We start from the raw sequence: 110,640 nt of genomic DNA, 5'->3' as shown, positions 1-110,640 counted from the left end.
GTAGTGTATTTTGCGTTCTAGACACCCAAAGAATTTAGTAGGCACCGTCTGTGAATAGTTAAAGGCATCATCCCACGAATCCGGGGTGGTACGGGTTTCAGGTGGAGTATTCGTATACGGCATAGTAGATTATGGAGAGGGGGATGATTGCGTTCATGTCTTCCTAATTGCCGTAGAAAAGGCCCGGAAGATGCGGCTTCGAGCGTTCCGGCGCACTATTTTCCACAACGAGTTCGATTGGAGCGCGCCAGCCTTGTGCACGAATTGCAGATAATTGCCGCAAAAAAACGGCCCCGAAAGATGCGGCGCATGCACAAGGCTGGCGCGCTCCAATAGAACTCGCAGTAGAAACTAGCGCCCGGAGCGCCCGAAGCCGCATCTTCTGGGCCGTTTTCTTACATCGATTAAGAAGAAATCGACCGGGATAGCACCCGTTTTTGCAATCTACGATAGTCTTTGACCACTGGAAACCTGTATCACGTCAGATTCGTGGGGTGATGCCTTTAATGGAGAATAACAACAGTAATAATAATAATAAGCATCCCTACTATCCTCATGCCCATCTGAAGAGCCAAAGTTGAGCGCTCATCTGTTTATGTGGCCCGCTTCAACATTATCACTGCCGGCCCGAATCAGGCGTACCGCGACCGCGACCGCCATCGCGGTGGCGATGCCATGGATACTGGCGTTCCAATTTTTTGTTGTTGCCGACGAAACGCATATAAATATAACAACTACACAATGATCGGCCACGTACATCGATTTCTTCATCGTCGAATCGGCGCTGCCGCCGGCGAGACTCTCGCCGCCTCAAGTTCACAGTGCTTGTCTGGTCGTCACTGTACCAATCGAAACCCGTTCAGAACTATGTTTCATGGTGTATCTGTTCACACTGTTGCTACGAAAGATTCCCCTAATACTCCATATGAGGTTTGTTGATTTGTTTTCCAATTTTCTTTTGTTTTCTGTTTTCCCATTTCTACCCTGATTTTTTTGTTTTTGTTTTTTTCATTGACAAGTATATTTCAATGTTGGGTTGTGGCGAAGTTGTTTTCATTGTGAGGTGTTTTTTTTGTGGGACAACTTGGCGACGGTTTTTTTTTGGGGTTTGGTTCCCCCAAATTTGCGAGATCGATTTAAGAAACTGCATGGTTTGGCGGCTACACCTATCATTTGCGTCCTTGACTTGCACTTGTGGTCAACTTGTTTTTTTCTTAAATCAATCTGTTGTCCTTAACCTTTCGCAGATCCAGATGCCGCGTAACCGCAGCATCTCTCGATCCTCGGTTCTAATAATGGAGGCACACATGTCGTTTCTCCTCTTTGTGGATACTAGTTCTAAAGCTCAGCGCAATTTGTTCCAGATATGTTGGAGAAAACAGACAAGCATGTAGAATTCACACCTTGCGAAGGTCCCGCAACCTCAGATAATGATGACTTGCTTCTAAGCGAGTCATTATCCGTGCAAATTCTGCCACTCTTTCGAAAACTACACAAATTTTCCGAGACCTTACATACTGCAATGTGTCTGCGTTAAGAGTGTTTTTACGAGAGGTGAATACTCATCTTAAAATCTTCATCGCTGTCCAACAATAGCACTGGAATAGTACTTATGTTCACATTGGGAACTGCAGTGTGACGGATACCGGACGGTGCCATCTTTGTCAGTTCAGTTTGGTAGGTTAGCTACATCCGTCTTTTTTCTCCTCTCTTCTCGACCCCTTTCGATTCTAATGTTTATTATAGTTGCTGCGAACAATATATGAACATGCTGTTGAACACATTAGGTACCAATACCTATAACAAAGGCCAGGTGTGTCCCACTGGGTGAACACGATGCGCCTACAATTGGCACTCAGTGGTGCCCTCATTTACTGGCGCTCTAACTTTACGTTTTTCTCTTAGTAACTTTAGTTTACATGTCATAGATCCTCTAAGACTAATCCTTAGACCCTAGGGCCGCGACTGGATTGATTATTTACTTCGAGAAATGAGGTCGCCAGGGAGTGCCCTCTAACTACATAATTTTTTATTTTTATTTTTATTTCATTTTTCTTATTTTCTTATTTTTTTAATAGTTTCTCGTTGCTGGACTAAATACAGTACAAGCATAGGTGCGATAGGGAGAAGCCGGACCCACCTCAGGTGAAGAGGGTTTAGCCCATGGGGTGCAGCTCAAGTGAAGGGAGTACTTTCGCCAACCGTTCAAAATTAAAGGAGGTAATTTCACCAACCGTTTAAAAGTGAAGGAGGTCCCTTCCCCAACCGCTCAAAAGTGAAGGGGGTCAGAGCACCGGCTCCGACTATCGCATTTATGAGTACAAGATGCGCGCAAACTTTGATCGCCTGGGAATTTGGTGTTACCAAAAGTACAGTATCAGTATGAGTTATGTGCTCTCTGGGTAAATGTTTCAGTTTTTTTATGTCAGTGACCTTCTAAAATGATGTAGGCGAAATTTCTGTTTATTTAAATGACACTTTCAGGCAGCAATTCTTCTTTTAAACTCCCTACAATCAAATGCGGCTAACCTACAGAAGATAAGGGAGAAACGTGGTTTACTTCAGGAGACTAACATTCCCGACATGATCTCAAAGCTTAATATGTGCGGAATTGAAGTGAGGACGAGTAAGTTGGTTCGAAGATGCGGCAGCCCTTTTACTGATATCCTGTTTTTCTCAGCTTGATACCTTGGATAGCCTGAATGTGATTCATATCAGTGGAACTAAAGGGAAAGGATCGACATGTGCTTTTGTAGAATCCATTCTAAGAAAAGCAGGACTCAGGACTGGAATGTACACGTGAGTAGTGTCCTCATTATTCTATATTACCTTTCGAATTTCGTTTTTTTTTTCGGATTTCTTCTCAACGTAATTTCTTCGGTATTCTTAGAAAAAGTTTGATGTGTGATGCCATCATGTTCAGTTAGGATACAGAGCTGAGCGAGATGCCACTGCGCAATAAATGGCGCAGTAGGATCGCTCAGCTCTGCACCCTGACTGAATCTAACAAAAATCCCACTGTGAATGCAGCCGATTAACTCAAATGTATAAAATTTGCGTCGCTGTGCAGATTCGATCCTGTGTAAATAGGCTGGCGAGGAAAACTCGTTGATTATTTATCCCTCACTCGTGAACGCAGCGCGAGTACATGAGTCGTGCGTTCTAACGTATTTCGTAGGAAATAAGGCGGTTCCCACGCCATTTTCAGAACGATTAGAGAGGATTGAGTGGGCCTGGACTCATACTCATGATCTACATCCCAAACTCCGTATTTACCCATTGAAATCCTAACGTCATGAGTTTCGTGATACGCTTCAACCATTCTCACATTAGAAGTGGTCTAGAAAAATCGCATACCATATTTGTCAGGTCTTATTTTGGACTTTTATAGTATGCATTCAGTATTTATATAGCATAAATTCATATAATATGCATGGCTTTAAAGTTATGCCTTGAAGTTATGCTTTGAAGGGAATGTTTGGGTGTGATTTTTTTTTTTTGGCGTTGATTACTTTCAGATTAGATTAGCTGCGGGAGATCCTTGTCAGTCTGAAAAATTGCGTGCCTCATCAGGCCTAAAGATAAGTAACAATAATGTAATAAAACTTAATGTTATTAATCAGTTTTAGAGTAGTCGACAAAAAGCAGAAACAAAATTGAGCTTTTGAAAAACTGAGAGCTTGAGCTAAAAACTTAACACTTTTGAGTTGATCTCAAGTGGTTGATTCTAGCTGCATCTGTGAGCTGCTTTATTTTTCAGATCCCCTCATTTGGTGCATGTACGTGAGAGGATTCGTATTAATGGGAAAGCGATTGGGGAACTGCTTTTTGCAAAATATTTTTTCGATGTATACAACAAACTTAAGCAAGTGAGTGAATTTCTCGTCTAGTTTTGTTCTTTTTTCTTACTTTGAAGAGTAATGTTTATATGTTTTTTTTATTCCTGAATAGAACGTATCACGCCACTTATTTACTGTTGTCTTGTCAAAAAAAGAACAACATCTAATTCAGAACAGAAAACGCGGTGTTTAAATGCGTGAAGGATTCAGTTTATTTGGAGTATTTATCTAGAAATATTCCATGCATTTCGTTTACAAATGTTCTCACTTTTTTAAATATCTGCGAGCTATATTTGCCTTTCTTGTAATACTCGTTCCATCAGTTTTCAACTTCACGTTCACAGAACCATTGCTCCTTGATTTTTTCATGCTTAGATACATAACAAACGCAAATATCGTTTTTTTTTTGTTATAATATAAACTTTCATCAGGAGGTTGAGGGCGATATGCCGCCATATTTCAAGTTCCTGACTCTTCTTTCTTTTCACGTTTTCCTTGAAGAATGTGTGGATGTTGCTATAGTAGAAGTTGGAATTGGCGGAGAATATGACGCAACGAATGTTGTGGTGTAGGTTTCTTCTAGATGAATAGTAACTCTTCTTATCCGTCATTTTCGAATCTTCGGTCAATGTGACATCTCGGTCTAGGCATCCTGTTGTATGCGGAATCTCGACATTAGACATTGATCACACTTCTCTTCTTGGTGCCACTTTACCAGAGATAGCGTGGCATAAAGCTGGTATTCTAAAAAAGTCCTGTCCAGCTGTTGTTAGCCCTTTATGTCAAGATGCTGTCAACGTAGTGCTTGACAGAGCTTCGGAGCGCGAAGTGAGTTTCAGTAGTCTTTTCGGGTTTTAAAATCAATCTTTCGAACATTCCCTGTTTCATATTAGTTTTGGTTTATTTCTGTATGTTGGAAGTTTTTTTTCGTCAAGCTTCATTTGAGTACTTGCTTGAAGTTTAGACCTCAGTCAAAAATGCGCCGCCTTATCAATCTTATTCCTTCGCTACCGAGTGTGTATCTACAGGGATAGCAGGTGATCATCAAAAAGTCAACATTTCACTCGCATTACAACTCGCGAGAACATGGCTCAAGCAAACGGGAAGAGAAGGTACTGAAGTACCTGATGAGAATATTTTTCAAGCAGCCTTCATTTATTCCATTTTAAGCTGTACTCTTTCCCGATGCAAATAAAATTGATTGGAAGATCGGAGAGCCTTTCTTAGTGTCAGGCCCTGTTGTTGAAGCAATTGAGTCATGCCGCTGGAGAGGACGAAGTCAGATAGTAGATGTGGAACGTACTCGTTACTATTTAGATGGTGCTCATACACCGAAAAGTATGAAGGTGAGTTCTTTTCGTGTAGCTCTCCTAGTTACTGCTTAATTCCGCTTGTATTATCATAGGCCTGCTCGAATTGGTTTGGTCAAGCAGCGGTGAAAAATTCTCGGAAAAAACGTGTGCTTGTATTTCATTGTACTGGAGATAGAAATCCATCTACTCTTCTTCCCGTCTTATCCGTATGTTTCTTCTTGATTAGATCCATTCATTTTCTCAAGGCTAGTTCTTCGCTTGAGCTTTAACTTTTAACTCACTCTTCAAACGTGCTTCCAATAATTCACTAGTCATCAAAAATCTCAAAATCTTGACGATATGTTCTATGGAGTTGAGCCAGCTGTTGTTTGAGCACTGTTTCGAAGATTAATAGTTTGATATAAAAGTCCTTGAAGAAATTTTGTCCTATCAAGAATAATAAGTAGACATGTTACCAAATAACACCATTGCTGTTGTTCTGAGTCATCCCGCCGCGTACGGCTAGATTCACTCGGCATGCTTCGGAGTAAAAAAGTCAAAACCGTCATTCATATTCTTTTCCAAAATTTATAGCGCTTCATATAGTGGGATCAAAAGGAATGAAGCTCGGTGTGTCTGTGTGCAGTTTGATCCAAATGGGCCCAACACCGACTGCTTCCCCGAACTTCATTTCAACAAATGACGGAATAAATTATTTTACAGCAGGTCGCACCAAAGGGAAAAGAAAATGTAAAGATCGTTTTGTACCGGAGTTGTGGTCAAAGATCATAAATTTAAATTTCGAATATGTGTACCGAATATCAGGGTTACTGAAATAGATGTGCTTAAAATATTGCTTCGTTTTTGGTTTAGAGAACTTAGTATCTCCATATACCGCAATTGGTGCCTTTCTGCTTTTTTTGCGCTGTCTGGTTAAGATGTACAAATTTTTGATTGAAAGATTCCTCAGGAGTGTAATTCCACTATCTTAAGTCAAGGCTCGTTTTCCATATTGTTAGTGTTTCATTGTAAATTTTAGGACATTTTTCAGAAGCATGGTTTCGATTTTGCTTTGTTCTGTCCAACTGCTTTGACGGTGTTTCCGGACATTAAGTCTGATCTCACGAATTTTAATCAGTCTGCTGTAGATCAAAGAAAACGAAGTCAGCAATGTGCCTCCATTTGGAAGGATATTGCCACAGGGGTACGATGCAGTTTTTTTTTTTTAATATTAAGCCTTTATAAGTTCTTTATAAGAGTTCTTTATAAGAATAATTTTCAGGAAGTTTTGGTGTTTGACTGCATAACTTCTACCGTGAAGTGGATTGAAAGCCTTTCTAGGAAAGAATATTTGGATGTATTGGTTACAGGAAGTTTACATTTGGTAGGAGGTGTTTTATCCATTATCGAGCCGAACGCTGACTAGATTCCAGTATTTCGTGTACTTTCTTTGCTTAAACATGTACGAAAAACTGTGATTTTCTAGTCGTATCATTTTTCTCCAGACTGTGATATCTGCGTTGTTTGTCTTCTCAATTCTTTTTGTTTGTTTCTACTGATAGTTTCCTCTAACTCGGACCTCCCTGGTATTACAGCATCCGTTAATTTTTTTTATTCGGTTACGTCTTGAGATAATATTTGGGGCGAGCGAATAGTTTAGCAACTATAGTTTTGATGGTTTTGTTTGTCGGAATGCTTAGTTCTTCTCATTTTTCCTTCTTTTGTATAGTTTTCATCGGCTCTGTTACTTATCATTTTATAGTTTATGATTTTTTTCCGAGTCTTCTACTCGTTGTTCTTTCTCACGGTTGCGCACTTTGCTTATCACTTTGTCATGCCATGAATTGTGTATCAATATGGAAATTAGTTGTTTTTTTTTCTTGTGTAGGATTATTCATGATGTTTTGGAGTAAACTGTAATGGAGTCTATTTTTACTTCACGTTTGCATTTTGAATTGGCCTGAATCATTCGATCACTGGAGAGTACAAGAGAAATATCTTTCTTCACTATCTTTTCCGTGTAGCTGCAATCAAGATGTAGATGTACTTTAAAAAAATTATATTATTCTTGATGTTTATTGCTGTACACAGGGGTTGAATCAATGTGGGATTAAGAAACTATAAAATTTTAGGGGGTTTGCGTGTGTAAAAGAAAAAGTAAGTAATTGACCTAATACGTACATACATATGCCCCTAAAGTGTTAGTTCGAAAAAGAGAAATGTTGGATTTGTGCCCCATTTTCTCGTGTAATTGTCCACAATTGGGATTCATCATAGTCTTACGAGCTAGTGCTAGTGTACAATTATATTTGTGCATTTACATTTATGGATTTGTATACATAATTTTTCCGGGAATGTTTGCCCTTTCTCTCCTAAACATCGTTTTGGTAGCAGCGCAAAAAAAAAAGAACAGTTAGAGGCACTAGCCGTTTTTCCTATCTCCAGCTCCTTAGTTGTATTGTAAAGCTTCTCCGAGTCAATGTTAATGAAAATCTTTGTCGTCTCAATGCGACTAGGGATTCTTCAGATAATTTAACCCCAGGCACAATGTTAGCATTATTTGCGAACTCCGAATCAAACTATTCTACGTTAGAGTGCTGAGAGATTTGTTTTCGACAACATTTTTGGAGCGAACTATGGCGCTAAGTCAAATTAGTCTTCGTCTCTATGTACGCTGCTTCGTCCGGAAGCTGCCAATTTTCCTTAAAAAACAAATATCTCAGGTAGGAAAGAGAATAACTAGGAAAGAAAATAAAAATCGACAGCTAAAGCATCCATAGGTTCCTATCAGTGAGAAAAACATAGCTTAGAAATGAAATGGAGTTCAATCAGTTGAAATACAGATAATATGAGATGATAGTATGATGATGCTCTTAATCGATTATGTTTATGAAATACCTAGCCTGAAACGTATAGAGTAGGGATCATTTAATTTTTGTATTCACAAGGATGGAGTCGGACAACCCTAAATTGATGAAACTTCTTGTGTCTCAGGTAAATCTACAGCCTCCTGAGATCTCGTTTGCAATGTATCAGTTGAACGGATTGCGATTTTCAGGAACAATCACCACCACGTGGTAATTTTACGGTGTTGTTATTTTCGGAAGAAAAACTGACATATAGATATTTTAGAGAAGGCTCCTAGCTCTGCATCTTTTTCGACAAAAGATGAGTTTTCTATATCCTCAGAGTCGATAGAGGTATTACAAGATGAAGGTGTTCATGAAGAAGAACTAAAGGTTCTCAAGCATATCTATAGCTAAATTTTAGTAATAAGACATATAGTAAAGGAATGAAATGTTAGTGTGAAGTTGAACCGAGTACGGTTGAATACAGTTGAATACAGGTAGCACTGGGTAAGCTCACACGAATGGGTGCTCGAAATCAAATGTGGAGGAATAAATTTGTCGGCTTCAACGTAATTGTTGGTTATTTAACAACGTACGCCACTTATGCCAGATTCTGTCATTTCCTGGATCAGTACGGACGTAAGTTACCATATTTCTGTCTATTCATCATCCTCGAGCAGGTCAGAATTGTCCTCATCATCAGACAAAGCAAATTTTGATAGAAGCAAAAGAATCAGGAAGCCGCTCATGTTATTCCCTGGATAGATTTTCTTGTACTGCTTTAGTTACTGATATGCTGTTGTTCCGAAGTTGTGGTGACAAGCAGTGAAATAATGTATTAGTAACCATAGAAGAGGTGTTTTGGATTGTGTTAGGTCTGATCGATATTGTACCATGTCGTATTACTTGACTGATTCTTGCCTTTTTTTTATAAAGGCATCATCCCACGAATCTGAGGTGGTACGGATTTCAGGAGTGTTCTTATACGGGATAGTAGATTATGAAGAGGGGAAGTGGTTCCGTCCATTTTTCTTAATTGCCGTAAAAAACGGTCCGGAAGATGCGGCGCGTGCACAAGGCTGGCGCGCTCCAATCGAACTCGTTGTAGGAAATAGTGCGCCGGAACGCTCGACGCCGTACGCCGCCGACTTCCGGGCCTTTTCTACGGCAATTAGGAAGAAATGATGAACGGAATCACCCTTCTCTCAATAATAAACGATCCTGTATACAAATACTCCACCGGAAATCCGTACCACCCCAAATCCGTGGGGTGATGCCTTTAAGAACTCACTCGAACAAATTTCTCACTTGATGATTACAATCGCGCTCATTAATTGCCCTAATCAAAAAGGATAAAGGATGATGTCTGGTGTTAATCAATCCGGTTGGGATACGCTAACGCGTTCACTTCAATTCAGAGTCGTTTGGTTTTTATTAACGTGCGGCTTTCCTACACAATGACATTTAGGATGCCATTTTGTAGGAAAGATGTAGCCAGTCGATGTATCAAGTCAGTGTTTTTTTTTTCTCTTGGAGAAGTCTGGAACCTATTTTTGGCTTGCTTGGCAATAGGGCGGTTGTTCCCCTGTCGAAGATATAGCGATTTTTCTGTGCAGTAGCAATTATAAGAGTGTTAAAGATGAACAATTCCCTAAATCTGAGAACTGAAAAATTAAACACTTTCGTTCTATTATATTGTTAGTTCATAAAACATTATTACAATTATAAATATGCAAGTCTAGAAAATAACGAACATGATAAGAAGTATTAGTTCGGTTGTATGCATTGAGAACGAGAACGAGCTATATAGAGCTATCAGATAGCTATAGTCGGATCAAAACGACATGAAACACGGACAGTTACCTAAGCGAGTGCGTTCGAAGCGCCGCGTTTGAGAGTAGCGGTTGGAGTCGTGTAAGGATCCTCGCTACCGCCACCCATCATGTGCAGTCTACGCTCCCACCTCGATTCCAACCGCTGTTTCCACAGCGCCGCTTCGAGCACAGCCGCTTAAGCAACTGTCCGTGCTTCATGTCGTTTTGACCCGACTCCATATATAGCAAACTGCACGGTTATATGGCTCAAGATTCCCATACATTGCAGGAAGGTGCTGTTGTCCAACACTCATAATTTGAAAGGTCAACTGCCTGAAGGGAGCTTGGAATCTTTGAGAACAACCATTCGTTTCGTCATACTGAACTTCCTAGCACTGTCGAGTGAACTCCAGCAAGCCGCCCTGTCTAAGCTTCTACGGCATATCTGTGTTCCGTTTGCTGCGCTGCAGGAAACGCGCATCAGAGAATAGCCAGCTCTGAGGTGGCCACTGTCGACGCAAATGCGAAGATGAGACTTGAACAATAATCCGATGTGCTAGAAAAGTGACGCTATCAGCTAACGTGGCAAGGGTCAACTCTTTTGACTCCTGAAGAGCAGCCGAGGTGGCCTTTGACCCCTGAAGAGCCGCGCAAGCGGAAGATTAGGATTCTCAAACTTCAACTCGACTACGCTCTGAATATTCCTCAATCGAGTATTTAGAAATCTAGAGCTGTCTGGAAGGTCGCTTTCGACTTTGACCACCGCCCAGGTCTTTCCACGTTTAGAGTACGGTTCCACAGAAGAAACTGAAGAGTCTTTCTTCAACCGAAAATCGACATGTCTGAAAGACAACGAATGCAGAAATTCTACCAACCTATATTTATTTATTTTGGAGTACGGACCATAAAGAACTTTTGCGATGATTCCTTTGCAGAGTGCATCCAGGACTCTAAAGGGGAAACTTTTCCGGTTCTATTGACGCGGAAGAAGTTTGCCTTAGCATCTGTGAAAACAAAATTCACGTATAGTTCTGTATGCGCCTCCCGTAGCATTGTCGAGTTCAGTCAGGAAAAGCGTGTGAGAAGGAAGATGCGTCGCCGGCTGCAAAAAAACCGCCAAAATGGATGAACGTCAACAGCGAAGGAATTTGAAAAGGAGCGGGAGATTAAGAGCCCACTGAATGTCTATGCTTTACTAAAATGATGTAGCGGCAAAAAAAAAGATGGTAAGTTCCACAACAGAGGCTGTTGGCGAAGCTACCCTACCAATTTGGAGGGATCACTTCAAACATTGCTAAACCAGCAAGCTCCATCAGCTCCTAAACTCAATCACTTTTATAGACCGATATATGTGGTTAACGAGGAACCAACGACCGAGTCGGAGGTTCGTCTGTTCCCAAAAGATGGATAGTGAAAAATCTTGTTGACACGACGGAATTAGCGCAAAAATGCTCAAGTATCTTCCTCCGTCCGAGATTCGTGAGATGACAAAGATCGCCTGCTTAATATGGATTGACGAAAGGTTATCTGACTCGTGGAGACAAACTGTCGAAGAATCTCATTGTTGCGTGTTATGTATAAGGTCTTGGAGGGAACAACGCGCGACTAGCACGCCGCCTATCGATCAGGTTGATCTACGATTGACTAGGTGTTCATCATCAGGAGAGTGATCGAAATGTGGTAGCGGTATTCGAACCCAATACAATTAGCCTTTCTGGACTTCGAAGCCGACTTTGACTCTCCACATCGAGGCTGCCTTCTCAACGCAATTCCCGGCAATGGAGCACCAGTTCCTTCGTCTACATGATGACAAGAATAAACGAACAACTGCTGCAGTTCGAACACCAGCCGGATGTCTAACACCGTTTGAAGTGGTAACTAGAGTAAGGGAGTGGGCAGTAGCAGGACCCTTTTTGTTCAAGTTTGCCATTGATCATGCGAAGAACAGTCGATCGGTGCCTTGACGACATCATCGTAACACCACCAGAGCACTAAAGCGATCTATGACCGATCGACTGTTGCTATATTTGCGGAAAGCAGTAGGTAGCTTCAACATGTTGTCAATCTTGTATCAAAAATAACTGCAGCCTATCGACCACGTCTACGCCCTGATATGTGCGAGCAGATTGGGTCTCTTCGAGACCCCGAACGAGAATCACAGTGGACGGACAACCGATAGAACTCGTCGATGAGTTCTGTTACCGAAACTCCATGTTCAACGGAGAGGGGGACCTTGATTGCTCACACTTTTGAGTTGCATTTCGGCATCAATTAGAAGTGTATCCGCTTGTTTATTCGTTCATTAGTTGTTTATTACATAGTTATCCATAAGCAAATAATACAAACTTACATCATAAGAAAATGAGTAGCATATACATAAGTTAGTCCGAGCTAAGATGAAAATCAAATGCTAATTTTTAATTTAAGCTTGACTTTCACGGCTATTTTTGACATTGCCTCTTGAAGAAAATGTCACTTGCTACGCTCTCCCTTAATTTCGTCAAAACAAATTTCAGTTGGCTTCGTCATAGCTTTCGTCACATGTATGTTCTTTATTGGTCTTCCTTTGGTGTACTTAGAGATGGCACTCGGACAGTTCACAACGCTGAACGCAGTCGCTGTTTTTAAGAGAATCGCGCCTATCGCTTCAGGTGCATCATCTTGTGACTTATCTCTTACGCTTTCGTAGACACTTACCTCTTGTTTCTTTTTTCTTTTAGGACTTGGCGTGTCGATGTTGTTTCTGAGTCTTATCGTAGCGATCGTGGATTACTCGATGCTGTTCTCTTTCATTAGTGTTCTCGGGAATGCTGTGCGGGTGGACACTAATGAAATGCCATGGCATCGCTGTTCCAATCGAGCAGACGGTCCAGGCGAGGAGTTTTTTTTTTTTTTGAAATTGTGCAAAGGTGAACAATAGACTGCTCTTTATCCGGGATCACGGGCGCTGTATGTTTTCAAATTTCATGGATGACGAAAACGCAATGAATTCAGGATGCAGACAACCCCAACCCTGTCCCAAGATCTATGAAGAAGACTTCTATGACGAAGAATCTCCTGTCGTACAAAACCAACAAGATCTTACGTATTTTTTTGATATTTCCGACTCATCGGATACACAACATCCTATGAAGTAACGCGTGTTCTAGGTTCTGATCCAGAAAGGTGGTTATAGCGATAACATTTAGATTAATCGGTGACCAATGTATTCGACCGGAGTTCTACACAATTTATAAGTCCCTTCACAAAGAAAGAGTCCAGTATCTACCTTATGTTGCGACACAACGTTCCATTCCAGCGCTAAGTTTTTTGTAAGGATTATTTTCTGTTTCGTTTCTGGTGCAGAATTAAAATAAAATCAAGTTGAAGATTTAAAGGCAGCGTTTCACGAATCTGACGTGGTAAGGGAATTCACGCGAAAAGCTAGAAGTGGGGTTGTAGGTTGCGGGATCCGATCTGGTTCCGCTCGTCTCTCCCTAAATGTTCTTAAAAACGGCATGGGAACCGCATTAAATCCTACGAGGTACGTTAGAACGCCCTTCTATTTACACTCCCCGGTCTCGTCAGCAGCCTGTTCAACGGTTTTACTTGAATAGGGTAGTGAGGAGACCTCATTGATCTTCGACTGCTCGCAGATGGATGGGGCGCGTGCATAAAGGAGGCGCGTTGCAACTGATTTCGTAGGAAAGAATGGCGCCTTCCACACCGTTTCTCACATTTTCTTAGGGGAGGATGAACGGGACCATGCCCGCTCTCGCTATGTACAACCCTATCTCTACCTCTTCTCGCGGATTCCCTCACCACGCCAGATTCTTGGTACGCTGGCTTCAAGAGAACCTGCGGACCACGCCCTTAATAACAAAATTTGTATGTATTTTTTTAAACAAACATTTCTAGAGGAATTCCTCTTCTATTATTAATATTGTTTTTAACTATTTTAGTGCCATTTTCCTACGTGAAAGCGTGAGACAAATAAATAATGAGAAAATTTAAAATTTATTACTACCTACTGTTCAAGTAAAAACGGTCTCTGCATCGGTAGTTTTCTTTTGTAGTAGTTAAAAGCTACTGAGAAACACGTTAATTTTAACTGTGTTAAGTGGGACGCTTCATTTTGTAACACTTATACTGTATCAACTGCTTACTATAAGGTTGCCAACTTTCCAGGCTCAACAAAGTAGGAATGGAAGATTTTGGTACGATGGCGTTCCGCTACCCTTCAACTGAGGACATTTTCACACATTTCTTAAGTTGGTTACTTATTCTAGTAGTATCAGTGCAAGGAAGACCGTTTCTACTGAAGGTACGCTATTTGCTGACGACGAACACATTCCTAAACTGAATTGCTTACTATTCCGAAGGCTCTTGGTGGAGACTGTAGCACGTGCATTCCGCACGAAGTTTGCTACAAGCTATAAATCACGCTGTTTTCATGTTTTGTTCGAGAACAGATAGTGACTAAGGATAAGGATAAAGGATAATAAAGTGTCTGGCGCAATTATCTGGTTGGGATCCCCCGACACGTTCACTTCAATTCAGAATCGTTTAAGGTTTACGAACGTGTATCTGGCTTATAAAGTGACTTGTGGGGGCTAGTCGATGTGTCAAGTCAGTGCTTTTATCCTCCCAGACAAGTCTGGTACCAATTTATCGACCCCGGAGGGATGAAAGGCTTGGTTGGCACTAACTTGGTTTCGAACTATCGGCTGACCGTGCACACTCACAGTGGAACCTCTTACCGACCGCGTTGCACTCACTTCACTCACCCACTCAGGGTAACACTCAAGAGCGTGACAATGTAGCACAGTCCTAACATTTTGTTATAATAACTATCTGAAAAGGGGCGGGTGTGATGTAGCGGTTAGAGGTTCCGCTTCCTGCACGATCGATCGGAGGTTCGAATCCGCCCTAGTGCTCACCAAGCCCTTCATCCCTCCGGGGTCGATAAATTGGTACCAGACTTGTCTGGGAGGATAAAAGCACTGGCTTGACACATCGGCTAGCCACCGCAAGTCATTGTATGGACCAGTTACACGTTCGTTAACCTCAAACGATTCTGAATTGAGGTGAACGTGGTGGCGCATCCCAAGCGAATTGATTAACGCCAGAAACTTTATCCTTTAACTTTAACTACCTGAAGTCGATTTTATTCTGTCATGAAGTCAGAGTTATGAAGACTAAAAGTGGATAGATAATGAGAGCAATGTATGAGAGTAACAAAAGACTCGTAATAGGGATGAAACAATGATTATATTATGATAGCCAGGTCAAATCGAAATGAAGCGCGGTGCAGTTGCGTAAGCGGTAGCGCTTGGAGCGGTGAAGCGCAGCGGTTGGAATCGAGGTGGGACCATCGCGAACCGCAGCACTGAACGGTGGTAGCAAGGGTCCTGCCTCTAAACCCTAAATGCTGCGCTCCACCGCACCGCTTCGAGCGTTGCCACTTACGCAACTGCACCGTGCTTCATGTCATTTGACTCTACTATATGTGACAGGGTAAATCCTCCCCATTGATTCGGCAATTGCCCTCGCTTGGCTTACCGAAAGGTCTCGCACTAATTTTCCAACGCATCCGCTTAAGTTGCGTGGTCTCCATTAGATTTACCCCCCGTTCGCTGCTTTAGGACGCAGGCCAGTGCCAAGCTCAGCGAGTAAAATGTAGTTGGCTTGGCACTGGCTGTGTTGGGGATTGGTGAACACTTTCTCATCTTGCTGATTCTGTCTTAAAAAACGCGTAGGTTATCATGGATTCTTGCCTTTCCATGGTTTCTCCCGAACTCCCCGTTATTGGTGTTCGGTTCGGGTGTGGCGCAGTCAGTTAGAGGTCCGTTGTAACCACACGGTCGAGGGTTCGAAACCGCCCTAGTGCAAACCAAGCCTTTCATCCCTCTGAGGTTGATAAATTGGTACCAGACCTGTCTGGAAGGATAAAAACACTGACCCGATCCTCTGCTGGCCTCCGGAAGTCATTGTATAGGCCAACACGCGTTCCAAAACCCCAACGATTACGGAAACGCGTTGGTGCATCCTAAGTGGATTGAGACGCCAGTGACTTTATCTTTTCTCCTTTTGTGTATGTCGCAAATTCAGACATATCAAGTTAACCTTGCTGCAGATGTGCATTGCGATCACAATTATTTTCAATTCGATCATGTTAACCGTGTTATCTATTATGCTGTTTGCAAAATTGGATGCCTTCATGGAAATTGGAAGAAAACTTTCCCTTGGACCAGATGTATGGGCAACTGCTGTACTAGTGGTTGGTTTAGACTAATATATTATAGTGATTCACCTATTTTTTTGGTTCAATTAAATTTGTGCTTCAGGTACTGAACACGTTGCGGGTTGGACAAGGTGGTCTATTTTTTCTCGGTGCTCAGAACAAGTTCAGCAACAACCTTGCAGTGTATGCCATTTTCTACTTGCAACTTTACATTATTGTAAGATTCATAAGCAGTATAGCGTACACATTCACTTTCTAATAATCTGCTCATTCGATGGACCACAGATCGGCTGTTGTTTAAAGACGGCGTACCATGAATTTGACATGAATCTTGATCATGACATGAATCTTGATCACGTTGACTCCTTTTGTTCTTCGAAATAATCGGCCGAGCGCTAGTAATTTTCTATACTTCATCTTTCCACCCCACTTTCATTTCTTTCCCATTCACAGAAAAAGAAATTTAGGAGTGAACCCGCAATCTATGGATGATTTGCGTGGGTCAGCCAATTTATCAGGATATCAATGTGATTTGACAAATTTTTGTGACAACCAAGTTGTCCAGCTAAGAGTGGTGAAAGCTCGCTTTACTTTGGCCGGTGTAGAAAAAATTTAGATCTAATGATGATTTGTTACGGGTACTCTAAATCAGATCATGAATGTTATGGAATGTGAATGATAATTACACTGGTTCTGAGCAAGATTAATAAGAATTCATTCCTAAAAAGTCTTATTCTTCAGTCGTTTTGTCGGAATTAAAAACGTCCGGAAACACTTCTGATTTTATCTTATCATTGTTTATTGCAGCGATGCCTTAGCAGTAACTATTTATTTGATGTGTGCGATCTTCTTGTACTCAACAGTGCATGTGTTTTTGAAAGCAACTGGAGCTCCCTTCTTATTCAAAGGTTCCATGCGAGATTACATATCTTTCCGTGAGTGGAATATGAATAGCTTATATCGAAACCTATTTCTTCCAAACTTCTTACTACTCAAGTTTACAAATATCTAAAATTTCTGCATTACTCAACACTTCCTAACGTTGGAGGACGGTTTCAACTACCTAAATCTCCAAACACTCAAAGCAACTTTTACATTAACATGTTATGAAGTTTTTGCACAACAAAACATGTAAGCGATAGGATTTTTATAACAACTATTTAACAAAAACATGGTCATGGCCCTGCTCAGTTCCCCCAGTCATCCTGACAAACGGCAGAAACTGAAAGTGGTTAATTGCGTTTGTTCCTACGAGGCACTTGAAGACGCTTAAGACTTGTTCGCGCGCAGTTTCCACGAGCGAACTGTCGAAGATCAAACAAGGTCTCCTCAGGAACCTATTTAAAGGCATCACCCCACGAATCTGTGGTGGCACGGATTTCAGGTGGAGTATTCGTATACGGGATCGTAGATTAGGTGATTCTGTCCATCTCTTCCTAATTGCCGTAAAAAAACGGCCCGGAAGATTCAGCTTCGAGCGTTCCGGCGCTCTATTTTCTACAAGGAGTTCGATTGCAGTGCGCCAGCCGTGTGCACATCTTGTGTGCATCTTCTTGGCTGTTTTTAATTAGGAAGAAATAGACGGAATCACCCACCTCTCCATAATCTACTATCCCGATTCTGAATACTCCACCTGAAATCCGTACCACCTCAGATTCGTGGAGTGATGCCCTTAAGTGGAATCAATTGATTGGCTGACGAAGGGACCGGAACGTGTAGAAAGGGGCGCGTTTTGAGGCCCCTCCTAGGAGCAAACGCCGTTCCCACGCCGTTTTTAACGACGATTAGGTAGAAGGAGAGTGCGGCTACGCTCATACTTACAATCTATACCTCGAACTCTCCCTTGCCGACTTTTTTTTTTTTTTTGAAAAGAGACCCAACTGCGTCAGTATTGGGATATGCTGCGTTTAACATTTTGAGTTTTTGAAAGCTTCAAACTCATGAAGTTTCGAATATTCAACACTAACTAACTCAGTGTTTCCGCTATCGCACAATCTTAGAGATCAAGCGCATAATTTTACACCAAATAGTTTTTTTTACTGGTACGGTATAAAAAAGAATCTGATGTTTTAGTGCTACATACGAAAAATAACACGAAGTTGATACCTTACTCAGGTTTTAGTGGACAAAAGCAGAAAGGAGTCGTTGTATTCACAGTTCTTTGTTTATTGGACCACAACTGCTGAACTTATCGTGTACAGACCGTATGAACCTTTTCTGCAGTTGGCTATGTCCTGCGGGTACACTGCTCTTGTCATTAATAACATCGTAAGTGATACTCATTTTCTACACTCGTTCGATAGGACAGATTTACAGTTTAGTATCACTAGCCAGCTGAAGTTAAAAGATTTCTATTAAGGCTGTTGTACTAGAAGTAGTGGCATCGTCATGTGTGACATCACTTGACTTCCTTTCCGATGAAGCTTCAACAAAGGCTATCATGAGATCAGCCACCTTCCTTATTGCGTTATGTTCCTTCTTCCTTAACAGTGAGGTGAGCTCGGTGCTCGGTAATTTTATTTCTCTTTTAAGAAAACATTTTCTTTAAGTTGGGCTTTGCAACAACAGTTACAATCGAAAATACCGTTATTCCTGCGGCTACAGCATTTGTTGTACTGTCTGAGCTTATTGTTGTCGGTGTTATCTACGGATTCCCAAGGGTTTATGCGAACGTCTTGAGTATGAGTAGTCATGAGGTTGGTGAAACAATGTCATGCCTCTAACATCATTGATATTTGTTGAAGAAAAAATCCTATAAAGTGCTAATTTGCACAATTTTTTCTTTTTTTTTTTGCATTAACATACTAAGGAAGCGTAAACCATGAATTGCTGCACGAAAATTTGTAACTATATGTACTACTGTACCTTCTAGACAAATATCACTACTTGTTCGAGCGATTAACATCCAGTATATCACAGAAACTGTAGACTACACGATACTGTACTATGTTATATATGCATAATAGTTTCAAAACGACATGAAACACGGTACAGTAACGTAAGCGGTTGCACTCGAAGCGGTGCGGTGGAGCCGAGCGGTTCGGATCGAACGACGACGCTTGCTGGCACTTTTCTTCGTTGCAATTCGCGTTCGTATCGTGCTTCATGTCGTTTTGACCCGACTACGTACTGTATATAGTTGGGTCAAAGCGACATGAAGCACGGTGCAGTTGCATAAGCGCCGTGCTGCAGCAACGCGGTTTTTACCCACTCGCAGCGTCCCGCGATCAGTCTGTTTGGCAATTTTCCAAAGTGAAGTGGAATAACATCATCTGAATCAGTACTGGCCCCAATTTCTTGGGTTTTTTCATTCTTTTTGCTTTTGTTTCTTTTTCTTTCGTCTTTTTTTTGTTTTCTTTTTAATGTTTCTGTTATGTTTGCTGCATTTGCTTTTGTAATAGAGATCTTTATTATATCTGTATTGTTCTTAAGTTATTGTATTGTCTTTGTTCATGTATTTATTTTCACGTTAATTTTCTCTTTTTTTTTGTTTACAAGGAGGGGAAGGTAGGCGAAGAAACAAAAAAAAAAACATTAACGGCATCACCCCACGAATCTGAGGTGGTGCGGATTTCAGGTGGAGTATTCCTATACTGCATAGTAGATTTTGGAGCAGGGGGTGATTCCGTCCATTTCTTCACAATTGCCGTAAAAAACGGCTCGAAAGATGCGCGCATGCACAAGGCTGGCGCACTCCAATCGAACCCGTTGTAGAAAATAGCGCGCCAGAGCACTCGAAGCCCGTATACGAATACTCCAACTGAAATCCGTACCACCTCAGATTCGGTCTGTGATGCCTTTAGCATTGAAATAAATACGATTTTGAACCAAATTTCAAAGCAAGACAGGAAAGAAATAACAATATAACAAAGGAATGCAATGATTTAGCAACAATACAGATGCAATATAGATCTCTTTAGCAAAAGTAAATACACCAAACATAACAATGATACTAAGAAAAAAGGAAACATAAAAGACGAAGAGAACCGGAGAGAAAAGCAAAACGAATGAGAACAAACAAAAAATTGCAGCCAATATTGGTTCGAGTGACGTCACTTGGCGAAAATTGGCAAATTGCCAAGCACATCGCTCGCGAGCCGTCTGCGAGCGGTCAAAAACCGCGCTGCTCTAGCGGGACCGCTCGTGCAGCTACCCTGTGGTTCATGTCATTTTGACGTGACTATACCACATTACCGTGTACTACTGAAGCAGAATTCTTGGACTTTCAATCAATTAAATCAGCATTCCAGAATAGTTCTCGGTTTGTAAATCCACGGTTATACAACAGACTACTTGGCTATTCTTTTCGGGTCAGGCAAAAGTGTTAAGTGATCGTTTTTGTCTTCTCATGTGAGACTGGTACCGACGGACCGGGGAGGGGAATTGGAGGATCGGTTGACCTAGGTGCAGGATCGCGAGAATATAATTACGCGCACCTTACTGCCCACCAATGTTTGCTATCACTGATGTGTACTAGCACAAATAACTGATCTGTGTGAAGTCCTTAGAGACCGCTAGGAGCGTCCACCTACCTTAGATACCTACTTTGAAAAATCTTAGCCGCACATTTTATCAAGAGTGTCAAACTTATCAGGCGATTCATACGTCAACTCGAAAATTCTCCCAAAATCAAGTGATTACTTTTTCGTCAAACACGCTCACGGATTTCCTGTTTATCAGAGAGCTTACTGCGTATAAAGGACTGTTTTAAAATTATTACCACTCGGTTTTTGATCGATCTGCTTGAGCTGAAGCCAAGGTTGGTATTTGTTTATTAGCCAACAGTTAACGTTTCGGCGTTATCGCCTTCGTCAAAGCCTGGAAGCACAAGCAAATCGATCAAAAGCTACGTATTCAACATGCCAAGACTTGAGGACAGTCGAAAATGGGCGTTACCTCTCAATTCTTATTTCCAGGAAGAAGACAAATTAATGCGACGAGTATCGAACTTATTTCATCTCTATTTTTGGAGGGCGTCGCCTTTTTTCATACTTGTAAGTGTCTTCACGGCTACTACGGTTGTAAGAGTAAGAAACAGAAGAATCTAACTTCTATGATTGTATCTTAGAAGTTATAGTTATATGATTGTATCATAGAAGTTATAGCTTACGCGATATGCAGACACCACCAAAAATATAGTAGGGTCAGAACGACAGGAAGCATAGTGTAGTATTGCGGCTGCGCTCGAAGCGGTGCGGCGGGTTGCGGTTAGAATCCAAGGGGGGCTCCTGCTGACGCCTTTCCTCGCTACAGTTCGCCACGGTGGCATCTCGAATCCAACTGGAACGCCTGCGATTCGCCGAAAATCCATTCGGACGCCCCATGGCCAATTCTTCTCATTCGACAAGGTGGAGCACAAAGGTGGCACGTTGGAATAGAGGACGTCGTAAGGAACCGCATTCCGAAGCCGTCTGTTTACAGTGATGGATGGAGAGATGAGCGAGATCCCACCCGTTTTTGCAATCTACGCCCCGCATCGTCTCTGGCCCCCGGAAATCCATACTACGTCAGATTCGTGGGATCATGCCTTTAAACTGACATAAAGAGGTGTAACCAGAAGACCGCGGAAGCTCAGATGTGGCGGGGCGAGTAGTAATGATAGCATATCGTTTGATTTATGAAAATATGACTTGTTAGATGCTGACGCAAACGTAGGCGTAAGCGGTAGATCTAAATGTGATGATTGCAGGCTTCGCTTCTGTACGCTTATCCACATCCTCCGGATTCTATGGGGAAGGCAGCATGGTTCATCATAGTTCTCATACTGATGCCCACAGCGATTGCTTGTTATAAGGTGGGTATTCGGAATTGTCGATTTTTCAAAAGTTGCCACTTAGAAGACAGTTTATAGTGACATGTTGAGTATTTATACTCTGAAGCAAATACTATCTTTTATCTTAATCATTTATTAGAATTATATTGTTCGCATATTTTCATTTCCGTAGATCTTTAATGTTCTTGCTTGTTGACAAAAAACGGCGGTCGATACTCGAAACAAAGATAGGAACAATATTTGTATCGTGAAGAACATGCGTACAGAACAGAATACAAATTTTGTATTGTACTTGTAATTATATGTTCTTCACGATATGGATGAATTGTATTCATGTTCGGTCAAGGGTCAAAGGTACCGTATCGCTATTTTGACGCGGTGCGGAACGCACAGCGAAAGCGTAAAGCTCGGGCAGTAGATTGCGAAACCCAGCGCAATTCCACTCATCGTTCCCTCTTCGTTAAAAACGGCATGAGAACCGCTTTATTTCCAACGAAGTACGTTAGAATGCGCCTCTATTACACGTTACGTTCTATTACATGTCCCATCTGCAACCTGTTCATTGGTTTCACTCGAATAGCTTAGTGAGGAGACATCACCGATCCCCGACTGCTCACACCTGGACGCCGCACGAGCCCAAGGGAGGCGCGTTCTGACGCACCTCGTAGGAACAAACGCCATTCCCACGCGGTTTTTTTTTACGACGATTAGGGAAAGACGAACGGAATCGTGCTGGGTTCCGCAATCTACTTTCGCTGTGAGTTCCGCACAACGAGGAAATCATGACACGTTGTCTTTGACCAACGTTCATAAGTGTGTGCTTTCAAATCGTTCAATCGTCAAATGTCTTCAAACGCATCAGAACAAGACAACAACGGCTTTTCTGCGTTAACCGTTAGCCCAATCTCAAGCAAATATAAACAATATAAACAACAACTAAACAAAACAACAACTAAGGTAGAGAGCTATTCTGCGATTCACTTTGCTTCGAATACTTTAAAAATGTTTCAACATCAATCGGAGGAGTTTACTATTCTGATTTACGAAAGTTTGAAAAAAAAACCATCTGTTAATGTTGGATTAGAACATGATATGGATGATATTGCTTCATACATCGCGATTAACGTATCCATCTTTAATGAAAAGTTCTGAAGCAGGGTTGGATGTCTTCTTATTCTCTTGCTTACCATTTCCATTTAGCGTATCCTCAGCTTCTTTATACATTTTCACTTCAGGTTTCGCACTTCTTTAGTCGCATTGGGAATATACGTCTCCTATTTGTTCCCGATTATAATCTATGGGGACCGCGTATGGCAGATGACCGTGCAAATGCAACTAGAATAATACGAAAGGTTAAACTTACTCTCATCAAAATGTTGCTCTTATTTTTAAATATACAAGCTAAAGTTGCAGAGCAATCGGCGGAAATATAGTAGGGTCAAAACGTCGCGAAGCACGGTGCAGCTGCGTGGGCGGCCTCGCTTGAGGCGGTGCGACGGCGCGTAGCGGTTAGAATCTGGGCGGGACCCTTACTGGTACCATTTTTCACTGTAGTTCGCGATTGGTCCCACCCCGATCCTAACCACTATATGTCACTTCCTGCGCAGCCGCTTACGCAACTGCACTGTGATTCATCCCCTTTCGACCCTACTATAGGTACCTCCAACAAAAAAAAACACAAGAGCTAAACTCGTTGCTTTTTTAGGTTCACGTTAATTGTTGTTCTATTTACGCTAGTCGTAGTCCTAGTTAAACAAGTGCATTCTTTCATTTCTCATTTTTAGCTGCAAATTCCCGTAGCATGGTAGCCACCGAAGTAACAAATGCACGAAGTGAAATTTAATAGTCATAATTAATGAAAAGATCCATAACATTGAAGTCGTCGTTGCCTACAAACTTGCATTAAACATTTTTTCAAATTTCTGTGTCCATGAATTTCCAAAATAAGTTTTCATAAGTGGATAATTTCTCATTTTCGAGACGATATGCTGGGAATACAAGCATCACGCTATTGAAATTGTAAAGAAAACCGCATTTGCAAAAAAAAAGATCAAGCTTTTTTCCAATTACAGCAAGAGGTTGCTTCAGATTCAGATTTGATGTTCAGGCACATCGAAAATTGAAAACAGGGATAAAATAGGAGAGAAGGGATAAATTAAAATGTCACACTGATTAGTCCAGGCGTCAATTGAGGGCTGTGATAATCGCCCCCGAAATATTGTTATCAAACCTGGTACCACGTAAGGAACTCCTCTAGAATAAAATCATTGAATGACACACTATCTTAGGCTATCTATCCCTAAATGCTTGCAAAATCCTCGTTTGAGTGTATCTTCAAACGCCGATCAACGTTAGCCGATCGGTCACTTGCATCAACCATCGTCTGAACTTTATATGGTAAAGTAAAGTAAGGTAACTATAAGTAGTCCTGTTTCATAAATTTTTCCCGCAAAGGTGACAGTAGGTCTGAAAACCCTGTCCTAACTTTCGATATTTCCGCGAAGTGTCGCATGAATTTGCACCAGAGTCAGGTCTAAACCAATCAAAAGCATAGAGCAGCTGCGTGAAGTTCCGTGGTCGAAGCTACGAGGCGGCAGATTGCTATCGAGGTGGGAAGCTTCGCAAGTTAACTCGGACTGTAGAGATCAATGGATCTAATGTTGTTCCCACCTTGATCTTAACCTCTAACTCTACAACCTCACTTCGTGTGAGGCGCTCACGCAACTGTTCTCTGCTTCATGTCGGTTCGGTTTGATCCATGCATACTAACGAACACATTCCATTCGCACATTATTTCAACCCGTGTTGTGGCGGGGATTTTGCAGAAAAAAAAACATTTTGCAGCCCTAGGGCGCCTCTCGCGAATGAAGCGAACACTCTAAGCTGGAAAGTAGATTTGAGTAATTATTCTATCACATCAACTACTATCAACTATGTACACCATTCAGATCACTCACTTGAAATTTATCAAGTCAAGATCTGTAAAATATGCACATTATCCAAATCACTGCCTGAAAATGTACTTCGGCAGGTCATCTCATTAAATTTCACTTAAAGTTGAAACAAGAATATTTTGATTAGGAGTAGTTAATGAGACATACACAACCCTGATTTCTACTAGCTCGTGTGCCGTTTGCTCTGGTGCAGAAAACACGCATCAGAGATCGGCCTGTCATCAGTATCGGAGGCTACACTATCTAATGCGATGATGCTGATGAAAGGAAAGTAGGTGGCTGTGCGATAGCTGTAAAGAACGAGGTCCCGAGACAGGTTCCGCATGTCAGTGTGGTGTGCCGGAACCAAGAAGCAATGAGACGGGTACAATAACGTCAAATGGGAATGAAGAGTGATTAATGATACGCACTCGAGTTAATGATGCACGGATACTACGAAAGTTTTAGAGAAGCTGTCCAAGAAGTATATGAGACGTATAGAAAAACCCTGCTGCCATAGAGGTTCGAGCACTGCAGCATTTCAACGCACGTTCGTCTGGTGGTGGTGATCATTGCACACTATAAATTCAGAAGAGTAGAGGAAAAGTAGATTATCGTTCATCATTTCGAAAGCTTTTATCGAATATTGCTAGCTTTCGAGCAGAGTGATCCTGACCGGGAATGGACGGCTTGGGCGACTTAGGCGACTAGTTAATAATAACTTTGAAGCTATTTGCTTGCTATTCAGGGCCCTTACAGTAAACAGCTCTTCAAAGAATAAGCAGACATAAAAGATGGTTTTACATTAGAATAGGATACAATGTAGCGTGAACTCTACATTTGTGTAGTACCTTTGAAAAGATTCAAGAACTTTCTCTTTAGTACAGGACATACATCGTCTTTCTCTTTTTCAATAGTTTCTACGAACCGGGTGTAGCGTATTAGAGGTGGTCAGAGGTCCGATTTAGTCGCACGGTTCGAAACCACACTAGAGCCTGCCAAATCCTTCATCTCTCTGGAGTCGATAGGTTGGTACTAGACTTATCTGACATCCAAAGCAGATTGATTAACGCCAAACATTTTGTCATTTATCTACAAACACGTAGATGCATCGGTCTTTAGCTGAATCTGCAAAAGACGATGTCCATGCGTGATGGATGGGTCTCGGATGCCCATTCACGCTCATCGGAACGAATATATCCGAATCCACCAGCTGCGTTTATCTGGGACGGGAGGTGAACATAATGAACGACTTGACCTCTGAACTGGGCAATAGGGGACGAGCGGCTCAGGGAGCGTATAATAGCATTGAGGATGTAGTGAAGAAGAAGAAGAACACCCGGCCCCGTGCTCACCTCTTCAACACCACCGTACTTCTTGCTTGGACCTATGCTTCGGAAATCTGGGCATTTCGCAGGCAGGAGGAAAATGCGGTGAACGTCATTGTACGCGAAATTGGGAGAGTGATGCTAGGAGTATCCCGCTTCACGCAATTGAGAGACAAAATTCGAAGTTCTCTCCTACGTCAGCGATCGAAAATTAGAGACGCCGCTGTTTTCGCCAAGAGAAATAAAATAAGGTGGGCCGGAAACGTAATGCGCTTTAACTACAACCGTTGGACTAGAGCCGTGAGCGACTGGGTTCCCGCGATTTTAGGCGCACTACAGGAAGATCGCCAACCCGATGGTCAGATTTCTTCATGAATTCATGAAAGAAAGTTATTATGCTCTCCGTGTCCCACGCGAAAAGGGAAACTACTGGACGACTCTGGCACGTGGTCGGGACAATTGGAAGAATTACTGGCGCCAGTTCGACCAGTAGGAGTTTGAGATCAGCGGGAGTCATGGTGATCAAAGTTATCTACAAACATTATTGTCTACTTCCAAAAATGCGATAAAAATATATCAATACGCGGAGATGAACTACATACACTATAATCGGAGGCACGGTGCAGTTGCGTAACTGGCCGCGCTGTAAGCAATGCGGTGAAGCTAACTGTTGTGCTCGAGGTTTGATCCCTCTTAACTTCGCTCATCTCTGCAGTTCGAGTCGCTCGCAGCTGCCTGCTCAACCGCGTCGCTTCGAGCGCAACTGCAACTGCACCCCTTAACTCGTTTTGAGTCGACCATACCATGCAGTCTAAAGAGTACAATGCGGAAAGGCGGTGATTATAAGACAGCAACCGCTACATATTTTATTACCATATCCGCTAGTGGACAAATACGATTATTACTGAATGTGAACGTACATAAAAGAGTGAAACGGTGCGAATACTTTTATGTAAGTGGTCCGCAATGGGTTGAAATCAGTGCGGATATTGTGACATACAGCGTGGCTTATTTATAATTATGGAAAGGTCACATTTTGTTCTTCTACAGTGGAAATTTACTCAAGATAAAGGATTGAAACTAAGGCGGTCCTTCAGTATCGGATCTGCTTGTGACCGTTGACGTCTCTTCTTCCCAATCCCAGCGCTCGTGCATCCGAATTTTCCGCTCTTCACGCAGCTAAAATGAATCGTTTTTGGTTAACTGTTAATCATCCAATAGAAAAACCCGTTGCATACTGATCGTAGGACCTTTTTGCTTCTCATCTAGAGTATGAAAATTACGAATGGTGTACAGAAAGGGGTCTGATTCAACATAGCAGCTACTTGGGTTCATTCAAGAAAATAACAGCTACTTGCTCTGACGATGTCATATCTTAGAAAAGCACCTTTTTGAGTGACAGGGTCAAGCGTGTGACTGGATTTTCCTATCGGGGTTATAATGGGAGGGGGTCGTGAACATAATGGTTCTTAACAGTTCTTGACAGTTCTTCCTTTCCTTCCTTTGTTTTGCCGCGGGGACGTGAAGAAACAGTCCTGAGATGTCTAAGCACTTATGGTAACGTCAAAACGACATGAAAAACGCAAACTGCAGCGATGAGAGGTGACAACAAGAGTTTTCCTAACCGCTACGCTTTACCGCGCCGCATCTAGCGCAGCCGCTTACGCAACTACACCATGCTTGACGTCGTTTTGACCTGACTATACTTGACATCGGCGAAGCGTTTGAAAAATTGATCGGCTCAGATATTGCTAGTCGAGTTCTCGAGATTTCGAACTAGGAATAATTGGCAAGAAACCGACAAAGTCACATACGAATTTTAAGAAAACCTTAGATGATATCTGGAAAAGAAGGTCAAGGAAGGAAAGGTGTTGAAGTTTGCACGATCAGTATAGCCAGGCAAGAGAGAGTGTGCGAGATGAAAAACAGAACTTACTCCGTCTAGCATATTGTAGAATTTTGAGTACGGTGGTGTATCTTCAAACACTAAACCATCAATCCATGTGAGTAGCATGTTATACTGAGGTGGAGTATCATTAAGAAAATGTGCTCGGCCATCTCCTTCGCGAGCTGCAAGTTTTGCTGCATAAACTTGAGCACGATCTGAAAAAAAATGTCAGGTCAAACAAGTCCCAAGAGGAGACGTATCAGTCCAAAAATCCTAGCCTGTAACTAGTCGCCATGGTAGGCTTCCTTTTGTGATTTCGACCAACATGTAGAACCAACTTTCTATATCATCCCGTCGACTTAGGTCCTAAAGTATTTATATCTTTGTCATCTAATTTACATCACACCTTATGTATATCACTTCTATGAACAAATTTTTTTTTGTTTCTATTCATCTATAATGTACGATTACCTGTCTTTTATGAGCAATCAAGCTTCCGTAGCGAGTAGTACCTCTCCACCCGACTTCTTTTCGAGATGGTATGATGTTTCTGTTCTAGAAAAGGAAAAAAAAGTCCACTAAATCAATTCCAGTCGAAGCTTTCGTTGTTATGTTAACGAATCATGTTCGGCTTTTAGTGCTGATTTTTCGGCGTTCTTGACCACATCAGCCATGGTTGTTTAGAAGATGTTCCGCCGAAGCAAATGCAACAAGTGATATAGTTTGGTTGGGGTGGAATAGCGCAGTCGGCAAAAGGTTCCTCTACGGCTGCAGCGTGATCGATCGATTCGAATCCGATTTAGTGCTAACCAAACCTTTTAACTATCCGGGGTCGATAAATTGGTACTAGACTTGTCTGGGAGGATTAAAACTTGACCGACTTGACTCATCGGCTAACCCTCGCAGGTCATTCTATAGGCCAATTACACGTTCGTTAACCTCAAACGATCCTGAATTGAAGTGAACGTGGTGGCACGTCCCAAGCGGAACGCCAAACACACATTTTTATACTAGATTCGACAAAACGAAATGAGGCTCGATGCAGCTACAATGCGGCTCTTCTCGAAGCGACGCGGTGGAGCGCAGCGACAGAAATCGACCTTTGTTAGCACTACTCATCGCTGCTGGCTACGCTGGTCCCGCTTCGATGTAATCGTTTCTATTTTTCCCGGGAGAATTTTCTCTTAAAAAAATTCAGTACATCCATTTGCAAATACAAAACTTTCAGGTGCTATTTTTCATACTGTCGATTTGAACAACTCTGAACTGATTTTTTTCTTGGATAGACTAACGGGCAGCCGTACCTTGTCCACATATCTTCGTGCAAGTCCAAAATCGTACATAAATATTGTTTTTCCTTCTCTGGTTGATTTATGACCAGGAGCGAAATTTCCGGGTTTGATATCTCGCGATATATATCCGATTGAATGTAATTCTTCAATTGCCTACAAATTCTCAATCAGACAATTCTACTGATTCATTTTCGGACGATCTCACATTGAACGTTTGCATAGCAAGACGGAGAGAGGTGGAGAAGGTGAATTTTCTGTCTGGCATGTCAGCTCTCAGTTTATGAAGATCCTTGTGCAGCAATGTCATCACCACGTACACGTAATCAGGTTTGCATGTGCCCTGAAATGAGAATTAAATAAGGAAAAAGAGTGCTATGGTCTAAGAATACAAGTAAAGGCACGATACCACGAATCTGACGTGGTGAGGGAATACGCAGGAAAAGCTAGAGATGGCACTGTAGGTCCCGGAGTGGTTCTGCTCATCTCTCCTTGATTGTCGTTAAAAACGTAGTGGGAACCGCTATAGTTCTACGAGGTACGTTAGAACGCGCTTCTGTATGCACAGGTTCCAGTCCACTCAGCAGATTATTCATTTGTCTCACTTAATAGGTCGGTTAGAAGACATCATTGGTCCTCGACCACTCGCACGTGCAAGCGGCGCATGCATAAGGGTGGCGCGTTGCGACTGAAATCGTCTTGAAAAAAAAAAAACAGCGTCTTGCGCGCCGTTTTTTTAGACGATTAGGGAGAGATTACCGGAATCACCTCGGATCCTGCAATGTACAACCCCATCTTTAGCTTTTCCCGCGGATTCCCCTTCACCACGTCAGATTCTTGGAATACTGCCTTTAGGGCATATCCGTAGTTATGGTCGATTTGCTTCGTTTAACCACAACTCACATAGTCGTACAGCTGACAGAAATGTTTGCATTTTGCAGCATTGGCTGCTTTCAGTACATTCACTTCAATATGCAACATTGATTTGCTGTATTTCTCCGTCTTCACCGCAAGATTCCTGCTAGATTCAACATTTCTTAGAACTCATTAACGGTTAGCTCTTCCACGATAACTCACTTTTGCGAGTTCTGACTGAGAAACACAGTCCCGTATCCGCCGTCTCCGAGAATCTGTATCAGCCGATATCGATTATCCTCGGCTGCAATTTCATCGTTTACCATAGGTAATCTGTCACGTTCCGGGATAGCAAGATCTTCAGAAGCCATCCAAATGCTAAATTCATATGCATAATGCTCATCCTGTTACAATGTGCAACGAAGGAAACATGTACCTGCACCACGTTTAGAAGGAATGGGTAATGACGAGGAGTAGTTGTGGCCGGTCTGCTAAGTTGCTGTGTTGCCAATGTGACCTACCCTTTGGAGAGTTACTTATTTTCTAAAGATTACCGAACAACATGAGATCCATTCATAACAACAAATCATTTTGATGCTTTTAAAGGCAAACAGTGGCTGATGTGTTGCTGTTTGAATTTACTTATCGTTTGAATGCTTTCTGTAGGATGATGAGGCGTTTGGGTGGACAAATCACTGATGGCTTTGATTTTTTTCCCAGGCTCTGACGAAGGCGATAACGCCGGAACATTAGCTATTTTTTTAAAGGCATCACCCCATGAATCTGAGGTGGTACGGATTTGAGGTGGAGTATTTGTATACGGGATAGTAGATTATGGAGAGGGAGTGATTCCGTCCATTTTTTCCTAATTGCCGTAAAAAACAGCCCGAAAGATGCGGTGCGTGCACAAGGCTGGCACGCTCCAACCGAACTCGTTGTAGAAAATAGCGCGCCGGAACGCTCGAAGCCGATCATCCGGGCCGGTTTTTACGGGAATTAAGAAGAAATGGACAGAATCACCCTTCTCTCCATTATCTACGATCCCGTATACGAGTACTCCACCTGAAATCCGTGACACCTTAGATCCGTGGGGTGATGCCTTTAATAAAGGAAGATCAATACTAATCTTGGCTATAGCTCAAGAAAATCATTTAAAAACTACGTTTCAACACGCCAAGATTCGAAGAAAGTCGAAGGGGAATTTTGATTCTCTTTATCTCCTCTACTTATCCGTCACTCCGCCAGCACTCTTCCACTGGATGAGTGCATAGCCCTAATGTTCGCAACAGGATCTAGTGACGACTTAGCAATCTTGTCCACTATCCATCATGCTGTACGTATCCATTTCCAAAAATAAGCAATAATAGTGCAATAATAATAAGAGGGGCAAACAGATGTTAGCGAATTTTTTGTTTAAACAAAACTTATTTTATAGGAAACATCTGCATTTCTGCCAATTTTTTTCCAAATAATCCCCTTATTTTATGGTACATTTTCCAAGCGTTTTGGTAATTTCTTCGTCTCATTTTCGGTGAATGAAGTTGGACGGGTATCTAACCAGTTGCGAACGATTGTTTCCACTTGATCGTTGGTCTCAAATCGCTTGCCTCCAAGTGCTTCTCTGAGGGTTTCAAACAGAAATTGCATTGTCGAGGCTGAAAGGTAAATGATCAAGCATTTTCCAGTAAAAATCCACCAATTTCTAGTGCGTTACACCAGTTTTGTGGGGTCTTGCGCGTTGTCGTGGAGGACCAACACCTCGAAGATGGGAAAATCACGACTTTCGCGTCAATACCGAAGCCTACCTTGATCCAAGAGACAGCGGTATTAAGTTGTGTTAATGGTCTGACATCCGTGAAGAAATCCAACAATAGGAACCGTCCAATCCAAGGAAAACCATGCACAACAGTGTCCCTACAGACAAACGGGGTTTGGCTTTCACGGGGTTCCGTTCGTTTTTTCTTTTCCACTCCATGTGTGCACGTTTTGATCCTAGACTTATCGTTATGTGGTTTTCGCATGTTTGGATCTTTCAAAGAAGCACTTAGAGGCAAACGATTTGAGACTAACGATCAAGTGGACACATTCGTATGCAACTGGTTGGACGCTCGCTGAACTTCATTCTCCGAGAGCGGAACGAAGAAATTATCAAAACGTTGGGAGACTGTACCATAAAAGGAGAAGATTATGTTCTTCAAAATAATTTGTAGAGAAGCAGATGTTTGCTATAAAATAAATCTATAAAAAATAACTGTAAATAAACAAAAGAAAATATAGCTATAAATAAACAGAAGGCTCGTTTACATTTGATTCTCTTTCTTACATTCAGAAAGCTGCTTTTTTTTAAACAGCTGACATTAACCTCGAAATTGAAATGGGACCCTTATTCATCTCTGCAGTCTGATTGTGACAAGTGAGGACCCGCCTTGATCGCGTAAATTTGATTTCATCGCGTCATTTCGAGTGCAGCTACGAACTGCTCAAGCCGTTCAAGTCGTTTTGACTTGAACTGCGAGAAAATGACAATCTTTGCCGTGGATCTGAAGACTACAGTACTACACAGCACTTTACTCATATTCTTAAAATATTTAATTTTGTTCCTCTGGCAGACTTTTACGTGGGAACTAAGTAAAAGAAACGTCTAAACGTTCTGCGTGTATCTACTGATTTTTTGCTCCAGAGAGAGAAAAGAAACCGTCACGAAACCTAGTCATCAAAAGAAGAACTTCTTAGATGTGGACATCTTCAAGGATCGCTTTTACTATAAGAACCATAGCCATCCGTAGTTAGGTTCTTTTTTTCAAATTTAGCACACAAATGCGTTGTTCCCTAGCTGGGTACGTCATTTCTTTTAAGCGATATACATGTAAAGAGGTGGAGCACATTCATTCTACAGAGAGCTCTGTGTGTGTGTGTTTTTGTTTCGTGCATGCGACAATGTCAACAATCAATTCTCTCCGTCTCGGCTCGAAAATCTCATCGTGTTTCTTTTTTTCTTCCTCGGAGGAAATTGATATCATTTATTCGATTCAAATGTCTGCATTTCTTCTCCTTATCTTCCAAAGCAACCTTCTCATCCTTAAGAAGGAGGAATTAATGTATTTCTTGACGCTGAATTACCCGCCTTTTTTTAGAGTATTATTTTAGTATTATTGTGAGAAAGAAACGTACAAATCCAATGAAAATTATTATCCAATATCCAATATTATCAATATCCAATATTATCCAAAAATAATTATCCAATATTTATTATGGTGGAGAAGTATGGAAATCCAACAAAAACATGAATAAAAATGGAATAAAAGAGCAAAATGCATTTTTTCGGGGCAAAAATCCCCGTTAAAAAATAATTAACGAATTAATAAGTGGATAACTATACACCAAACCAATACATAGAGGAAGAGGTGCAATCACGGGACTCCTTACGGGACTGTAGTAATTTCTGCTTAGCGTGTCATATGCGCAGACAGTAGACTTTTCCCTTCAGATACACCCTATGAATACAGTTTTAACCGCTAGAACTACGCTTTTCGACAATTCAGACAAGTCGATCCTCGAAAAGTGAGGTGATGATGGTGTGAAGCTGTGCACAAGGAAAATTTCTGCCTCGTGGGAACATTTCTTGAAAATTCTATTCACCAACGCGAGCAATATGTTGTGGATAATATTATTTGTTGACTCTTTTATAAGTAGAGCATGGCTCATGACGGTTGTTTACTGATTTTTGAGATTTTTTTCTCCGCTAGCATTTACACTAATAACATTTTAAGAGTACGGGAACACGTAAACACGTCTGCATTCCTGCTGCGGGTGTAGGTTGAACTGAACGTTGAACACGTTACGTCACTCACACACAAGAAACTTCTATCGGATTTCCCTATGAAAATTTTCTCTGGAGAGAGGTGAAAAAGCTCGAAAAGTTACTGAACAAATACGTCATCACTGGCGCTCGCCCTAGGATTCAATGAAATTTCCACCAAACAATCTAGGCGACGTCAGCGATGCCGCCTGTAAAAGGAAATTTTCATTTAAGTAGTTTCTCTGTGTGGATGCTGTCCTTTAATGGGATCGTCCAATTCTAATGTCATGCTGTTACGGTAGCTGGCAAAGTCGCGTTCTAAATGTATTTATTTTTAAGAGGAAAAAAATTTGTTTCCTCGATTCATCGTCGGATCCTCTAACAATAAAATCTCTTATTAAGAATTTTGGTCATAGAAATGGAAAATATTTTTAAAAAAAAGGAAAGGAAGATTACTGCCGTGTCTCATTTTACTTCGCTTTTTTAAAAAAGACTTACTTAAAAGCTTATAACTATCAATTTTATTGCATTTATAGTGGTCCGTTGTTGTTATTGTTAAATAATGACTTATTAATTTATAAAGTTATTTAAAATTGTTTAATCTACCTGATTACCAACAAATTCCACATTTCCGAAAGATAATTTTCTATCAGAACTTAATTTAACTATTTTTTCGTTGGCTAAATTGAGGAAAGTTTCAAGGATCACGTCATGTTTAGAGTTTGTGCGACTCGTTTGTTGTTTGTCAGGGAATGATCTCATTCGAAACGTTAATTTTCCATTTAAAATGAAATATGGTGTGATGCACATCAGGTCCCATGTTGAACGTTACAGCACGTTTTATGACTTCTTTCTCGAATTTTACTATCATATTATATAATAGGAGGCTAATACAAGGATAAAGGATAAAGTTTCTGGTGATAATCGATCCGCTTGGGATGCGCCCCCACGTTCACGTCAATTCAGAATCGTTTGAGGTTTACGAACGTGTATCTGGCCTATACAATGACTTGCGGTGGCTAGCCGATGTTTCAAGTCAGCGTTTTTATCCTCCCAGACGAGTCTGGTACCAATTTATCGACTTCGGAAGGATGAAAGGCTTGGTGAGCACTGGGGCGGATTCGAACCTCCGATCGATCGTGCAGGAAGCGGAACCTCTAACCGCTACACCACACCTGCCCAGGAGGCTAATAAGTTTACTTAAAGGCATCACCCCACGAATCTGAGGTGGTACGGATTTCCGGTGGAGTATTCGTATACGGAATTGCAGATTAAGGAGAGGGGGTGATTTCTTCCATTTCTTCCTAATTGCCGTAAAAAACGGCCCGGAAGATACGGGTTCGAGCGTTCCGGCGCGCTATTTTCCACAAGGAGTTCGATTGGAGCGCGCCAGCCTTGTGCACGCGCCGCATCTTCCAGGCCCTTTTTATTACGCTGGTTAGCAAGAAATGGACGGAATCACCCACCTCTCCATAATCTGCGAACCCGTATACGAATACTCCACCTGAAATCTGTACCACCTCAGATTCGTGGAGTGATACCTTTAAAGGTAACGAAAAAAATCGCCACAAAATCTTAGCGTTCGAACTGAATCCTCCGACAGGGATTTGGAGACTGGGAAGTGAATAAATCTCCTTCCGTACGGGCGTACCAATTCAATCATTGGTTTCATTAACTTTGTTAACTTTTTTTCCTTTGTGCACATTTACGATAACACCCTTACGTTAATGTATTGATTTTATCGAGTTTTCTCAAATTTGCTCACTTCCAATCAAAATTTCTCATCGGAAATTTTTCTTGAATACGTTGACTACGAAAACAACGATTTCTTTTACTGCCTCTTTAAAATACCTACTTGATAAAAAATAATAAAAAACAAATGAAAAAAAACTATAATAATCATAAATGAAAATATTTATAATAATGATAATAGAAAAATAATAACATAGCAGAAATAAAAATAATAAACGTTTTGAATATCATCAAAAGAAGACTGAGAAGAAGAAGACTCTTCTCACTGTCAAGCGCTTTCCTAACAAAATCGCCAAAAAAAAACCCTCTAATCATTCTCCCCCAGGAAATCTTCTAGGTTCTAAGTTCTTAGTGGTCGTTTGTTTCGCAAAAGAAACAGGTAATCAGAGGTTAGTCACCGAAATAAAAAAAAATTGAACAAATAAATTTAAGTGTATTTTAAGCTCAAACCTCACCTCTCATGTCTGCAGTTTAGCGAAGTATTCACGTGGTAGTGTAAACTATGTAGCTGAAGCATCGTGAAGTTGTGTGAAAAATATTTTATTTTTAAAAAATATCCAGAACTTTTATTTCTTTAGAGCCTGATCAACTTTTGCAACCAGGGGGACGTTTCTGTTTTTGCCAAGTCAGAGTCCAACGCATTTTTAAACGCTAACTTGCTAACTGGCTAACTCATTGGAAGAAACAAATATTGTCGAGAATTGTCAAAGATAATAATTTATCGCTAGCTATTTTTTTACATTTATTTATAAATGCAAAAAAATAAATAAATAAAAATAAAAAATACAAACCATGACATCTCTATTGTCCCTTTATAAAATATAACATATTTGTTTTTTTTTTGTTACATCTTATTGTATTGCTTTACTCTTTTTTTCAATTGTGCCCAGTTTTTCTCGACTGTATTCCCTAACGCTTCTATTTGCCAAAGCAGAATTAGCAAGGAGCGTGAAATACTTTTACTCAGGATCGCTACCGCCTGATTGGTACAGCTGAGATCTTTTCCAGATTTAGATAGGAAGATTAGTTTTCCAAAAGAATGTACGTTTTGAAAATTGAATAAAGATTTTTTGTAAAATTGATGTGCCAGTATGCGAAACTTCTCAATAAAGCAATAACCACGATGCTCAGGTAAATCTCATGAATAAATGAAATGTTTACAGAATTCCACACTCATTCCATTGCATATCTCTTTCTCGCCTCTAAATTTCACCTTCAGCAGTCACTCAGCAATAATTGCTCCAGTAACTTAAAGGCAATACCCCACGAATTTAGCATGGTACGGATTTTCATTGGAGTATACCTGTATCGGGTCGCAGATTATGAATCTTTGGTCGAAAACCACAGTGGTGCTCACACCTCCCTTTGCGAGTTGTCGAAAATCCCCGATAGGCAGTTCGTTTCATTCGACGAATCGTAGGCGGAGGCGGGGCGTAAGGGTGGCGCGTTGCAATAGAGGATGTCGTAAGAAATCCGTTCCGTTCCGGAGCGGTCTGTTTACAGTGATGCAGGGAGAGATGAGCGGAACCACCCTTGTATGGAGTGATGTCTTTATTCAGGAAGAATAATTTCGTTGCATCATTCAAAGTTCACTGAAAACTGCCACTTAACCTATTTCCTTGACCATATCAGCGAATGAAATTGTAGTGTAGTGTGTACGTAATTTGTAGTTGTAATTTTTACGATTTAATTACTTAGTCTAGACTTCTCTGCGAGGATAAAACCTCGACTTAAAGGTATCACCCCACGAATCTGAGGTGGTACGGATTTCAGGTGGAGTATTCGTATACGGGATGGGAGACTACGGAGAAGGAGGTGATTCCGTCCATTTCTTGCTAATTGCCGTAAAAAACGGCCCGGAAGATGCGGCGCCGCACAAGACTGGCGCGCTCCAATCGAACCTCTTGTACAAAATGGTGCGCCAAAACGAATGAAACCGTATCTTCCGAGCCGTTTTTTTACGGCAATTAGGAAGAAATGGACGGAACCACCCCCCTCTCCGTAGTCTCCCATCTCGTATACGAATACTCCACCTGAAATCTGCATCACCTCAGATTCGTGGGGTGATGCCTTTAAGCGGCCCAATAGTGTGCCCTGATGTACTCATTACACTAAACTCAGGAATACAGAGCAGAGACGGATTTATTTACTTGTTTATATCAATACTCACAAAGTGCGTCCACAAAAGGCGGGAGTCAAGAATGACTCAGGTGCAATTCCGCACATCCATAGGGGCAAATCTTATCATTGGTCGATGTCGTATGTTGCGCCTCGTTGTTCTCATCCCTTCGTCCGTTCGAAACTGAAAGGACCCCGTATGGGATCATTTTCCCAAGTCCGTTACAGTTTCAAAGTGTGATTACCATATTCACCGCGTTAGCATAAGTTGGCGACCCCGGTTCACAAGCTTTTCCTGACTTTATATGGGAAAGGGTCAAGAGACCAGTAGACCGGTCCAAAGTCAATATTTCTGCTCGGAAACCCGGATCATCAAATCATAATCGGCTTTGTTCTTTTTTGTTTGTTTTTTTAAATTTATCAGTAAATAAGTATTAGTAAACATTGACTCTGCTGAGTAATTGTGGACGTTATCAGCCGCAGTAATGTGACTAGTGACCAGCTACTGCCACCCAGAAAAAAAACCACCTGTTTACGTGTGTACGCCTCGCCTTCTATTCGATATCACCGGACATCCTGGGACAACGGGAGGAACCGTTCATCGGGGGCATCGCTTGTCTCGTGTGTTCTGACGGACTTCACGCCGCCGCCGCCGCCATGATACATTTTTTTTGTTTACTTCAGATATGAATGTAATAAACAACGGTAAGTGACAGGTTCAGTGACGTAACGGAGTGGGAGAACTAGTTCCTTTATCCATCCGTCGTCGTTGTGTCCCCCGGTGCGTCGTCGTCTGGCGGCTGCGTTTCATGTCGATCGATACGGCATCGGCAGTGTTGCCAGTAGTCACCTGCGGCTGGCAACGCGCCAATTCCAAGCGCTTTTTTCTCGCTCGTCGCAGACCAACTTCCATAGCCCGTTCCGGTATTGTTTACATTCGTTTTTAGGTGTCTTCGACTTTTTTACGCTCTTTTTCAACATATTATTCTCGTAATGATTTTTAATGAGATTTACACGGGTTTGCTAATTAATTTTATTGGGTAACATTTCTCCAGATCGCGTTTTTCGGCATTGGCCTGAAAAATCAACGAATGAGATGGTGTTACCTAAAAAAAAATTCCGCTTGTGATTACCTTCCACTCGATACATAACGCGTCCAGACTGTACACATCGAAATCCAGACATTTCAGGCTCTGAAGGAGGTGATCTGTGGAAACGTTAGACAATAAAATTAATTAATAACATTGTGTGTAGGTCAGGAAAAATCAATACGACATCTTACTATGCCCAGATTCATTGAAAGTCGAACTTTCCCATCATTCCATATTATTTTCAATGAATATCCCTTGATTTTTCGGTTCTTTATCTCTACAGCATGTATTATTCTTTGCTTTCAAAGATTTTCCTGATAATTTTGTTGTTTTCGATTCGCTTTTTCGCTTCGCTTAGTTTTCTTCACGTTTCGCTGCTTTCCTTCTTTATAATTTTTTTTTTTTGAATTCGGACATCAGATAAAGTGTAGTTGGGATGAGGAGCACGCTTATCTGCGCTATTATTTCTGAAGACTCTATCTTCCTTTTTTCTTTTAGTAGCTTTAGCCTACACGTCTTAGATCCTCTAAGATGCTTGGACTAAGGTTTTCGTGCCCCGATTGACATAGATATTCAATTCCAGAAATAGGAGTGTTAGTTGAGCGCCTCTCTATCTTTCTCCCACCCAGGATATCCTCTATGAAGGGCGGTATAGTCGGGTCAAAACGACCTGAAGCACGGTGCAGTTGGAAAGAGTTGGTTTAGATAGCTATTAGAATCGAGGTGGGACCATCACGAACTGCAGCAGGGAATGATGTCAGCAAGTGTTCTCTGTAGATTCTAACCGCTACGCTCCACCGCGTCGCTTCGTGCGCAGCCGCTTACGCAATTGCACAGAGTTTCATATCGTTTTGTCCAGTCTCCCTATGTCCAAGAATTCCAGTCCAAGTGAAGAAAAACCTTCGTTTCCTGTAGCACATAGTTGTTGATTGATGAGTGAGCTCTCAAAACAACTAAAAAAATCCATTTTTTTGTTTGCTACAAGAAAATATTGTCCATCGAATGCGTGAACGCTTAATGAAAATATACGTTAAGTTCGATGGACCCCAAATTCGGCCTACGCAGATATGAATGTTATGCTAGAACACCACCACACTTGTGTCCCGAAACCGCTTGCCAAGGGAATAATTCGTCGCAAACCGCCGGACCATTCTTGAAAATGGGCAAAATGAAACTCGTTAACTTGGCATTTCCGCCAATTTCCGAAAACAATCGAAATCTTGCATCCGCGTGTGATGTAGGGTCGTCCGCAAAATTATCTAAATAACTTCCTGATTATGAATATGTTAAACTTCTGTTCAATTTTGGAAATTTCAATTTTTCAATTTTCAATAAAATTTTTCAAAAGAAATGGACCAATAAAAAATAAAATAAATTTTTTAATTTCCTTTCACGGAGATAAGCCCACGGGATAACCAATATGGCAAGAGTGCGGTGGTGTTGAAGTAATTAACGAAGGTTAGGGAAACGATGGCTGTTTTCAGCATACGTATTTTGTCGCCACAACTAAATTCCGGAAATATATTTAAAATCAACGGCTTATTAGCTTTCGAATGGTGTTTTCGAGATTGAACTTTTCCCAATCCCAAGGATTCCGTCACGACAGTTTGTGACGTATTAATCCGTCGGAGACTTATTTTTAGACCTAAGTTAGGAGCGGTATTGTAGTGTTCGAATTTTGAATTACAATGACTTCTTAACGAGAGGTTTGGCGCTTGAAATATGATCAATCTGCGCTCACTCCTCTGTTTTATCTCAAAACTTTTTTTCAGTTTATTGACAAAAATTAGGACCTTGGGACAATTAGATCGTGCGCTTATTTATCTGAACAATAAATTTTGAAAGAATAAATCCGATAAGTTTGAATAAATGAAAACCAAAGGTGATAGGTGTTTCAGAATGTTATTTGGAGACTGTGTTTGGGAAGTTTTTGATGTTGGATTCTCCTCTGTGATAGATAGGGTATAAATACCTATCATATCATATATTCAGAGAAAATCTGTGTATACATTGCATCACATAATTATTTAAACATCAAATCCATCACTGTCCCATCAGACTAATTGGATCTACCCAATGAGACAACTTTTTTTTTCCATTTATATGAATGTTAGAGTGAAAGCTGTCAGTCTAAGCGGTGATTAGCGCTGAAAATAGTCAGTGAATTAACTCTTTGCACAAGGGCGAGTGTAAAGTGATCAGATGTACTTCACACACTTTCATTTCGCACATTGTGCGAGTGTGTGTTTCCGTGGAGAATCTAGTCGCTTTAGAGCTGCTGCGTGTTTGATTTCTGATTTTGTAGCTGGTGCTTTGAGTTTCTCCTCCGATATTTGCAAACTGCGTTGCAAATCCTTCTTTCTACTAGAAAATCCAGTATCGAAAATCTTCCCGAACCTATTTTTTTTAACCAGAAGAAATCATTCGAGGGGTACGTACTAGTTAAAGGCATCACCCCACGAATCAGAGGTGGTACGGATTTCAGGTGGAGTATTCGTATATGGGATCGTAGATTATGGAGAGAAAGGTTATTCCGTCCATTTCTTCCTAGTTGCCGTAAAAAACGGCCCGGAAGATACGCCTTCGAGCGTTCCGGAGCGCTATTTTCTACGAGTTCGATTTGAGCGCACCAGCCTTGTGCACGCGCCGCATCTTCCGGACCGTTTTTTTTTACGGCAATTAGCAAGAAATGGACGGAATCACCCTCCTCTCCCCTCCTCTCCATAATCTACTATCCCGTATAAGAATACTTCACTTGAAATCCGTACCACCTTAGATTAGTGGGGTGATGCCTTTAAGTACGCAGCTACACCGCCGATATTTTAGAGGAAAAAATAACCTCAGCCTTTGATTATACTACTGTATTGTAATCCTTTATTTCTTTTCTAAATAATCGGTCACACACAGTGTTGCACTTCTCACTGTGTAGCTGTTCTCCGTCATTAATGATTTCAAATTAGGATGGTCTTGCTACCTGCATATTTACTGTTCAATTATCAATTGCGTTTAAAAATAGACCTTTTTTATGGTTCCGGTTTCTACTGTTTTGTTCAAACAGCTGTTATATTTGTTCAAACAACTGTTTGTTTGCTACTTTGCACTTTTTCATATGTTCGCTCTCATCCATATAATCTAGTATAGGGCGCGAGATTCAAAGACCTGTGTTTGTCCGTTCGGTTACTCATGACTGTCCGTGACCATGCAGCTTTGTTGTTTGTTCGGCGCAGTTTTCTGTCACACTTGCACATGTCTCCTATAGTTAATCATGAAAACCAACGGCTAGTAGCTATCAGTAACGTTAGCTACGAACTGCTGTATTTAGTACGTGGTTATCAACTAATCAAAGAATTCCCGTTGTTAACATTTTTTCAGCATTACATTTATAGGTGAAATGTTCACTGCTACTTGTTCAGTCGAGAACCATTAGTACATACGTGAATCATAGCAAAGATTTATGATTCATTGTTGGCAAAGAATTGAAGAGTTTGCATGGTAACGTCAAAACGACATGAAGCACGGTACAGTTGCGTAGGCGGTCGCGCTCAGAACGATGCGGTGAGGAGTAGCGGCTAGGATCGAGTGGGGACCCATGCTAGCTCCAATCTTCGCTGCAGTTCGCGACGGTCCCACCTCGATATCAACCGCTTACTCTACTGCGCCGCTACGAGCGCGGCCACTTACGCAACTGCAACGTGGTTCATGTCGTTTTGACACTGCGGCTTTTTTTTGTCATGCCTGTATTTTTTTCTGTGAGCTGCAATTTTTAATATTTTTTTCTAAACTAAGTATGAGCAATTTTATTCGCTGTTTAAAGTTATCTACCTACTTACTTCCTGTATATGTAGATAACTACTATAATTCTTGCTTTCCTTCCGTCCAGTGGACACTAACGAGGTTGTTTTGCAGTACCGCTCCCTTTTCACTTCACTCGAAGCAAACCTATTACCATCCTGCTGAAGTCAAGCCTCCTTATCTTGTATTTCTGGATGTATTGTTTGTATTGTGGATGTTCTGGATGTAAAAATTGGGTCATCGCTGTAAAGAGTACTGCCACTTCTTAAACGAGGTCAGCATCATTATCCAGAGGTTCAGGGATCAGAGAGGACAGTTGTAAGGGCATGGGTACCTAAGCTCAGGTCTTATTTCTTAAACCTTAGTAGCTTCAACCTCATATGTCTTGTACTCCCGGATCTTGAAGCGTTGGGCCTGACCGCACTGGCTTCAGTCTCAATCTTCAGCGACTTTCTCTTCGTCATGTTTTACGCCACGAAAAGGACAAGGTCAAGTTCCAGTGAAAATAATCTGTGTGCTGATTTTTGTTAAATTTTCTACCTCAAACGAAGTGTGTTTCTTTTTTTTCTTTCTTTTCCGGTGCACCATTGGTGCATGTGCAAATTAATGAATGCATAAACTTTAGCTTGTGACCTTAGTAGCCATAGGTGCGATAGGGAAGAGCTGGAGTCTCTTCAAGGGGGTCTAGTGCATGGGAAGCAGGTCAAGTGGTGAGAATCCCTTTGCTAACCGTCCAAAAGTGAAGGGAGTTCTTTCACCGACGTTCAAAAATGAATGGGTCCCTTCGAAAACGGTTCTAAAGTGGAAGGGGTCAGAGCACCGGCTCCGACCCCCTTCACTTTAGGACCTCTCATGTATGTTAGTAGCTAAAGCTAAGACCCGGCCTAAAATTATAAAGGTTTCAGACCTAAGACCTGAGTTAGGATCGTATCGACCCATAGATAAGGTGCACAAAAATTGCTGAGAATCCAGTTTGTCGTCCGTTTATCATTTGACGTCGCTAGAACACTCCCTTCCAGTGCGCCAAGTTCACACGTTCTCTTGCAGTGCGATCATTTGAACATTTTTGTTCCGTCGATATTGAACTTCTTCCCAAGAAAGGACATAGAAATCAGAACTCTTGTGATTTGAACGAGATTTTGCTACCCTTTATGTTAATGACCATCTCTTCCCTTTGAGTGTGCGTTTTATTACCATTGAAACTAATAAAACTGATTTATTTATATGTTATATTATATTTTATATGCTATATTTATTTATTATTTATTTGTTTATTCTATTTTATGACTGTTGCTTAACCGTTCGATTTTCATCTTGCCGATATTTCGAAATTTTTTTCCATTTAATTCCCTTATCTTTTCTTCTCTGTCCTCTCCGTTTTTAATTCTCTTTTTACACCATTTGAACAATAAGATTTTATACAATAACATTTATTTCGTCTTTCGTCGAATTTGTAGTTCGAATAATCGATATGTAAGAAGTGTTAGGAGACTCTGGAAGATAGCAAAATATAGTCGGAAGCCGCTTGCAGAGCGATATTTCTACGATTCTCATTCCTCCGCCTATTTCTACCTTAGTTTTTGGTTTATATAAAAATACAGATCAAATTATTATTGATTAGTTACCCACCCCTTGATCACCCAGTATCAGGTTAAGAATTTGTTTTCGCTGCTTAGTAGAGGTTCTTTTAGCCGTTGTTATGTGATGTCCCCCCTTGATTTGTCATGCGGCTGTTCGGCACACAGCAATATCAGTGGAAAGATAACATGCGACTGACGACGCACTTGTTGCTATTCGCTCTTTGATTTCAACCAGAAAGCTTGAAATTCCAGTTTTCCTCAAGTCTAGTCGTTTTTATTATGCTAAAGTTGTCGTAAAGCACTCTCATGAACATGTTACTGAGGTGGTATCTTCGTTCATGTTATTCGCAACATATCCCTTCATAGACTATTACCTTCATAGTGTGAAATCCAAGTCTTGGATAATTCTTCATTATCTCGGAGTAATTTTTGTTTCGAATATTTTGAAGAAATGGCTTACTAGGCGCTGGACTTCAAGCTCCAAACATTGGATTTTTGAACGATCGCACATCGGTTGAGGAAATATCGTTGGTTGAAGAAAAATTTATAATTTTTTCTTGCAATTTTATTAAACAAAGGAAACCTACAACAAGTGTATCTATAACCTATGTACTTTCCGCTGTTGTTTATCGAATTTTTCAGTAAATCTGTCGATGCTTCATGTAGTTTTTTTTTTCATGTCCTATCATGCTTTTTTTGTTTTTCTTTTTTTTTTAATTTCTTTGAAAGTTTTTTTTTTTCACACTTCATTCGTTGAAGCAGCACAAATCTAGGCTTCGGCCGCTTTTACATCTTGATTAAATATAAAAAGGAAATGGTTTCTGAGAAAGGCTCTGCTTTATTCACTTGACATTCCATTTTGACCAGAAAAATAAAGTACAAAAATTTATAAATTAGAGGTTCAAAACATACTTTAATGTAGAGCAAGAACAAATTCTTTTAAGCAGCATAAAAAAAAATTCCGTTGCTTTTTATTTCTGCATTCATTCTCGAATTTCAAAAAAGGTGGTCATGATTTATAACACACACATCCAATAGCTCTTCTTAAAAGACAGAGTATGTAAATTAAAGTCACAGGTACTAAAATAGCGAACATTAATGAGAAGGTGTAAACAGTATTCTCAGATACCAAAATAGCAGAAATAAACGGATAACAAGTTCAATCATGCAGGAAATCGTACCGTCCAAACTCCATCTTACATGCAAATGTCTGAAATCACTATTATTTCTCTGAGAAAGGAATTTACTAAGAAGAATTTCTTATTTATTATTTTTTTCGCCCAACATTTGATCCCTAAACCCGCAGGCTGCCAATTGACGCTGTAACCAGACTCCACAGTCATTTTTCACCTTCGAATTGTTCTCTGTACCAGGTCACCAATTTTGCAGAATTCAGTCATAACAATGAATATTTGAACAAAACAATCGATGCGTTGAAAATTTTAGAAACGTTGTGAACAGTTATTACACTGTTATCGCCTGAAATCATCACTTTCTCGCCTTTGCGCCTCAATGTACAAAGTAGTCGAAAGAATCGGTCAACACTTGTAAAAAAAAGTGTATGGAGAATTTGATGGCAGTTTTGTTTTCCTTATGATTTACTAACTATTGTCAAGGGAATTAAACCCTTGTTTCGTTAAAATAGAATGAATACGAAAAATTGAATGTTTATTCAGTCTTCCAGCATTTCACGGGCATATTTCGTGAGAAGATTAAGGTCGCTGAAAAGATCGCCGCCGATGTGTGGTAGACGTATTTGCATACCTCGATCTATGAGGTGTTTGGATCGAAAATCAAGGTTTAATTTTTCTTTAGTTCCGTTTTCAACGTGAAATTTACCTTTATTTTTTTCACTTCATACTGCTTTTGAATTTTGTACCGCTCCCATTTCCAAACTTTGAAGTTTAGAAGTTTTCTACTATGAAAATTGTTTTTCTTCACTGCTTTCATTGTTTGAATCAGTACGGTAGTTACCATCAGATGGATATTTCTTCTAAATTAGCGTGAGCAACTGTTCCGTCTAAAAATCCTATTAATCTCTGTTAACCTAAATTCAAAGGTATTTGTTTGGGTAAAAGGACAGGAGGAACTTGAGAATTTCAGCAAATCCCTTGTTTACAAAAGACGCATTTTTTGCTGCAAACAAACCAAAAAAAGTTCCCCGAAGACTACCTTCAGTCATGTTTGGGGCTCAACAAATTGTCCCTTGAAATCGTGCATTGAAAGGGAAAAATGTAGCAAAAATCTATATTACGTTTTGTCCGTTTTAACACATTTCTTTTCAAGATACGCTCAGTCTCTGTGAATCGAGAACAATTAGCTTTCTTTTTTTCTTTTTTTTTTTGATCACCCGAGCGTAAAAGTCAGGATCAGATGTAGTTTTTCAGCAGAAAATAAGGATATTCCACACAAAATTAGTCTCTTCTGATTGAACGCTAAGAAATGTAAGGTGTTCAGCCGTTCAAGGCAGTTGTTCTTAGCGACACCTTACTCGACCACCGTATCGAAGACCCATTGACGACAGCGCGCTTTTTTGCGTGTCTGACATTTTTTGTTCTTTGTTTTTTCTTGGTCTATTTTCTGTGTAATTCTAAGATAATAAACCCCGTTAGATACAGAAAACTCTCGAAAAAAAAAACCAGGACGTCATTGGAAATGACCGTTGAAAAGTGCGTGGCTCATCAGTGAACGACCAATGTTCCTCATGACCAAAAAAAAAAAACGCAGCTAAAAGGTAAGGCGAGCTGTCGTCAAAGGGTTAAAGTTGTTTACGGTTGTCTTTCGGTGAGTCAGAATCTACATCAGAATTTTGGAAAAAAAAAAGTAGTATGCTGTTTCATTGCTGTTGGTTATAGCTCAATCACTATAATCGTTCCTCACAGCGGTTGGATTCAAAAATTCTTAAAAATGAGAAATTTATCCTTGAATAGGTGACAATTTCGGACATTTTGCACTTCAAGGTCAAAATTCTATGCGGCCTCTGCGCTCTAAAATTTCACTTCATTGTTTGCTAGTGGTATGAGCGAAAAAAAAGGTGTCATCCATGTAAACACACGAACAAACACCTCGCATTAATTCATTATACGTCCACAAATTCCCTGTTTGGATTGCACGTGCATTTCTGCTTAGCGAATCTGCACATGCTGGCGATATGCTGCTTGCAATTTGCAATGCGAGACGGTCAGAAGATTGAAGACACCCACGTATGTCGGCCTAATGGATAATCTACATAGTGAGATCTTAATCACTACGAGAGCTTGCTTGAATCGTTCGAATGACGCAGATGAATAGAAGCGCTTGTCAAAAATTAATTCTATCCTTTATCTTGTGGCAAGGATAGAAAAAAAAAAGACTCTAAAACGTAACCTCCAGTTCCTCACTTTTATTGATGTATACGGAAGGACAAGGGACAGTGAAATGTGCATACTTGCGCCACTGTCGTGTTTTCCGTATATTCTCGGGTTGTTTAGCGCTTGTTTAGTGTATTTTGTCTATAAAAAGTTGATCTTTAAAGGGGTAGAGGTTTTCAACGTTGTTATTCTCTTTAGAGGGCAAAAAATAGGATGTGTAGTGCAACGGATATTCGAAGCACATCCTGAAAATTTCTAAACTATATCCTCTATATAAACGCATATATAGAAGATATAGGGCGTGGATTTGTTATCTACTAATGCTACTTCATGCGCTTGTCAAAAATTAATTCTATCCTTTATCTTGTGGCAAGGATAGAAAAAAAAAGACTCTAAAACGTAACCTCCAGTTCCTCACTTTTATTGATGTATACGGAAGGACAAGGGACAGATGTAGCGCAATTGGAAACAGGTTCCACTACGTCTGAACGGTGGTTCGAAACTTCCTTAGAGCCAACCAAGCCCTTCGTACCCCTTCGGGGTCAATAAACTGGTATCGGATTGGTCCGGAAGGATAAAAACAGTGACTTTTTTTAAAAGAATTGTTGAATGCAACCGTTGTAAGGAACGATTATAGTGATTGAGCAGCAATGAAAAAGTGTGTACTTTTTTGTAATTTCTCATGTAATTTCTGGCTCACCTTAATACGTAGGCTAGCCCTCGCAAGTCACTGTCACAGGCAAGTCACAAGCTAGACATGTGCTCGTACACCTCGAACGATTCTGAATTGAAATGAACGTGGTGACGAATCCCAAGCGGATTGATTAACGCTAAATACCTTATCGACTTTATTCTTTAAACGGAATAGCAACCTCCGTCGTCAATAGCCGCTCGTATTAATCAGACTTTTCATCGAACTCCATAATTATATATCTCACATTTTGAAGTGATACAACTAAAATATTTTGACGAACACTTTTATTTATGTGTGTAAAGAATGTTGCGCTGATGTGCCTCACAAACAAGGTGGTTATCTCTGAACTCTCGGATATATGGTGTTTTCTTCCTCATTTACCCCCACTTCGTCATCCTTCTATTACCCGTAATATGCTGCCAAGCATAAGTAGATCAGAGATACAATGACGCGCCAGACATTTCAAGTAAGAAATTGAGCAAAAATATGTGGCTTATTCATCTTTGTTTCTCAGGAAGTATTCTATCCATACACTTTGTGATATAAGATCTTTTGCGTTGATTACTGATGTTCAATCATTGATTCATTTCATCTGCCACAAAAACAACGTGTGAAAAGAAACAGTAGCCTGGTCTGTGCTATCGTTAATATCGCTTAATCAATATAATAGCCTTACGATTTTTAACTTTAATTCGTTTATATAATTCTTTAAAATAATTCAGTATCGTTTCTCTTATTTATTGTAACTTCCAACAAAACATTTTAATATAACTTAGAATGTCGCCCAAGCCGTAATCGTACACGGAACTAATCCCTACTCATTTGTATTCCTTTTCTGTTTTTTTTCACTATGTACATATTTACTGTTTTTGTTGCGCATTTGTGCTTGTCACATTCTCTTTGGCACGCCGTTGAGAGTAATAAATAAATGGATGTAATAAATGTAATATAATATAATAATATAATACAATATAATAATATAATAGCATGTAATATAACAGTAATGAGAATAATACTTTAATAATAGTAATATAGTCATATCTTGTTACAACATTTATTCCGCGGAATTTATTCCGCTCTCTGTGCGGTTGGTGTAGCGTAGTCGCTAAGAGGTTCCGCTATGCCCACACGATCGATCGACGGTTCGTAACCGCCCTACTGCCAGCCAACCATTCCTTTCATCCCTCCGTGGACGACAAATTGGTACCATACTTGTCTGAGCATACATGCGATAGTCGGAGCCAGTGCCCCGTCTTTTCACTTTTGGACGGTTGGCGAAGGTATCTTCATCACTTGAGCTGAAACCCATGAGCTCCACTCCCTTCACCTGAGGAGGGCACGGTTTTTATCTATCACACCTATGTGTCTTTGAGAAGGATAAAAACGCTGACTTGATATATCGGCCGTTCCCCGCAAGTCACTGTATACGGTAGTTTCACGTTCATAAACTTTGAGCGATTCTGAATTGAAGTGAATGCGTATTCCAAGCGGATTAATTAGCGCGAGACACTTCATCGTTTATCCTTTATCGCTCTCTGTGCCTTGCGGACTTCTTCGGTACAACTCTTCTGAACTGACTAGAGCGTAGAGGTACCAAATCGAGCATAATGTTATGCATAAATGTTTTGCTGAGTAAGGAAAATAGCCATGTTTTAAGTGGGACCAAATTACTTTACGTTGCCTACGCTTGAGTAAGTAGTAATTTTTCCCAGTCTTCGACAATCTTCGTCATCTATGCTTCAGTGTCAGGTTACGACTAGGAGAACTTTGAAGCATTTGCAAAAGTTTTAAAAAGTAGGTCGTATCTTCTTGGGATTTAATTTTTTCATTGTCAAGATTAGCGCTAGATGAACTCTTGAAGGACTTCACCTTATATTAGCCTTATATTATGAGAGGAACAATGAGTAATACCTTCTAACTTAATTGTTGCTTTGGAGAAACGCACAACTGCAAAGTCATTCCTCCCTTTGTCGCACGTGAAAATCGCATGATATGTGGATATGGAGTCACAAAATCCGAAAATATTTGTGAATTTGTCTCCGATTTCGGAAGCTTTGTGGAGAAATTAGGAAGACTAAGATCACGAAAAGAGAGGACAAGTAGTATTGTGTGATCCTGCAGAGAATTTAACACATTAGGTTCAAAAATCTCGTCAGTTGGACTAGAATTAAGCAGTCAACGGTTTCTTTTTCTGGAAAATGCATAAGAGAGCATATTTTCCCGTCTGCGGTGTTGCTCGCAGATATCAGCTGTGGAAACCTTTTAGATTGATTTCGATGTAGACGCAGCCTTCAAATCGACAGCAACATGCGGCTTGTGGTTTGCTCGGGCTTCGCTGTTTACTCACAGGATCCATCACAAGAGCGCAGCTCGCTCAACGTTGCCCCATGAGGAAGCTGGCTGTCGATTACCAGCTAATTTTCTATTTTTCAACGCTGAAGCAGCTATCTGGCGTTATGCACTAGCTATAAAGTAATTCCATGCACGAATGTTGCACTTGTTGCTTGCCGGATCGATCCGCACGTCTCTTACCGTCACTTCATAGCATTTTCCTCTATAATGTCACAAGGTCTTTTGTCTCCTGTCTTCTCGGAGAGTTTCACAACGTGGAGAACTCGTATCCCCTTCTCCCTCGATCATTTAACGCACTCTTTCGTTGTCGGTTGCATTCGATATCTTTTACAGGAAGAAATCCAAGGTATATTGCGTAATTGAGCTAACATGAGCGGTTGCTAGTATTGAAATACCGTGGAATAGGTTCTTTAGGGACACTCAAAACTGCTCTAGTGGAACTGGACTTTGGGCGCAAAAATCGTTCTCGGAGCATAAAAACCGTTTGTGACTGTCAAATGGCTTTCTCATTTAGGAAGGCGATAGTTATCAAGCGACAGTCCATCACTGGAAGTAGATAGGTCATTCAGCCGGGACCCTTAAACATAACTATTAGTCTTTTTGGGTTCTATGACATGTGATTAAGCTACTAAGAGAAGAAAGAAGATAGAACTGCAACTACTAATGCTAACAACAACACTAACACTAACACAAACAAACAGCAACACTTGCAAACAGGCTTACTGGTAGTGAATTGCTAAGTCACATCATTTAAAATTCCAACGAAAAAAAAGATTGAAAAAGAGATTGAGAGGAAGAAGAGAGCCCGAGAGATTGCTTCTTCGCCATTTATAATTCGCAGTTAAGAAGATAACAGTAAAGTAGTTAGGAGATTTTTGTGCTTTGAGAACGATTTTGGCGCTCTAAGTGAAGCTCGATTAGAGCAATTTTGAGTGCTTAGATGATTCGCATGTAGTGATAGTATAGTTTCCAAATTCTTATTGAATCCTTAGTTCACTTCCTAGTTCTCCAGTGGCGTGTGAAGGCGGAAGAAGGCGTCGTGGTCGCTTAGGCAAAAGTAAATTCTTGCGACTGTATGTTATATAGTCGCTTCAAAACAAAATGAAGCACGGTGCAGTTGCGTAAGCGGCGCGGTGGAGCGTAGCGGTTAGAATCGCTGGAGGACTCTTGTTAGCACCACTCGTCGCTGCAGTTAGCGATGGTCCCACTTCGATCGCAGCCGCTTACGCAACTGCACCGTGCTTCATATCGTTTTGATCCTACTATATTTGCGATACAAAAATGTGCACGTAATATTTCTGATCAGCATTAGTTAGTTCGAATGCTCAGACTGCAAACTGAGGTTCAGGAATGAAAATAGGCTGCCCTACATCCTGCAGATTTACTTCATCCTGGCCTTACGGCGGTTCCAGCTTAATTGTGAATTATATGTACTTTTGTTTGTTTAGACTTAAACCATGTCATAGCTTAGCGATGGTTTCAGCTCACTACTATATATTATAGTTGGGTCAAAACGACATGAAACACGGACCGTTGCGCAAGCGGCTGCGCGCTCGGAAGCGGTGCGGTGGAGACAGCGGTTGGAATCGGGGTGGGACCATGGCGAACTGCAGAGGTGTGTGCCGGTAGCGTGGATCCTTACAAGATCCCAACCGCTACGCTCCCTCGCTCCGCTTTGAGCGCAGCCGCTTGCGCAAATGTCCGTATTTCATGTCGTTTTGACCCGACTATACATTATTGTATATTATTTCGTTATTGTTGGCACTAACCCCCAACTGTCCCGTTGGACCGTGAGAATCACAAACATTTCTTTCGTGAACAACTGTACCACAGGGTAGTTAGCACAGTAGCAGAGATCTGAGTAGATAAAGAAGCATCTGGTCTTTACTCAACCAATTCTGATCTTCTATAGTCTCACTATTCACTCTGACATACTCAAGTTATAAGCAAATGAAAAAAGCAAGTTAGTCGCGAATTTCTGTGAATATGCTGGAGTCCATCATTTCTAACTCCATCTCTTCGAACAGTTCACCTGAACATTAGTTCTAACGCAATTGTTTGGTCATTTATCGATCTACCAAACTGGACAACCTTTCGTTTTGTAGACCTTTATTTATTGGCGACAGAATAGACTCGGAAATTCAGGGTATCTGGTGTATCTGCACAGTTGAAGTAGCCCGTGCAAAGGAAACTGTTAGGATGTCTCGATATTGATTGAAAACGACCGTATCTCAGTCTTTGCTGTGCCTACACCAAGTACCAACGGTTCTTGTTCTATATATTCCTAAAGCTGTTCGTTCTAACTACTACCTCCTTTCCTTTGACCTCTAAAAAAAGCCCGCTTTTTTTGTCTTTGGGCGCTTTTTCTCAGACCACAAACATAAAAACGAGAAAGAAATTATATATAGGGTTCACTAATTGTTGCAATACAAGCATTCCTTTACAACATTTCGTAATTCCTATGATAGAACAGTGTACCGAAGGCGAACAAAAGGCCTCTTCATTATTTTAGTTCGAGTAGGTTTAGAATTGAAAACGTTGAGAAACTTTTGAATTTTGGTTATTCAAACAGACTTAAAAGACTTAAAGCTCAATAGAGGAAGCCTACTCGTTTTTCGAAGGGGATAAGGAAGAATTAAGTTTATCGTCCCAGTGCCACCTTTCCTGCATGCGGACTATGTTATATCTCGTGCTGAATAATACGTAATGTTCTTTTCTGCGTAAAGAATATCATCGCTTGAAACATCACGGGTAGTTGCCATTTTTTCCATATCGTAATTAGGACACTTACATTAATGATGACGATACGTAGAAACTGGTGTGTATAGCCGTGGTATCCCGGTAGGATTGTGACTACGTCATAGGTATGTGCAAATAGCTCTCGACTTTCGTGTCCAATAGATTCCGTGAAGTAAAATGTTCATGTTCTCTTATTTTCTTGCGTAAGCTCGATGTTTCGACAATCTATTTCTGCTCATTTATTCATTTTGACTCTCTTGTTTCCTTTTTGTTGTTCCGGTTCTAGGTCTTCCCTTTTCTTTGGAGTCAGTTATTTACTTCATTAATTTTTTAGGCTTTCGGCCAAGATACGGGTTTTTGACCTAAACACACAATGACTACCGATTTACCAAGCGAGGAGAAGATCTCTATGGAGAACTTCGCACTTTTGCGAGTTCTCGGCAAGGGAGGTGAGCGCAATTCCATGTCAACTGTTGTTGTGCTTTTTACCACATATTCAGTTGCTCAGCACTGCAGCCTATCGATTCTCGTTAGTTTTGTTGTGTGCTCTTCATACAACTCATAAAAAGGAAAGTATGAATGCAGCGTCATATCAAAAAAAAAGTAGAATCAAGATCGATATGTATGTAATTTACTTTGCTGTCTTTGGGCGCTATGAGGATGCGTTCTTTTAAGTAAATTGATAAATTGATGTAAAAAACGTCAACACTAGTATAAATGTTGCTCTGAGCAATCCTAATGCACACTTATCCACAGTCTTTCCGTAGTGAGTATCATGTCCAGTTCATAGTAAGGTGAAAACGGGATGAACCACACGGTTGGAATCGTGGTGGGCCCACACCGTCGCGAACTCCAACGAAGAATGACGATTGCAAAGGTACTTCCTAGGTCCTGACCGCTCCGCTTCACCCCACCGCTGCATGAGGTACCAGCAGCGTGTTTATTCGATTTCTTATCTGGATCAGTATACAACCACTAAATTTCCACTTGCTAGATTTGCCGTAGGTGTTCGGATAAGGTAGATGTATATGTAGAGAACAGAAAATTTTCAAAGGAAGTTGTTCCTTCACAATGTATAGGTAGGTCAAAACGACATGAGTCACGAGTGTAGTTGCGGTGCATTTGCGTACGTGCTCGAAACGAGCGATGGACGCAGCAGTCGGGACCGAGATGGGACCGTCGCAAACAGCAGCGATTGGTGGTGCCAGGAAGGTTTCCACCACGCTCCTAGCCGCTACGCTCCACCGATGCGCCTCGAGGGAAGCCGCGTATGCAATTGCGTACGTGCTTCATGTCATTTGACCCTACTATATAGCAAAATCGAAAAGACATGAAGCACGGTGCAGTTGCTTAAGCGGTTGCGCTTGAAGCGGCGCCGTGGAGATAGCGGTTGGAATCGAGGTGGGAACCTTGCGAACTACGGCGAAAATGGTGCTAACAAGTGTCCTCCCTTGATCATAAGCGCTATGCTCCACCAAACCGCTTCGAGCATCGTGCTTACAAACTAGCCGTTTACAAAGCTGCACCAGCTGTGCTTCAAGTCGTTTTGACCCACTATATTTCTGTTCGTTTGGTCAGGAAACTACAATTCTTTGCAGATATTTGTGAAGAAGTGAAGTGTAGAATGTATGCGGTTGCAGCAAGGAATGTTCTGCTTTTTTTCTTTCCTTTTTTTTTGCTTGAATTATGTGTAATATAACTTGAAAAGGGCGGGTGTGGTGTAGCGGTTAGAGGTTCCGCTTCCTGCACGATCGATCGGAGGTTCGAATCCGCCTTAGTGCTCACCAAGCCTTTCATCCCTCCGGGGTCGATAAATTGGTACCAGACTTGTCTGGGAGGATAAAAACACTAACTTGACACATCGGCTAGCCACCGCAAGTCCTTGTACGGGCCAGTTACACGTCCCTAAACTTCAAACAATTCTGAATTGAAGTGAACGTGGGGGCGCATCCCAAGCGGATTGATTAACGCCAGAAACTTTATCCTTTATCCTTTATAACTTGAAATGGTCTATCTTTTAAATTTTCTGTTTATTAGAATTTGGTTTGCATTTATGCTGTGAGATACTAACTATTAATACTTCGCCTAGCTTGCTTGCACTCATTATACTGATTTCTCATTTTATGACTCGTGGCTTCTTATAGATTAGAAAAAATCTAAGCGAGAGCAGTGCTTCTAGGCATTTACCTTTAGAGGCGCCTTGTTTCGCAGGCTGCGTTCGACTGCACACATCCCTTTTCCTTGAAAACAATGTTCCTTTGTGTTATCTATTCTATGCTCTTCATTTAAAGGTTTCATTTTCAGCTTATGGAAAAGTTTTTTTGGTTCGAAAAATAGGAGGCAAAGATCATGGGCAAGTATACGCCATGAAAGTGCTGAGGAAAGTTAGAGTTAGTTTTTGCATTAATTTCCCTCTCCTATTCGGGCGTACGTTTGGAATAACTCGGATGCTGTTTGCCTGACGTTCGTCTTCTTAATTTCCGATAATTTTTTCGTTGTATTCCTATCTCCTTTTCCAAAAGCCATTTTCTATTTAAGGTGCTCTCAAAGCCAAAAACCCTGGAGCACACGTTAGCCGAACGCCAGGTATTGGAACGTTTGCGCGGTATTCCTTTTCTTGTAAATCTCTACTATGCCTTCCAAACGGATACTAAACTACATATCGTAATGGGTAAGCAAAACTGCTATATCTCTCGAAAATTTGTTCCTCCACTTGTATTTTAGAGTACGTCCGCGGTGGTGAGCTTTTCACGCACTTGTGCAGCCGCGGTGCATTTGATGTCGCAGCAGCTAAATTTATAATCGCTGAACTTATCATTGCTATCGACAGTCTTCATAAAGTGTGTTTTCATTTTGTATTTGTAGTATGATTTCGTCTTCTCACTGTTTAGATCTATTCTTTGTCTTGATAGGTATCTTTCATGATACAACTTTTAGAAGTACTTAAATAATTTGTGATGGAAGTGTTGCTCTAAAACTACATTTAGCAATGATCATCATCATCATTCACCACGTTTTTTTTTTCTTTGAGATTATCCCTTGTTCACCCATTTTGTTGTTTTACAAGTTTCAAAGTTAAAAGGCCTACTTCCTATTCCTGCTGTTTTTCTGTATTTTCTTTTCTTAACTCATGAACCCATGCATCACTACAAGGTTTTTCTACATTGCAGCGCAAGGTGATCTACCGTGACCTTAAGCTGGAAAACATTTTGTTGGACGAAAATGGGCATGTGAAGTTGACTGACTTCGGTTTAAGTAAACTATTAGTGCCTGAGGAATTGGAACGTGCTAATTCTTACTGTGGGACTATCGAATACATGTGAGGTTCCAAAGCACTTTTATTCCTTATTTATTTATTATTACTAAGCATGCAGTTGTACTTTCGAGTTATCATTCTGTTTACTTCATTTTCATAGCTTTTCTAGGTCCCCTGAAGTTATTAATCGACCTGAAGGCGGCTACTCGGATGTTGTTGATTGGTGGTCGATGGGAGTGATTTCGTTTGAACTTCTTACAGGTTGCAGTCCTTTTACTGTTGACGGTGCTGCAAATTCTAGTAAAGAGATAGCTAAGTGCGTTTTTCTTTCAATTTTTGTGTTTGTTCTCTCTTCTAACCTTCATTTCGACAAAAAGCATCTTCTTTCTCGTTTCTTCTTTCTTTTACCTTGAATCAAATATAGGATGAATGCAGTATTGAATTTGTATTTTCCACTTTTATAGGAGGATCATCTCCAAAAAAGTCCCATTTCCACGAAATATGGACCCGGACGCAAAAGATTTTATTGGATCTTTACTAGAGAAAAAACTAGAAAAACGCCTTGGTTACAATGGTGTAGAAGAAATTAAAAAGTAATCATCATAACAAATAGTACGATCGGTAGATTTATTAACTGTACCCGCGTCCATTTCAGCCATCGATTTCTTCGAGACATTGACTGGAATAAGGCGGCTAACCGGCAGCTTACTCCCTTCATTGTGCCGAACATCACGCATGAGGTAATTTCTACAGCGCTTTATTTCGTATTCGGAGATTTTTTTAAATGAATTGCTTGTAAAAGTATAGATTCAAATGTTGTTTCTTTCGACGAAATGGAATTTTTACAGCTTGATGTTCAAAACTTCGCTACGGAATTCACCAATCAACAACCTCTGTACTCTCCTGCTGAATCTCCCATCAATGCAAATGCTCTTTTTAGGGTATGTTGTTTCTTTTTTTTTTCTTATTTTTGTAGAAATACATGCGGAAACTTGACTTTTTCGCATACATCTTACCACTTCTACAGGGATACTCGTACATTTCGCCTTCTGTGATTTTCGCTAACAACAACATCATCGGGGAAGAATTAATGCAAGAGGACATACAGGTACCAAGTCGAGTATCTAGTAGTAGAAGATTTATTTTTCCATACATGTTCTCACTTCTGCTACCGTTACTTTTTAGGCACTTCTAGCAAATTCGTCATTTTTTGGCAAGTACAAACTTGACACCACAGAAAAGGGTTATCTAGGTAGAGGCTCTTTCTCAGTAGTTAGGTGAGATTTCTTCTTACCTTGCATGAGAATTTGCATGGGGCGGAGAATTTTCAACCTTACTCTTCATTTTTATTTCCTTTATATATACAAGTTTGTGTTCTCGTTTTCTCGGCTTACAGAAGGCTATTGGTGTGTTTTTCACAGGCGCTGCGAACGGATAGAGGACGGTGCGATGTTCGCTGTAAAAATTGTGTCGCAAAGATTTGCTACGCAAGCTCAGCGTGAAGCACGAATTTTAGACATTGTTAGAGGTAACGATATTTTCCGTTAGCACTTCTTCCGAGTTCTCGTTCTCTTTTGCATAGAATAATTCATTCCAGCCGAAATTCTTCAGCTGTTTTGTCCCCGAAACAGCGAGGTGTAGCAGGTAGACTGAAGGATGTTGCTACAATTTTGAACCCGTTTTTTAAACCCTGAATTAGCTCATATAAATAAGTTCTCTCTTTAACATCGTATTTGATTGCCTCATTTTAAGGTCACATAAACATCGTAAGACTCGTCGATGTGCATTCCGATCCATTGCACTACTATATCGTTATGGAATTATTAACAGGACAGGAGTTGTTGGTTAGGCTCAGAAAACTTGAAAAATTTACTGAGGTACACATTTTAGCTTATGCTTTTGCTATGTCACCGAATGAAACAACATTTTAAAGGCAGAGGCTGCCGACATAATGCGACAATTAGTGTCGGCCGTCGGCTTTTTGCATGCGAAACGAATAGTTCATCGGGATCTGAAACCTGAGGTGAGCACACGGTGTCTCATTTTGTTTCAATCCTACTATAATGTTGAAAATATATTGTAAAGTCCCTGTATATTGCTGTATGATTAAATTTCCTGAAAACTATACGGCACAGACGAACAGACGAACACTATTAACAAGAAGAAGGAATAGTTTTTCTCTACATCTCCCATTGTTGTCTTGTCGGTCGCGATGAATAAGAGTATTTTCTTTTTCAAGATTGGCGAAACTGTGCGATTTGAGGCGTATAAACAACATCTGTATCACTTCATGATATGGTTTCCTAATGATTTAATTTGTTAAAAATTTTGTTACTTTTGAAGTTACTATATGAATAAAATGTCACTCTGTAGTCGGATTTACTAAGTTTACATATGAAAAATCTTCACACTCGCCTCTTCTTTCCCTCTTTTTTTTTATTTTCGAGTAGGTTGCCCTGCGGTAAGGGACTTTGCAGTGGTACACCGTAGTAGATAAATTAATGTCAGATTTGTTTGAGAGGATAGAAACCCTAATGTCTTGATACCGACATTCTATTCAAAGGCTCAATATTGACACCCATCCTTTTTTTGTCCTTTTATTATTTTCAGTGCTTAATGTGAACTTTGATATGATTTATCATTGAACAAAATCAGTCGATACAATTTCATTTCAATTTCAATTCGATCTATAGATTTGCGAAAAGTTCATAAAATTGATTAATTCCCTTTTCAGAACATTTTATTTGAGAGCGAGGATCCTCACGCTCTTTTACGACTGGTGGATTTTGGATTCGCACGGTTATTACCCGCTTGTGTTGAACAACAGCTGAAGTCAGTCTATCGGAAAATGTACGCAAAGCCAGCCCACCCACCACGACACTGTCAGAGTAACCACCGGCACTTGAAGCGTACCGTTCCTTGTCTTGAAGCGTCTAACAATTAGCACATAGCAAACTTCGTTGTTTTTTGTTCATTCAAAGACGAGGACTCGGTTACGTGTTTCGAGATGCCACAACTAGCTAGCATAGCACGTTTTAGAATGGATGTTGTGACGTAGTGGGTAGATAGGATCGGAGCGGTGCAGCGGAATAAACACGAGAACTTTTTGCTTTTTGCTATCAAAAAACACTTTTTTTTTGCAATTATAAGTTTTCTTTTCCTATTTTCTATTCTTTTGTTGTGATCTAGGAACCATCCTTGTTTTGCTTCTCCGTATCTCATTATAGTGCTTCCGTTTTTTGTGCGCTGTTCAGAAATGCATGTTTTGTTCCTCTAATCCGTTCCGATACTATGGTTGGTTACGTTCTAGTTTCTATTCGTTGCATATCTTCTTCTGTCAATTGTTTACAACTCCTCTGTTTAGAATATCATTTTGAGATGGAATATGCATATATTGTTTTAGGACGCCATGTTTCACTCTTCAATATGCTGCTCCTGAAGTTTTGGATCTCGGAGACACTCTTCCGGAGTACAATGAACAATGCGATTTATGGTCCTTAGGCGTTATTTTGGTAAACAGTCGAATTTTCTTTGTTTTTTTTTTCGACACCTGTCACTTAGTTCGCCGTGAATTTTTCTGCAATAGTCAGTGGAACATTGCTATACTATCACATGTACCTATAGTTTCAACTTCAGTTCACGATGCTCTCTGGTCAAGTTCCGTTCCATGCTCGTTCCAAGACCGAATCTGCCACTGAAATAATGCAACGAATAAGGAAAGCGGAGTTTTCTTTCGAAGGGGACGCGTGGAGAGCAGTATCAGCGGAAGCCAAGCAGCTCATCAATGGTATGTATTGATGAGCTGCTTTTGTTCTGTTTATTGACGTTTCTAGAATCTTTACGACCCGGTAATGTTCAGACTTTCAGTTATTATTCGTTCATTTTGTTGTTTCCTGTTCATGTTCTTCATTTCTCCTTCCATTATGCATTAGCTACTTTTTTTTCCTTTTCCGCGTGCAACTCTCCTATGAACAAACTCTCCGTTAAACGGAGAGTGAGAAAGAAAAGGGGAGGAACAAACATTCTCCAAGACGATTGAGGGAAATTGAACAGAGCCACATTAATATTCGTAGTCTACACCTTGAACTCTATACTTGCCCTTTGAGACCCCAACATCGTCAGTTTCCCGATACGCTTCCTTTAACGGTAAATTCATTTGCAGGTTTGCTTACGGTTGATCCGAAAAAGCGACTTTCCATGCAAGAACTGTCACGACACAAATGGCTGCACTCATCAGCATCTCTTGAAACCCCTCTTCAAACTCCTAGCGTGCTGCCGTCATTTGCCGGTGAATACTGTTTTTTTTTACTTCTTTCTGAATGCCATGACAGGACTAAAGTTTGGAAAATGATTATTCTTCTCTTTAATTTAAAGAGGGGAAGTGTTGACCAGTTATTTATTTGTTATCATGTTGTTTTGTGGGTCCAGTGCAATGAAGAAACCTATCGGACAATTTTTTTCCGTAACAATGTTTGGTGCTGTTGGAGAGCGTGCTTGTTGGTTGGTTATTTGTTGAGTGCATGCGTAGTGTCCATCGTTGACGTTTTCCAAACTTTTGAGGCCATCTACCAGCATTTGTCAATGTTAGAACTGATTAGCATAGTATAGTACTTAGTATTTCACTTAAATAGCAGAGAGTATAGTGTTGGAAACATCACAAAAAAAAACTTTAATCCTTTGTCGAAATAAATTTTAAGAATTGAGGTCAGTTATAGGCAACGTTTCGAATGCACTAATGATCTATGGTGCTCATTTGTTCCAGAACACCTTCATTTAGTTGGCCTAATCAAATACGATGAGTGTGGAGTGAAATTTCCGAGCTTCCACACACTGATTCGACTTCTTTGTAGTACAAAACCGTAGTTTTGTTGATTATTCAACACTTTTCATTATCAAATAAAATCTTTTACAGGAGAAACCTTCAACGAAACTTTGCAAGCGTTCTTAACAGCGAATCGTGATGGATTCCATTTGATGGAAGTTGATGCCGCTCCTTTGATGAAACGACGTGGGCTGAAACGACAAAGTGCTGAAAAAGAAGCTAGTGAAAAGGCTTCCAAACGGTAATTACCTGTTTTGTAATCATCTCAACTCAAGTTCTACCTCAAGTTTTTAAGAACTCTTTCAGGCCTAAAGGGTGCTTTACTGCATCTGATATTTCTTCCTTTCTCCTGGCATTATTGCATCTGCTTAGTTCGCATCTCAAAACACGTTCCTTATTCTTTTTCTTATTAACAGTGGCTGCGAGGAAGCTTGCAGAAATTTGTTCTTCGCATTTAAATGCAGTCATAATTCGTGGAAATTTTCAAGCTTGGGATTTCTTCGCTAACAGGTTAGAGTTGAAGCGTAGTTTACAAATATTACTTTGAAGACGCGTAAATCCAAGAATTTGAAACATCATGAGCACTTAGCGACACCATCCTGCGAAAACACATTCGACAAAAAAAGTGTTGGCTCATTGTGGAGAGCTACCTGTTTTTATCATAAGACTTGTGCGTTATTTGTCAACCACCTGCAGCTACGGTATTCACAACCTCGAGAATCCCTCACGTGTTGCCTTTAACTTCTTTCAGTTAAAAATTGAAAACGTTTGTCTTTCCTTAAGATTTATGAAAGATTGAATGAATCAAAAATCTGTTCTCCCGAAAGCTTTTAAAACAGAGAACATTCGTTACTAAAATTGATCAGGTTTTGGGATTGCATTCAGTTGCGTATGAACCTTCTGGTTCCGCTTGTTCGGAGCAAGTGACGTCATTTACAGTAGAGCGAACAAGGATCGAAAGCAAAAAGCATTGACAACTTCTTGTTTCTTTATACTCCTGCTTTTTTTCTGAGATCAAAATGACATCGGTTACGTGCTTATACCGATCCTGGGTGCCCGCAAAGCAAATTAACAGTCACTTCTCTACTAAAACAACTATTAATCTCTTTTGCTTCAATGTACCTCTTACGTTGTACGTAAAGATAATGAACTCGCAGATATTCTGAGTCCCAAAGTACACCGTAAATAGGTCATACAAAGATTCATCATAAAGATGAAAAAGATTTTTATTTTTCAGATAGCTTTTTTGCATTTTTTCTTCAAACCTTATTGCTAGTAGATCTGTTCCTTTGCGCTCAATAAAGATCACGTTAAAAGGACTTCTTCTTTCAGAGTAGCGGCATTCGAAACGGTCCCAGAAGAGCACTCGACTTCTTCGACTCCTCGTCCCACTCAATTGGGTATGATTTCCCCCGACGTGATGATGAATTATCGTATTCCACCAGCTGGGACGATTCGTGACACTCGAGGTTCAGATTCATCATGATCTGCTGTATTTCTTTTTATTCCTAGTCGATGGCCTTACTGTTGATGTTGTGTTCAGATTTGAAAATGCTTCGTTAAGAACTTAGTAGTTGTATTCAATGGAGAATGCCCATTCTGTCGATCAGCTTTCTCTTTCCATCATTTCATGATTCGATTTGTCTAGCAGTTCAGATAGCTCACTGTACTTTGCTAGAAGTGCTTATCCGAGGAGAAGTCCTCGCTTTCGCCTGTTTTACTTTTTTTCTTTCTTTTCACATTGACAGGTGATCTAGAGTTGTCCGAATGTAAAGATATCGATTTTATTTAGATTTCAATGTGATCCACTTTTCTGACGGATTATTCGTTTTTTACTTTCTAGTCGTACATTTGTATATATTTTTCATTATCATCCTTATCACATCATGACGATTCTTGCATTTAAGATGCTTAAATTAAGCTATAGATCTGTTTTGTTCTCTCCGAATGTGATCATCGTAACAATCAGTTAGCAATTGGTAGTTAATTTTTGTTATCTCGCCTCTCTTCCCATGTACAAGTGTGATTCGGTTAACACTTACCCTGTTGTTCTTGTAGAGTAGAATCAACCATAGTATTCTTAATTGTAATACGAACCTCGCTATCATATCTTTTAGTCATTTACATTGTGATTCTTTTATGTTGCGCTATATTTGTTCCAGAACTCTAGTACGGTCTTGCCACATACATATGAAGATTTTGCCCACAACAATTAAGAGGTGTCTAGAAATCTGTTCACTTGCGGTACATATGTCGCTAATGTATGGGTTTAAACGTTTCCATGCTTAACTGCTATTTTACACTTTTTTGAGATCTAATTTCTTTCTGGAAATGTATTTCCTATCAAATAACATTGTAAAACATACAATCTATAGTATCCCTTTGGTAACTAAAGCACTATGCACACGATGAACAGGCAAACCAACAACATTACTGAAACAACCATGTACACCACGCACAAAAACTGCACCATACTCTTGGATACCGTACGACCCCGCTCGAGTCCTGAAAACAATCTATTCCCAATCTGTATTGTGTGATTTGCACAATGTAACATAATTTCTAATCAATTCTTAGAACAATTTTATGAGGACATCATTTAGCCGGGTAGGTGTCACGAGGTGTTGTCACACGTAGAGCAAGCACTTATCGCAACGCTAAACATTTGTATCGATTGTGGGGAGCTCTCGCGAGTTCAACTACCACGGGTCAACCGTAACTTTTTATTCCTTTTGATATGTAGTAGTGTAAATTCTGCTAGAATTTTCTTTTTTCTGTTGTTGTTGTTGGTGTTCACTGCACTGCGAAAATTTGCGAGATTCACCGCAGTTTTAGAGCATCTAGGGCAGCTAAAGTCGTTTTTGTCCATCTCCGTCATATGCGTTCGATCTTTAGAGCTATCCTAGACATGGACGGCCGGGTTTTCATAGCTAGATACAACTACGCGTACTTCCTACTCCGAAATTCGTATAGCGTTTGTCTGCAATAGCGAATATCAACAGTTACACATTCCAAGCATGATCTATAGTCGCGTCAATACGACATGGAACACGAGTGTAGTTGATGTGCATTTGCGTACGCGATCGAAACGGCGCTGTGGAGGCAGCAGTTGGAACCGAGGTGGGCCCGTCGCCAACTGCAGCGATGATGGTGCCAACAAGGATTTCACCACGCTCCTAGCCACTACGTTCCACCGACGCGCCTCGAAAGAAGCCGCGTACGCAATTGCGTACGTGTTTCATGTCGTTTTAACCCTACTATATATTGCTGTTCACTGCACTATATATTACATCAGTTTTTCTGCTAGAGATTCCATCCAGTTTCCCGTAATCGCCTTGAAGGACGGCATGGGAAACCGCGCTTGTTCCTACCACGTACGTTAGAACGCAGCACATTTATGCACGTGCCGGCTCCACGAGCGAGCGGTCGAAAATCAATGAGGTCTCCTCAGCGGACTATTCAAGTAAAACCAATGAATAGCCACAGAAAAAATCGGAACGTGTAACGATGCGCGTTCTAACGTACTTCATAGCGACGAAAACCATTTTTCATGATGATTAGAGGGGAATGAGCGGGGCTACGGGAATACTCGTAATCTAATCTTCTAACTTTCTATTTCCCCACAGAGACCACAACATCGTCAGTTCCGTGAGCCTTTAACTGGTTTCTTCCCTAAAATGAAATCGCTGACTGTGACTCCTGCCTTCATGGAAAATTCCTTCAGAAAATGCGGTCCCCAGTAGAGGAGAGTCATCATCTCAAATAGACCGTGAAGAAAGTAGTAGTAGCTGGGACGAAGATTTTTAACTACGTGCCGCCTATTATGGGTGAAAAACGTTTTGAACATGTTCGGTAGTGACTGCAACCTTTTTCAGTTTTCTTATCTGTAGTTGCTCCATTTATTTGATTGCAAAGAAAGAAAAGATCAAATATTTTGAAAATGTTGGCCAGCTACATTCGGCGTAAAACGAGTTGTAACGGGACGACGAGTTCTTGGTGAAGACGTGAAGTGAGTCCTCCTTACAGTATGCGGGAATCTCGAGCCTCCTTTCTTGGTTTTTACGATTCCTTCTTTTTTGGTGTAATAATGCGTGAGCAGGATCACGTAGTACTAGCGAAACCCTTTTCCATTACACAGTTTTATCGCTTGTTTTGCTTCTGGGACGCTTCTAAGGTTTTAGTTAGTAAGGCTTTAATTTCTTTTTGACTAATTTTTTCGTTTCAATTTTTCTGTATGGTTGTGCAAAATTTTCATCCTTTGTAGTCATAATACCAAGAGTTTTTTTTTTTCACTTTTGAGGTGATGAAATTAGGAGAAACTACTGATCCAGTAGTTTCTCCTAATTTCATCACCTCAAAAACTTTAGTCGCCTCAAAAGCAACTATAGATGGATTCCTCCCCCACTTCATGCGTAAGTGTGCATAATCAGCCCTCTTCTGATGTGGAATTAGGAATTTTGGTATGACTCCGACTATAGCAAACACCAAACAACCAACATCCACAGCATCACAAAAAATGGGACAAAAATTGAGTCCTCACAAACTGAGATCTTACAGGCATCCTAAGAGCAATACGAAGGACAAAACTAATGAGCTTTATTATCATTACGTAAGCCCATAGATGCTCTATTACACAAAAAAGTGGAAACCTACAGAGAGCAAAAAGAAAAAAAGTATGAGGAGTTTTTCCCATACTGCTCCGTGCACGCTTTCACCGAAGAAGCGTCGAGTCGTCCCATTAGAACACGTTTTATAGCAAATGTACATTTTAAAACTGATTAATGTTCCGTAAGAAGATCTGAGCCTCTCCAACAGGTGACTTCCCAAAAAAAAATGTAGTATGTTGTAAAAGTTGTTATTTTGCAAGACTTATCTTCGAAGCGTCAAAGCTCAAACTAAAATGAAAGCAAGTGCACCCAATTCACTGTAGCTACGGGAATTTTCGGGATTCTGCCATTAATTTATACTTGTAGTAAAAACTGTCTGAACCATACATATTTTTCACAGGTTGAATATTCTTATTCAATCAAGGAACTTATAAGACTCACAGTGGCTCCCCGCTATCAACGTATTGCTTTATAATCCTGTCCGGATAGTCTCCAAATTGGACCCGAGTCTCTTCGCTGAACACCTCCTCACTCCCATCAGCGTATGCAAGGGCGACTCCAGAGTATACTAGGTGCTCTCGACCTCGTAGTCTTAAGAAATAAATTTATTGACGTTATCGATCAAGAATGATTCCAACTGTAACCTTTGCAATGTAGCAAATGCGTCGTCTGCATTGGCTGGCTTGCCCACGATTTCATCTTCAAAGTAAATAACTGTGTCTGACGCGATGACGACATCATACCGTTCCTGTTAACCTCGATGGTGCAAATTTGAAAATGTAATTACTTTTGTTGATCATCTTACTTTGTTCTTCTTCATATCTTCTAAAACTGCGTGAAGCTTCCCACGCGCTGTTTGTTCGACAAACTCTCGTACGGGTAGTGTCTTTGGCAGGTTTTCTTCGAAATTTGACACACGAACAACAGGATTATGAATCCCCTGCAATAATCGTGTCGTTTCTTTTTCTGGCAGCTGTATTATTTAATACTCATGTACAAATTATTTGATTCAGTGAAATAATTGTTTTAGCAGAATTTCATATAGATTCATTTCATTTTATGGATTTCATTCAGATTATTCTACCTGAAGCAAGTGTGAACTTTTGGAGCAAAACAGTGGGAACAGCGAATTCCGTTCTAAAAACGCTTTGCGTGTGCTAATGCACCGTGGAGAGTGAAAGAGGTGCGTATTCAATGCATTCAAATGCTTAAGTAGTGAGTGAAATTAAACTAGTTTTCTTCTTTATGTGTATTTGTTACATCCTCTACTATTTTTAATGGAATTATCTTCTGTACACCTTTTACATCAAAGAAAACCGTCTATTCATTGTTCAAAGTCAAAGACGATTACGTCATTCCGTTATAAAAACGCTTTTTATGGGCGCAGAATTTCTCTTAAACGTTAGTAATGATACATTGCAAATAAAAGAAGGCAATCTTTTTCTTCTGTGCACGAATCAGTTGCGAGATGTCCATAGTCGGATAAACACGACATGAAGCACAGTGCAATTACGTAAGCGGTTGCACTCGAAGCGACGCTGAGGAGAAAGCGGTTGGAATCGACGTGGAACCATCATGAACTGTAGCAATGAAGCCGGAGTCCTCGCTCGATCCTAACCGCTACGCTCCACCGCATCGCTTCGAGTGCAACAGCTCACGGAAGTGCTCCGTGCTTCATGTTGTTTTGACTCTACTATGCGTTATTCGATGTTCACTACATCAAATAAGGAAAATTGTAATTTCATAAAGTCTTCTCGCTTTCTAGATCTTTTCTTCCGCTTTGCAATACCAATAAAGTTCTTTATGCGCTAATTTACCTTTTGCTTACTGAAGAGATAAGCTGTGTAGAAGTATATCGACATATGAAGTGGTCTTTGCGATCTATGAGTTCTCATATGGAAATATCTATTACGACGTCTGTTTTGTATCACAACAATGATGCTAACCGCACTTTTAGTTTGAAAAGATTATCAATGATTAGATTAGATTATCATTATCAGAGACGTTTAAACCCTGCAATTCGAACAAGTAATTTGAAAAACCTGAGGATTTCATTAATAAGCTATGTTTCTACTGTTTTAATTGATGCAATGACGTATTCAATGAAATTTCTTCAGATAAGCAACTCACAATCTGCTCCAAAAGCTTAAGACGGTTGGGCGACTGACTTGCGAGCACCACGATGGCCGGTGTAATCGGAACTCGGTCGTCTTTTGCTGTCGATGTGGACATCCTGTTGCGAAGAGCACTCGTACTTAGTAAACTATTCACAAAAAGTTGGGGTAGTCCTCAGACGTTTCGAGAGTGAGTCGCTTAATATTCAAATAATGTTTGCATTTTAAGGTTTTAAGTTTATAATGTTTAAAACATCCGAAAAGTCCCTAAATTATTTCAAGAGAGGTTTGTTCATTTAATTCCTACGAGTGGCAGAGAATAACAAGTTTGTTTTAAACATAGATTTTGTGCCCACTCAAGACACAGATCTTTCGGTTTCTTTTTTTTTTCTCTGTCCTCGAATGCCCATCTGTCTCAATCGTTATTGGCTAAAACAGCTAAAACTCCCAGAACACTAAAATATCACAACATGACAACTCTGGATGAATAGCCGAAGGTATTTTTCATTTCAGATTAATGAAGCACAAATCAGAGGTGATGTCAAAACGAAGAGCTGAAGAATGCTGGAAGTCAATGAAAGTGGAAATGATTGTAGAGAAGGTCAGTCGAATACCTCAGTTTTATCAAGAGGGCGATAACGCCGAAGTGTTAGCTGCTAATAAACATCAATAATAATCTTGGCTACGATTCAAGTGACTCTATAAAAGCTACGTATTTATCAAGATTGTGTGAGAGTGGTGTTGTAATCAGGGATGAATGAATAATTGGGTTCTTCTCTTATCTGTCCTTTTGCTATTAACGCCTACTGAATCGTTCTACCTGGATCGCATTACCACGCTATGGATAGTTCGTGAGGTTTGTACCGTAGAACGGGTCGAGCTAACAGAATAAACATCCACGGCGAAGGGAAAAAGGATGCACAAACAGAAAGTAACGGATTCTTAAGACTGCAAAAAAAGTCTGTGGTAAATACGATTTGAAGAACTGTGAAAACCTTAACTTACAATTTAAGAAAAAAAAACTTTAAAAACCTATACTTACAAAAGCTACAACTTTAAGAATTGAACTTCTAATAGTGGAGCTTATCGGAACTGATTATTGCGCCGTAGTGCTCTACTTGTTCTCTCCTTTTATATTAAGGTCCTAGTGTTGTCCATTTGCCCTACTTGTAACTTCTGAGGAGCGAAATTACCGTCGGGCAATCTTTTGGTGTATAACCCGAAGGCACTGTGAATGAATGGCTGTGGGTCAATATATAATAGTATAATAGTATAGTCAGTATGTTCAATATATAATACAATTCACTTTTTAATTCATTTCATTTCCCATATTTACTTTTTGTTCTCTCTCCTTTTCATTTTTTTCTTAACGGTGGTTTTAAGTCGTTCAACCACCTATAGCTGTGCTTTCAGGTTTTTCAAGAGTTTTTTTTCTTTTTTAGGATTGTAGGTTCAAGTTTTTTTCCGAAGCTTTATCGTAATTCTATAGATGTTGACCATTTTTATCTTAGTTATATAGGATTTTTTTTACCCACTCGTTTGTAGTTACATCCCACCTTGGACGCATATCGATGCAAACTGCTCTGCATCAGAGTGATTGGCTTGGACATACTTATGTGCTGCCAGCATCTAGTTTGTGGTCACCAGTATTATTGGTGAAAATGTAGAAATAAATACAATTAGTATCCATAGCGCAAAAATTTGTAGCGTAGTGCCGAAATCTCTACCATAGTCCGGTTTTTTCTTCATTTTTACTAAGTATGGTTTTGGTTTTGTGACACTTTTACGGGGGGGGAGCGTATACGTTTATCACTATTCTCTTGCAACTTTTCATTACTGATTTAATTTTTTGGCATCAAGGGCTACTCAAAACTTGCAAAAAGAAGAAAATAACAAGGTATTATTATTTATGTTCTAGGAACAAGTGAGTCGAGGTGTGCGAGTGCTTGATGGGTATTTTCGGAGTCCTCATGCAATGATGTATCCGAACCAAATGCCTGGATGCCTACAATGGGCCCGTTGGAGAGCATATCTGCCAGCTATGCAAAGGAAAGGAGTCTGCATTCATTTGGCTGGTACTGGAGACCACTCTTACATCAGGTTTGCGTTTCTTATAAAACTGTCTTATTCTCACGATTTTGAACGGGCCTTAATATATTTTGATGATAGGTAACATCCAAATACGTCACCACTGTTTACTTGAGTGAGAATAACGCCTTAAAATCAAGTAAGCATTAGGTGAAGTAAAAAGTTTTGAGCGTTTTTTTCACTTTATTTCAGCGATGAAATTAACGTAGTTAGAACTAACCAGATCAAATATGCACCATTTTGTTCGATAACTTTTGTCTATTATGATGGCAATTTCATAACTCGGCAATTGAGGAAACCCTCGTCCTTTTGGCAAAAAAAAAACCTGACCACTTTATTTTCACAAGCCTCTCTTGAGCTCAGTTTTGTACCATCAAGAAAAGTTTGCAAATGCTTGAAGAGGTGATAGTCGTTGGTGCCATGTCTGGACTACACGGCTGGTACAGTAGAACCATCCATCCAAGCTCTCGGAGCTTCGCGTAGTTAAAGATGTGTGCGGCATACGACACAACATCTTTCTTAGTGACCAATTTTGGCCGCTTCTGGTCGATCGCGTGCTTCGACACTGCATTGCCTTCTTGGCCGTTAATCCGGTCTTGGCGATCGCTTTTTCGGTTTTTGTTCTCACCTTGACATCGCCGTATAATATGACCCAATGTGATGTTTACATCGTCATATCGATATATTAGATTGGTGCAAAAATAATGCGCGTTTTTTTGTTGCCTTATCTTCACGACAATTTTTTTTGGTTACAGTCATCTTTAATGTTAGAAGTTGTATAGCATTTCGTAGCGCATTTCGTGATCGTCATTAGTGCTGAAGTGATTCTGAACGAGAATCAGCATTTTGTCAGTACCAAGACTTAGAAGATAATATGTCCAGACAAAATCTTCACTAAAACTTCTTCTACGAGTTCAAGCTGGGCAGATCTGCAGCAGAGACAGCTCGGAATATCAGCGGAGTTTGGGCTGAAGGAAGCACCACCGAATCCACGGTACGATGTTGGTTCCAAAAGTTTTGTTGAAGGTAAGCAAGGCTGCGGCCGCCGTTCTGAAGTTGACGACCATCTGCTGAAGGCAATCATCGAAGATGATCCACTTAAAATAACACGAGAGGTTGTCCAAGAACTAAGCGTTGACCATTCAAGAGTCGTCCGTCATTTGTAAAAAAAAAAATGAAAAAGTGAGAAAGTTGAACAAGTGGGTGCCGATGAACTGAGCGAGTCCCAAAGAACCCGCCGTTTTGAGATCTGCTCAACGCTTCCGTTACGCAACTAGAACTATCCATTTCTAAATCGTATTTTTATGTGCGATGAAAACTGGATCCTTCACGACAACAGGAAGCGTCCTGCTCAATTAATTGGAAAGAGCTCCTAAGCATTTCTCAAAGCCTAAAATGCACCCGATGAAGGCCATGGTGACTGTGTGTGGAGGTGTGCTGCAGGCGTAATCCACTTCAGCTTCATGAAACCTGGCGAGACCATCACCGCAGAGAAGTACTGCAATGAACTGTACGAGATTCAACAGAAACTCCAATTTCCTCGCCCGGCGTTGGTGAAGAAAAAGGGCCCGATTCTTCTACACGACAATGCTCGGCCACACATTTCAAAGGTCCGAGACTCTGCCTCACCCGCCATATTCGCCAGACCTTTCGCCAACCCGACTATCACTTTTTCCCACATCTGGATAGCTGCCTAAGGGGTAAGATCTTCCAAAGCTAAGGTGAAGCCGAAAACAAATTTCGGAAGTTCGTGGACTCCAAAAGCTTCGACTTTTATGCATCGTGAATAAGCAAACTTGTATCTTGTTGGCAATGATGCGTGACAAAAGGCGTGTAATGGTTGTCATTTCGAATGATAAAGTTGATTTGAGGCGAGTTATATCGTTTCGAAGTGAATGTTTGAAAACGCGCATTTTTACACCACTCTAATAGATACACTAAAAATATCTAGCGAAAACGCTCAGAACTTTTTACTTCACTTAATATAAATCTGAAAACAAAGAATCCTTCGTTTAGACGTGAGCTGGGGTTTGCCAAAGGACTTCTGGAAGATGGTATTGGATCTATCCTCCTCCAGAATCCCTTCTATGGGGAACGTAAACCCCCATCGCAATTCCGATCATCACTTCAAAATGTCTCTGATTTGTTCGTCATGGGAGCTGCATTGATCTCGGAGTGTAACTATCTTATTGACTGGGCTAAATCTGAAGGTTATGGACCAATGGGTTTGTCAGGGGTAAGCTCTTTTTAGTATTTGAATTGGTTTGCCTTCCAAGGGCTACGATTTCGCGTACTTTTTTCGTTCCCATTTGTTCAAAGCTTACTGTTAGTTTTTAGACGCCACAAACTTCTTTTCGACGCTTCGGTGTTCTACTTTCTGGTTACTGTTATCGTTTAAAGTGATTAAGTGCTTTTCACAGATTTTCTTGTAAGGAAATTAGCAATGAAACGGAGATTGGATGGCTAATGTGCAGAGGAATAGTTATGCAAGTGATTTGTTTTGTTGAAGGTCTCTATGGGCGGATTTATGGCCTCATTGGCAGCTTCCAACGTGTGCGAACCAGTGGTAGTCGTTCCTTGCATGTCCTGGACAACAGCAGGACCTGCCTTCACCGAAGGTACGCCACATTATTAGTTCAATAGAAATATTACTCCTCATTTCATACTGCAGGTGCATTACGACCATCTATCAATTATGAACGGCTTCAGCAACAAGTTGAAGATAGGTCATACTTGGAGAAACTTCGCAGCATACCTAACCAGAACTGGGTAGATGACATGGTGAGTGGATAAAATGGTAAACAATCGCACACTATGAATATGCTTTTCAGTTTGAAAGGCATGAAAGAAATGGACTTGGGCTTGCATACAACATGATGTGCATTTTAATGGACGAGTTCACTTGCCTTCTCAATTATCCAGTGCCACTAGATACCTCTTTATGTACGGCGGTTGTGGCTGAACATGACGCTTATGTCCTGCGATCACACGGAGCTCCAGATTTTAGGGTGAGAGTGTTAAATCGTTTTCTCTAAGAACATGGGGTTATTGCAGTTTTTGATGTGACAAGATCTTGTATCATGTCTGCGCGACTTTTCCAAGTGCACATAGTATCAAAGCTTGACGGGGCTAGTGGTCGTGAGTTCCGAGAGGAGAGGTATTGCGGAGGTAATGAAGAGTAGCAGGAATCTATTTCTTAGTATAATATTGTCCTCCTATGTGAAACATCCGATACCAGACATTGAAGACACCTTTTTTTTGGTGATGAACCACAAAACCACTATTTTAAGTTTTTTTTCCTCATTACGCAGTAGTTGTTTATGCACAGCACTATGCCGCTCTACAGATCCCAAAATCGCAAGAACCTAAAAAAAAGAAACTGAGGTTAATTTAGTGGGTTATTTCATCCGTTGGATAAATTTTACATCCATTCTACCGTAACGCCCTTTCCCATATTTGCAGTACAAATACTGCAAGGGCTTTATTTCTCAGAATATCTATCATAACAGTTATGGGGAGAGGGATGAGAGCGCCTTATATCTGCGGTTCAAGGGTTTCCCGTATGAGCGAAACCATTATTGACTAGCACCGTTAGGTCTTCTGAATTCTAGACTAGAACTACCCTGTTCCACCGTAAAAAAAAAACAATCGCACATTTCCAGCAAGTATGGCCAGGAATGCGAGTCCTTGAAATGAATCGCATGGGACATGTCACAGGTTTCCTGCAAGGGCATCAAATATTTCGGAGTACTATCGCCCAATTGATCCACCGTATGGAAACCTTGAAAGAATGACAAGAAGAATACTCGGCTCGCACACTTCCTGATTATCGTTGATTCCAGATCAAAATTTGTTGTTAGGTCTTTTTATGTACATTTTTAGATAGCTATTTTTTCTTCGTCTTAGTATCTGTGAATGTTGTATAGACTACGTTCATAGTGAATAGGGTCCGTGACGGTTCTACCTTGACATAACGAATTAATGTGGTCACGCTCTTAAGTACTCGCCTTTCTGTACAGTGCCTTTCCAGCAGTCACGTATTTGATAAGGAAGATTTCTAAAACCTTCCACATGTTTTCTTACAGAGCACTATATTCAGTGTATGTTCAATGCACATTTTCAACAACTAAAGTATAGACTATGCGTTCATAGCGTTGTTTTCGCATTTGTTCTAGACATCTAACAATCATAAAAAATTTATTTTCATTCTAACGTCTAAAGACACAGAGGGTGACGGATCATAGTTTAAAAAGAACCTATAATATCGCAATGATCCCAATGTCAACAATCAGGGCTCTGTCAAACCACTATCGAATCGAATCAAATCAGGTATCGGATCAGGTAGAACAAGCGCGATATCGAATTAAACATACTCTGTCAACTTTCCAAATAAAACAATTACCTCATCGAGCACTAAAACACTAAGGCGACGAAGATCTTCCTCATTGAGTCTTTGGAGGTTCACGTCCTTTCACTGATTTGAAGATGATCTTTTGTGACTTCGTAAACGTCCACACATACCGTTTTCCAAAGATCAAGACAGCAGTCACGAATGGTGTCAACAGAAGTATCTGAAGCGAAACTCGATATAAGTTACAAAGGAAACATAAGACATAAGAAGTCTGAGAATACTAAAGGATTCCAAACACCACACAATGATACCCAATCTAATAATTACGCGGTATAAATTTATAAAATCGGCGCACTACCTTCATCGTTGCTCTTTATTACCAAAAAAAAAAAAACTACTTAATTCTAGATTTACATTCAACAAAAGTCACATCTTCAACGTTCTCAAAAAATTGAGCAGATTTCTCGAAAAGGGAAACCAGATATAAAATCTACTCAGTGCTGCTGATGCTAGGCGAGATGCATACAGACCTTATCCAATGCAGAAGTCTGTGAAAATGCAAATGCAAATGCAAGAAAGATCGTACTAGTTTCACGGTGGATAACCTGGTTCTTTACCAAAAACTGGCGATATACGAAAAAAATAGAGCATGAATCTTATCTAAGTACTTTGTGCTATTTCCAAATAGTTGTGTGAAATTGGAAATAACAAATGTCATGAATAGCACATAACAATCGAATCGAAACAGAGAACGGAGTAAGTGAAGCAGGAATATCTTGTTTAAGAGAATTTTTTTTTCTGGCGTCCTTCGTTCAGAAAGTACAGCTAAAATTCAAGAATATATTTTCATTTCACTGGAATTTTACTCTCCAATTTGTATGAATGTACCAATCTACTCTTACATATGAGAACACATTAGTAGTATGTGGCACCACTTATGCAAAATTCAAAGGAAATTAAATCATGTAGATAGTAGTAGAGACTGAAATAAGCAACAGAAATAATGACGCCAAACAGTCAATCAGCGGCGATATTATATGAAACACGATATTATATTATTATAAATGTAATTGGGCAAAAGACATTCACAACCAAACAAAGCTTTCAAATAACTGCCTCATTATTATGTATTTATAAAAACAAAAAGGCACATAAAACATTATATATATATATATATATATATATATATATATATATATATATATATATATATATATATAGAGAGAAAAAAAAAAAGTAGGAAGCCTCCAGTAATATAACAGTTACTTCCACCATAAAACACTATGCAATAATCGAAACTTACTAGTGAAGAAATTAAAAGGGAAAAGTACTTTTGTAAAGCGATAAAGACCGTTCTTTGACTTTCCTTTGTGTCATCTACAGATTTTCTACTTGTTTTATGTAGTGTTCTTCAGTAAAGTAGGATCAAACAAACGGAATGATACTTAACCAGGCAGTACTCACAGTGTACTGATAAGCACAAAATAAAGGCAGTTTGCATGCAAATCTAGAACTAATTTGATTTCAAGTATATCCATTAATATAATGATGGATAACACAACAAAAACATTGCTACGACCCTCTTGGAGAAGAAAAACACCAAACATGGACATTTAGGCCGCGATGATCGACACAAAAGGGATTTTCATATTCTTCAAAAAATGTTTCTCTGATTTCTCAAAATTATCAAATAAAAAATACTGGGCATCTCCACGTTGACGATGTTAGAAGTTTCATAAACTTTCCCTGAAAAGGACTTTTCTTCGTAATTTTCAAAAGAAAAGTCTTCAACACGAAGATGTGCTCGGAGAAAAGGTCAACGTTGCTCACAGAAGTATATCTAAGCATCACTGCCGATTTGCTACAAACGTATGCAGAAATCGCTTCGACTTGTGTGATACATTTCTAGATCCCGACTGAGTATAATTCAACGACCATAACATGGATGATTTTCTTTCTGTAGCGACTACCAGGACGAATGATCACTAATACCTCAAAAAGGAAAGAACGAGGAAAGAATTGATCAGAAACAGGTTCGAGTACTTAATTTCTTCCAAATGACGAATACCCTTGCACTTCGTCGTCTTTGCACATTGATTTGTTACTTAAAGAAATAAAATGAACTCTCTAGTCTAGGAAAAGGAGTCACATTAGAGATCCTACCATAAACTTCCACGAGCAACAATGGCAAGCATGAAATTTCCGACATAACCATTCGATTCGTTACTACACTTATATGTCCACTACATGTATGTGCATAGGTGATACATAAAAAGCAGTTATATTGGGTGTACGGTGGGATTTTCAAACAAATCAAATCGAGAAATTTCCACAAAGCAACTGTTCTGTATGGATGTTCTACATATAATATTGTAGAAATAATCTCTTCGTAATCTCCTAGCGAGAAGCCTTCGAGTATTATGAGATACACAAAACTGAACGCCTTTCTTACCTTCAATGCCCATTTCTTTCGTGTATCATGGAACGGCTCAGCACACCAATGCATGAATGTAGCGACATCTTTAGCTTGTTGTGATTGAGTAGCTGGAGTACCATCCTGAAATTTGAGAAGCAGTTAATGTGGATGTTGTAGTAGAAAGAAAAAAAAACGACAAAAGAATATCGTACATGCTAGATGTTGCTAAATATAGCATGATTTCCAATGAGAGGATGACAAATAAAGGAAAATATTTGGGTAATGAAGGATTTGTTGTTCGTTCAATTTAAAGACCAACAAAACCTTTTGAAAACATTTTTATAAATTACCATCAATTATCAACATCAAAATAACAGAGAAGAGAAGATATGAGAGCACCACAAGGAAAAAACAGTTACGAATTATGCGAAAATATGGTTCCCACCATGCTTCTTGCTATGATAATACGAAGACTTTATGTTTTCATCGTTTAGAGAAAAGTCTAAGGAAGCCATCTACACTTTAAAAAATTGCTCTGAATTGATCTCTTTATCTTATGTGAGTTCGAGTACCTACTTTTCTGCAATCCTTTTTACATCTACGTTAAAAAAGAGCACTTTCAATCGCCCATTTCGCAGAAGAGGAGACTTTTGAGGGATAAAAAGGTCCTGCTAGGTTAACTTCCAGTGACGATAGCGCGCTCGCACTCTTGCGTACCTGGCGCTTCTATGTTGACCCGTCCATACCTGGTCCATGTCGTATGTAATATTACTCGAAGATAATAAACCTATAGAAGTAAAAAAAAACTTCTTGAAAGTTAGGAAATCATTTTAAAAAAAAGAACAGAAATTGTGCGGCACCTGTGAGCTGCGTTATTATCAGAGATTTAGAGAGATTATCTTCTGGTACAGAAGATTATATAGAAATGTTGTAGAGTGTGAAACGACACAAAAAACATGAAATTTTGGGAAAAAAACAACCCTACCATAGAAACTAGTTATTTATCTAACTACCATGCTGTAACAATGTACATCCAGTTTCTGTCCGATAAAAAAGTCACTAGAAAATGTGGTGTTTACCTTATAATCGATGCCTTCATCGTACAGTTGTTGTGGCATTGAGATCACTCCGCCAGGGAAGTAAGGATTATACGCTTTACCATCGTCAACCTATAGAACAAGAACAAGTCACTATCGATTTAGGCGTAGACGCAAAACTATTGAAGAAACAAAAACCAGAGCATTTGTTTACCTTAATACCCGCCGGAGGATCGAAGTACCCGGTTAACAAGGCGAAAATGTAGTCATCACCACCATGTCTGGCTAGAGACATCAAAGAAAGATCGGGGGGTGCAGCACCTTTAACCATTACAAGCATGGGTGGCAAAATAAAATCAACAGAACAACCAGTATTGCTGATATTACACTGATATTAATAGTTTTTTTCTCCTCGTCAGGAAAGAGTAAGGGTTTCGTACCCCTTCAAGAATTTAAATGTATGTCTCTTCGCCTAAATTAAAATTCAGATAAACGAACGTAAATATAACTAACCATTATTAGCAGCAGCAGCTGCCTTTTTATTTGGATAAGGATCAGGAAGCTTATCCGTAAGGATTCCTGGCCTTTGAATTGGATTCCCTTTATCATCTACATCCTTGATGAGTGCTTCAGCAGCTTCTGCTTTTGCCTCTTCCTACAAAGATTCAGGTGAGTGAAAATGAATTTCACCGTCGTAGCAACAGGTTAATGCTTCCTAATATCGAAAAAGATCGTACGGGAGAGAAAACATGGAATTTAAATGGAAGAACGAAACTTCTGTTTTGTAAAGTGCCAAAAAACGTGTATGACTTATGTTGTCTCACCTCTGTCATTATGGTATCGACAAAGTGTCGATAGTGAATGAACTTCATTGAGTGACATGCAGCACACACTTGTTTATAAACCTCGTAACCTCGTCGAACCCTAAATATTAAAGTAAAAGTGAATTATAAAGAATCCATTCAGTCCACAACTTGTAGAAGAGATAATAAATAAATAGTAAATAGTGTGTAGTTTTAAAAATGTTAGTAATTATTAAAAACGCCCAAAAATAAAATAGATAATCTACAACAAAAAAAAATACATTCATGACATTTTTTTCTCCAATGCCGAATTTTTCAACGAAAACAATATTTATCCATAGTAGTGAAGAAAAAACTCACGAAGCAATGTCAAAAGAAGAGAAGTTTCCACGGTGCGGCCATGGTAAACTGTATGGATGAACTGCATCGCTGCTGGCATGGACAGAATTCTCCAAAGCATAGATCAAACCTCCACCGGCTACAGCAACACCAGCAGCCACAGCTCCGATGCGCTGAAGCATTTACTAGAGAGGTAGAAAAACGAAATTTTTTTGTTAAATACAGAATGTTAGCAAGCTTATAAAGGAAGGGAAGAAAATAAAATAGAACTTATACGATCGAAAAATAAACGAACCGAAACTCCTGACGTCACTGCCCGCTGCATTACCTAAAAAATGACAGTAACAACAGATCAGAAAGAACCCAAACATCAAAATCGCCAATTAGGAGAAAGTAAGAAGAATCATAAGTGTTACTAACAATATATTAGGAGAATAAAAAGAAAAGAGCAAAAACCAACGAAATCAATCAAAAATCCCACCGGATGCGTCCTACCGACGCGAATCAACACCTTTAACCGAATTTCATCTTGAAAACCACTCCACAGAGGGAAATAATCGCTGATCAACGAAAAAGCATCCCTACTCCCTACCAAAACCAAAGAACTAATTTTTTCACAAGTCATTTACAAGCCGAGCGCCTGCACACCGCAACTGCGCCATGATCGAATTGACGCAATTAGGCGGACTAGATGGCGCGTAATCCAAACAATGGGAAGCTGCTTTTTTGTTATTCTTTGTTTTCCTTGGTTTCTGTTGTTCTGTTGTTCTTCGCGTGGTTCCATACGGTAGAAGATGAGAAGGTTGATTTACGTTTCGCATGGAAATTTAGTTAATTGAGAGATATTTCATTCAAAGTACGTGCCACGTAGACCCACATTAAGGCAGAAACAAAGGAAACAAAAGGTGATGGCATGCCAGCTCATGTCAACAATTTTCGTTCATATTTTGGAGGCGTAGTTCGCTCTCACGCAAAAATGAGGGACGGTCGATGATGGTGAGCGAGTTCAGAGCGTGTCTAGGAGATCTGAGACGTCGAGGCATTTGCTGGTGGAAAAAAAAAACTGACGCATGCAAATGTATGAAGAAACGCATGTTAAATGTACATAACTGGGATAAAATGTGATTTGGTTAGGGGATAGGGGCAATTAACATCGCTTTAATTTTTTCTGGAAAGAAATAACTAAGTCAATGGGCGAATCGAATTCGTTAGTCTAGCGTTAGTCTAGCGTTAGCGTTAGTCTTAGAGGATTTATGAAATCTCAGAGGCGAAAGCTACCAAGAGAAAAAAAAGAAGATAAAAATTCAAGAAATAAAAACGCAGTTGAGTAACTCCCTCCCCCTATCTGCTTATCGCATAGTTACTCACTCAATGACTGCAGCTACAATTCGAACTGATGGAATTTCTTTGCTGGAGAATTTTAGCGTAGTAAATTCTAGCATTTGTTTGTTTGTTTCGTTAACATTTCTTTCCGTGCATATAGCTATGAAAATTCTATGCACAGTAAACATCGTGCACCATCTATCCGACAAGAATTAACGCAAAAAGCCAGAAATTCCAGCATCTACTCGTTCACTTACCTTTACCTTTCTGTTCATCGTCAAATGAAATGTTCTCCGCTGTCATCGTTTTCCAGAGTGTGGGGTGATTACATCGTGAGACGACATGGAAGTGACACAGTCATTCGTTTGTACCTTAATCGTTGCCAACTTGTTATAGTCGGGCGAAGACGACCTGAACATCGGCAGCAGTTGGCTGCGCTCGAAGCGTTGCGATGATATGGGACCCTCGTTGGCTTCTCTCAGAACGCAAAGGTGACTTAAGCTTGCGAGGGCTCATCTTGATCACAACCGCTAGCTCCGCGGCACCACTTCGATAGCAGCCGTTTTAGGGAAATGCGCCGAGCATCAAGTCGTCTTGGCTCGACTATAAAGCAATAAATACCGTATTTCAGCATTCTGATGTGGTAAGCACAAGAAGACAAAGGTTAGAAAGAAAGAGGATGAGGCAAGAAAAAGGATAGACAAGGATTCCTTCTAAAAAATCAAACTTCTTGTAATGTTCCTTATAATGAGGGATTTATAATGTAGTTTGAAACAACATAACGTATGCAAAGTAGACGTACCAGTGTTCTCACAACCTTGCGTATCTTAGACTAATACGTTAGGTGTGGATGGTAAAGTCGGGCCAAAATGACCTGAAGCTCGACGCGGTTGCGTAAACGGCTCGAAACGGAGCGATGGAGCGAGCGGTTGTGATCCAGTTGGGACCCTCGCTTACGCAACTCCACCGAGCTTTAGGCCATTTTGAACAACACGAGTGCTCGTCGAGAATTCCTCACCACAATGTCTATCATCCATATTTCAAATCGTTTCACTGCCTAGCCACATTCAATACGCATGATTCAAAAATTGACGTTATTTACTGACCCCAGTCATTGCTTCAACTGAGTTTTGTGACGAAGTGACACCGCTACTGAGCAATTTTCTAGCCTCTTCACTCAGAATGAAGAGACTAGGCCATAAATCTGCAATTTTTCCTAAAATTGATGTTTGCAACAAGCTCCTCAGGGTTTTTTTGTTCTCTGTTTGGTTTCCCTTCTCTTCTCATCCGTAGTCTGTGATCAGGATTAGGAATTTCCTTTTTCGTTAGCTTGATCGTTTAGCTGCTAAGCTGCTATCTGCAATTTTTCGTAAAATTGATGGTTGCGACAAGTTCCTCATGGCTTTTTTGTTCTCTGATAAGTTTTCCTTCTCTTCTCATCCGTAAGGCGCCTCTAAAGTTTCAATTTGAAAGGATCGGATTTCTAGCTTTATTCGAGTAATTCTGCGTGATTGGCATTTTTCGTAGTCGTCGTATTTTTCTGCAAAGGCGTCTCCTTAAAGACATTGCTCAGAAAGTTGATTTCTACCTCTTTTTTTGTCATTTTACACGACTAAAGTTCTTCTTAGTCAGATTTTAAAACCTTACAACAACTCCGATAATTTCCGCTAAGCATGCACGAAATCCGATCCGCACCACGAACTAAAAACTTTTGAGACGCTTTACCAGCGAAGCAAACTATAAAGCAAAGGAGAAGGGACTTTCCTATGACTACATAATCTCATCTACGTAACATTGTACGAATAAAGTAAAAAAAAAAAAACTAGGGAGATCAGAAACAATTTGTCGTGCTCGGAGTAGGGTCAGCGCCCGCGCCCACCGAGGATGGTGAAAAAGAAACGTTGTAGAAACGAGGTAAACGATGACAACGTAACGCTAAGATCGATAGTTCTATTCATGATTTACCTACGCGAAAAAAAAGAGCGAAAAAGTAAAAAAAAAAAAACGAAAAGGGAGGAATTCACCGATCCCATTGTGTTGTAGAGCAATATTCACGTCGACAAAAGGGATGGGCAACTCCCACCTTCTGTCGAAGAATTGACGCATTACGTTGACACAGCACATTCGATGCCGACTGGATTACGCTGATACAAAAAAAGGAAAAGCAGGGAAAGGAAAGGGAAAGCGGCAAATGATCTTCATATTTCATTTTTATCTGAACTCGTCCGTTAAAGTCTCGTCCCCACGAATCTAGGGTGGTACGGATTTCAGGTGAAGAGTTCCTATACGGGGTCGTAGATTATGGAGAGGATGGTGATTCCGTCTATTTCTTCCTAATTGCGGTAAAAAACGGCCCCGAAGATGCGGCGCGTGCACAAGGCTGGCGCGCTCCAATCGAACTCGTTGTGGAGAATGGCGCACCGGGACGCTTGAAGCCGTATCTTCCGAGCCGTCTTTTACGGCAATTAGGAAGAAATGGACGGAATTACCCTCGTTCCCGTAATCTACGACTCCGTATAGGCATAACCCACCTGGAACCCGCACCACCCCATATTCGTGGGGTAATGCCTTTAAATTTCATCTGAGCTTTTTGGCAAGTTCTCCCTCGATTTCGTTCATTCTCCGAACGTTCAAAACATACAGTCGGGTCAGAACGACCTGAAACTTAGTGCAGTCACGGGGCCAAATGTAGTTAGGAGGGAGCACTCAGTGGCGCCCTTATTTCTCGAAGTAAATAATTAAATCAATCGGGGCCCTAAGACCTAAGCATTACTTTTAGAGGATCTATGACAAGTAAGCTTAAGTTACTAGGAGAAAAAAGTAGGTCAGAGCGTCGAGAAATAAAGGCGCCACTGAGTGCCCCCTCCTCCACCCCAACTACATTTTCCCCCAGACGCTCGTCGGTTGGGCGGAGGATTCGAGGTGGGCCCCTCACTAGCCGTAGAGATGCGCCAGACTTGACCTACATTTTAGAAAACTAGACGAAGAGATATCAGGACCTGAGTCAGATGAAAATCAGCTATCTGAAGTCTTTAAATTTGATTGAAATAGATGTGCTGCGGAACCATACGAGAAAATGACTGTCGGAGCGAACAAACAAGGTGAATTACTACGAATACGAAGTAAAAAAAGAAAGTCTTCAGTCTGTGAAAGAAATGACCGCAGGACATATTTCCCACTCTAGGACATAACTTTTTTTTGAGTTGCTTGGAGAGGTGACAGAGTTAGCATAGCTTAAAAGAGGAGAAAAGATGGATATTGTACTGTGTGCTGGTGCTTTCGATCCTGATGTCCCAACTCTATTCAGAATAGGAGAAAGGAGTATAGGAAAATCCCGTAAATCAATCATATTGTTATATATAGGAAAATCCCGTAGATCAATCATATTATTGTATATCTTGCTCGTATTTGGCTACGCTACCCCGCATAGATGCGATAGTCGGAGCCGGTGCTCCAGCTCCCTTCACTTTTGGACGGTTAGAGAATGGTCTCAGTTGAGCTGCACCCGAAGACCTCCTACACCTGAGTACGGTTCCCCCCTATCGCACCTATGAGTATCAGTATACCGGTGTTGTAAACAGTAATAAACTTGTAACACTGGAAAACTTTAAAGAAAACTTTGTTGGAAGGTACTCATCGAGAACAACATGATCAACAGTTCAACAAAAAACACATAAAACAGGCATCCACAAATCCAGCACGAATCCAGAGACCAAAAAGAGGTTCAGTTTGCTTTGGAAGTGCAGAGAGCTTTGAAAATATTGGAACGATGACATCGCCAAATCTTCGTCGATTCACCGATGACATTGACCTTCTTCGCAGCACTTTACACATACAAGGCGACAGATCAAATTTTGAACAATCCATCTTGAGAAGTCTATATTTCTGAAGAGTATGTTAGCATGCTGATTGCCGCATGTTAGAATTTCTGATCCTTCCGCTATCGTCCCGTCGTGGATTTGCGCAGTGCTTCTACTATGTAATTCCTTGCTTGTTCACATTCAAACAACAATAGTTGTACTTGATCAACCGTAGATGCTTCGATTGATGGATCAACGTCAAAGTGGAAACCATCCGGAAGTTTAGGGATTGCAGGCCCTTTAGACTCTTCGTTATTTTTTCGCATTTTTTCGAGTTCGATGTAGTCTGTTAACTGCTCGTACACACGTCTGATAATTCTCGTTTCCACTTCAGGCAACATTTCCAGGTTAAATCTGCAATCTCAGTGAATAGAAAGAAACAAAGCAGCATGAAAACGTCGTGGAAATTCCGCTGAATTCATCGCGAGTCTAGGACGCTCACCTTTTAATAGCAAGCGTTTGAATGAGAACGAACACTGACGAATAGTAATTTGTAGCCAATGACATGTTTTCATAGCGTGTGTTTTCCAACATTCCCAGGAAACTTCCCAATTCTTCTTGGAAAATTTTCTCGTCCAGATGTTGCCGATACAGATCGACGAACCATGCTACTACAGCGGCTTCATTCTCCAAATGTAGATCGCTCTAAATTGAAAGTTGTACCGGAAGTATTTGAGAAAACCACCGTTGGGCGGCTTCCTCTTCCTTCTTCAGCTGAACATGGTACGGGTGGAAATTTAACTTGTAAGTTCATCTTGACTGAAATTCGTTACAAAATTTTCGAGAAAAAAAAAACCTTGAAATTTTCTCCTAACTGCCGACAAAAAGGTGAACCTCGATCCTTACTCGTACATGTAATTTTTATTGATGGAACAATTCTAGGGCGATGGCGCCAAGGTTTATCAGGATATAAACCACATTGCATCAGTTAAAGGCATCACCCCACGAATCTGAGGTGGGGATTTCAGGAGGAGTATTCGTATGCGGGATCGTAGATTAAGGAGAGGGAAGTGATTCCGTTCATTTCTTCCTAATTGCCGTAAAAAACGGGCCGGAAGATACGGCTTATTTCCTAAAACGAATTCGATTGGAGCGCACCAGCCGTGTGCGCACGCCACATCATCCGGGTCGTGAAGAAGAAATGGACGGAAACCCCTCTCCATAATCTACTATGCCATATATGAATATTCCATCTGAAATCCGTACCACCTCAAATTCGTGGGGTGATGCCTTTAAAGTTGTCTTCAATAGAACCAACGCAAAATGTGTTCTTTAATCTAAGGCTCATCTAAGATTTACATTTGTGTGACTGGATTGCTACTGCATTTATATGTATAGAAATTCTAAGTATTTGATGTCCTGGGATAGTCAATCGGAAAAAAGAAACAATATCGACACGTTCTATATAATGTTGTTTCGAGTTTCGAGAAAGCATCCTTATGCTGGTAAGGAAGAAGTTATCTTATCCTTATCTTATCCTCCCAGACACGTCTGGTACCAATTTATCGATCCAGAAAGGATGAAAGGCTTGGACTGCACTAGGGCGGTTTCGAAAACGTGAACGTGAACGTGTGGCTACAGCAGACCTCCAACCGACTGCTCAACATCCGCATCGCGTTTGTTGATTATAATTAATAATAATATCAATAACAATAATAGTAATAGTAATAGTGATGATAATTAAGGTGTTTAATAAATCCGTTTAATAAAAATAAACGTGGGTGCACAGCGCTCTTACACCTTTATCTTCCGCCTCGCGCCCTCTCCGTTCCCCTTAGAAAACTCATCTCTATTTGAGGTATCGACTTCTGTTGCGTCGAACAAGAAAAAAGAAGAGAGGTAGTGGTAGTGCTAGAGCTGATAGAAAACCCGATGACACTCGATGAAAACCTCCGTGAGAGACTCAGTCACGTCACGTGTGCAAAATTAGGATCGCTAATCTTCCTGGAGTTTCAGCAAGTGGAATGTTTCAGGATGTATACTAATTTTCACTTGCGTTCTTACCATTTGTTTCAATAAGTGGAGCAAAAAAATATTTTCAATTTTTTATACATCTAGGAAGTTCCCAATGAGAAACTCTGGCTGCTTGGCTGATTCGTCCTGAATTATGGCACAAATACATCCGGAGACGAAAGTCCATTTTGGTACTCTAAGGTGCAGATATAAGTAATTCCAGGAAATTTTATAAATGAACGAATAAAACACAAATGCGACATACATACGTGCATTGGAGACGAAGCTCAAGGCTATCGATTGAGCCCATATGTTTCCGAACGACTCTATATGAGTCAGAGAACGTCGTTCGACTCATTTTCTTACATGTTTTGCATTCATTCCACAAAAAAGAGGTGAAGATATCATCACTGTTCGCGTTTATGGATGACAGAAGTATTTTCTCCTTGTTTGGAGACAAGGAAACGAAAGCAGTGTTCAGATTTGGACATTAAAACAAGCTCGGATAATCCGTCAACGTGAAACCTCCATTCGAATGAAATAATCATTGGAAGGACGATGCTCTACATCGTTCAGAGAAAAAAATCAGACATTTTTATATTTTTGCTTTATTGACGTGCAATATATACTATTTATTATAAAATCTCCCTCCTCACCTGAGAAAGAAAGCTGCCAACAGTAAAAAAAGAAAAGAGAAAATGCCAGAAAATGACCTATGCTTCATTTAAGAAATCCTATCCTCACCAGGAAAACTATCACTTGTTTAAACTTCCTATCATAGTGCAAAAAAATATAGAATGAATGCCTAACGATGTCGGACCCAAATGAAAAATCGAAACAGAAAGGCTAGGATAAGTGGCCACACTTATTGTTCTTGTTAGAAAAAATTGTACTTGGTTGTTTTCGTCGGAAATCACATGATCGCCGTTTGCTATAAAGTCTGGTCTAAGTAAAGCACTCCATTAATTTTTTTTTAAAAAAGTTAATCACAATGCTGACGTAAGGATTTGCCAGAGGAAGTACTTTAACATGAAGAAAGAGGAAAAAAATGTACGAAATACTGTTAGCTGAAAATTTACGAATAACAAGTAAAGAAGAAATTGTTTCTGCATCGACTGGAAGTGAGGAAAATCATATTAATTTACGTGTTTACGAAAAGTATTGGAGAAAATCCAGACAAAAGAGAAAAAAAAAACGAAGGAGGATTCCGTGACAGTGGCGGGGTACCAGTTGTCACATACATACAATGTTTCACCAATAAGAGGACATATTGCCTGTTCTTTGTGTATACAGAGGACGACAGATCTGTGAGGTTACGTGATATTTTGCAAATTTTTCATTCCTCGCAATGGTGTATGAGTGTCCGCGAGAGTTGTGCAAAACACAATTCGAAGCATTCAACAGCTTATTCATGGAAAAATTGTGGAAAAATTCAGAAAAGAACATTCTTTCACTCATCACTAATATTTTCGGATACTAAACGATGTACTAGTAACTAGCGCATATGAGTAGAATGGGAAAAAATCTACAAGTCAACAATTTTGCGACCACGACTGCGGACCGGAATACGGATTAGCTGTGAGAAAAGAAGATTATCCAGGTTTTTGAACCGCATCCATTTATTTTCCAATAAAAAAAGCTACATAAAATTTGATGGGTGATCCATCTTCGTCTGGACTTTTTTCTAACTTCTATCAACGATTCCCCGGTCGCGAGCATCTATCCTCATGTATCAGTTTTCAAATTTCTGGGGGAAGTTTTTCTTCTCGTTGGTTGCTGCAGAAGCTGCACTAACGACTGATAACATTCTAACTTATAGCTTCAAACTTTATATAACAAACATACCACCCTTAGAGGTGCTATCTATGGGGAATCCCTTAGATCATTTTTGATCCTAACTAATTGTATTGCGAAATATTCCAACGCTGTTATGTTCCTGTTATGTTATGAGAAAAAAACTCTTTTAATTTCAAAAAAAGAGCACAAAAATTAATTAGTAAGCTTTATCTGATTCTATTATCTTTTCTTCCCACATCTCACTGATCACGCAGAACAGAATGGTACCGCACTGAGTGTCGATGTTGTGTTCTGTCGACGTGACGCGATACGCCCTCGGTGGCTTCGATCTTGTCAGGAATCATTGTCCAGGCTTCTTTGATGAAGCCACCGAAGGAAGAACGCTCAATGCCGACACAGCAAGTTCAACACCACTATACTGTAACTGCGAAATTTTTAATATTTACAGAAAATGAACGGTTGATTCAGAGAAAGATGACAGAGGTGCAAGAGGATGGTTTTGGCGGAGGACTCATTCGAACAAATGTGAATGCGCCAGAAAAATGAAAGTACGCCATAACAATGACGGAGAACTTTTTCAACACTTTCGGAGGATACTTTCGACTCTTTAGAGGAAAGGGCATCCTAGGCCCAATGGAGAAATCCCAGAGAAAAGTATGCAGTGATAAACTGGAAGTCCGATTAAAATGCGACTCTGTGCACTTCCATAGGAGTAGATAGTTGTTTTGCTGTTCAAGTTATTCTGCATAAGTAGAGGATAAAAAGGATAAAGTGCTAAACGTCAATAAATCCGCTTAGGATCCACCAACTCATTCACTCCAATTCAGAATCGTTTGAGGTTTACGAAAGCATGTCTAGCCTACACAATTAGTTGTGGAGGCTAGCCGATGTACAGTCGTATCAAAACGAGATGAAACTTGGTGCGGTTCCGTAAGCGGAAGCGCTCGAAGCGGTGCGGCGGGACGTAGCGATCACAATGGGTCTTTGTTAGCGTCACTGATCGCAGCAGTTCGAGATGGTCCCACCTAGATTCCAACTGCCGGCTCCATCGCGCTGCTCCAAGCCCAACCGCCTACGCAACTGCACCGGACGTAAGGTCGTTGACCCGACTAAATAAAGCCAGTGCCTTTGTCCTCTAGAATAATCCTGGTACCAATTCGTCGACCTCTAAGGAATGAAAGCCTTGGTTGCTTTAGGGCGGTTTCGAATCATCGACTGACACTGCGGCTGCGGCGGAACTTCTTCCTAATTGCGCTGATCCATTGAACATCCTTTTGATGTCTTATCGAAACCTTTCAGACATTGGAACTTTATTGACTTGTAAAGCTTATTCGACTGGAAGCAAGGCGGCAAGCAGAAGAACTACGACTTCAACAGTGCTTTAGTAACAGCGGGCATGCTGCCATGGGTGTGGCCTCAACGAGGTGGAATTATGAGGCAAATGAGCCAAGAGAATGTGGTATGTGATAGTTAAGCAATGAATGAAGTGTTTTCGTTTTCAATCGATATTAAAGCATTTAAGTATTGACAACCGCACACATGAGCTCGAGTGTGCAAATGCACTGATGCTCAGCTCCGTCGAAATTTCAAGACCAGGAGTCTAGAAGTTTTGACGGAGCTAATCTGTTGGTGTGTGTGTTCAAACCGTGAGGGAAAGGGAATACTTTTTGACAAAATCAGGGGCGGGTGTAGTGCAGTCGGTAAGGGGTTCCGCCGTGACCACACGATCGATTGATGGTTCGAAACCTCCTTGGTGGCAATCAAGCTTTTCATCCCTCCGGGACCGGTGAATTGGTACCAGACTAGTAAGGGAGGATAAAAACACTGACTTGACACATCCGCTAGCCCTTCAAGTCATTGTATACGCCAGTTCCACGTTCCTGAACCTCAAACGATTCCGAATTGAAGTGAACGAGGGGGCGCATCCCAAGCGGATTGATTAACGCCAGACACTTTATCCTTTATCTTTTACTTGAGAAAATCACCTGCTCGCGCCTTCTTGGAGATGTGGACGCCTCCGCGAAATCCTAGAAAGGACGACCGAGAAATGAATAGTTGTGGACGATTGGATTAAGTACGATGTATTGTTACACAAAGGTTGAAGACAAATTAAATGAAAGGGCAAAATTTAAAGTATTTTTTCTGGACACCTATCTTCAAGTGCAATTACTACATGGATTAGAAATGTCCCATCAAATGCTATTGATTGCACAGCAGCACAGAGAGAGGAAAAATAATGTAGGGCACCTTGAAGGACGAAGAAGAGTTATGTATAAAGAACACCAAACTGTGACTGGGATGCTGGAAGAAAATGCTGGAGGATTACAAGCAGCAGCGTGTGAAGTTGCGAGAACAACTGAATTTACTGCTATTACACAAGTCGATGCAATCATCACAATCATCATGTTTGTCATCGTTCGAAAGACATATCATTGACTTTATCCTGGATTCCTTACTTTGAACGAACGTACTGTTAGATAGGAAAATGATGAAGAAAATGGGAGCAAAGCTGAAGTTGCCACAACGGTTCGATAAAGGAAACGCGCGTCGCATTATGATGCCCTCCAAAGAGCAACCATGTGTACTACGGAGAGTTAGCTGCAGTAAATTAGCAACTTCTGCATTTCTAACCGAGAGCTTCTCTAATATTAGCAAACTCTCGGTGAATAAATGGTTAGGGCTGGCGTAGTGAGACTACTGCTTAAAGGCATCACCCCACGAATCTGGGGTGGTACGGATCTCCGGTGGAGTATTCGTATACGGGATCATAGATTATTGAGAGAAGGGTGATTCCGTTCGTTTCTTCCTAATTGCCGTAGAAAACGGTCTGGAAGATACGGCTTCGAGCGTTCCGGCGCACTACTTCCCACAACGAGTTCGATTGGAGCGCGCCAGCCTCGTGCACGCGCCGCATCTTCCGCGCCGTTTTTTTACGGCAATTAGGAAGAAATGGACCGAATCACACCCTCTCCATAATCTACTATCCCGTATACGAATACTCCACCTGAAATCCGTACCACATCAGATTCGTGGGGTGATGCCTTTAATTTATGGATTCAAGCTTGAAGCTATTCGATTCTTGCTTTGTTTCTACGGAGTGAGGCGCTCATACCGCGCTTCTAGAGATATAAAAGGAGTATAGTAGGGTCAAAACAACATGAAGCACGGTGCAGTTACGTAAGCTGCTGCGCTCGAAGCGGCGCGAAGGAAAAAGCGGTTGGAATTGAACTGCAACAAAGAATGGTGTTGGCGAGGGTTTTCTCTCGATCCTAACCACTACGCTCCACCCCATCGCTTCGAGCGCAACCGCTTACGCAACTGCATCGCGTTTCATATCATTTTGACTCCACTACACATATAGGCGGTGACTATCATCTTCTAAGTGAGTCAGAGGTTTAAGTAAATACATGGCGTTCGAAACATTGTAACGCCGTTAGTGAACAACGATGTTTCGAATGTCACAATGTATTTAATTAATGGTCGCAGTCACTTCCATGCATAACACGATTTTCGTGTCTCAACACTTCTTGCAGTACCAATTCTTACACTTGATGTTTGACCCGTGGTTTATGGGTTGTTAGGCATAACTGAAGTGACTTTCCTGCTTGGAACACAAATGAATCAAATTATGAAAACAAAAGACAGAAGTCACTCCATTTCTTCTTAATAGTACCTAAAACAATTCCGGAAGGGGACCATGTATATTTAGAGTTATTGTTCTTTGTAGAAACTTAAAGGACGGGCCAAGAGCTAGGACTCCAAGCTACTTTGGCAGTGGTTATTCACAAAACCTGCACTTGCGCAGCTTCTTTTCGAGACGTTATCTGATTCTGCTGAGGCGGGGCTACTTTGCGAAGTCTACTCTTTTGATTTTTGGGCCCTATTCGTGGAGTTTCCAAGTAGAAAAGGAGACCATCTTGCAAAACACAATGTTAGTTTATGACACAGGATAATCAACACTTTTTTCCGATTGTCACCCAAGACGAATGAGATCTACGCACTGCGCAGTATCTTTAAGTACTGGTGTCTGGATAATGTTAACGAACTGCATGAGGAGCAGTCTTATAGCTCACAGAATGTTATGAAAGGCATAAAGTCATTAATAATTGATAAGCATCCATTTTTGTTATGCGTGGTTAGATACTTGACGGAAATCTAGAATGCTTCTAAGGCGTTCCTAGCAGTTATTTCTTTCTCGTCCGCTAATGTCGCACATTTTTTTAGAACTCATTTCCATCATGTTTCTCATTCTTGTGGCGCTCTCATATGTAATCGAATTTCCACGCCTTTTAGCAGCCAAATGTTTTTTTTTAATACGAAGGCTCAGCATCCTACCATTTTCTCCAATATAAGTGGCATTGCACGACAGGCATTCTTTCTGGCAGATGACTCCGATCTTCGTGCAATCTCCAGTTTTACCGAATCGACAGAAAATGCAACGATCCAATACACATTGCCTATTGACTGTTAGGAACCGCCGCTTGATGCTGAGTGACAACTGCTCGATGCTGAGTAACGATCTGTAAGAACACAGCGGTTCACCAGCCCCCGCCAGTCGATGAGACTGGTCAGCTTGTTTTCCTTTTTGGGTTTTTGCGTGGTGTATTTAGAATATTATCGAGGTTTGGCAAGGGTGGAGGACGAACTCGATGGGATTTGCGTGGGATTAAAATCACGAACCATTTTCAGGCTGCTAATAAACACAAGTTTGTCGAAACGTCAGGCCACAAATAAAGTTTCATCAAAACATCGCTGGCACAGTAGAAAAACATGGAGTAATTTTGTTTACGGTTAGAAAGCATTAGGAAGCATCGATGAATAAGTTAAGAGTGTGATTGAAAGAGCATCGTAGCCTCACAGTAACTTTTTTCTTTTTAAAATGCTCTGCATCTGAAGGTGTGCAACCAATCCACTCATTATATCTGCTTTCCATTTTTTCTCCAAACTTTTTCCAATCTGACAGTTCTGTCACAGTTTCTTTTGTTAGTCATTCCGAAAAAAGCTCCGTTGTTTGTCCCTTTGGTAAAACTGGAGATTGCACGAAGACCGGAATCATCTACCAGAAAGAATGCCTGAAGTGCAACGCTATTTATATTGGAGAAACTGAAGGATGCTGAGCCTGCGTGTTAGAGAACATTTGGCTGCTAAAAGACGTGGAAATTCGACTACACAGATATTAGAGCGCCGCAAGAATGAGAAATATGATGGAAATGCATCTGAAATAAAGTGTACGACATTATCTCACGAGAAAGAAATATCTGTTACGGATGCATCAGAAAGATTCTGGATTTCCGTCAGGTATCCAACTATGAATAACAATGCGAATACTTATCAATTATTAATGACTTTGTGAAACGTGTGTTCACCACTCGCACATGTTCAAACAATATGAATGAACGAACGGATGAATTGATCAGCTTGCTGCTTTTGCTCTATCCTATTTACGGATTTTAAGATGATGTTGTATGTTTCGTGATATCTGCAAACTAGCCCCGACTTCCATCTAATGGGGAGAGAATGCTCTCATCGAAAATTTCTCATGTTCCCTTTAAATATGTGCATTTTCCTGTTTGAGATGAAGTCTGCAACATGCAATATTCACTATTTCACAAATATTTAAGCGGAGTTCAAACGTTTTTGTGCTTGGGAACCTCAACGTACTTCTGTCTATGTTTTCTATAAATTTCCTAGATGGAAGCTTTATTAGCCTGACGTTTCGGTTTATTAATCTTGTTGTTCCAATCGATAGAAGAAGAATAAGGCTACAATGTTTTTTTTTTCGGAAGTGATGGATCTTTGAAAAGATATCGCAGCATTTTACCAGAAATTCCAAAACGTTGTTAGGAAACAGAACGGATGAAGATAATTAAAAGTGAAGAAAGGAAACAGCGCAGCGCAAAACCACACTGTTTTGCGACTGGTAGTGTTTCACGTTGATTTCATGTAGTAGGTGAAAAAAAAAATTCTAAAAAATTCCAAATTAAGTATTCTAAAATATGTTGAAAATACTCCAAGTGATGTGTAATACAAGAATGTTCGGGCAGAAATGCAATTACAGTAGTTGCCCTCGGCAATAAAATTTCGCGAAATGATTTCGCAAAGAGCATGTAGTGTTTTTTCTCACTATTTTGTTGTGTTTATTCTCATCTTTTTTGAATTTAAGTAAAGTTCTTGCTTCAGAAAGTAGTGGATGAAGAACATATCGTGTGCGCTTATGTAGTAGTTTAGAAAAAAAGCAGCTGTAAGACAGTCCCAGCCGAAAGAAGCGCGTACGAAAGCCTGCTGGTGTTTTTTTTTTGTAAATATTAACAGCTAGCTAGTAGATTGTCGACAACCCTTCATTTCTAGTATGAATTATTTACTTGTAAATCAAGATCCTAGACATAGTCGGGTCAAAACGACATGAAGCACGGTACAGCTGCGTAAGCGGTTGCACCCAGAACGGTTTGGTTGAGCGGTTGGAATCGAGGTGGGACCATCGCGATGGGTCCTCACCCGATCCTAGTGAACTGCCCCGTGCTTCATGTCGTTTTGACTCTACTATACCTGTAAACGCTTGGAAAACCTAAGTGCTCTGGTTTTCTAATCCAAGCATCGTATCCTTCACTCTCGGTTACTGATGGTGATATCAGTTATGCGAACAGAGTTTCTTCCCAACTTAAAATATCTAGTAGTATTTCCAGGGAATTGAGTTCCACGTACTTGGTGACTAGGATCACTGCAGGTACCAGTTATCAGAATTTTCATCAATCCAGTCTCGTAGATGAGACGATTTTAGGTCTTAAATGAGTGTTTGGCAAAATCCGTTCTCCCTTAAAGGCGTCACCCCACGAATCTGATTTGGTACGGATTTCAGGTGGAGTATTCGTATACGGCATAGTAGATTATGGAGGGGGGGGGGGGGGGGGGTGATTCCGTTCATTTTTCCCAATTGCCGTAAAAAAACGGCCCGGAAGATGCGGCGCCGCACAGGGCTAGCGCGCTCCATTCAAACTCCTCGTAGAAAATAGTGCACCGGAACGCTCGAAACCGTGTCTTCCGGGCCGTTTTCTGCGGCAATTAGGAGGAAATGAACGGAATCACCCTCCTCACCATAATCTACATACGACCCCGTGTACGAATACTCCACCGGAAATCCGTACCACTCCAGATTCGTAGGGTGATGCCTTTAACGGTAACCGTGAATGCATGCATTGATAATCTCTACAAAACCGAAGCGGAAAAATCCGACAAATCTTCACAATGATTGACTATTGCGTTCTCGTTCTAGTCTATTTCTCCTTCAATTAATGTATTGTTATGAAATTCATCATATTTCCATACTTATAGTCAGGTCAAAACGAAAAAATCAAGAAGCACGGTGCAGTTGCGTAAGCGGTTGCGCTCAAAGTGGTGTGCTGGAGCGTAGCGGTTAGAAGGAGTAAGGAATGTTGCTTACAACATTCTTTGCTGCAGTTCACGACGGTACCACTTCGTTCACAACCGTTGGCTCAACCTCACTGCTTCGAGCGCAATTGCACCGTGCTTCATATCGTTTTGATACTACTACACATTTTCTAAGTTTTGATTTTTAATTTTCAAAAACAGTGAAAAGTAAAATTCGAGAACTCGCTCACCCTCGCAAGAATCTCTTGGACAACGTGCTTGATGAGGAAAACTTTTGGTTTACATTTGAACAATAGCATCAGCTCACGACATCGTTTCATTATAGACACACGAAACCCATGTTGTTGAAAGTCTTCAATGAATCGAAGCAACGGCATGATTAGATTCTGAAGCTGAACCAATTCAGCAAATTAACGTAGTTAAAAGCTGAACCATACCGTGCACAAAGGAATGTCGGAGGTGTCCAAATTTTCTAAAGTATTCACGATATGATCGAGAGCAGTAAGAACCGGCCTTACGAAGAACCCCTCATAGCTGAATAAAAGAAGTAGGAATACTTTGAAAATCCATGAAAAATAGTACTGAGCAAGAAATCACTTGTAATCGTTTTCGTGCAAATAGTTCGTTAAACCTTCCATTAAATACTTTCCAAGGAGATTACGAGAGTACACACACGGAACCAGTGTTGTTGGTGCAGTGATGTTAACTGAAAATATCATATGGTGACTAAGACAACCATTATGAAACATCACAGAAGAGTTTGAATTTTCTTTTCTTTTGAAGAATTTTTATATTGCCTTTCTTTGATCGTGAACGTGTATTTTGATCCGATCCCTGCAATAATTCAGTTTTTTCAGTAGAAGAAAAAGTCCGATAAGAAGCTGAGCTGGCTTAACCTATTCCCATCGCTGCAGTTTGCAACGGTCCCAACCCGGTTTCAACTGCTGCCTCCACTACGCCTTTACGAGCGTACGTACGCAAATGCACCATGATTCATATCGTCTTGACCTGACTATGAGTAGTTGGGTCAAAACAACATGGAGCACGGACAGTTGCGTAAGCAGCTGCGCTCGACGCGGCGCGGTGGAGCGTAGCGGTTGGTATTGTGCAAGGATCCTCGCTACCCCCACCCATCTCTGCAGTTTGCCATGGTCCCACTTCGATTCCAACTGCTGTCTCCACTGCGCCGCTTCGAGCGCAGCCGCTGACGCAACTGTCCGTACTTAATGTCGTTTAGACCATATTATATGTATGTTCTTACAGTCCGACGCAGTGTTCTCAGTGAAGGAGTGCACTCAGCTACCTCTACTTCATGTAGAGAATCACCTCGACCTTTTTTTCTTGTTTTTTTTTGTACTTCTTCATTTTCTAATGTAACACCATAGTGCCAAAATGGGTTTACGCAGGCTTAACAAAGTCGTTTTCCATTAGTTTTATCGTTTGTTTTGCCCCTAGGAAGCCTCCGAGATCTCAGCTTGTAAGGACTTGATTTTTGTATTATTTTTTAAACTTAACTGTATATTATTAGCATTTGTTGAAGTCGGAATTACAGTAAAATCTCAAAATTCGTCCTAGAAGGAGGCTAACTGGGCACGTTTGCACAAGGTGCGGTGCAGAAATCCAGTTCCTGAGAGCTGACGTCCCTAGGAAGACGCCTTAAATTTTAAAAAAAAAGAACAAATGAACTAGCAAAAAAGGGTTTTTTTGGTAGTACGATTACGATAGATCAAAGACCTTGCACATTAACATTAGAAAGATGAGACAGAAATTAAATTCCTAGAAACTGAGATCTCAGAGGCGTCCTATTATCAAAACAAACAATGTAATGAGGGGTAAGGACTTCGCTAATACTACAGAAGCCCATTAAGATGTTAGTACTCCTATAAAGATAGTGAAAAGTATTTTTAAAACAAAAAAAAAAGAGGAACGAGGAGTCCTTCGCATACAATAGAGGCAGTTCAGTGCACTGTTCCACTAAGGACGCGACGTGTCGTCATTTAACCATTTAACCAAATATTACGCCTACTATATGGATAAGTACGCGTGTGCAATCGTCATCGAACGTGTTGCGTCGCTTAGACGAGGTACATCCTTGCAAATGGGACGTACATGGATCCGCTCGCAACGGTCGTCGGGACGAAAGTCAATAAGACGATAGTAACTACGGAAAAGGACTTTGCTACACCAAGATCATCGAAAACAATGTTAAACGATGTTATGTTGACACCACCAAAGTTATGTTAAAGGCAGCACACCACGGATCTGAGGTGGTGCGGATTTCAGGTGGAGTATCCGTATACGGGGTCGTAGATTGTAATTCTCAAATATGTATCCACATAGGCTTATCAAAGTGTGTTATGCTGTTATTATGACCTACGCTGACCTCATTTCAGAAACTTCACTCCTGCCGGTGTCGTTGTTGTTTCAAGCCCATCTCTCCTACTCTCATAGATGAACGGTTTCCATTTAAAAGGAGAACACCACGGGCGGCATCAAGTGTGGTTCCACCCCCCTCCCCCCCCCCCTAGTCGTCCTAAAAAAACGTCGTGGGGAGTGCTTTAGTTCCTACAAGGAACGTTAGAACGCTTCTCTATGCTGTCTCTAGGTATCTATACGTTCTAGTCCCTCAGCAATTTATTCGTTGGTTTCACTTGAATAGACAGTCGAGGAGAACTAACTGGCTTCCGACCGCTGCGCAGCTGGATGCGGAGCGTGTACAGGGGCGGCGCGTTGCAACTGAAATTGAAAAACGGAGTCTTTGACGCCGTTTTTATACAAGGATTAGGCAGAGATGAGCGGAACTAACTGGCTTCCTACCATTGCGCTGATCCCACAATCTACAACCCTATCTCTAGCTCGTCCAGCGGTTTTCCTCACTACGTCAAATTCGTGAGATGCTGTCTTTAACAATTAAGAAGAGGAAAATAAACATTTTCATCTAGGTTCTAAACTCCATTTTACTTATCAATACTTCGTCAACCACCCTACTTTATTTGAAGTCTCAAACAACTGTCACCACGCACCTTTGTTTTTTGCTCGATTCAAAAAGCGACGAAAGAAGCAATGATGGCGGTGTGGGCGGGGCGTTAGCAAGTCGAAGCACAAGAGAAACTGCAACGCTGCTGAGGGGTTATAATGACGTTGTCAGAAACCGAGCAGCGCAATTACCGACACTCATTAATCTTCTGGATACATGGCAGCACCTCATACAAGTACTTTTTGCCCCCTCTCTTCTCCCTAAAGCGTAGCGCAGCCACTTGCGAAACTGCTCCGTAGGTTTTGACGTTTTGACTTCCATATTTTGTCGCGACTTTATTGACAATCAAAAATCTTTTCTAATGGCTGAATAAATGAATAAACTAACGCAGTCTCGGCGAAAACGGATGAGTCCTAGAATAATAGAAAAGAAGAGGAAATGCTTGAGGTATTTCTATTTCTCTAGAATGAACAGCCGTCTCAAAAGCTGTAGACATCCTGAAGAAAAACTCCAACTCAACGCAATTCTCAGATAAATAATAAAAATTATCAGCGGAATTTCAAAGAATCTCACCTTTTCGGAAGAACGAAGGGTATAACTCTGAGACGATAAAGTATGTAAGCGGCGTGAAGTGCGGAGTCAAACACGTTAGGATCATGCTCTCCGATAATGTTCTCTTCAAGCTTCATCGGTAATTCGTGGGATAGATCATACCATTCGTCAAAACTGTAAAAAAAGGTCGGTGACAATTAAAACGATAACGAGCAGACCATGGCTACGTAGGAAATACACTCACTTGCTCTCTATGAATTTGTTGGAAACTAGGGAAAGCATCTGAGTTATGAGTAGCTCAGCAAAATGTGACGTTGTTCTACCAGACAAGAAATTGAAGCAGATGCGGAATTTTAGCGTATCCGGATAAATAGCTCTGTAAAACAATTATTTAACGAAAACATGTTCGGCTATTACAGAAGCTAGGTGAATACAATTGCAGTGCAAGTGCACAGGAACTTGCCTTCTGAAAATCGATGGAACTTTCCTCTTAGAGAAAATCATTGATTAGTTTTAGAAATGAATCTTATTTTTTTACTCTCTGTGGTCACCTTTTTTTAGTACAGATTTTAAACTGTCGGACTCCATAACTGAGTACAATTTTTAGACTTCACAAAAAAACGATCCTTTTCACACATCGGTACGTGTTATTAGAAAACAATAATATCAATAAAATATAATATCAATATCACCCAACTCACTAATTCATCACATCTATAATACATGCATTGCCTATTTCTGTGATAGGGTGCTTTTGAGGGCTTTTTGACAGCTTCCCAAGATTTAACAGTCGTAATTTTGGGTGATTCCGTCCATTACTTCCTAACTGCCGTAAAAATTATCACGGCGAGATAGGAAGGGATTCCGTCCATTACTTCCTAACTGCCGTAAAAAACGGCCCGGAAGATGCGGCGTGTGCACACGGCTGGCGCGCTCCAATCGAACTCGCTGTGGAAAATAGCGCGCCAAAACGCCCAAAGCCGTATCTTCCGGGCCGTTTTCTACGGCAATTAGGAAGAAGTGAACAAAATCACCCCTCTCTCCTTAATCTACGATCCTGTATACAAATACTCCACCTGGAATCCGTACCACCTCAGATTCGTGGGGTGATGCCTTTAAGCCGCTTTCAGCGCAGCCGCTTACGCAACTACACCGAGTTTCCTGTCGTTTTGAGCCAACTATAAATATTGGAAAGTATTACTTGCGATCACTTAAGTATCAATAAAGGGATATATTGTTCATGGTAATCAGAACTAAAGCGAAAGATTAAAATAAAAGATTAATAATGACAGAAAGCAATAAACTTACTCAAATAAAGTTTCCACAATGTTCTTCAAATCATCATCGTTGTTGTCACGGAACATCGTCGCAGCGTCAAAGATGCTATTAATCGCGAGCTTACGGAAAGAATCTGTCAAGTTCGGCGTTCGTTCCAGAGAAAAGCTTGCACATCTAATCTAATAAACTACTTACTTTGTTCGTGAAAATCGTGCAGGAAAAGCAACGCTTCTTCATATTTGGCATCTTTAACCAAACTGAGGAAGTGACTGGTTTCCTCACTCATGACACTTACTCTGAAAGTAATTAGTCTACAGCACTGCTTAAATTAAAATCTATACTTGAATGAAGAGGACAGCTTTCGTTCCTTACCAGAAAGAAACGAAGATAATGTAACAACTACAGGTTAAGGACCAGTCCACACGAGCACGACTTCATCCCAAAACTAATCGCAAATACTCGAGCCCGGACGTTCTTACAAGCAAACCTTGATTGGGGCAAACAAGAGTTAGACTTTGTTTCCCAAAATATATTTTTTATAAAAGAAAAATTGAAGAAGAGGCAATAATACATTCCGCAGTTTGCATTACAATTATTTAAGAAACAAAAATAACAAAAAAGGGTAGAAACAGTAAGGCCACAGTTTTGAAGCAACATGCACTAACACGTCACTTCTGAGCATCGAAGCATTTTTAGGGTTCCCCTTATATATACACTTCCGACTTTACTTTTCATATACGACGATAATACGGCAAAAACAATGAACAGACAACTGGCGCAACTTTATCCTGTACTCAGCTGATGTTGGACAAAAGAGCAACCCACCACTACGAAAGTAAATTTACGTAGACATCTTCATGCGACATATATACAAATACAAACAAAGTTTCCATCTTAATAAGAAATTGTTGCAAAGTGTAAAGTGCACAATGCGCAACAGAGAACGTACCCATTACAAATGATACCAGTAATTTACAAAACAGTTAAAACAAGACAAATAAAATTCCTAAAAGATCTGGGAAAAGAAAACAAATGAACAAATTTTAAAAGTGCACTCCTAAGCACAAAAATACGAACTTGAACGCTAAAACTCTAAATCAGAGAAGCTTGAGGCTAAAAACATAAACCTAGAATAAACCATGTTACTATTCGTACGTAAAGCGAAGCGAATAATTAACGTCCTGCTAGAGATCTACCACTAACAACTGCATACGTTTTGTTCACACAATCCCACCTCTAGCCCTCTATTCTCCTCCAAGAGGAACTGATTAAAAAAAAACTTCATGATGTTCTAAAAGACGAGTGTCCACGTGCCTCATACACCCTGTTCGCCATCGAACGACAGAAAAAAATGGCATCAACTAGTAGAGCTGACGTGAATGAGTTAATACTTCATCGATGTCTGATATTGTTTGTTCACAATCTTCTAGAACGGCATGAAGTTGTTTCAAGGACTCCTCTCCAGGAAGAGGATGAGAACACAGAGGTTGAAGGATTGTTCCTTGCTTTTCCTGCACATTCCTTTCGGTCTTTCCATCCACATGGTCGCATTGAAGATAATCCGTAAGCTCATTTCGAACACGGACGACAAGTCTCTCACGTGCCTCAGCCAACATTGGTATATTGGCACTGAAAACAATCGAGAGTATCCAGAAACGAAAGGAATGAGAATTGAAAGAAAAACGAATATGAAACCGAAAGTTATAAAAACATTCCAAAAAGTATGAGAAAGTACTACTACTAGAGTACCTATAAGTATAGTAGAATCAAAACGACGCACGATGCAGTTGCGTAAAGGGTTGCCCTCGAAGCGATGCGGTGGAGCGCAGCGATTAGGATCGAGTGAGGACCCCTTCTACCACCGTTCACTTTTCGCGATGGTTCCAACTCGATTCCAACCGCTATCTCCACCATGTCGCTTCGAGCGCAACAGCTTACGCAACCACACCGTCCTTCATGTCGTTCTGAGCCGACTATAATCAATTATTATTAATGTGGAATATTTGCTTCAGTCTAGTTCAAAGCGTGAATGCATAAAGAAGTGTTCCATATGGCAATAAAAATAATATCAGTATATAATAATATAATAACAATTATATTCAAACGTTTTTATTGCACTGTTGTAAAATGACGGACGGTCAACCAACTGAAGAATATTTTTGTCATACCATGCTGATTTATTTTTATGACCTATGGAGATTATCAGTTAATATTTCTTCGTCAGTTTAGTAACGTAAAGTAATTCTTCTTGATTGTATATTTACTTGAAAGAAAGACGGCTTGTGATCACGAGTTTGATCGTTTTAGGGTATAGCTGTAATAATAGATTTCTAAAGTATTTGATTTTTGAGAGAACTCGAAATGGGCGGTGAAAAACGAATAAAGAAAAAAAAATGAAATTTTGCAACGTATGGAATGCTGGTGTTAAGAAGTTGCGATTAAATTCAACAGCGGATAACCTATCGCTTCTGAAAAATTTTGAAATTCCCTACAGCAAAGCAGAATAAACTGCTGCCTTTTGAAGGGAAAAGATTTGTTTCTCATTCCCTAAAGGAACCTCGACACACTTTCGTTATATGAAAATGGTTTTACACATTCTATCCTACAACTTTAGATTTCGAGAACAATGGAAACATACCATTCACGTGCATAAGCTTTAATAATCCGTAGAACTGAAGTATAGTACACAAGCGAGGTAGGAACATCGTCGTAGGAGACATTCTCCAGAAGACCAAATACACTACCCAACTCATCAACACAGATCTTTTCATTTAAAATTAGCTCGAGCTGGTCCAACAACCATGCCAAAATTTTAGCCTTGTTCGATACATATAGGTGGGTCTGAAAATAGCAAAAAAAGGTTCGAAAAAATAAAATTCGCTTGAAAAATTCAATTTCAATCAGTAAGCAAATACAGTAACTAACTACACACTCATTCGCATAAGTTAAAAGGACTGCGGGATAACTAATGGATATATTCTATCGATTATTCTTAGAATGTGATCTGAAGCTCTAATTTGAACTACTAGGACCAGTCAAAGATTTATAGACTTATTTAGCAAGAATATAAGTAGGAACAAGTGAAAAAGGCGAGTGAAATAAATTGTAAAACATATTGCACAATTGCAACAATCGCTTACCCCGTTGATAATTCTTCCGATTATGCGTTTCAGAAGCAGTACTCGTAACTCCACTTGAAAACAAGCAATTATATTCTGTGACATATCCATGATTACAAATCTTCTTCCTTCTACTTCCAAATCGAAATTTTCCATAAAGCGGACTAGAAGTACGAACATTCCCTTCAAAAAAGTGGACTTGGCACACATTCAACTTTTCTTCGGAATACATATTAACTGAGCAAACGGCAACTATCCTTACCGCGTAAATATCTATGTGCGTAGCATGAATTTCCTGGCAGTCATCACAGAGTTTATGAAGAAATCGAAGAGCATTTGCTAGAGGTTTCACAAAAGCTCCATCGCATCTGGAAACACAGTAATGCACAAAAGATCCTAAATTCATCACACGTAACTAACCGATGCTTGCTAGCACTGATGTAGTCACATATACCTTCAGTTAGTCGTAAGCGAAGATACCGCAAGTCATACACATTTGGAATCAACACAGTAGGTTCTGTGTGACCCACTTAAATATCTTATGAACATTTTTTTGAAATTCGGACAGAATTCTGACGAATAAAAACGCACATAGCTTCGGAGAGAAAGGGTGTTCTCTAGCATGCCATATCAGGAAACGAAAAGCAGCAGTCTCATCAACATTTTCAGCTGCCATTTCGTTCAGCACAACATCGACTAGTTGTCCAAACCTTCAGTAATGTTGCTAATTACAATTTTAAAAAGGTTAGAAGATTCTGCAATGAAATTTAAATCTAGATCACCTAAATATGAAAAAGCCAGAATAATTAAAGGCTCACTTATAAGGGACTTTGAAAGGGATTTTGTCGAAAAAAGCTAGAACATTAGCAGCTTCAATTATGCCAAGCCATAACTCCTCGTCCACGCTGATGAATCGTTGACAAAGTCTCTTCTCCAACTTCACCGGCAGTTCGCTACAGATTTGATTCCACAAGTCTGGGCTAAATCCCGATCACATGAACATGTTCAGAGTTTCATTAAAACAAAAAAAAACAGCTGAAAAAAAAACAGTGATCAGTGACTATGTGTTTCACTACGAAATATCCGAGATAGTAACTTTAAAAAATTCTGCAAAAGAGATGCGAATAGGAATTGTCACTACACTCCACAAACGTTAACGTCAATGCAGCAGCTGGCCAACCAAATGAATGAATTAAAAAAGGAGGATTAATAAGGAAAAATCCCGCATACTTGTAGAAGGAACAAGATTATCGTCGTAATGACCTGGAATCTGGAACTCCTTACTATAAACTACAAAGTCACTAGAAGAATCTACTGAACAGCCTTATGGTGCTGCATGTGTGTGTAGCGTCAGAAGATAAACAAACATCATTTAGATTACCGATAAAGTTCCGTCTACGTGTTGACAAAAGTTGAAATAAGCTATGCACGTTTTTGTTGTTGGCCAGCGTGACTGCAGATTAGGACACCATCCAATTTGCCTACGAAAGCTCGCTTGGATTCCGATAACCGCTTGGTATGAGTGTATTTGGACGACGGCGTACATTTTACAAGTCCATAGCTTTACCAAGAAAACCAATAAATATTTGAACTCACTAAGATTCCAAGAATTCATTGGTGATCAGTGAACCCAATTGATTCACAAGCACATCCGTAAGAAATGGAGATGTTCGTAAAGTCAGTAACTCGTAGCAAATACGATATTTTTGAGGCACAGATGTGAGTAAACTAAACCCAACTAGTAAATCGAACTCAACTAAATGCTACTCTATTCTTCAGAAAAAAAAAACACTCACTCGAAAAGGCGAATAAGTAGAACCTTAAGTTGGCTATTGTTTTGATTCCCGAAACTATATGCAACTTTGTAGATCAAGTCAGGTGCTACAGAACTGAGTGAGCCTGAACAAAACAAATTGGAAGTACGCAAACGAAACTTTCCATCACTAAAACCTTTTTAATCTAGAAACTCTTACTGTCATGCTGTTGACTGGCGTTTTCTGTGAGCGAGAAGGCCTTCTCGTATTCTCCTTGTTCGATCGCCTCCAACAATCGTAAAGAAGTTTTTAGCAGAGCCATTTTTTATCACAGAAAAAACTGCGTAACTTTTCACATCCAGAAATCCGAAACCATTTCGTTGACTCAAAATAAAGAAGCGGAAAGAGGTCCTAGATAACTACGAAAAGTTAACGCTCTTACGTATCTCAAGGAGGGTACTTTGTAATACACAGTACATCACAAAACATGTGCCTTTTAGGATTTATTAACGAACCACTCTAACCGGTCATCCAACATCCAATACAAAAATAAAAAAAACAATCAAGAAGAAATCCATAAGATAAGCAAAAATAAAAGGGATTAATTCAGGTGAACCATATAAAAGGAAAGAAACAAAAACGACGTATAAAAACAATGCCGAGGTCCAAGCAGAACGCCGACAGCTTATTTGCCGGCAATTGCTTCAGCTGCTCTACGAGCCGCTGCTCGCTTACCGACCATAGCTGTGAAACCACTTTTGATCGCTGTGACTGAACACCTTGATCCACAAGTTTGGCACTGCAAGAAGAAAAGTCGAGTGTCCTTTGTGAGCTGCGTATCCGACGAACGACATGTATGGCACATTACATACTCTTCTGAAAAAAAGTGCTCCTAGAATACCTCAAGAAACAAGCGGACCGAATGAAGATAATTGGCCCATACTGAAAACGAAGGAAAAAAGAACTCCGCGACAGAAATCAGCTCACTGATATATTTCCTTAATACACTCTCAAAGTGTTTTTGTTGAAATCGACCCTTGACAATTAAGCAGTTGTTGCCATCGATTGAACCAGTAGTACCTTAAAATATTTTTTGGAAAAATAAAGCGTTATTTGCATCAGAGGGCATAAACGTGGAGCCTTATTCCATTTCCTTGATGAAAATCTTGACTGGCTGCATTTTAAGTGGAGCCAAACGGATATTAACTGCATGCAAGATTGTGCTTCAACTTTTTTTTCAGAGGTTCTAATTCTTCAGCTCAGGATTTAGCATGAAACCGTTATTTCTAGTCGCGCTCAAAAAGGTTAGGTTAGTTTAAGCTACCGAATTTTCTGTAGATAGTTTCCCATTCTCTTTCAATTATATCAATGAAGATACTTACAGAATAACTTCAAAAATCCAGTGCATAGGGATCAAATACTGTTAAATTGTTGAAAAGAGAGATTCATTTTAGGTGAACAATAAACACGAAATAAAACTGGAGATACCAGGGCTTGTTTTTGTTTCCTACAATCTTTTGTTGATCAATTTTTTTGTGTTAGTGTCTTCCTTTTAAACAAACTGTGATTTGTTATCACAATAAAATATGCCAATATTCACAGAGGTGTGAAATGCGAAAACCTTCGATATTCGGGCGAAGTTGAAAGAAATGGAATTGAATCACCTACCGCTGAAAGACATAAGGGCGGAAAAAATACGGTCTAATTTAAAGTTGAACTGTTATTTATTAATAAAATCAAAGAGAGGAACAAACATGACAAAAAAGGTGGAAGAGCGTTAAGAACAAAAGAACTCGGAGAAACCCGTAACGACGAAAAATAACGGTGCGCTGCGCCCTTCTTATTCTACAAATATTTTAAGCAAAAAATTAGTCGCAGCAATGGAAATACGTTATAAAACATGCGACTGGCCTATGGTTGTGATAAGAAATTATTAAGTGTCCGAAATGTATTTCTGAAGTATGAAGAAGTCAATAATGCCACATCAAGATATAAAGTTCATCAATAACTGCTCACAGATGAAAAAAAAGTGCTAGCCAATTCAAGAGTTACTTAAGTATCTGTAATCATTGCATCAATTGAGATAAAAATCACGTCCCCTCACTTATCAAGAATGATATTTTCATTGATAATTGTTTTACGCCTATGCTGAGTAGTGATGCATCTTAACCCAACCAAACTCTGCTAGACAAAGCATACGTGGAATAACAAATCTATAAGAAATCAAGCCATAACCTATATTAGTTACACCTTATAAGAAATACGCCTTCTTGGCTTATTCTGATCCATAACTTGACTCTTTATCCATAACTTGACTGGTATACTTTACGCTGCTCTCTACGCCGTCATACTTTGTTGTCTTAAAGCTCCGAACATCCTCGAGGAGAATACCTGTTAGTCACTATAGCCTACCTGACGCGATTTCCCGCATCATGGGAATTTATTGGTCGTCATTTGGCAAAGATTCAGACGCTTATAGCCTTTTCATTACAGCTGACTCCTGTCGAGGGTTCGTTACAACGATTACCTCGTCACAGGACAAAAATCAAAGAATATTTCATCGTCAGGTGTTTCCCAAATCCTGTGACGAAGTGATTCTTACAGCGAACAAATGGGAATCAACCGTAATGAGAAGGTTGTTGAGTGTTCAACGCTGGATGATAACCCTTAATTTGACTCAACAACGTTTAACATTCTAAAGCCACTAGACCGCAAAAGTGATGTTGGATACAATAAAATTCAAAAAATGTACAGTTACACAAGTTCTCACCAAGTTCAGCCAAAAGAAACTGAAGAACGTGTTTGTCTTGTCGTTTCATTAGTCGGCAAATCTCAGCGAAATTCGAAAATGCAGTTTTCTTGCTGCCCGCACGAGCAACCTAAAAAATCCCACGCCAGTTGTTTCAGTTGTTGCGGTACCTTTAGTATAAGCTACCGATTTTCATAGTAAGCAAAAATACGAAGTAAAGCAGCAGACCCGAACTCACCTCAGGCGGTTTCATCGCAAATTTCTTTTTTTCTCCGGACAATTCAGGATTTTTCTCACGCATAATATTGAAGACAAGTGTTAAGCACTCATCATACGTGTAGTCTGGCCACGGCCGAGTAGCGTCGATGAGATTAGTGATTCCAATTCCAATTCCTAAAGCCATCATACAATAAATGAAATAAGAATAATAAATAAGAAGGTTAAAAAATCACCTAGATCAGCCACTCCTTCATCTTTTTTCTCTTCGTCCTCCTCAACTTTAGGTTTCTTCTTCTTTTTTCCTCCAAGTTTCAGTTCACCTTGAATTATTGAAGAGGTGAAAGGAAGGAAGATGCAGAAATTGATGTTATGCTACCTAGATCATCGGCCACAGTGTCAGGGGTGGGAGTGGGCTCATCGTCATCAAGTTTGATCACCTTCTTTGGTTTCTTTTTCTTCCCAAGATGAAGCTCCTGATATAAAGTCCTTATATGACTCCAAAAAGGTAAACAACAACGAGAAAATAACAGAAAACATTCAAAACGTACAAGATCGTCGTCAGCCATGATTCAGAGGAGTAAGAAGTAAGATCTAAAATATGTTCGGATGACGCAAATTATTAAAACGAAGTACCATCAATCGCAGGTAACTCTTCCTAACAGAAGACATATTAGCGAATTACACCAATATATAGGGTAATATAAAAAGAAGTTAAGGCTACATCTAGAAACAAATAGCTGAAATAGAAATAGCACAACGATTGACAACTTTAGGGATACTGTTCGGAAGTGCACAGGCGTACATAATCGCTTTGGACGTAATTGCGGCCATTTAATCGATAGACGGTTGATTTATTGCCACCTCTCGGATTAGGATGCGTGTCGGATTCCGGCGGTGCTTCCTGGCGTTCATGTGATGATCATCGTTGACATCTGGTATATCTACTCATAAGAATAGCCGACAACTAAAATGTCCAGTGGTACTCTGTCTGCGGGTCCGAACACTGTTGATTCTCTGAGATTCAGCTATTCCAATCAGCGTATCCAACACACGAGTCGACATTCATCTTTGGAGTGAGTGCGAGTCGCAGCAGATTATGACTGCATTTCTGAGCCCAAGATCAAAGTTTGCGAATGGACTGAGGCACTAGCAGGCTCTGCAGTAACTTCCAAAATGATATATAGTCGAGTCAGAACGATCTGGGATCAGATGGAATTGCAGAAGTCAGGTTTTTTAAATCCTACTATACAATAGCAATAGTCCAATTGTTCATCACTGGGCTGGACATATTTCGACCATTCCTCCAACTTCATGTTGATGTTTTTGTGCTGGGATTGTTGCTCCTTCCTTAGGAAAATACTTTGCAAATTATCGATGTAACTGTCTCATGTTCCGAGACTTCAGGGAACATCTGCTGTTTCATTAAACAAGATCTGAAGCAGTAAATAAATAAAATATTAACACCTTCCGCTGACAGCTGAACTATGCGCAGAAATGTGGGAATTTTACGCCGAGATATGAACAGAAAATTTCTGCACAAACCGGGACATGTTTTTTGTAGCATTGGTTCGATTCTCGGTTATTTCTTGTTGTTGAATCATTCATTTGTGAAATATATAATATGATATTATATACATAGAAAAGAAGATTTTACACTCTCGAAATCTTCCAGGGTCAAGCAGCTATAGTGGTATGCGGAAACCTTATGCAGAGCTCAGAAATCAAATCCTTTTTAGACATAAGGAAGCAGTTGACAAGCCGGTAGTTCGGAATTTGCTTCCTCTTTACAAAAGTGGAAGAAAAGCTACAAAAAGCAAAAAGGGAAGAGATCCGGGTAGTTTTCCGCCTACTGTGGAGAGAACTGTGTGCACTCCTTCATCGAGAACAACTGTACATAATTGAAATCCACACTGTGGAGAGTGTTTCATCAAGATCATCATTTAATGGACGTTGAATATAGAAACAACAAAACAAGGAATAGAAAGGGATGAAGTTTGTGGCGTTAATCAATCCGCTTGGGATGCGCCCCCACGGTCACTTCAATTCAGAATCGTTTGAGGTTCACGAACGTGTAACTGGCCTATACAATGACTTGCGGTGGCTAGCCGAAATGTCAAGTAAGTGCTTTTATCCTCCCAGACAAGTCTGGCACCAATTTATCGACCCCGGAGGGATGAAGGGCTTCGTGTGCACTGGGGCGGATTCGAACCTCAGATCGATCGTGCAGGAAGCGGAATCTCTAACCGCTATACTACACCTGCCCTTAAAAAGTAATACAAACCAATCAGTAAACTTGCAGCACCCCTGGTGCCACAGATGCTACCCTTATACCTGCTCCAACAAGTTGTGAGTGAGATTTTGAGTTTTTTTTTTTTTTTTTTTTTTTTTGTAAAAAATTTTTTTTGGGGGAAAATTTTTTACAAAAAAAACCACTGTCAGGCCGTATGATAATGTCAGATCAGAGAAGGCAGCTCGTGCGTTGTCTCTTAT

The 110,640-nt window shown here is 40.3% G+C and overlaps 12 protein-coding genes across 22 annotated transcripts; 5 read left to right on the top strand and 7 right to left on the bottom strand.

Moving 5' to 3' along the window:
• Positions 1 to 675: 675 nt before the first annotated feature.
• On the top strand, positions 676 to 6,557 carry RB195_007308 (uncharacterized protein; the record flags this gene model as incomplete). 2 transcript variants are annotated; one of them, XM_064180862.1, is made up of 11 exons in its annotated part: positions 676 to 930; positions 2,485 to 2,616; positions 2,681 to 2,799; positions 3,761 to 3,869; positions 4,271 to 4,407; positions 4,487 to 4,667; positions 4,804 to 4,951; positions 5,010 to 5,185; positions 5,245 to 5,358; positions 6,183 to 6,335; positions 6,414 to 6,557. In XM_064180862.1, the coding sequence occupies 11 exons, from the start codon at positions 676 to 678 to the stop codon at positions 6,555 to 6,557; spliced, it is 1,668 nt and encodes a 555-aa protein (XP_064037699.1). The 2 variants fall into 2 exon arrangements, with proteins under 2 accessions (XP_064037699.1, XP_013293017.2); XM_013437563.2 differs by having other exon boundaries at positions 742 to 930.
• A 1,523-nt stretch (positions 6,558 to 8,080) lies between these two features.
• On the top strand, positions 8,081 to 23,598 carry RB195_007307 (uncharacterized protein; the record flags this gene model as incomplete). Its single annotated transcript, XM_064180861.1, has 19 exons — positions 8,081 to 8,125; positions 8,190 to 8,208; positions 8,264 to 8,370; positions 8,478 to 8,619; positions 12,311 to 12,445; positions 12,515 to 12,667; positions 12,789 to 12,927; positions 12,983 to 13,105; positions 13,962 to 14,097; positions 15,910 to 16,053; positions 16,121 to 16,200; positions 16,825 to 16,952; positions 18,140 to 18,285; positions 18,377 to 18,511; positions 18,567 to 18,713; positions 20,934 to 21,011; positions 21,707 to 21,811; positions 23,026 to 23,142; positions 23,575 to 23,598. 19 exons carry the CDS (start codon positions 8,081 to 8,083, stop codon positions 23,596 to 23,598), a joined length of 2,103 nt encoding a protein of 700 aa, XP_064037698.1.
• Positions 23,599 to 25,880: 2,282 nt separating this feature from the next.
• Positions 25,881 to 26,426, top strand: RB195_007306 (uncharacterized protein; the record flags this gene model as incomplete). Its single annotated transcript, XM_064180860.1, has 1 exon — positions 25,881 to 26,426. One exon carries the CDS (start codon positions 25,881 to 25,883, stop codon positions 26,424 to 26,426), a length of 546 nt encoding a protein of 181 aa, XP_064037697.1.
• A 705-nt stretch (positions 26,427 to 27,131) lies between these two features.
• RB195_007305 (uncharacterized protein) lies at positions 27,132 to 31,730 on the bottom strand (the record flags this gene model as incomplete). Of its 3 annotated transcripts, XM_064180857.1 has the most annotated exons (9): positions 27,132 to 27,230; positions 27,988 to 28,154; positions 28,218 to 28,305; positions 28,411 to 28,494; positions 29,244 to 29,384; positions 29,437 to 29,571; positions 30,132 to 30,249; positions 30,306 to 30,461; positions 31,642 to 31,730. In XM_064180857.1, 9 exons carry the CDS (start codon positions 31,728 to 31,730, stop codon positions 27,132 to 27,134), a joined length of 1,077 nt encoding a protein of 358 aa, XP_064037694.1. The 3 variants fall into 3 exon arrangements, with proteins under 3 accessions (XP_064037694.1, XP_064037695.1, XP_064037696.1); XM_064180859.1 differs by lacking the exon at positions 31,642 to 31,730 and having other exon boundaries at positions 30,306 to 30,409; XM_064180858.1 differs by lacking the exon at positions 31,642 to 31,730 and having other exon boundaries at positions 30,132 to 30,246; positions 30,306 to 30,409.
• RB195_007304 (uncharacterized protein) lies at positions 30,444 to 32,104 on the bottom strand (the record flags this gene model as incomplete). The annotated part of the gene is made up of 3 exons (XM_064180856.1): positions 30,444 to 30,461; positions 30,520 to 30,600; positions 31,889 to 32,104. 3 exons carry the CDS (start codon positions 32,102 to 32,104, stop codon positions 30,444 to 30,446), a joined length of 315 nt encoding a protein of 104 aa, XP_064037693.1.
• A 21,619-nt stretch (positions 32,105 to 53,723) lies between these two features.
• RB195_007303 (uncharacterized protein) lies at positions 53,724 to 62,991 on the top strand (the record flags this gene model as incomplete). Of its 2 annotated transcripts, none has more annotated exons than XM_064180855.1 (21): positions 53,724 to 53,799; positions 55,655 to 55,740; positions 55,889 to 56,021; positions 56,075 to 56,190; positions 56,521 to 56,669; positions 56,776 to 56,922; positions 57,071 to 57,199; positions 57,262 to 57,346; positions 57,455 to 57,547; positions 57,634 to 57,714; positions 57,792 to 57,883; positions 58,028 to 58,134; positions 58,359 to 58,483; positions 58,540 to 58,629; positions 59,341 to 59,438; positions 60,010 to 60,118; positions 60,243 to 60,393; positions 60,769 to 60,894; positions 61,519 to 61,669; positions 62,761 to 62,897; positions 62,972 to 62,991. In XM_064180855.1, 21 exons carry the CDS (start codon positions 53,724 to 53,726, stop codon positions 62,989 to 62,991), a joined length of 2,301 nt encoding a protein of 766 aa, XP_064037692.1. The 2 variants fall into 2 exon arrangements, with proteins under 2 accessions (XP_064037692.1, XP_013293014.2); XM_013437560.2 differs by having other exon boundaries at positions 59,341 to 59,456.
• Positions 62,992 to 63,797: 806 nt separating this feature from the next.
• RB195_007302 (uncharacterized protein) lies at positions 63,798 to 68,267 on the bottom strand (the record flags this gene model as incomplete). 2 transcript variants are annotated; one of them, XM_013437559.2, is made up of 5 exons in its annotated part: positions 63,798 to 63,933; positions 66,477 to 66,626; positions 66,680 to 66,783; positions 66,841 to 66,975; positions 68,166 to 68,267. In XM_013437559.2, 5 exons carry the CDS (start codon positions 68,265 to 68,267, stop codon positions 63,798 to 63,800), a joined length of 627 nt encoding a protein of 208 aa, XP_013293013.2. The 2 variants fall into 2 exon arrangements, with proteins under 2 accessions (XP_013293013.2, XP_064037691.1); XM_064180854.1 differs by lacking the exon at positions 68,166 to 68,267 and adding an exon at positions 67,853 to 67,930.
• RB195_007301 (uncharacterized protein) lies at positions 68,218 to 74,031 on the top strand (the record flags this gene model as incomplete). Of its 2 annotated transcripts, XM_064180853.1 has the most annotated exons (8): positions 68,218 to 68,339; positions 68,663 to 68,750; positions 70,068 to 70,249; positions 72,254 to 72,473; positions 72,747 to 72,855; positions 72,909 to 73,018; positions 73,069 to 73,245; positions 73,900 to 74,031. In XM_064180853.1, 8 exons carry the CDS (start codon positions 68,218 to 68,220, stop codon positions 74,029 to 74,031), a joined length of 1,140 nt encoding a protein of 379 aa, XP_064037690.1. The 2 variants fall into 2 exon arrangements, with proteins under 2 accessions (XP_064037690.1, XP_013293012.2); XM_013437558.2 differs by lacking the exon at positions 68,218 to 68,339 and having other exon boundaries at positions 68,667 to 68,750.
• A 648-nt stretch (positions 74,032 to 74,679) lies between these two features.
• Positions 74,680 to 80,781, bottom strand: RB195_007300 (uncharacterized protein; the record flags this gene model as incomplete). 2 transcript variants are annotated; one of them, XM_064180851.1, is made up of 9 exons in its annotated part: positions 74,680 to 74,808; positions 77,041 to 77,145; positions 78,084 to 78,173; positions 78,256 to 78,362; positions 78,555 to 78,696; positions 78,866 to 78,965; positions 79,205 to 79,356; positions 79,479 to 79,511; positions 80,764 to 80,781. In XM_064180851.1, 9 exons carry the CDS (start codon positions 80,779 to 80,781, stop codon positions 74,680 to 74,682), a joined length of 876 nt encoding a protein of 291 aa, XP_064037688.1. The 2 variants fall into 2 exon arrangements, with proteins under 2 accessions (XP_064037688.1, XP_064037689.1); XM_064180850.1 differs by lacking the exon at positions 80,764 to 80,781 and having other exon boundaries at positions 79,479 to 79,508.
• Positions 80,782 to 80,831: 50 nt separating this feature from the next.
• On the bottom strand, positions 80,832 to 100,595 carry RB195_007299 (uncharacterized protein; the record flags this gene model as incomplete). Of its 2 annotated transcripts, XM_064180849.1 has the most annotated exons (13): positions 80,832 to 80,877; positions 81,128 to 81,219; positions 81,309 to 81,332; positions 84,528 to 84,720; positions 84,809 to 85,011; positions 95,733 to 95,888; positions 95,940 to 96,036; positions 96,100 to 96,208; positions 98,867 to 98,976; positions 99,053 to 99,205; positions 99,276 to 99,407; positions 100,340 to 100,442; positions 100,505 to 100,595. In XM_064180849.1, 13 exons carry the CDS (start codon positions 100,593 to 100,595, stop codon positions 80,832 to 80,834), a joined length of 1,509 nt encoding a protein of 502 aa, XP_064037687.1. The 2 variants fall into 2 exon arrangements, with proteins under 2 accessions (XP_064037687.1, XP_013293009.2); XM_013437555.2 differs by lacking the exons at positions 80,832 to 80,877; positions 81,128 to 81,219; positions 81,309 to 81,332 and having other exon boundaries at positions 84,447 to 84,720.
• Positions 100,596 to 101,670: 1,075 nt separating this feature from the next.
• On the bottom strand, positions 101,671 to 105,504 carry RB195_007298 (uncharacterized protein; the record flags this gene model as incomplete). Of its 3 annotated transcripts, XM_013437554.2 has the most annotated exons (10): positions 101,671 to 101,938; positions 102,948 to 103,150; positions 103,450 to 103,611; positions 103,691 to 103,796; positions 103,849 to 103,957; positions 104,020 to 104,138; positions 104,247 to 104,408; positions 105,025 to 105,156; positions 105,225 to 105,327; positions 105,402 to 105,504. In XM_013437554.2, the coding sequence occupies 10 exons, from the start codon at positions 105,502 to 105,504 to the stop codon at positions 101,671 to 101,673; spliced, it is 1,467 nt and encodes a 488-aa protein (XP_013293008.2). The 3 variants fall into 3 exon arrangements, with proteins under 3 accessions (XP_013293008.2, XP_064037686.1, XP_064037685.1); XM_064180848.1 differs by lacking the exons at positions 104,247 to 104,408; positions 105,025 to 105,156; positions 105,225 to 105,327; positions 105,402 to 105,504 and having other exon boundaries at positions 104,020 to 104,104; XM_064180847.1 differs by lacking the exons at positions 101,671 to 101,938; positions 102,948 to 103,150; positions 103,450 to 103,611; ... (1 more) ...; positions 103,849 to 103,957; positions 104,020 to 104,138 and adding an exon at positions 104,174 to 104,183.
• Positions 105,505 to 105,867: 363 nt separating this feature from the next.
• RB195_007297 (uncharacterized protein) lies at positions 105,868 to 108,716 on the bottom strand (the record flags this gene model as incomplete). Its single annotated transcript, XM_064180846.1, has 7 exons — positions 105,868 to 106,058; positions 106,170 to 106,262; positions 107,953 to 108,061; positions 108,170 to 108,324; positions 108,384 to 108,470; positions 108,527 to 108,623; positions 108,699 to 108,716. The coding sequence occupies 7 exons, from the start codon at positions 108,714 to 108,716 to the stop codon at positions 105,868 to 105,870; spliced, it is 750 nt and encodes a 249-aa protein (XP_064037684.1).
• Between the last annotated feature and the right edge of the window lie 1,924 nt (positions 108,717 to 110,640).

Source organism: Necator americanus, chromosome I (genome assembly GCF_031761385.1).
Source record: "Necator americanus strain Aroian chromosome I, whole genome shotgun sequence".
Taxonomy (NCBI): domain Eukaryota; kingdom Metazoa; phylum Nematoda; class Chromadorea; order Rhabditida; family Ancylostomatidae; genus Necator; species Necator americanus.
The sequence above is the reverse complement of the archived record's forward strand: the minus strand, read 5'-3'. Positions and strand labels throughout refer to the sequence as shown.